The sequence below is a fragment of the Perca fluviatilis genome, chromosome 7 (assembly GCF_010015445.1).
Source record: "Perca fluviatilis chromosome 7, GENO_Pfluv_1.0, whole genome shotgun sequence".
Classification (NCBI taxonomy): domain Eukaryota; kingdom Metazoa; phylum Chordata; class Actinopteri; order Perciformes; family Percidae; genus Perca; species Perca fluviatilis.
In genome coordinates this window covers 17311914-17433797 of record NC_053118.1, presented here as the reverse complement: position 1 = coordinate 17433797, position 121884 = coordinate 17311914, and the positions used below count along the sequence as shown (strand labels likewise).

Sequence of the window (121884 nt, the reverse complement as noted above, 5' to 3'; positions counted from 1 at the left end):
TACCATGACAGGACTGTCCACAGTGTCAATTTTATTATTTTATTATCTTTAAAAACATACAGGTATGAATAATAATATATCTGTACAGTAAAGAGTGTGTGATGATCCACAGTGTCAGAGTTGTTTCACTTTTTACTGCCTTTTTCATGATAACCAATATTTGCAATTTTTGCACAAAATGTTCTCTTGACCTCACCTTGTGTGTTGCAGGATTAGGCATGCCATGGAACATAGTGCAATTCAATACAACAACAGCATTTTTTAAACAAGTCTGTTTTTATATTTTATAGGTGTTGCTCTCACCGTGTCCACCCACCTGAAAACACTATCCCCTCCTCTTATTAAAGATGTCAATCAATTCATTGTTTATGCATTGTGTTTCTGGTAACCACTTATTAAAGGTTGATATGACTTTCAATGAGGAAACAGTTCTGCCTTTAACCAGTATACTCTTCCTAACATTGTATACATAATGCATCAGGAAAGATAATAAGCTATTAACAGAATTAGGTCATTGACCAGAGGCGAAATCGGGATGAATTATTCTCTTTCATCTTTGCAGGCTAGGAAATATGAATGCCAGTTGTATAAATTGTTTTCTTCGGTGCTGTTTAAATACTGTGATTTGCTCCAGAAGCCTGCCTCCATGTATTTGATGTGAGGGCCAGCTGAAGCTTTGGTGTCAATTTGCTACCTTAAAGCCCTCGTCCCCTTGTCTCCGTTCTCTTTCTGCACACTCAGACATCCCTCTCACAAACACTCCCACTCGTTTTTGTTTTTTTAAATGCTGGTCTCCTCGCATCAGATATGCTCTAGTCTAGACAATGTACTGGTGAACAGAGCAAGGAAATGTAAATGACTTTCTTGTTCATTAATTATGCTATAAAAATGTAAATTGCTTTGGTGACAGAAATGCAAATGGGATTAAGATAAAAGTCTCTTGTGCCAAAGAAAAGAGAATGTATGAAAGATTCATTTTCTCAAAATATGGCTCTTTATTCAGGAAACCAAAAGGAAGACCTGTTAGTGGCTCCTGGCTGACTCTGTGCCGGATCAGACACCATTAGTCTGACCCACCGGCTCACACCGACAACTGACATAATTAGAGGTTGAGGATTCGGGTACACACACATCCTCAGAGACACAATGTTCAAGCTCCTCTTTTTACATCTGAACCTGGTGAATCCCCTGTCTGTCTCCATCCTGTCATATATCCAATCACTGACAGGACTCATTGCCACGGCAACATAACAGGTTGGTCTCTATAGAAAAGGAGGAGAAATGGGGTGTCGAGGAAGTATTATGTTTAGTTGATGAACAATAATACAACTAATAACAATGTCATTGTTGTTATTGTCATGTTTGGTGTCAGTGCCAAGAATATTGCAGGCCCAATGTAGTCATAACCATGTTGCTGAGTCAGAATATGACCCGCTCAGCTGGCAAAGAGTTGGAGACCAACAAGTCCGGGCAGCACTGTAGCACACAGTGATCATAAAATATAGAAGATGTTATAATAAATTCAGGCCTTAAAGCTAAGTGTACCAAACATTTTGAAAAGGGCCTCATCAACACCTGCAAATCAAATCATACCACTCACAAAAAGTGAGTATTCATCCTTTCTTTTACCTATTTTACACATTAGGTTTAGTTTACTCATCAGGAGGAGAAAGGAGGTTTAAGATAAGATAAAATAATCTTTTGTTGTCTCCTATAGGAAAAATTTGTCTTGGGCAGTTGAGAGGTTTCTAAAGTCTGATTATCTTGGATCAGGCTTGAGATTTGTGTTAGCTTGTTTCAGACTTGGCAGATGGAGTTCAAAATTGATGGGTTTACCAGCCATGGAGGGTCTAACGAAATATGCTACTGAGTTACTGTACATTATTTGTAGGATCCAGCATTTTTGGAGCTTGACACATACTGGGGGAAAAAATGTCAGGATTGGCCTCTGCTGCTCCGACGGCGATGTCTTTTTTTCTCTTTGTGAGTACCAGCTTTATGGAAGTGCAATGCTAAATCGCTGTGGAAAATTAGCAATCTTACAATGTAAAACCACTTAATTAAACTTCTGCAATAAAAATATACTTGAGTAAAAATACAGATGTTTTATTTTTCAAAAGTAGAAATCAGAAAAGTAGAATACTGTGTGGATTCTTTTTGTGAAATAAGGTAAATTGTATGAAATTGAACTAGATGTCAAATAAATGTACTGAATTAAAAAGTACAAATATAGTGGATTAGAAATATAAAATATAGCACAAACTGGAAACGTTTATAAGAGCCTCTATTGCAGCCGGGGTGAGTGCATCTAGGAGAGTGAAGAGGGATCTGAGGAGTTGTACACTAATTAGTTACATTAATTGCCAAGGAGCTGCTCTGACATCAGGCAAAGTGGATGGGGAGTCAGAGGGAAGACATAACAAATGTCTGTTGCAGAATCTGCATTTTTCATCTTCAGTGAGTGGAAGTTGTGCAGCAGTGCAAGAAAATGAGAACAGGAAAAATCAGGAGGGAGAGTGAGGCTGCCAGACACTTCTCAACAGATTATTTAAGATCTTGTTCCAGATCCAAACTTCCTCAGCCCTCGATGAGAACAGATATGTGAAGGACACTAGGGGCCATCATTGTGAAACCGGCCCTGAAAATAACATCACATACTTATCAGGCTCTCTGAACCACGGTCAGAGGCATGCAGAGACCCATCAGCCTGCTTCTTGCTGGTCTCGGGGAGCTGAGATGGTGTGAGATTGCTTCTCTCTTGCACCAACAGCCTACTTCTCATTGAAGTGGATGTGGATTGTGAATCACACACACACGTCCACGAAAGGTCATCTTGGACAGGTGAGTCAGCCCCCCTTTCCCCTCATCTGCTTTCTACCTAACGCATTCTGCTCTGTGTGGTCGTTTGTCATCTGGTTCTCTGCTGGTGAAATGCAATCGTCCTCCAAAATAGGCAGAGAGGGGGTGATTACCATGGGTTGTTTGTCATGGTGAGAACGGGGAGGCGGATGTGGGTGGAGAAGGAGGATGATTGGTTGCTTTCAAAAGTGATTTGTTTGAAAAACAACAGAGGCTGCTTGTACCTGAGACTCAAAGGCTATGTAGCAGTCCAAAAAATTCACAACTTTAATGCAACAAAAAAATAAATGATTAAAATACTTTGCCATTAAACTATAGACTTTGCCATGAGAAATGATGCCATATAGTTTTTTTTTCTACTGTTAATTACAACGAAATACAAAGAAGTGGAACACTGAGACAAAGCTGGCAGCTGGAAAGAGGATGAGACTTTCACAGAACTGCTTCCATGTTTTGTTTCAGTGTGTTCTTTCTCCACAGATTTCCAGCAATAAATGGGCTTTGCTCACTCAGACGCTCCCTGAGGACACTGTGCCTCCATCTGCTCCAGTTATATGATACCTATCATTTTTCCTTATATGTTGCGCTGTCAGAGGATCATTACTTTGAAAAGAATATTGACCTGGAGTACAGACCTCACAGCATCTGACGAGGAGATAACTTTTGTTCTTACTGTATGTTTATGTTGATTACCCTGAAAACATCTGTTTTTTCATTTATTTTTTACTATTCTTGAATGTTGAAAAATACCTTTTTTTACCCCAATCTTTAACTTTAGTTGCTAACTATGATGTCATAAATATGTCACCTTATTGAGAAAAACATTTGATTTAAAACCAAGTTTTTGAACTAGTTTTTACAATCTATGGGCTTGAATTACCAAGATGTGTGACCCAGTTAACTACTCTTTGTGTTTTTCGTGTATGTAGTCCTCATTCACAAAGAGACTGAATGTATTTTGTTCCTATTGGTCATCGGAATACTTGCAATAAATCACACAGTTTAAATCTGTAAGCTTTGAAATGTCACTGTGTTATCAAATGAGTAAAGGTAACATCCGTCTTATTCACGTCTTCCACTGCTTTAGATCTGGTCTAGTGTACAGAAAAGCTGACCTTCAAGGTAACCTTAGAACAACTTCTTCATCCATCATGTGGGCACAATGGATTTCCTTGCTTTGTGAAACAGAAAAAGTTATCAATACATTTTAGAATGGAGCATTAAAATGAAACGGAGCTGGAGGAGCACATTTGTCCAAAATTTCAGCAGGAATTTCAATTCTGAACAAATGATAAAAGACCATTCACCAGCATCTGCAGTCCTCATGTGAAATAGTGTAATGATGAGGAAGTGAATATTAGATTAATTCCTCCGGGAGCCACCCTCTGTATCTGCAGACAGATCTTTAGCTGTATGAGAGTTAGTGTCTCAACTGTGTCAAAAACCCATTTCCCTCCTTCATTCCTCCTCTTCAGCTACATCCTGTTGTGCCCGGAGCAGAGGCGCCCACTTAACTCTGACGTACGACGGCAGCAGGCCAGAGCAGAGCCCAAGGTTTAGCTCTCTGACGTCAGGTTGAGGAACTCGATTCTCCTGCTAATGATACCCCACCCTCCTCCTCTCTTCCCTCGCCGACTCTGGCTTCTTCCCTCCTTCACTGCTTCCCTCTGCACGTCAGATCAAAGGTGAGAGCCACGGGGAGCGCTCGTAGAACAGAGGCTCTGATAAGGCACTGCCTCCTCCTCATCTTCCTCTTCAGAACCCCTCTGCTATGTGATGAAGATGAGAGGGAGTGGTGGTGCTCTCTCAGTCAGCAATCACTTTATGCTGGAAGTTGGCATCAAAGAAATAGTGCTCCTCTCAAAAATCACGTATATTGAAAGCCTTTGTAGTGCTGCTGGCAGTAAATTTGTGTCATGGAATTATTTCAGTCATGTTCTCCTTACAGTGGGACTATGATTTGAATTGATTTACATTGGTTAATACAAAAATAAATGATGTACATTTGACCCCAAACGATAAAAGAAACTTTAAAACAACAAACCAGTGGTTAAACAAGAAAGTTGCACTTAAAAATAGTTTTAAATCTATTTCCACTGCCCTAGATGAAAGATAAAGTAAAGGTTTGATGTAAAACAGAAAATGTCATTGAAACTAGTGTGTATATAATACATCCATGGTGTGTACTTTGCATTTTAAATAATGCTTCTTATAAGGCACCCTTTATAAAGAGGTTAAGTGTAAACAAATTGCTTTATTAATGACTGATTTTTACTACTGCTTTAAAGTTCATCAATAAGAAAAAAAAACATGTAACTGCTGCAATGTTACCTAATAGGAAGGACACCATTGAGATTCTTCACAATCTGGCAACCCAAATGTAGTTCGTATTAATAACTGATCTGTAAATCATCAGTAAATAATCTATTTATCATTATAAAAGCCAATAGTTAAACCCATTAACCTTTTAATAAATGGTTCATTATAATGGCACCATTAAACAGAATAACAAATGAAAATGAGACTCTTGACAATAGATGTAATTTGTCCTGTCAAATTTGCATGTTCAAGTTATTTTAGCTGGAAAACAATTCTCTGTATCTGGGGGGCAGTAATTTTACTGGAATCAAAATTAGATTGGATTTTAATGAAAAATAATAGATAACAGGACGAGATTACAGGGTTGCTAAGGTATAAGGCTGAGCTACCACTCAGTGAAATCAATGATGACGCTCTGGCAATCAAACATTTATGCACGCACGCGCGCACGCACGCACACACACACACACACACACACACCAGGGTGACCAGACGTCCCGAAAAATTCGGGACAGTCCCGAAATCCAAGCAGTTGTCCCGAATCCCGAATCCTGCCCTAATTGTTCCGAAAATTAGAGCAAAGTCTCAAGAGCAGACTCTGGAGTAGTTCTAGTCTGATTGAACATTAAAAACTGTTCTTGGCGGTTTTTAATTGAGTCGTCCTGCAGCATGCAGCTCCCGTCATCACTTGAGTTCATCATTTTCATGATTTTTTATTTGCATTTTCGGGTTTACAAGGCAGACAGTTGAGTTTGTGAATACAAATAATTCATTGTTACACCCCCACCCCCCTCCAGTCTCGTCCCGAATTTGACCCATTCTCATCTGGTCACCCTAACACACACACACACACACACACACACACACACACACACACACACACACACACACACACACACACACACACACACACACACACACACACACACACACACAGTTTATGTATGCAAAATCAAGAAGTTGAAAATGTAGAGGTAAAGTAGACACAATAGTGTTACATAAGCAAGGTTTTCATAAAACGCATCTCATCTATATATATATTTTTTTAACGAAATGGGTTTTGTCGACGTACACCGTGTTGATAAAGTTGATTTGAATCCAAGATGGCGGCGCCTATGGCGAAGTCGTGATCCAGAGAAACAGGTCATTTATAGTATATCTAAAAGCTGGCTATGACATTCATGACATGGAATATTGGAATTATGTCATTACGACCATAACGCCGAAATAAAGGACCTGGAAATAAAACAGTAAGAACCTTTAAACTGATGTTTTTTCTAAAATGTAGCCTCCCTCTGTTTCATCTTCATGTGAGTGCAAGCAGCAGACAGACTGAGGGTTCACCAGGAAATATGACCTAACGTTACAACCTAACGTTACAACACGCAGAGAATTAAAGTCTTAAGACCTTTTATTTGCAGCTCACAGAGGACCGGCTGCTCTGCTGTGTGGAGAGACCTGCAGTATACATTTATAATTAAATCAATGTCATGCTAGCATAAAGGCTATTTAACCAAAGTGTTTCCCTGTAAATCAAAAGAGCGTGTTGAGGACCTAACGTTAAAATCAAGTGTTGAGAAGTTAAATCTACTTTGCATTTCATTGATGGTCACGTGGTAAGATGTGAAGAAGAAGTGAGTTGCCCTTAAATACTTTACACCTCATTTAAAATAAAACTGTTATCATGATAACAGGTCAGTTTTATTTAAAACTGCAGTTTTGGTCACAGCATTTACAGTATTATCATGAGTGAGAGTTACATTAATTAACAGTAAACAATTACATGAACTAGGTGTCCAGTCCTAACAGTGGGCTGTGGAAGAGGACTGGGCTATTTTGAGAAAACCAAATATACCAATATTTTGGACTAAATATGTCAACATTGATATTGCCGTGATGACCATTGGTGCCTTCAGGTGGTATTCATTAGGGCTGCAACTAACAATTATTTTCACTCTCTGTTGATTACTTTTCTTTATATGTTATATATGGTCTTTAAAATGTCAGAACATTGTAGAAAGTATAAATATATATGTAAACATATTTGTTCTTTAAAACAATTCATATTTGTAATTTGAGAAACTTGAGAAACTTGACCTTGAACTTATGTGCTATACAGGCATTCATGACTGATTTCACTTTCACTCAATTAGAACGGTCTAAAAAAGCAACATTTTAAGCTCTTTTACAAAATGACAATAACCAAAATCCCAGACAATAACATTAGTCACATATTAGGATATCACAGTAGGCCTACCTCATTATATTGCCCAGCTCGGCACAAATATCATTTGTCATCACCTTTTTTGTACTGATACCAAAACCATACTTGTGAAAATGTAGAGGAAAATACAAAGGTTTTTCTCCAAATCCCTCTTTCTATTTATCAAAATACAACTTGAATTAGTGTTTAATGTTGTCTTAATACAATGCAGCCATACAATATTTTTTGCCTGAATAGAATAGTCTAAAATGAGCAAAATTATATTATATAATATTAAAGTTAATTTAGCAACACCAAGAATTTGACTGAATATCAATTCCAACTGTCAGTACATGACAGTTTTTGACATATTTCAGTTGGTGACCAAAAAGTATTAAAGTACAATACCAGGCTTTAGACATGGCCGCTAATAATACAGAGGTTCAGCAGTGCCTTCATCTGCTGTAGTGAACCAGCTTGTTGTTTGCAGAAGTTTTCTTTATAGGAGACACCCGAATGGTTGAGCGTAGTCACCATAGAAACATTTTCTCAGTCTCTCGCCTCAGCCCACTCAATTGCACCTTCAGAGATGCACACAACCTTGAGTGCTCTGCTCTCCCAGCTCCAGCCTGAGGGAGAAGCGTTGGCTGCTGCGATGCTTAGGTTATACTCAAGAGAATTTAGTGAAAAAAACATATTACCACAGCAGGTGGGTGTCGGAGAGGAGAGGAGAGGAGAGGAGAGTTATTCCCAAAAGATTTGTCCAACCTGGACACTAAATTCTTCAGGCTGGTCAGATTCTTACTAAATGATGTGGAAGGTTTCATGAGTTTGAGTGACACTCCTTTCTTTCAAACTGTGTGCTGTTTCGTTGCTGGAATCCTCTTTGATGATGTGTCTTTTGATCTGCTCATGAAAATGATTTAATTTCAGCTTTTACTGATTTAACCACGCAGGCCACTCTCTTAATAATTAATTAAATTTACTTCCCAGCCTCTGCACTGAGCTAATTCTCTACAGCAATCTTGTATTTTCATAACATTATCACATAACCTTTTTGATGATGACTCTCCCACAGCTTTAGATAAACAGTCCAAATTTTTTATTTACCTCATTTCCATTTTTATCTCTGGTGTCAGGCGTTATCACTTCTTCCACTCAGCAGCTATAAAGGTCTCGCTGTCTGAGATCCAGATGCGTCATTGCTGTGAAAATATTCTCTTGACGGGTCAGGCTAGCAGCAGCTATCCTCTGCTGCCAAGGAGGCAGAGACTGTACTGATATCTTATAGGTTACCTTGGATACTGTGTGTGTGAGTGTGAGTGTGTGTGTGTGTGTGTTGCATAAAAGACAAATGTAGGTCAAATTGTTTTTTCTTACATACAGTTGACTGTCTGACCTACATCAAGCCATAGATCGGGAAGTCCAGCCACACTGCTGTGCTCATGCATAGAGAGTAAAACTACTTTTGAAGTAGCCCACAGTAAATTTTTTAGCTGTTAATTGTAGTACTAAAATGAGACATTTATTATCCAGAAATCTTCTGAATAATCCTGATTTTGCCATTCCTGTAATGCAGCATTTAATCCTTTCTACCTACAAGTAATTACAAACATGTTCTGGAAGCAGGAACGTCCATCCAGGTGATGTCCTAAGGCTGTTAGAGCAGTTAACATCCTGCAATGCAAAAAAAAAAGTGTATCAAACTGCAGGGCAGATAAAAAGCAAATACATCGGTGAATTATTGTAAATCAGTTGACTGAAAATGTAATTCTCACATCTGAGCAGGCAGGCGGAGAACGGCCATCCAGAGCAGAGCATAATAACATCACGCTGAATAAACCTCTTATTTCACAAAGTCAGACTGTTGTGTGAGTGACGCGGTGCTAAAAACACAGAATGTGAGAGAAAATCAGGCGGTGAGCTGCAGAGCTGTCAGTCGCTCTGTTCCCAACAAGTGGAATCACATGTTCTGTTCATTCCCATAGTCTAAACGTCTGAACCCATATTGTGCTGAATGTTAAAGTTAAAGGAGTGTCATCTTGTTTTCATTTAGCCTTTTTACCCTGTGTGTTGTTTTTCTTTGGGTGGAAACTCTTGTAAAAAGCATGAATGCAAAATCTATCTCTCAAGTTTAAAGATTCTGAATGGAAACTTGAAAGTGATAATGGTGAATCACAGTGGTCCTGATGTCTGATGAGACACCGCAAAACGAACTTGAAAATACAGTAACTTAGTGGTGGACGATGATTCCGTATTATTGTAATTCCATTTTTTTTTTTTATGCTTTCAGTGGAATTGTATCATGTCAATTTGACAATTCTGTTGATTCCCAGACAGTTTTAATCAAATCAAGTTTAGGTTTGTGTGTAATGTATGACAGTGGAGCACAGTTCGTAGCTTTGATAATTAATTTAGTGCTGAGACAGTCTGCTGAATACTTTTTACAATTTATCAATTGAAATTTTAATCCATAGGATGCCAGCAAATAATGTGCTACATTACTTGTTTATTTATTTTTTTGGGACTAACCGCCCCAAATCCCCAAATATTCAATTTACAGATAAATATATATAAATATAAAAAGGAGAAAAGCAGCAAATCCTCACATTTGAGAAGCTAAAATCAACTAATGTTTTGAAATGTTGCAACATAAACGATACATCAATTATCTAAATAGTTGGCCATTTATTTTATAATGATTGATTCATTTTGTCCAGGCATACAGTTACAAGTGACTCTGATGGTGTAGAGTAGATAACCCACCTCTAGATTATTATATTAACTTACCAACAGCACCACCACCCTGTCCATCTGCCTGCCAGTTTACTGTGTGTCCCTGTTTTAGGTGACAGAACCATGCAGGTGTCAGTGAGAAGGCTGGCTCTGTATCCACTGGGTGTTGCCCGCTCTGGCCAAATCAATGCTACTCTCCTGAACCCAAGAGCCCGCCTCCGGTCCCCCAGCACCCGCACCCTGTTCAGTGAGACGGGAGTATGGGAGAAGGATTATAAAACAGAGACCCGACGCAGAGTGGAAGAATGGTGGCACCCACGAATTATGGCACAGTGGCGGAAGGATGCACTGGAGGAGGTAAGGAGGCCTTTACTTTTTCTTACAGTGTTTAGCCTTGTGACATCATGATCATCCAAATAAATCATGATCTGAATTGTGTGTGTGTGTGTGTGTGTGTGTGTGTGTGTGTGTGTGTGTGTGTGTGTGTGTGTGTGTGTGTGTGTGTGTGTGTGTGTGTGTGTGTGTGTGTGTGTGTGTGTGTGTGTGTGTGTAAACATCATATACTGGTTTCAGAAACCTGGATAAGCCCTTATCCCAGTTTTGAGAAACTTGGATAGATACTCTGATAGAAACCTGACTACTGTTGCATGTGAGCACCTTATCCAGGTTCTTGATCATTGTCTGGCATGCAACAAAAAAAAGCAGCAAATCCTGATATTTGAACTGGAATCACCAAATGTTAAGCATTTCTGCCAAAAGGAATGACTTAAACGATTATGAGGTTTTCAAAATGGTTGTAGATTCATTTTTTTGTCGAGCTACATGCAGCAGAGGTCAGGCAGCCAGGAACCAAAACATGTCTTCAGTACAGAAAGGAGTGGCTGACACATGTTGAGGAATCAAGACACACCTGCACACAGACAATCAGAAACCTGGGGACTGTTATCATCGTGTGTACAGGGATATGAATAACCATTTTTTTTTCAATGTAAACATCATATCCCAAATGTGATTAGAACCAGGATCCTTATGTGCGTGTAGTAAGTTTTTTTTTGTGTGCTGGCCTTTTGATCTGCCCCCCTTTTCAACATCACACAGCTGTCAATACTGTTGAATGGGTGAAAATAAATATTGAAATTGAAAAATCTGTATATGTATACAGTGGAAACCCCTTTAGACTTTTCTTTAAGATTAATTGATTAATAGGTCATTAAGCATCCTTCCACATGATTCCCAGCTATTACTGGCCCTTGAGTCCCGGAGCGCCGGCTGATTATTACCCTAATGGTCCGACCGTGCAGCTGTCTGGGACAGGCTGACAGTGATCAAGTGCATTCATGACAGCCCTGGTCCCTAATTAATTTATTGCAAAATTCATGACTCAGGTTTCCTGTAATCATGTATAGCCGGGTGTAACCAGTACTTACTGTGTTGCCGTGGTAACCGTGTTGTGAGTGTAATCCATCCATAATCAACGCTGCCGCATTTCGTGTTCTGACACTGTAATCAGATGCTGTTAGAGCCTCATACCGAAGTCAGTCAGTGCTCGGGCTCTGTATGTGATGAGTTATTATTCCTGCCTTGACCTCGTCAGGTTAATGCAGCGTCTTTAATACAAGACTCACTCAAAAAGCCAGACTGATGATGGAGGAAAGAACCTGTGCACTGTTGTTATAGTCTCTCAGGATTAAAGTCAAGTTTTACGGTCTTTTCCACATCCCATAAGGTTTTCTTACAGCTCTGTACATTATGTTGACTGTTGTTTTCCCAGAGTTCCAACAGGAAGAAGTTTTATGTCCTCTCCATGTTTCCGTACCCCTCGGGGCGACTGCACATGGGCCACGTGCGAGTGTATACCATCAGTGACACCATCGGCCACTTCCAGAGAATGAGAGGCCATCAGGTATGTCTGTTTTTAGTAAATGGGTTTTTATCATTTCCTACTATCCTCCCTGCTACAAACAAGGTCAACACACTATGCACTGGCATTATATGTAAAATAAGTTGAGAACGTTTAATTATTTTGGCTTAAGTGCTTAGAACAGAAAGTACAAAAGGCCTTTTTGATGGAAGACATTTTGACATGTCACAGTAGGAAAAGCACAGGTGTAAATAAGAAAATGAATGATGGCTGAATTCCATTTAGCTGCTTCAGTTTCAGGGTCCTGGTATTGTGAATGCTGGCTCACTGAAACTGTCACAGCCTACTTCTACTGGGACAGTGGAATGCAACAGAGCCATCGTTAATGTCCAAATGTTACCAATAGCCTCCTCTCATTAGAAAAGAGATTAAATGTTAAAGGCATTTTAATAATTCACTTAGCAGTCAAAAATGTGGAATGTATGATAATACTGTAAAACCACATGAAAAACCAAGGGCTGGTTTAATGAATGGTGCATTCAGCTGCTAAGTGGAGGTCCTATTTGGATGTAAAAACTCACGGATATATTATGGATCAACAGATCTAATTTACCATTTATTGTCTATAGAGATTTCTAATCAGTGATATCACAAGTGTAAGAGTCATTTCCAGTTTCTAAATTAACCAAAGTACAGTACAGTCACAAATATTGACTCATCTGTTCTTGAACATGTATGTCTCACAATAGGTGGCTACTCTTTGAGATTTAGCCAATTATGACGCAAAGCTTTTAAATATTAAGGTATGCCTGGGTTTGCTCTATTGTTTGTTATCAGCCCCTCACCACAAGGCCTTTTCTGTGGCTTAACTGTCCCTGTTTTTGTTAAGACATACATTATACTCTACTGACTCTTCTACTCTTCTTCTAAAATCACAAAGAATGTCTCATCCTCAGAGGCACTTAAGGAGCATATTTTATTGTAGCAAACTGCCATAATTGTGAGAGATCTTCTTTCCTGTCTGGGTTAAATGGTTTTCTAATGATTAGATTGTGACTGTTTCCATGATATTACTGGCGAACTACCTTTCTGTACAGGAACAGGAGAGTGTTTCCTTTAGAGATAATGGAGATCTCCGTATTTGGTACATAACATTATACAGTAGTGATATCTGCTTTCACACACTTGCACTGTTACCCAAATCTCATCTGTTTATTCCTGCTCTACATCCCTCCGTGTATACAACAGTTTATGAAGAATATCATTAATATCAGCTCTGTTTACCCTGCTGAAGCCTCTGTTTGCACTGAACTGTGATGCTGCATATATCCTTACTCATATTAATGTTATAGATAGTACATTATATTATGTGCACTGTGCAAGCAGAACATAAGTACCATTAGTAGCATAATAATACCTCCTGGCACCACTATCTTTCAATTACACGACAAGGTTCACACTGTCCTGGGAGTACGTAATTAGATTTCTCTGTGCTCGTTGTACTTCTTCTGTGCTCTATTGATATCTGCCTATACAGTGCATATTTGCATGTTTCTTTAGTAGAAATGATTTGTGTAATTTGTACTTACGTTTTGGGTAATTTTTCATAAATGTTTTTATAAAGACACTCCATTTTTCCTCTTATGAACATGTTTTTCTGCTACAAAGAGATAATTATTAGATGTGTCATCCTTTTATGTTGCTGGGTAAAAACATTGAAACCACTGATTTTGGGTGTTTTTACTCAGATTGAATGATTCCATGATCCTCTGTGAGCTGAAAATATTCATGGCACTTGGACAATCTGTTTAGGTCTAGTAAACAGCTGCTGTTGAAGAAGCTGTGACCAGTTTCTGTCAGACTGCAGTTACACACACCTTCTGACATGACGGTGACAACCTATGTTCAGTTCTTTGGTTAGTCTTTGTCCCCACGTTATCCATCCCTGTCCTTAGCCTGACGAGAAGCTGGTGTATGACAAACCCCTCCTTTTGCTTTTCCTGCTGGATTTTCCTTTGTGCTTCTGTCTGGTCTCTCCCCGAAAAACTAGTTTCACATGACTGGAAACTCCTTCCTGCCCAGTAGTGTACTTTACCTCAGCATCTGTCAGAAAGCGAACCTTGTTCCGCTGTATGCACACATCTTCTCTATTCACTAGTTAATTAAGGAAGGTACATTGTGTCAATTGTCACACCCTAAAGCTATTTTCTGGCTTTTAATGGGTATTTCATGTGTGAAACTGCTTAAAAAAAAAAATCATATATAAGAATTTTGTATACCCAGACTCAGTGTTCGTGTTGTTCTACATCATGTAAATACTCATCAATGACTTAATGATAGCGTTTCTAATGAGTTCACTGGCAGAATGTGCATTCTGTAATTGAATCACTCTAAAATGAGAAGGGGACTACTTTCTACTGTATAAATAGTTCAAAAAAGTGTCCACGGCTCACAAAGGCTCTGCCAGGGGCTGGAAGAGCACAAAACTGTACAGAAGGTCCTCTTTTTTTTTTCTTTTTTTTTTTTGGAATACTGAAGTAGTACTTATGAAAGCCAATGACAGCGGGGTCTGTGGATAATCCAAAGTAATGGGTACTCTGATTCTAGAAAGACATTGCTGTTCCTATTTTTCAATGTTGTGAAAAGGACAAACTGAATCCCATTTACCTTCAATGTTTTGGTTTGGAGGCAGAAACCTCAGACATTTTTTTCAAAATTAAAGAAATTGTTCAACATGTTGGGAAATACGCTTATTCGCTTTCTTGCTGCGAGTTATATGAAGAGATTGTACTGTCACGTCTGTACGGTAAATATGAAGATGGAGCCAAGAGACGGTTAGCTTAGCCTATCATAAAGACTGGAAACGGGGGAAACAGCTAGCTTGACTTTTTCCAAAGATGACTAAATCCACTTACCAGCATCTCTAAAGCTCACCAATAACTGGTTTGTTTAATCGGTGCAAAAACCAAAGAGTACTGTGTATAAATAATCTGGCATAGTCAGGCTGTTTCCAGTCTTTATAGTAAGCTAACCACCTCCCAGCAATAGCTTATTATTTACTGTACAGACATGAGAGTGGTATCAATCTTCTCATAAAAGTGAATGTGCGTTTCCCAAAATGTCAAACTATTCCTCTAAACCACAGCTATTTGCATGGCTAGATACTACTAAAGCTACAGTAAATGAGAAAATCTCTCTTCATAATTTAGGTAAAAGAAACCTTTACAGTATATACACATAGATGTAAATAATATAATAACTATCTACTATGTCATGCTCTCTAACTTATTGTCCTTTGCTCTGTAGTTGCTTGTGCACATGGGCTCCTGTGTAAAATAACAATACATAAGAGTTGAATATTGAAGCAATTCCCAGAGTCTGGTTAGAATCGATAAGTGTGATGAGAAGACAAAGGCTGGAGTTGCATTTCAAAAGCTACCACAGATGCAGTAAAGCTTCTAGCTGGAACTGTGTGGGTGGACACTTGCACGTGCTGTTGCAGAGTGGCGTCTTATTTACAAAATCAGTCACCAAACACTCCCTGTTGTTGTCGGCGTGAGGGGCCTAGAGCTGCGGTGTATCTGTCTCAGCTCGGCACTGACTTGCTCCACATTACAGTGGACAGTCATAAAATGTGCCTACACTGACTCCCACATCTGTCTTTCACTGCCTCTTGTCACTCAAGCTCTGAAATGTACTGTGAGTCTCAATGATAACAAGTTGGTGAAGAGTTGGACTAGCATTCACACGCTTTGTGTGGACATAATGATAAGTGGAGCTGAAGCTATTAGCAGTGAAAAGATAATTTGCCGCCGTCTTTGAACTTTGAGGATTGAGCTCACTAACGCAGCCTGCCCATCACAGCCGGTCCCTGTAACATCCCCTCATGAATACTGTCTCACTATATATATATATATATATATATATATATATATATATATATATATATATATATATATATATATATATATACACACATACATACATACATACATACATACATACATACATACATACATACATACATGAGAGAGAGTAGACAACGAATACAACATAGTAGCGTATCCATCCTAATGAGGCGCATGTTTTTTTTCTGATTGGTTATCTTTGGCTTGTGCCTCACTCTCCTCCTGAGCAGTCTCAGTGGTCTGCTGTGCTGAGCGCTCTTAAAGCCTAATACCATCCAGCACTCGGCTTTACAAATGAGGCCCATGCAGTTACCAAGGATACCGATTTGTGTGAAACATCAGACCCGTTAGAGGCCGTGCGATGATCCTCTCCAGTCCTCGACTCCTTGTCACTCTGCTTCTCTTCTACTTTACTCACGCCTTCCACTCCTGTGCTTTCATGTCGTTTCTTTCCCAGTGAGCAGAAAATCACAGCCGAAGCACTAAAGGGAAAAAGAGATGAGTGAAAGAGACCTCGTCTTTAGTCGATAAGCATTTACATTAAGGAGGGCGTATGCTAGATGGCGATGTGGATACAAAGTACAAAAGGATAGAGGGAGAAAGCAGACAGAGTGGGCAGGTGACAGTAGATTGTGATGTTGTTTAGAAAGTTGTGTGTAAAACAGCTTACTAGGCATTATACTAGGTATTTGCGAGAATAAAGCTGTCACATCCTGATCTTCCATTCTAAGCCTAACCCTTGAAAATTGTGGTTAGTCTGTGGTTAGTATCGTGCATTAACCACGATATGTAATGGAGTCGAGGTCACAGCAGAGACATTACACATTAATATGTGTATGTAAGAGTCTGATTTAGTGACATCACAATAGTTTGGCAGCCAGTCATGGTCCAACATGCAACTTTAAGCCTCAAGTACATACATACACACTGAGAACAGACTTTTCAGTGAAGAAGGAGACATCTTGTGTCCAGCAGATAAACTTCTGAAAAGAAAAATATTTGCATATTCATAGATTCTGGACTTTTCAATGAGGGAGAAGGAGTAGATGTAATTTTAACAATATTTAGGTACTTTTTTCAATTATTTTTTAGTATTTTCATACAGTGTCTTGAAACGTGGAGCTGATATTTAAATTTAAGTAGACAGTGCTGTAAACACTGTTGTGAACTTAAAATGGACTTGAAACAGGGTTAATCTTTCAGTTATTTTTCCATTTGATCATTAGTCTATGAAATGTCGAAATAGCTTTTTTGCCAACATATTTAATTTGCAATGATAAGAAAAACAGGAAAGCAGGAAATCTTCACATTTAAGAAGCTGAAAACAGAGAATCTTTGGTATTTTTGCATGTTAAGTTACTTAAAATGAATCCATCGAAATCGCTGTTGAACACAAATGGTTTAACCACTAATACAGAGCTCCTAACTGCACCCACAGGTGTTGAATCCGATGGGTTGGGATGCTTTTGGACTTCCAGCCGAAAATGCAGCCATTGAGAGAGGTCTCGACCCAGAGGAGTGGACTAAAAGGTACCTGATATATCGCATCTGTTCATCTGAGCGTTCTTTGTTAATGCATACTGTACCTTAACGTTGCTGTTCTATGTCGTCTCCTCAGTAATATCCAGTCCATGCGGGAGCAGCTGGACAGCCTCGGCCTTTGCTTCAACTGGGACCGGGTGAGTCGTAACTGAAGAAGAACTGATCTTCAAACAGAGACTTTGGCAGGTTTTAGGTCTTGTTTGCCCTCTTGTGTGTGTGTGTGTGCGTCACACCACACACTGCTGACATTACTCTGGCTTTTTCCTGACAGGAAGTAACCACTTGCCTTCCAGACTACTACAGGTGGACGCAGTATCTCTTTATCAAGCTCTTTGAAGCAGGACTGGCATATCAGAAAGAGGTAGGAATGGCCTTTTCACTAAAGTGCTTATCCTGGTTTTCTTTTGAAAGAAATAATATGATTGGTTTAGGTTTGAGGTCGCTGGCGGTTGATTGAAGCAGCTCACCCATTACTCGGAGGAGAGCTTGGTAGAAGCCCTTTTATTATGTTTAATGAAATGGGACAACCTTGAAATAAGCCTTTGGTCTGTCTATTAAATCCATGCTACTTCCTAAGCTCTGCTCTTTCATTTTAACCATATGTGTGTGTGTGTGTGTGTTCTCCAGGCTGTGGTGAACTGGGACCCTGTTGATCAGACAGTGCTGGCTGATGAGCAGGTGGATGAAAATGGTCGCTCCTGGAGGTCTGGCGCCCTGGTGGAGCAGAAGCTGCTCACACAATGGTTCATCAAGACTACAAACTATGCTAAGGTACGGCTTTGGTGTGTGTGTGTACGTGACAAGTGGCGTCTGAATGGCTGGCCAGCAGCTTCATGCAAACCAAAATGAGCAGCGGACCCTCTGATAGCAATCATGGCTGACACTTCAGTAGCAGCAGCTGCAGCCCTGCCTTTCTCGTTGTGCAATCAGACCCCTGGACACCGTCATTTGTAGCCTGGCGTCTCCCGACCAAGTAGAGAGCGACCAGCCGAGTCCGAGTGATGCCCCCAGGCGGCCTGGCCGGCTGATGAGAAACCTCCACCTTTTCTGCACAGCACAGGCCTGCTGCAGGGCAAAATGACCCGCCGGGGACTTGTGATGTGAATTACCCACAGGAAAGACAGTCCGTGCATTGTGCGTGCAGAACACACATGTGCATCGTTAGACATTTAGGTGTGCGTGTGCTAACACACACACACTGCACAGAGTAGTCCTCGAGGAGAAAAGTGCTTTTGTTTTATGAGGATGTGGAAAGCATATCTTTGGCACATTTTCTCAGACCCTTGACTTGCAGACATGGATATTTAAAGGCAGAATGAGTAGGATTTGTCCTTTACAGCTTGTAAACACAACATTCCAAGTTGTTCCCCTCCTCTCTGGCTCAGCGATAATAGCCAGGCAGTTTAGCGATCTTCAGTCTAGCTAACTAATGGGCATAGTATTTGTGCCCAGACGAGACAGGACAGGAGAATTTAGCGGAGCTTCACTGGCTTCTGACTCAGACGACACTGATTACTGTGTCAGCCAGGGCATAGTCTCGCTTTGCCAAACCCTCCTCCAAAGCGCGCTGGAGGAGAGTCTGGCTACTCCACATTGCATTTGGGGATGGGAGGAAAACGTGCTCTGGTTTATTGGCATTTCTTTAAACCAATCACAATCGTCTTGGGCGGTGCTAAGCACCGGAGAAAAGCCACGGTGCCGCTGCAAAATAGGCTCGAAAGGTTCTTGTTTTGGTGGAACATGTGTACGTTTAAAAGTTGTTTTAGTCGTGCAACATAAAACTCAGATTGGACAGATGGATTTACCCTGCAGAGATCTGAGAAAAGGTTAACCATAGTCCTCATAAATTAACCGGAGTTTAAAATGCAAACACAAAGGAAGCCCAAGGCAACGGATATCCGGCCTAAATGAGTGAAATCCGGTGGATTTTCCGGTGGCAGCGGAGCAATCCCGGAAGTTGAATGTCAAGGATATAGACTAGCCAGGGCAGAACACAAAACAGTGAGTCAAACTGATGCCATGAGAAGGAAAGGAAGAGTAAGGTATAGCATTAGCAAGTTTGTGTGAGTGGATTTTCATACCGTACTGAAATATAATGGAAACCAAAGCCTGCCTGCGAGGTGTGAAATCAATGTGAAAAACGTCCTCTATGCTTTGGCAATAATGGAAATTACATATGATTTCTTATAAATGGGTTAAAACATGCAAACAGTAGTTTGTCCTTTGAGGGTTTGTTAATTCCTTTGCCAATTTTGTCATTTTGATTAAAACATCAATTTGTCCTCAGTCAGGCGTCGCCCAGTTTTAGCCGCAGCGCTGAAGTTGCCCATGCGTGTCCATGTCAGAGGTGTGAGAGGAGGTGGAAGCAGCCTACTGTGACAATGTGTTCCTGAATTTTCTCTGATGAATAAAGAAGTGGGAAGGAAGAAGGTGTTAAGGAACAGAAGTGAGAAAGACAGATGGAGCGAAAGAGAACCGTGTGATGCGGCAGCTTGCCAAATCCAAAGTGCTGTAATTGGACTGTGATTTCCCACTTGTGCGTTTCTCAGCACGCCTGTACACATGTTCGAGTCTGTTAGACAACATTAACTACAGACAATATTTATTCAGCAGTCATCAGTTTAGCTGTGAGCTTGTTCCACGTTGTACTGAAAGAGTTTCCTCATGAATCGTAACCATATTGTTTGTTCCAGGACACAGATCACTGCATATTATTACTAATTTTTCAGAAGTGGAGCATGCAGCATAGAAAAATGAGCACGTGGCTATAGCAGAGTTTTCAATTTCATGCATAATCACACTTGTTGCACTCAAGCACACATGCCGCCTGCCTATCGGACATGCACTGACATTTAGATAATTCACGACTTGAAGCTCAGTGTGTCGTTCAGCTATAATATTGCTCAAATATGACCATAGCTTCTAGAGGTGTTGTGTGTCAACAATTTGTGACTTGGAGGTTGCTGGTTCAAATCCCTGAACCATTTGTATTGCTGCTTTGCGTAATATTTTGCGTGTGTCGTATTCTTTTTCGGAGGGGCCATGCTGATCTTCTCTGTATTGATTCCAATTTTTCATGTGTGCTGCCTGAGCAAGCACGTTTCTTTTTTTTAATCAGAAGTGGACTTGATGCCTATTTCTCAGAGACACACACAGACACACTTACAATCTTTGGTTATTGCTATACCATTCTTTTTCTCTCAAGCTTTGCTTAGTTGCCATGGAGACTCCTGTCCTTGCTGTACATATTTCAGTTACTCCTGTTTCTGTGCCAAACCATATTAAAGGCTTTTACTGCCTCTCTCTTTAAAGCCATCATTAGTTGTCTCTCATCACTTTCCTGTTTTTTTTTCCATGTATGTTGCTGGTAACATCTCTGTTTGCTGCGTCTCCTCCAAGAGTCTTTCCGTCATGCTGATACGGATTTGCTGGATTAATGTCTCTTTTCTCCTTGTCCGCAGCAAATCCATAACTGACACACTCTGCAGCCATGCTGGTGATGACTATTACCAGTGTTTATGTTTGTATTGATTTCGCTGTGATGAGCTACTGCATGCTGAGCGGCACAGTGAGGAGGATTGTGGGTAATAGATTGTGACAGACTGAAAAGGAAATGGAGAGTTCGAACATCTCTGGCCTCAGCCCAGCTGTGGCTTTTTGGCCTGAGCCTCGTTGATATGCATAGCTTCCTCTAATAATGCAGAATAACGTGTGCATGCGTGTGTGTGTGTGTGTGTGTGTGTATGTGTGTGTGTGTTATAGGCGATTGCTTTGTGATATCAAAGAAAGTAGGGCGAGTGGAGGTCAGGATTTTCGAAAATCCCTCTTTGTCTGCATAATGTGACCTGGGCTGCTCTGCTGCTTTGTCAAAAATAAATTGGCTAGGCTTTGAAAGAACCCTCACTGAGTTGAAGTCAATTGCACTACCATAGACAGCCATACATTTATGAGGAACTGGTTGCCCCTCCTTTTAAAAGTTATCAATTTTTCACAGTGATGTGGAAAATAAGGTCCTTTTTTTAAACTTGTACAAAGTAGTAAACTTGTCTTTCTTTCTGTCTCCCTCCTCCAGCCTCTCCTTGACGCCCTGGAAGACCTTCCAGAGTGGTATGGTGTCAAAGCCATGCAGGGAAACTGGATTGGAGAGTGCACCGGCTGCTACTTCGATTTCAAACTCAAGGTGAATCTTAGCTCACTTTTTATTCATTCATCATTCTCACTTCCTTTCAATCTCTCTGCCTTTTTCCACCAAGTGTTTCCCTGTTGCTCCCCCTTTTCCAGCCTCGCTTTTTCATCTCTTTCTCCCCAAGCACTGATTGCTTGCTTTATTTTGGATTCCTCTTTTTATTTATATATTTCTATTAAAAACCATGTACCAAAACATTAAAATCTTCACTCTGTTGTTTGTGTTCAGCGGGTGCTTCCATCTGCAAGTGGCAATTTACCCAAACAGATGATTTCAAAGATTAGTTTCTATTGAGTTTTCAAAAACGCGTCTGTCGGTTCAAACTGAGAGGTGGCAAAAAGCCCACTGGGAGCCCCATGAGCACCCCTATTAAACCGCTCTCTTGAAAAAGAATCAGAAAAATGTTTACTCAAGTCAATCCCTTGATTTAAAAAGTCTTGATGTTTATAGAGGAAAGATGTTCGAGGATGTGAGAGTGTTTTTGTGTCTTTTTGTTTGCATATGGGAGGGGATTCTCTGGCAGAATGCATAATTAAAGTTAAAACCAGGGGCCGACAGTTAATTGAATGGCTTCTTGTCTTATATTTCATCATTATACATTGTCACAGGAACTCTTCACTGAATTATCTCCCCAGGGGGCTGAAGATATGTATTAGTATCTCTTCTACAACATGACATATATTAATTACCCCAGAACCCCCTAGAATGAGTGTGTCATCTATAAATAATTATGAGATTAAGGGACATTGTAGCCTCATTATGTATCAAAGAGCTATGGACAGAACATGTTGCATCTCACAGTCCCAAGACTCTAGGTATTAAATTGATGCTCCAACTGACACCATGTACCATGTTCAACATCTAAGTTTAGCATGTTAGCATTGTAACACCAAAATTCACTCAAAACGACACATGTGAACCTCATGGTGGCGCTAGAGGAAAACGGGCTCACAAAGGTATTAAGATTGGTGCTGATATTCTGTCCTTGAATTTATGATGGTATACCTGCATGGCAAATATATGACGTTTTTACTGATAAATACATCAAACTATTAATAAATTATTAAAAATGTTACTTTCTCTCCACTGACTAATTCATGATTGGAGTTTTTCAGCACTATAATGCATTAATCAATTACAAAACCAAGATGCTTCTGTGCATAAAAGTGTAGTACAATAGGTCTTACCCTGTAATGTGTTTGACCTACATGGTGGAAGAAGATGACATACTTTATGAATCCCTCTGGGGAAATTCCGTTTTTTCACTCCATGCATAAACATGCATTATTGTTGTGGAGAGTTGGCAGTTTGGGGCACCTCAGCAGTGCCCTGGAGGTGAACTGGCACCTCTCCAGCTAGCAGTCTACACACCATTCCTCGTCCGCGCTGGACTTACATGCACTGGACTTACATGCACTGGACTTAGACCTGTCACCAGGGACGATTCCAGGATTTCACATGCTCACATGCTTATGTCTTATCTCCCAGGTGGACGGGGAGGACACAGGGGAGACCCTGTCAGCCTACTGCTCCTCCCCAGAGGCGGTGTTCGGAGCGGCTTACCTGGCCATTCTGCCCTCCCACAGACTGCTGCATGGGAGCAGCTCAGTCCGCTCGGCCCTGGAGAAAGCCTTTCAGCCAGGCAGAGGTGAGCATCTCCGCACTGATCCCAGTCTGTGTTGGGTCTGTCAAGGTGCATGATTTTATTTTTACAGTAGGTGAGGGAAAGAAGCTTTTTTTTTAGGCATTTTAGGCCTTTATTTTCATAGGACAGATGAAGACATAAAAGGGTAGAGAGAGGGGGAATGACATGCAGCAAAGGGCCACAGGTCGGAGTAGAACCCACAGCCGCTGCGTCGAGGAGTAAACCTCTATATATGGGCGCCTGCTCTACCAGGTGAGCTACCCAGGCGCCCAGGAAAGACATATTTAAATGTTTCATCATTCATTACTTTTTCAATGGTAAGATAGATTACTCTACACCTGCATGCTGTCAGCGCTTGAAAAGGTTGTGATTCTTTGCATCTTATTTGTGTTCTTTATTGAGCAGTGCCCGATTAACAAAATGCCGTGCTAATAGTGAAAAAACAATCCTCATCCTCATATGACGAAGGAACTAAATTTCTTTTGGGCCTTTTCTTAAAGATTTGTACTGTATTTGTCTACATATATTTCATATCACCAGTATGGATGCATGTTTGGAACTTTACTAATGTTATTATGTTTATTTAATCCTGTCAAGTTAAGGATGTAGTCACCGCAGTGGACTGAGTATATGCTCTCTTGATTCCCTCTCTGTATCAGCGGTGAATGATTGTTGATTAACACCTCCTACCCTTTGCTCTCCAGACTCCCTTACAAAGGTCACCGCTTGCAACCTGTTCACCAGCCACGAGGTTCCCTTGGTCATCTCACAAAAGGAGGCGTTTGATGGCTATCTGGATACCGTGATCGGTGAGTTATTGGTGTGTTCATGTGTGGGTGGGTTTCACAATGTCCTAGAAATCGTAGCTGGTGAGTAAGAAGGTAATTTGTATTCATCTGTGAGCCGATATAATAGACAGAGAGGTTGAATCTATGAACAAACAGGAACACTTGTCCTCTACACGAGGCTAATTGATAAGGTGAATGATGTAATTAAAAAAGAGAAGTGGAAAAAGTATTCAACTTTAGTGGATTTGATTATGCAAAAAATGCTGCATTTTGAAAGTGACCCTTTTACTATATATGTCTTTGCCATGCCGTATTGTGGATGTCATAATGATGTAAAACCAGTGGGTGTTTGTCTCACAGTGTGTGGAGGTGGAACCCAAGGGATTGTTAACCATTAGTCACAACATGCTTAACATCACCTCAGGGAGGAGAGAGAGATCGGTTATGTGTGTGTCCATGTTTTTTTTATTCACTGTGTTACATGTTCATGCTCCACAGGTATCCCAGACTGTAGTGTGGAGGATTTGTCTGTAGCCAAAACTCTGAATCTGAGGTGGACCACAGTGCTTAAAAGTGCCGAAGACGGGACACAAACTCTGATCAACTCTGAGGAGGTTCGCACCGTTGACAATGGCGTTGATCAAATTCAATGACTGATGATTATTAAATTATAATAATTATTTTGCTGCATAAGTCAAGCACAACTCTCTTTTACATTCTATAGAAAATGAAAACACTTTTTATTTTTTTATCCTTTTCTCTCTGTAGTTCTCAGGCCTCACCAAAGAGCAGGCATTTGACTCCATTACCCAGAAGGCCAGAGAGCAGAAGATCGGTGGCCACATTACCAGCTCCAAGCTCAGGGACTGGTTGATATCAAGGCAGCGGTACTGGGGCACACCCATCCCTGTGGTGCATTGTGGGTCTTGTGGTCCAGTTGCTGTCCCTGAGGAGCAGCTGCCAGTTACATTACCAAAGCTGCCGTCTCTCAAAGGAAAGGGTGTGTCGCCACTGGAGGCTGCTCATGACTGGGTCAACTGCAAATGTCCCAGGTAAGAACACTAAGATGTTTTATTTTTATGTTTTATTGGAACATCACATGCAAACGCATTTATATGTCTCAACCATATCATCCTCTCTCATGTTATCTTTAACATATTTCATCCCAAGGAAAACCCTCAGTGTTAGTCCTTATGATTATCATATAAAAATGCCATATTTGATTTTTTACTTTTTTTTTCCATTAGCTCTTATGTCGTAGCTAATTGTGACTGTGAATTCTATCTCCCAAAGGACACACATCAAGCCCTCAGTGTCTCTCCTCCAGGGAAAGGGGTGAAACCTGTAGTAATTAATAGCCAATCAATGTATTTTTATTCTATTATCACAGCTTTATATGCTATTTTCTTGTAATGGTGGAGGGGTCTCACTCCTAATATTAAAATGCATGCAGAAATAATGCACATCAAATGACAAAAGACTCACAGCCAGAAGCTTGTGCGCTTGTGGAGTCCTTAGGACCCCATTTGCACAGTAAGCAAACCACCCTGCTGAAGTACCCTTGAGCAAGTCAGTGAGTCACTGACCAACCTATTGAGGTGTCTGATGTTGAAAAGGGTGGAGGATGTGTAATGTTTTTTTGACACAACATAAGATGTGGAAATCATCCTGTTCATTATGGTGTTTCTGGAGTGAGAATTGAATTATGTGTAAACCTTCACCAGTGAGACGCCTCTCCTCCGTACTTCCTGTATTTCCTCGGGAGACCGGCCCCGAACAAATGAGCCTGCGGTCGTCAGCGCAGCCTGAGAGGATTGACAGCTTTACAAGAACACAGAGCATTGAGAGCGAGCTTGTGAATTGTGTGATTAATACTTTTGCTCTGACTGGGTTATGTAATGAGTGGCATCTGTGACAGGAGCAGCATGAGATGATGATGGAGGTTGCATAAGCCAGCTGTGCCTCGAGAGACACACAAATACTGTACATGTATGCACACACATTAACCTTTTGTACACAGGTGTAATCACACACATACACACACACCACTCTCCAACAAGTCTTCTCAGTGAACAAGTTCACCATCACGTCACCATGTTGATTAAAACAATGGCTCACTCAGTCGCAGATGGCACAAGTCATCAGATTGTGTTCAGTCACTTCCAAAAAGCTACTATAATTCCTCCCATCAGCGGTGATTGATAGCTATAATCACCAAGACGCCGTTATCTCCTCTCTTCCCATCTCCCCTCCGTTGTTAAGTGTCTGTGGAAATTTGTTCTCTTCACTCGTCGACCATGTCCAATTAAAGTTTGAGTAGAACACAGTCAAGCAGCGTGATGAGAGATGGGCGGCAGAAATGGAGTTTTATTTGTCCTTGAGGAAGTAATTTCCTGTGTGCTCATCTCGTCTCCGACCCTCTGCGGCACTGTAAATTGGCCTGCCAACTGAACCCTTTCCTCGGCTTAGCCTGGCTAGGAAGGTGTGCGTGCAAGTGTGTGTTGTTCCATGAATTCACAGGTAAAGAGAGAGACCACCTAGTTAGCGCAGCACACGCACATTGGCAGACAGGCAGCAGATAGGGGGCTGTTTTCAATGGGAAGAGAGCCTTCATGGAGTGGGCAGCTGCCTCTCTTGCATCATCTGTTTGAGCGCCTTTTGGCTCTTTCTGGCTCATCCTGCAAACACACTTTAAACACTCATGCATACAGGTGGCTTCATATTTAGTTACCTACTGCTGTTGTTAGGCTCCTTTCATAGCTTAGAGAAGGGCCATCTCCAGAGACTACCTCTGTGGGCTGTCTAATCTGGTCTGACTGTAGCCGCTTTGAGCTGTCTGTAAAATGAACACAATTTGGCCTCTGATTGGCCAGTCTGGTGTGACAGAGGCGGTGGCAAATCTCACTTGCTTAAGCAAATGTTGTGTACAAATTTTCTCTATTTTGTGAAGTTTCTATTTGTGTATTCTTTTGTGATGATAGGTGCTTTGTTGTACTGCTGGGTTTTTATTATGTGAAATAACACCTGACTTCCAAATATTAACCTTGCTACACCTTATTATTGTTGCTAGGCAACCTTCAGCTCATCCATGGTAGGAGGTTGAGGGGTTTTGTTTCTCCATGTCTGTGTTAGTGAGTGTGATATTAAAAAAAAATTGACTGTGAGTTGAGTGTTTGTGTGAGTGAAAATGTTAGACAACAAAGAGACGGTTAGACTAAACAGAGACATCCCATAAGATCCAGGACACTATACCTGCTCTGTTGCACATAGTAAAGCTCAGAGCTTTGCTTCTGTTTAGCTTTCTGGCACACTGATTTTAACTCTATTGAGACTCATTATAAAGTAAAAGGCAGACGCTTTCACTGTTCCATTAAGTGCTTTAAATCAAAAAAGCTCTTTTTTCCTGTGTCTTTGCAAATGTCCTCTCATCACTGTAAAAGTGATGTTGGCAGATTCACATCACATACCCATGTGCTGTTTGGCTTGGATAGAAAGGGACACAAGGTGGCATTTCCAACACAAACACACAATCATGTGTTTGGCCTGCTAGTTGGCTTCCTATTAGCACAGCCTGTTAGTCAGGGCACAGAAACAGAGCGCTGGTGCCAGGCTGGCTTCAGCTGTGCTTCTCTACAGGGACATGACCCCCACAGCCAGATGGAGCTAGCCACACACACACACACACACACACACACACACACACACACACACACACACACACACACACACACACACACACACACACACACACACACACACACACACACACACACACACACACACACACACACACACACACACACACACTTTAACTAAGTATACAAACAGAGATCGTTCATCTGTTCGCGTTCTAATTTGTCAGCCTAATTTTGACTTTCTTTGTCTCTGTCTCCTCATTCAGATGTAAGGGCCCAGCGAGGAGGGAGACTGACACCATGGACACATTTGTGGACTCTGCCTGGTATTACTTCAGATACACAGACCCCCATAACCCAGACAGGTACAACCGCCTCCTCCTGAGATTACATTAGCTGTTTGTCCAACCATTTTTGACCATCAATCAAGGCACTGCAATGCAAGCTTTGTATTTGTTCCTCTTGCATCTATTTTCTCACGCTCTTATAGATTTTAGCACAAATTGTCCATGTCTTATTTATGCTCTCTTCTTACAAATGAAAAGAAGGGAAAGCTGTGTGGGTGGATAAGCATATCTGTCTGTTTTTAGATATTTAAAAAGCAAACTTTGTAATCTCTACTATGTCAGACAGAACTTGATTTTCTCTCTTGCCTCACACACACACACACACACACACACACACACACACACACACACACACACACACACACACACACACACACACACACACACACACACACACACACACACACACTTGACTAAAAGTTGTATTTCCTGCCGATAGAGATTATGGAGCTATTGCTGTCACCTGCTGGGATGGTGGCGATACCCTGAGCTCAACAAAAGAGATTAATTTCCCAGTGCCCTGACCTAGCTGTAAAGCTGCTTTAAAGGAAGGGGGCTGCTTTCCCCATCACTTTTCTTAGCAGGACAGATTATGGCACAACAGAAAAAGCAATTACACTATTTGTGCATTACAGTTAGCCTGCTGAGCCTTATGTGCACTAGGGGAAATGATGAAAATAGGAAGCAAGAGATGTTGAAAATAGCAAGTAAAAGATGGAGCAAATAGGAATGTGTATGTGTGGTTATGTATTAGAGTTCCCTGGACGGATGCCAACGAACTGGCTACATTATTTTCAGCCTTGTGAGTTCATAACTTTTTTCCCTGGTTCAATTATCCGGAGACACCATCAGCCAGAGAGTGAGGGTGAGAGAGAGGCAGAGAAGAGTCGAGGAGAGTAATGACTGGTGTGAAAGGTAACACAGAGATAGCAGTCTGCCCTAAAAACCATCATTAGGTGGAATCCCTGCCTCTGCTGACCATCATGCCAGTCAGGCTAACCACATGCAGCTCGAAATCTGAAAGGAACAGCCCCGTCTCAGTTCATCTCAGATAGATTTTTCTCCACAAATACCTGACTGTTAACATGAGAAGCTGAATTTAGAGGAAGTCGTCAGAGCCAAATTTGAAACACATGAAGCCAGTGCGATACAGTAGAGGAGGCTTCAGGAGGCTTCTGTTCGCTTCATCCCTGGATCCTTGTGTATCAGATTCAGCCTGCCCCCTGGAGGAAGTGTACATAACAACCAGTGCTATGTGACACGTTTTCTAAGAACATTTTATATAGGCAAAAGTGTGCTTTGCTACTGTACTGCTGATTCATCTAACAGTAAACTTTTATTTATACTGTACATCGCCTTTCAAAACAAAGTTACAAAGAGTTTACGCTGTAAAATCTATATTAAACATTTTAGCACCATAATCAGATAAGGTCGGGCAAATGAAATAAAAAAATGAAATCAAATGCACGACGATAGATAAAGATTAAAAGAGTGAAATGAACAAATAATACATAGTAGAACTGGAATAATAAAACTAAATTAGTGAAAGACTAATAATCTCACACCATATAGCGAGATTATATTTAGGTCACCAGTTCTTACATACGCTGCTCTAAACATGTCGTGTTGTGTGTCCTGGAAAGAAAAAGATTCTCAGTGGAACAAGAAATTGGATTAGTAAATTAGAAAAGAGAAAACCTCTACATAAACTTCATCAACAGAAAATATAAGTAAGAAAAACAATGTATTGGAGTGTAGTGCAAAAAAACAAGACTACAGAAATGGCAATTTAAACTAAGCATCTTAAAAATAACTTGTAGTCTTGCACATTTAGACTGGGTTTCTTTTTTCCCCATGTTTTTATTGTTAACCTATCTCTTAATACCATAAATTCAAAAACCGCTTCATAACACAGCTCCCCCAAATTTGCTCTTCCTCTCCAGGCCTTTTGAGCGCCGCCTAGCGGATCACTGGCTCCCTGTGGATGTGTACATCGGAGGGAAAGAGCACGCTGTCATGCACTTGTACTACGCTCGCTTCCTCTGTCACTTCTGCAAGGATCAAGGTCTTGTTGCTCACAGGTACAGTACACAGTGCTGCACATCTTCTTTTGCTGTGCATATACACGTGTGTATGTTAAGCCATCCTCTTTCTGTCTTTCAGGGAGCCTTTTTGGAAACTGCTGGTCCAGGGTCTGATCAAGGGCCAGACTTTCAAACAGGCAGACAGCGGCCAGTACCTAAAGAGAGAAGAAATAGACTTCTCAGGTACACACTACCTGAATTTGAAGGGTGTTTGTCAGTGTGACATATCTCTAACAGATGGAAGAGGAAAATAATTCTGCCAGAAAAAAAACAAAGAGTTTTACAATTTCGAAAAAAAGTCGAATCACAAGAAATCCTTTGAAGAGATGTAATAGGTCTCTTACAATTGGCTTCACGCCCAAGGATCTTCAGCCTCTCTCTATTGCTTGGTAACGGTATAAATAGAAGATCCTGTTGCTATATACTCAGATTAAGTAGGCCTTACATATTTTTCTTTCTTCTGTCTTTTACTACTTGTGATCGAGCAGGAGCCAGTAGGAAACAATAAAAGTAAAACAAAATAAAAACACACAGTGAGATAAAAATGTGGTTTGCAAGTTCTTAACGTAAAAGAAAAGGTTGGCAAGAGTATGTCACTTTGTCTAGCTATATCCTCTGTGACTCCTAAACTGCCTCTTCCAGAAAAGGAGCCGGTGGTGCGTGGCGGTGGTCGTATTGAGGTGACGTGGGAGAAGATGAGCAAGTCTAAACACAATGGTCTGGACCCCCAAGAGGTGGTGCAGCAATACGGCGTGGACACAGTTCGACTCTACATCCTTTATGCCGCACCACCTGAACAGGACATCCTCTGGAATGTCAAGAGTGAGCCGTGACGCCACTGCAAAATTACACTGAGACCTTAAAGTTATTATTTAGCATTATGAATTCAGAATGATGCCAGAGCATGTTAGTTTTATGAGATTTAGCTTTATCTATAGGCCATAAATTGTTGCCTCAAAGAAAACGGTATCAGTTGATTTCAAATGAAATACATTTTCCAAAGATGTTTCTCCCACAGCATGTCATATTGTAATATCCTTTTTTCTGTTTCTGTGTGTGTTCACCGTGTCAGCGGATGCCCTCCCTGGTGTTCTGCGATGGCAGTCTCGGCTCTGGCAGCTGGTGACCAAGCTGAGGGGGGCTCGGCAACTCGGAGACGTCCCCAGCCCCTCCCTGCTGAAAAAGAAAGAGCTGGCAGAGACCAAGAAGATCTGGGAGAACAAGAACTACGCTATTCAAGAGGTATAGCCTCAGACTGGCTATGGTTTTGAATAAATGGCTGAAAATGTCTCAGGGTGACATTATTTAACAATTAGATATTGCTACAGTCGTTACCAGTAGGGGTCAGTAATGGGCCCACATTTGAAATCACAACGTTCCTCCCAATCTTCCTTCAATAAGATAGGTGAAACACCCCATTGTTACATTGGTCTATTTTCAATTCATTTGTTTCTGTATATTATTTGTGGATTTTGTTTTTAATGTGCTGCATTAAATAAATCATTAATTTCATTAGCCTTTTTACACTGCAAAAGATTGTACTGTTGGAAGGCATGGTAAGCTGTCTTTTCTCAGTTACAAGGTACCGTATCATAGCATGGTCCAAGTTAATATGTCATGTCATTACACAGGCCAACAGTACATAGTCCTGAGTTCCAGTCTTTCCATCCAATGCTGAACATCCATCGCAACCTATAACTCCCAGAGTAAAGTGTAAAAGAAGAAGGGGATGGAAATTGATTTTAAATCCACTCTGTCTCCTTTCACACTTTATAAATAGCCTCCTTTGGCTGCCAGGTTTGATTCTCTCTTTCCACCCCTCAGGGCTGGTGCTTTTAAAGGACCTCAGGCTGTTTGCCATAAGCCCCCAAAGCCGAGGCTGTCCTTTGATCTGTCCCTCAGAAAAGCCTCGGTGATCGACCTCCTTCTCCCTGAGGCTTCTCCCAAATGGGTTCTTCTTCCCAGAAGGCTAAGCAGGGCAATGTTAACATGCGGTGTGCCTTTAGCCGGTTCACATGGTGATACCGGGAAGGAGGCTCCTCTTTTGGCCCCTTATCATTGTTTTCTCATAATTCTTTAAAGTCAAATTCAAAAAATATTCTAGGACACCAAAACAGAATGTAAAGCCTCAGACGTTATAGTTGTTACTAACTGACTGTGTCATGTGATGACCTATTTTTTTTTTTTTTTTGGTATTTTCAGGTGACATCTCACTTCACAGAGGACTTCCTCTTCAACGCAGCCATTTCTCGGCTGATGGGACTTACCAATACACTAAGTGTGAGTGTGCCCTCTGGCACCTTGAAGTAAAGGTGTCACATTTTATCATTTATAATGAAACACTTTGGAAATTACATTTTTACGACTGTGTGTGTGTGTGTGTGTGTGTTCAGAGTGCAACGGTCAGGGTGGTGCAGCACAGTGTGGAGTTTGAGGAAGCTCTGGCTGCGATGGTTATGATGACCGCACCCATGGCCCCTCACCTGGCTTCTGAACTTTGGGCAGGTTGGTGACATGCAAATTATTCACTAATTCTAATGTCTGTAAGAGGAAGTTGCCTCAGATAAACGTACTATTTATCTAATACCAGCACCCAGCAGTGATGTAATCAACAACTGTTAAGTCGGTGACACTACTGTTTTACATCCTAGACGAACCAAGCCATACAACACCTGCAATACTGTATACTCACTGTCCATCAAATGAAACTTTGCATCAGTGCTCTTGGCCAAGTGTAGAAACCAAACGATACAAGGGAAGGTCTAGTGCCACTTTTCATGCCTCATGTGAAAGCTTGCCCCCGCGCTGGCCTGGAGGACATCCCCTTATTGTCGATGACACACGTACACAAGCTCCCTGCACACAGCTGAGAGAAAAGAGGTTCCGGAAAAAACATATTGTCCAGCTGATAGCCGCGGTGAGGAAAACCTGACAGATGACCTCTGGGAGGAAGAGGCGTGTATGTTTTTAATGAGTGGCTGTGTGCATTTTGTTTGTGCTCACATATGTGGTTTTATAAACAGGACATGCAAGTGAGAAACCCCTGCTGCACTCAGTCACATTGTATTTTTCACTCTTGCTCGTAGTTTGTAAGTCTCACACACAGAGTTCAGGATGAGGAAAGTTCACATCCTTCCGTTGTGCCTCCAGGGAGGTGTACACTTGCTGGTTTAATTAAGAGTCAGGACAAGGGGTTGTGGGGTGTTGTTTGACCCCTCATCAAAATACTTTTTCTCCACATACCAGGAAAACAAATCTGGTAAAAAAGCAACATAAAAGTCACCCCCAGCAGTTTCTCTGGCTTGGTTCAAATGAAGATAACCCATTTACTTTGTTCTGGTCTATTTTCATTCAATGCTGTTCTCCTGTGTTTCCTCTCGGGCCTCTCCCAGGTCTTTGCCAGGTGAAAAACCCCCTCAGCCCCCTCCTCCAGCGGGGCGGAGACGTCCTGCAACAGTTCTGGCCGACTGTGGACCCTGAGTACCTGAAAGTCCCTGACTTAGTGGAGCTGTCTGTACTGGTAGGATCACGCACGCACGCACGCACACACACACACACACACACACACACACACACACACACACACACACACACACACACACACACACACACACACACACACACACACACACACACACGTTATATCTTTCAGAGTTGACATTTACGACCATAGACCTGTTTTATACAGTCTATGCCATAGACATAGAGTTTCCAACTGGGAACCCAGAAATTCCGACATTCCATGTCAAATTGAACACATCATAGTCCATGCCCCTCGCCTGGCATCATGGCGGTACCGAAAGTCGGAAGAAAGCGGCAGAGCCCTATTTGATTATGACTGAGTCAGATAAAAGCAAGTGCCTTGCAGTGGAAGGTGGTAAAATATGTGGACAATTTCTTAAAGGGAAAAATTTGCTCATTTATACATAACTTTATTAATCAGTATATATGCACCCATTTGCTCTTGTATCCACTACCATTTTCACTCACTCTCCACACTTAGATCTAAAGTTCCATGATTACATTCATAGTCCGTAATTTTCAAGAGAGCCTATGATTACTGTGTGTGTGTGTGTGTGTGTGTGTGTGTGTGTTGTGTGTGTGTGTGTGTGTGTGTGTGTGTGTGTGTGTGTGTGATAATTAAAAGCCAGCGAGAGAGCCACCTTTTTTTCTGACTCACTGCTACTCTCTCACTCTCATTTCTTGTGCCCTTTTTCTGCCCATGAGCTCAATCACGCAAATAGCGAAAGCCCTCGGTTTGGCAGCGCATGTCATCATTGGGAATGTGTGTGTTTTTGTGTGCACTTTTAAAGGCATAAAGACTATCAGAGAGAATATCCAGCTGTGATGGGAAGGTTCATCACAGCTAACACTGGCACATGAACGAATACACATGAACACACGTGTCTCCACAGTGTCCTGAATATCGACTCCGTTAATAGATCAACGCTGAAACTGCTTTAATCTGACTGTTTTCTCTCTAAAAGGGTAATCCTCTCATGCACACACACACATGCGCGCGCGCACACACACACACACACACGTGATATGTGATGATAGCACACAGTCAGCTGACTAACAGCACCTGTCTTTTACTGTTTGGATTCTCCCTCTGTACTCCGACAAATAGAGACAAGAAAGCACTAAATGAAAGAACCCTTGTGTGTGTGTGTGTGTGTGTGTTTCTATGTGTCTACAACTCTGTTCTCTCCATAATCATATTTGCTCTGTCTCAGAGTGAAAATAATGCTCTGTTACTAATCTTGTTCCCTTCCTGTTCATCTCTCATACACAAGTCATACATTCTATACACCCCATCTCCCCTTAAACACACACACAGTACATATAATTGAGCTCCCAGAGCTCGATGATGATGTTCTGTTGGTTTTACTTCAGACCTAGCTCTCTGTTGTGGGCTTCCTCAGCTCTGTGGAGGCAACCTCACTCTCTCTGTCCTCTAATCACGTACTTGGGTTTGTCCCAGAATGGAGGCCAAGGCTGAGTGGCCTCAGATACGTACACACACACACACACACACACACACACACACACACACAATTATTTTTTAACCACTTCCAGAGACATGATCACATTCACCGTGTGTACACATGCACTTGCTTCTAAACATTACAAGACTGAGTGCCCTTCCCTTACCTACCACTAAGTATGTGTTTTAAGGGTTCACCGTATATGTGGAGAGAGGTGGAGTCTGTTATTTTGGGCCTTTTATGCCAGGAAGGAAGAGTTTGGGTACAGTCTGCCAGGGCAGAACTGCTTTCAGATGGAGACTTGTTGAATGGACAACATTTCACAGAACAGTAACTTATCCCATCTATTTATTTCTTAATTCTTTTTACCATCAGATAAACAACAAGGCCTGTGGGACAGTGAATGTGCCACTGCAGGTGTCCAAAGATCCGGAGCAGGTGCAGCAGTTCATTGTGGAGAGCCCATTCGGACAGAAGCTTCTTGGCGAGCGCAGCATCAAGAGAGCCATCCTCTCCCCCAGGACCGCCCTCATCAACTTCCTTATTGATGAGTAATTGGGCATTCACTGCTACTTTCGTAACTGCTAGACAATGGTGAATGCCTGTCAATCAGTGACTCAACACGGAGAGAGAGACAAAAGAGGTGGACTTTTATATAAATTAAGAAAAAAGTGATAGGATAAAAGTATGTTTACTGTCAATGTAAATAGGTCTAAAGATATTTTTTTTATATCTTCCTGTTTTTTAATAAAAGATTCAAGAAGCATTTGGGTTTCTAGTCTCTTTAAAAAATTCCCAATGGAGATTTAGCACCTATTTCTGTCTGTTTCAGATCATCCTCCCGTTTAGTTAGAGCCTCTTGACAATCACACGAGCACAAACACCACTTCAGATTCCAGTCATCCTTCAGATTCCCCTTTTCTCCCGTATCAGTACTTTCAGCATCACACCCAGGACCACAACTGCACACGTCTCCGTCTGCCTGTCTGCTTGGCGTCTCGGCTGAACGCAGTCTAGATCTGCCTTATTGTATTGTATTTCTCTACCTCTGCTGCTGCTTTTAGCCGCAGATCTCTTCTGCACCATAAACGGATACACGTTTGACTTCTGGCCATGCCACTGTGCTCTGTGAACACTGTTGCCATCAAAAGGTTTATTGGAGGTCACTGAAGAGCCTGATGTGGTTGGGGATTTTTCAAATTACCACCATATCACGGTTGTCCATTGCTGCACTGTGCCTATTCATCAACTCGGTGTCTCTGTCTCAGCATTGGGCTAACATGACTCAGCCATCAGCGCTGTCTTGGCAGAGCAGCAGCAGCACTGAAATGTATCCATGTGTGTACACCCACTGGCCTTTCTTTAAAGGTTTGGTGAGTAAGCACTTATTTGATATGTACAAGCACTCGCATTGCCCACGTCACCTGTAAACCAAGATTTTCAGTAGCTGCTTAACAAAAGCCTCCGATTTTGTCTGGTATCAGTGTTTGAATGAACAAGAAGGAATGTGATCTCTTTGAAAAGTGAGATACATGTGTGGGTTTTGCAAGGTCAGCTTCCATTTGAGCAAGTGGTTTTATTTTTATAGAATCAGATGGTCAGCTTGTGACTGATAAAATCATTCTGTATCACGTTATGTAAGGTAATAGAGGGTTTGTTTTTCATTAAAACATGAATAAAAGGTGCAGACAGAGGGAAAAACAGCATTCCTCACTGATACCCGTAACCTTTTTTCCATTTTTCTATGCTCTATCTCTGACCATCAGGTGACAGGAAAAGGCTCACAGGAGAGACAGAATAACAGGAAGAGAAACCAGGAATAAGAGGAGGGGAGCAAAGCCAACACTGTGTGTAATTCTCTGTATTGTCTCAGATTCTGTGAATTTGATCTCAACCAGATTCTGCTATAGCAAAGAAACAAAGTGGTTGTGTGAGTACTAGACAAAGATAGTGGTGCATTTTGTCTTCTGTCAACTAATTTTTGTGTGCCATGTTATCTTTCACACTTTCAGACTGGCTGTATGAAATAGATTCATGGGAGGTAGTGTTTAACCCCTGATCTCTTCCTCTTTTTGTGTTATTGCTGCAGTATTTCACACCTTCCTGTCCACTCTACTTGCTAGTAACACCAGCTAATAAACGGGTCTGAACCTTATCTGGCCTGAACAATAAGCTGAAGTTGCAGAGTCTGAAAAGAGCAACATTGTAGTCATTTTAGGTGACTGTCAGAAATGCCAGGATACACCTCCCAGACTTAAGTTACCACACAATTGAATAAATAGATAAGTAGGATAATTCTGAACTGTGTTTTCAGCAAAATGAGGTCTGAGCTGAACTGATGCATTTCTTCTAATAATTAATGTTGTCACCAACAACCCCTGGAGTCATTTAACACTTTTCGTCAGCTCTGCAGTTTCCATGACGACTAGGATTATTGAATAGGCAACAGAATTCAACTATGACTCACTTTCTCTTCAGACTACAGTTGTCGTCCTTCTTACACATGAGATGTACAGCATGAATTGTCTTTGACAAGTTGAAGAAAATCACTTCCCTTTATCCTGAGAAACTCTTGGTAAAAAAAAAAAGAAGGGTGGAGTGCACAGCAGTCACAGTCACCCTCCATTGCACCAGTTGAGTCCCTGGACTGGGCTGTGTGTTCTCACAGGGGGATGCAGTAATGCCACAGCTCATTATCTTGAAGGCTGACCTCAAGGCTGGTAATTTGGTCATCCGTGGATTTTTTTCGTGTTTGAGCCCATTGTATAAGCAGGCTTTCACTAGTCCTTTTATTGTTTTGGGGATAAAGCTAAACTTTTGGCATGTATGTGAAGGCACCACACTTGCCAAAGGTATTCATTTATTTGTGTGTCCAATGCTGTTCACAAGAACACTCACATCTGTCTCAATGTATACATTTATGTTTGCATAAACTGTATGTAGTCATGACTGTAGATAAAGTTGTATAAAAGTAACATATAGGTGTGGGCAGTTATTTTCTCATGCACTCTTCTTATCTGCCAGAGCTGTTGAATCCATCCATTTCTATCCATCCAGAACATATGTTGGCAAGCCCTTAGCACACAGTACTGCAGCTGCTTCAAAGTAAAAGCCAACAGCTGCTGCCCTATTTGTATTTGACTCAATTTTGCAATTGCATATGCTTTTATGCAAATCTTCATTATAACAAACCAGCTCCAAATCAACAGTCTAAGGATAGAGGGTGTTGTTTGTTTTCCAGATTGTATAGCTCTCTGAGATAAATACAACTGACATGACTGAGCGTTTGAATACTGGAAAATAAATTTCTTCTCTGTATCATTCTAATTTGTTTGCCTTTAATGAGGTGCTAATGACACAAATGGTCCAATTGATGTAATTGGAGAAACCAAATGATCTCAAGTTTTCCAAATCTCCTGTTGTTACATGTTTGAATCAACCTTTAACTACTACCAGGAGATATTACAGGAAGTAATTGCATTCTATACAGTTTTAAGTTTGAAATCAGAAAGACAATCACTTATAGAGACTGCTTTATGTAACTTGCTCAAATGTATCTTGGGCCATGCACATTGTGGCATGCCTCCAGCTTTTTGTAAGAAGTGTGTTAGGAAATGCCAATATATCACAACTTTTTAGCTCCTGCTCCATTCATTCAAATACTGACTTACACCTTCTCTGTGAATAACACCAGTTTGCATCTAACTGGGGGTTTTACTACAACAACACCCTCAGCTGTTTTTAGTGAATATGTGTGAGAAAAAGTAAAGCAAGTTAAGCCTATTGCTTGAAGGGAATGCTGCATCATGGTAATTGTTTCCCAATCATACAGATGGCAAGCAAGCAGTGGTAGAAGCATCCAGATCATTTTACTTAAGTAGAAATGGCAATAACAATCCATTACATTTAAAAGTTCTGCATTAAAAGTGTTAAGTAAAAGTAGGCCTATGTAAATTGGCTTATTTAAAAAAAGTAGACCTATTTGGACAATGAAAAGTAAAAGTTCTTAATGTGAAAATGGCTAAATAGTAGGCTAAGTGTTATAGCCTACTATCATAATATTACTGGAATAAAAGTAATGATGCATACAAGTTGGTGGAGCCAACTTAAAGTATTGTATGTTGTTGGGACAGTTTCATATTTTAGTTTGTATGCTTTAATAAAAGTAGCTAAGTTAACTGTCAAATACGGTGAAGTCAAGTGGAGTAAAAAGTACAATATTTCCAAAGTAAAGGAGGCTACCTCAAATTTGTACTTGTGTTTAGTAGGATACTTACTCTAGCTAGTTAAACTTCTTATACTCCCAGCTCAGCCCTTTATTTTATGGAACAGAAGGAAAATGGTAAAGTGTCATGCTGACTCAAAGAGAAGCAACTGAGTCAACTAGCTAACGTTAGCTCCGGACTGGATATTTTTAACATAACAGGATGTAAGGGAGCGGATGAATATCTGCCCCCGGATTCTGCTATGATGAGACAATTTAGACACCGGTGGTTAAATGTAAGCTAACGTTACTGTATGACTGATGATACCGGCACTGATCTCCACTTTTGCTCGTGGCTCAATTTGAGCACTGCACCTTTAAAAACAAACTGTTCCCTGTTTTCAGTCCCAACTGTCGACCGGTGGCCACGTAACTGGTTCAACGGTTATCCCACGGTCTAGTCGTTAACGGTAGGCTACTTTTATCAGGTAACCGTATCGAATTTAACGACCTATTAGCTGTTTTAACAACTTTAAATAGCTAACTTTCTTCTTGACAGAGGTGCGGAGGATAAAGTTTTGAATGAAGGTTCCCCGCTGGGGCTGTAAGCAGGAGGTGGGGGCAGTTCGCGGGGTCGTCCAGGCTATCGGAGCTGTGATCTGCTCACATTTATAACCAGACAGACGGCGGCTTGTTCGGGGCAGAGCAGGGCTGAACAGACGGGCAGTTTCACCGAGGACGACGCGGAGTTTTTAACTTAAGTTCTTGACGCCGGACGATAAAAAAAGAACTGGAAAGTTTGAAATAAGAGAAAAGTTTCATCCTGGGTCTCTGGACCCTCGTCTCCTGTCAAGACTACGAGCGGCTGGACTGTAACGTTAAGCTAATTATTCACTCTGGAAATATCACTCTTTTACAGACTTGGGATTTAGCTAGTTAGGCTTCAGCCTTTAATTACAACTACGTGTTACTTTACTTAATTGAATCTGAGATACAACGTATCTTCATAATGGATAAATACGAAGATTTAGGACTCGAGGCGAGTAAGTTTATCGAGGACTTAAACATGTATGAAGCATCCAGAGATGGTTTATTTCGAACGAGGAGGGACGCAGGAAATAACCCCGACTTTGAAGAGACACGAAGAGTTTTTGCCTCTAAAATGACTAAAATACACATGCAGAAACAGCAAGAGGAGATTGCAAAAAACAACCAGGCCATGAAGATGAATGGTGGCCACAACAGCACATATTACACCAAAGACAGACCGCCCATCAATAGTTACAGGCAGCCGTGTGAAGCGGCAGCGAAGCCCCCGATACTCTCTGGCCCTGTGCCGGGCACCACGGCTGGGAATCAGTACGCACAGTTTGACGGCCAGAAACACCACACAGTTAATCAGTCTGAACTTCCAGTCGGCAGGGCATATGGCTACGGAAACAATTACGATAATAAGGAGCGCTCAGAGCCACATACTCCCCCCAACCCAGGAAACGCGTCTCATAGCGCGCCCACACATGCTCGTCACCCGGTGAGCCAGTCGGCTGCCTGGGCCCCATCCAGAGAGAGCCAGCTTTCCCCAGCTTTGTCTGGGCCTGGGGGCAACAGCACATCTCAGCAGCAGCCCCAGAGCCAGTCTGCACGTCCCACCGCCAACAGTCTTCCACCCCAGCAGAATCAGGCTGTCACCCCGTCTGTAAACCAGAGTCCACCCTCATCTGCTGGGCCAGCCAAGGCCTGGGCTGGAGAGCCCTCTGGCTCAGCCAAACCTGACCTCATCCATGCCCTGCCTCTGAGTGCCTTCACAGCAGGAGCTGAGTTCCACATGCAGCAGCCCTCCACACACTCTGCAACCCATTATGCACCATCTTCTCCTAATTCGAGACACTCTACCAGCCATAATGGTCCTGCGGCAGCGTCCTCGCTCCTACCTGCACCTTTTGAAACAACTCTACCCAAAGCCCAGGTGGCATCAGCTGCCTTGATCCCTGGCAATGTCTCGAGAAGCAGCAGCCAGGGTCAAGGTCAGAGCCAAATACCCATCTGTGGACATGCAGTCAGTGCTGAAGCTGATGTCCTGTGCTCTCCCAAGCCTGTCTATCTACCCTGCGAGTCTCTTCATTCGCAGCCCCCTGAACAGGGGCCTTCAGCAGCTGAAATAAAGTTAGAAGCCCTCACCAATCGGCTGGAAAGAGAGATGGATGCCCAACCAAAGGCTGATTACTTTGGTAAGACAGTTTTGACTATCTAGCATCAACAAGGGGCTTCTGTCAGTTAGGCCACTGCTGTAAAACCCATTGAACTAGAGAACCGTCCACCCACAGTTCAGAACATAAATCCACTTTCATTTCATCACAAATTGAAATTCATTACACATGCACACACTGTCACCTTTTGTTGTCCTTTTTCTATGTTTCCCTTGTGTGTTTGTGTGTTTCTGTAGCTTAATCAGGAGTGCAACCCAGTTGTCTTAAGTCTTTGTTTGGTGGCTTTCTTGATGGACTTTGCTGATAAAGTAGCTGAACTTACCAGGCAGATGCTGGCATCTCTCTTCTTTTCTTCTGTGGAATGCAGACATTATCATTTTATAATTTTTTCTTTTTTTAAATGATTTATTGTCATGCTCTCTTAGCAGCTGAAACAAACCCTTTAGCAGTAAAAGGTGGGGCCAAGTCCAGAAAGTAGTATGTTGACCTCTCATCCCCTCCCAGAGATTTAATGGATTAATATTGAGGCAACATTGATGACTAAATTCATTAGTTGGAGCTCGATCACTTCTGTCATCTCTGTGCTCCATTAACTCTGTGATGTGTTTTAATGTTCCTTCCCATGTTTGTTTGACTGGCATTTATGATGTCATTACTACAGACCTGTGCTTGCACATTTTTTCATGACTTTTTATGAGCATGCTATACATGCTTGTGCAAGTGATGAACACGTGTGCACAGGGACAATGATAATGAATAAGAACACCTTCATTAGGGGTTGCAGTAGGAACAAGAAACCATGGCTCTCTTAAAAAAAATCAAGACAACATATATTTATCTTGAAGATCATTTGTTGATTGTTGAGTTTTCCTAATCTATCTTTGCATTTTTTGAGTTATACATATTTTAAATGTAATATTACCAATACATAAAACAACAGGATCAAAGTAGTTTAAGATAACCATCAATACACAATGTCACTGGCTGAGAAACAGAGGTAGGAAGGGTTGTTGAAGAATGTCCATCATCAGCAGAATACTCTGGTTTCTATTCCTCGTACCACTGCCTGTAGCACTACAGCTGCTCTATCTGGACTGATATCAGGACATTAGTACAACATTTAAAAAACACATGCTTTGCTGTGAGGTCAGCTGACAGGCTGTTGTAGATACAGTGCGTTTGTTGCAGAGAAAGCTGGTGCTCACGTGTTGGCCAGGTGTTTGGAGCCAAGGCCATTCATTAGAAAGCGGGATGTCCCGCTCCGGGAAAGCCAGACAGTGAGAGAAGAAGAGCGTGAGATGGGTGATATCGTGTTCGAAGCCACAGAGTACCCCCTTTACACACACACACACACACACACACACACAGGAATTTCCTGCTGGAATTTGACGATTGTAATTCACAGCCTTCCTCAGCCCCCTGGTGTGCTTATATTGGTGTGTAAGGGAAGATGTTCTGGCATACGTCACTAACACGACAAGGCTTACAAATAGAACACCGACGTGAATATTACGGATGTGTGGGAGACAGGTGGGAGAGCACAGTGTGCTATCAGCAGAAGTGTAGGTTTTAAAGTAATACAGTATGCATTTTTTTTGCACACACATTCCAACTTAGCCCACACACTGTTCCTGTATGGAGTTTTCCACCAGACCATGGCTCATCCTCTGAGTCATGCTTTCATGTCAAAAAAAACTTGTGTAGGCTAGATTTCTTTGACAAAACTTAAGTTTCATCATAGAAGACCTCCATAGTTGTGAATAATATAAGTATATACAGACTTTTTAAGCACTTTTTTTTGTATATTGTCATATTTGTAGATTCCATTAGTGTTTGAAGATTAAAAGAAGGTTAAAACTATGGTTTCTTTGGGCCTGACAGGACTGAATATAATGTGCTTTTAAAAGTCTCTGCCAGTGCCATAGCGGTGTTTAACCAAATCTGTGAGCTGTGTCCATACACAGGGTTGGGATCCATCAGAGTCCCCCACTGTACACCAAGTGCTGATTGGCAAAAACTGCAGCCGGAGGTTCTGGGAAAATTAGTCCAGTGCCAAACGGCTGCACCAGGGGAACACTGAGGAATGTCGGAAGGAAGAGAGCAAGGAATTTTAGAAATGAGGTCTTAAGATGCAAAGGGGAGAGAAGTTTAGAGGTGCCTGCGGTGCAGTTGAATGGATGAGCAGACTAACGGAGAGATTTAGGGACAAGTTTGTGGATGCTTCTTTGTCCTTGGCCACAAGAGCCTGAGAGGATGTGAGATTTATAGACAAGTTTATCCAAGAGGGGGGAAGTGGTGGGGCATCCCAGTGTTCTGCCTCCCCTTTTCCTCTGACTTTCACACACTCAACCACACACGCACACACACATTCAGTTGAGCATTTAGTGTTGTGTTAAGATGGAGGATTAATTTATCCCATCTGGCTGTTGAGTGGAAAGCTTCGTCTTAACTCTTCCCAGGGATTCTTGGCTTGTGCTCTGGCAGGCTTTTGGAGGCTGACTTTTATGTGTGTTTGTGTGTGTGTGAGAATGTGAGGGGTTGATCCTCTAATGCACATCAATGTGTCTGTCTGTCCAGCGGTATCTGACTGAATTTAATATGCTATGGCATGGCTGGGTGTGGTGTCTGTGTGTGTGCGGTGGTAAAAGTTAGTAAAATAGTGCCATAGGTGACACAGCATTCAGCACATTTTAGTGAACGAAAGTGCGATGTACATACATTTGCTACTTTAAAAGTTGCATTTATATCATGTGGTGGATCTTTTATAGGTGGAATTCAGTCAGTCTTTTAGTAAGAAAGGTTATCTTTTATTGCTCAGTCCTGTCAAGTTTTACTTAATAATCGGATTACTTGGGATTATTGGAGAAGTGCTAATACTACTAGTACTGCTACTCTAAGCTACCAGCACAGTACACACCTTCCACCAAAATGAGTCAGTAGTAGTAGCAAGCAAGCAGACAAGTCTAAATAGTCAGCTGAAAGTAACAGATACACATTTTTAAAAACTAGAAGTAAGGGATAAACATTTGATCTTATCTAAAATGGGCGTTGGCGTACATCAAACAAAAAAGCGTGGGAACCACAGCTGTAGGAGACACAACTCCATATATAAAAAATGTTTTACTATATTTTCAGTGAATGAGATATGATGTACATACATTTTGTAAGCTACTTTTAATTTTTTCATGTTGTGGTGTCATAGATGAATCTGGAACCTTGGGGCTAGCTGTAGAAGTGATAATACTCAATAGCTGCTACAATGTGTAGCAAGGGACGCTTTTTCAGTTAGTGGAATATTGTCCAGCAAGCAGCCATCGACTGGGAGTTTTGACAACTGGGAAAGGTGAGGGGGACGAGGAGGGGTGAAGTTTTGGCTGCATGTTTTGCTTCCCCTTCCCCCACTTGAAGCAAGCAGTCAGTCTCTGAATAATCACACTGTTTTGGAATATGGGACTCTGGCCAAAAGCAGATTTGTAGTGACCCAACCGACTAGGAGGTTACTATGAAAACAAGGACTTTTTGGTCCCAAACAGGAAAAGAAAAAAATGAATGGACTTTTACTGCATTTGTGTTTACATGGAGCATACAAATCATACAAATCAGCTATTAAAAAACTAATGAAAAATGTACTTGGTCCAGTGTCCGATCTTGAAAAAAGTCCTGAAAAAGCACTGCATACTGTATTTGTATGTATTTGTACTGGTTTTTTTTTTCCTGAGAATCGTATTCCTCCTGTATTGTTTGTTCTCTGACTTGAATTGTTTGCAGTCAACATTTACAGCTAAAATAACCGAGAACATGAATAACCTTTACTCATTCATTTCAGTAGTTTGAGGGCATGACTACTTTATTGTGTTTTCATGTCAACAAAAAATGCTTACATAAGAGCAACATTCCTCTGCTTTCTAATAATATCCCCTCTATTATCTCTAAATCTTTTTTCCAGCCATTGGGGTCCCTGATGATGTGTCCTCTGTTGTGGCATTAGGAGAGGCTTTAGTTGAATTATATATAACTCCGTTGCACATTGCATTACTGAAAGTCTACGAAGAGAAACATTTGAAAGTTATTAAATGTTACAGTGTGTTTTTGGAAGACGCAGCCGCGTGATGTGTGTTGGATACAGTGAAAACAGAAGTTTCTTTGTCAGTGTTCGAGCTGGGCTCGGCTGGGCTGGGCTGGGCCGGGCCATGCTGTATTGCTGAGCTCTGTCTCCAGGGAGTTTTTCTATAAAAACACACACACAAATAGCCACATGCACACACACATCCCTCACACTAAAAGAGAAGCTCAAGGTCTTGCTTTCACCTACCATCAATGCCATCGCCCCTTCTGGTACTGGAAGGTCATATCATACTGTATCTGATTGATTTAGCAGCTAGCTGCCAACCCATATACTACCAGTAAGCAGTGATAGGGGTTGTCACTTGTCACATTCCATATGTCAGTTTGTCATGTCATGCTATGTCACAAGTGCACGCTCAGAGGGAGAGATAAAGATTGGCAGGGAAGTGGTGCGAAAAAGATAATACAGTTCTCAGGAAAGTAGTGTTGCTTCCTAAGCAGCTCCAGATAAAATATGTCGTAGATTGATCACATGTAAACCCTGCTGTGTTATTCATGAGCAGTCCAAAGTCAAAGCAGAGATTATGTAATACTGCCTGGCATGCTCTCATGTGATTTGCTTTTTTAAAGGCCAGAACTGGTATTCTTCACATAATGCACAGGGTTGTTTTTTTTTTAGGCTTTTATCTTTCTTTCTTTTACAATTTTCTCTGCACATACTTTCAGGGACGTCACTAGGACTGAAAGACATGGGGGGGCTTAGCCCCCAGGGTATTTGTAACTTGCGTTTGCAAAATCTTTGCACTCACATCTTTTGTTACTGTATTAGAGCTACACTTATGTCAAGAAACCAAGATGTTAACAAGTAAAAAGTGACAGACATATTCTTTTCTTCCATTTCTACTCTGTTCCTTCTGTCTTATCCTTTAAGATAAAAAAACAACAACCCTGATGCTAATTTCATGACTTCGAAATGCAAATTGGTCACATGAAACAACATCCAAAATGTCCAAAAACTGACAAACAGAGGCCAGACAGCTAATACGTTGGTAAGTTAAACAAATATGACAAATGGCAGTACAAGAAAAAGAAAGAAATAGGCATCACTGCATACTTTATCATGTAAGCTATTGATATGGATCCTATTTAAAGTGGCTACTGTCTAAATACAATAACCTGATAACCTGAAGGAATAAGAGATTTGGAGTAACGTTTACTGTATGTAGGATTGCTTTCATGATCTTTAGCCTAGCCTTAGGCAACATCTACATATGTATTTTATCACAGCCAATTAATGAAGAAAGTTAAATTGGTTAGAATATAGCTAGCATATATAATAAATATAATGAAATAATTTAGTTTAGGCTATGCATAGTGCCTAGGCCTGCCAACAAATGCTTATTGTTACAAAACAATCCTTAAACCGACCTCAATCACACCGGCTCCCTCAGAATTAACTGCTCTGCCCATCTCCTGCTTCTCTTTCTCTCTGCTGAAATATCTTCCAATATCCATCTCATCTGCTCAATGAATTGAAGGATACAACGGTACAATAGCATTAACAGGGACCTGATGACTTTAGTTTTCAGTGCCAACAACATTCTATGGGGATTGATATTGTTTTAGAATATGCCTACTATAGAGATAGGCTATATTATTGGCAATGGATAAAGAGTTGTGATTAGCTTGCTAAGTTAACCATTTCTTGTATTTCCCTCGTTTACTCTAGCTAGACTTTAGTTTTCCATAGCAAACCAAAATATCCCCTTCCCTTTACCTCAAGAAAACGTAGCTAAAGGTAAGCAGGTAATTAAAAACAACTTACAATTTCACTCTGTATCACACTAGGTGTAATCAATCTTCCTTTCACCCTTAGCGTGTGTGTTTGTGGGGGGAGGTTGCATAGCGAGTTCAGACCAAAGAGTAGCGACGAGACGAGATGAATCCCCCAGTTACTCTGAAATCTGCCAGTTCACACCAATGCAACGAGACGGTGCGGTGCATCTTAATAACACGACGACTCTTTGTACTTCTGTCTAACTTCAGACTTTTTGGCTATTTTTTTGTAGCTGGATATATATCATTTGTATGAATGAGGATAAATCGAATTGTTATTGTTCTTATCCCACGAATTATTATTATTGTTCTTATTATTATTTAGGGGGGGCTTAGGAACATTTTGGGGTAGCTTCAGCCCCCCTAAAATAGGCCTAACTACGTCCCTGCATGCTTTGTAAATCTAGTTGGCTTGGATGAGTGGATGGATTATTATTGAGTAGACTCCAGTGTCTTGATATCAAGCCCCCTTAACTGTGTGTTTAGTTAGGGTAGGAAGGAACATTTAGATTTTTATCAAAGTCTTTATTCTCAGTCTCTGAGCCAAGCCAAATAAGCAAAACGGGATATATTTCCCCTTTCAATGATACACCTAGCTTCTTGACTTTTGTGAAGTGATTTTTTTTTTTCTCTCTCTCTCCATTGTTTTTGTCTGGTTTAATTAAGATTATAGCCTCAACAAATCTTTACTCCCCTTTATCTTGATACAATAAACTAGAGTGTCTTAATTTATATCTCCAATTTAGTATTTCATTCGGTGTGGATTGATGTAGTGTGTCTAGATCCGTTTGTGTGTGTATTGATATTAGAGACAAATGTGTGTCTTCCTGTGACTTTTCTGACTTGGTCATATGCTGTGTTCCAGGAGTCTGTGTTAAGTGCAACAAGGCGGTGTATGGAGCCAGCAAGGCCTGCCAAGCTATGGGTAGCCTCTACCATGACAGCTGCTTCACCTGCAGCGCCTGCAGTAAGTACATACACCGCATACCGTCACTAAGTCTTATGTTCCCATTCAAACACTTTCACCTTCTCTCCTCGGCCGATTCACACGTAAAGCTCATGTCACCGCTCGAGTAATAGGCCCTTTTCTCTTTAATTAAAAGTGGTACCTTCTTCTTCAGTCATTCACTGCCCCGAGCAAAAAACACACAATTATTTAGGGATTACTGTCCTGTGCTGCCGGTGTTTGGTTTCTGGGTGTGCCAGTCACTCCTCCAGCCCACACAAAGTAAGACTTTTTGTCGACCTACAGTAGTTCATCTATCAGTCAATAAAATAACTTTTAGTGTAGTTTAATACTCCAAGCATCCAAGTCTTAAGTAGAGCTTGAAACTGAAATCGCTCACTAATAAAACCACAAATCACGTGTGAGAAAGGCAGGGATTATAAGCATCAGCATACTAGTACTTGCGGCACTTGTAATGAAGCAATAATGGCTTGCAGCACCTTGTACTGGTTAGCTACAGGGCTTATTTGTTTAGCAATACCTTGACAACAACAGACAGAACAATGTATCTGTGTTATGTTATGTTTTTTTTAAGATTATTTTTTGGGCATTTTTAGGCCTTTATTGACAGGACAGCTGAAGAACTGAAAAGGTGAGAGAGAGGGGGGAATGACATGCAGCAAAGGGCCGCAGGTCGGAGTCAAACCCGGGCCCACTGCGTCGAGGAGTAAACCTCTTATGGGCGCTTGCGCTACCAACTGAGCTATCCGGGTGAATAGCTGTTTTTTGGATTTTAGTTACGAGAGGTAGAGGCAGTTTGAACTTTTAAGACAGAATGAATTTAAACAAACATGCATGCGTTGGAACAACTAAACATTACATTATATAGGACAAGTTACAAAAAGGTTTTCCCTGCTTGAAAGTGGTCTGTTGTGTCTGGGTGACCTTGTGTGTCCGTGTAGCATGTTTCAGTGGACCACTCATTCAATGTTGCACTGGCCAGGTTTTTGGTTTTATTTTGTCAGTTAAGACCGTTTACCTGACCAATTAGGTACAGCCAGGTATCAGTCAATGTTCATCACCCTGGCTGCACTGTCTGATATACTGTGTGACCTGTAGCTTGCTGGCTAGACAGACGTGCACTTCCCCAGCTGAAGCATGACCTGGCTCTGTGCTCCAACCAATTAAAAAATCTCTGCTCCAATTATCAGATGGTGGGTATGTGGAGTATGTGCGGCACTGTGGTGACCTCTACTCAGGCCCATTATTCTGGAGCACCTTTGCCCTTGTTGGTTACACCCCCAAATGTATGATTAACATCACTCTGTTTTCTTTTACCCTCCGTCCTGTGTGTTTATACATGTGTGTGAGAGCAAAGAGGAGACAGATTGCTGCTTAGAGTGAAGCTGATGTCTAAAGTGGGGGAGAGAGGAATTTACACACCACATACCTCTCATAGTTTACTCCATGTGAGGGCGTAAGGGTTGTTCTCGCTGTGAGTGGCCCCAAGGAAAAGCATCGCAGCTGGGGAGGAATGCAGGCATAGGGGCCCCCTTAGTAGATCTGGCTCCAAGAGGACACTGATGGCTGTTATGTCAGCTGGGTGCACCAAGATGGGAATACAGTGCGGGACAGGGAGACCATTCAGTCGGAGCACACCACTCACCACATGAAGCCAGCACACAGGGGCACACTGATACATGCATATGTATTCATGCATATGCCCACACAGTAAACGGCATAATGCAGTCAAATATACAGTGCCTGTATATGAAGCCTCCCTTCTCATCTTCCTCCATAGTCGGTATGTCAAGACATCTGTCGTGCTTGTTTAGTTGCATGACAAGTCTTCATGACCGTGAACTCCCTCCCATGCCCTCACTCCACCAGTTCCCCCAAGGTGACTGAGAGGCAGATGAACGTTCCTGATGTCTAGGAGAACTCTGTCTAGGAGGCTGCGTGTCTGGGATTCAGTACTTCGCTGCGGGGGGGGGGGGAGGTGGGGGCTCCCCTCCAGGCTAATCATTGACTGTATACGAGAAGTTAATGCTACAACCCAATTCCAGTAGGAGATTAAGCTCAAATTTGTAATCAGGGGAACTGGTTTACACATTAGCCAACTCAAATAATCTGTGGAAATCAGAAAAGAGGGAAATAGAAGGAAAAAGGAAGCAATTGTCTCTCCTTATATGAGACTCGTAGATAGATTGTAATGGTAAAAAAAAATGGTAGAAATGACTTGACAACTATATGTGCCTTCCTGATGACCACATTAAGTGTCTTTTTTGGATAATTATGTAATACTGAAGTGGCAGCAGTGCAAGGTGTGACTTGAGTTTGTAAGGAACAGTGATACACAGACCCTCTCTCAGATTTGGCTTTCATAGTATCAGCCCCTTAGCCCAGCCAGTCGGCAGGCTTTGGAGAATACAAACAAGGATCTGATTGGTCCTGAAACCACTGGTATGTTAACATCTGGTGGTTAGATTTTCAGGACCTTGACCAAACGTCCCAGGTGCTGTTCACAGTCAGAGAAATGCATTCAGACTACTAAAAAGACTTCTTGTAAATTGTCATTTAAACATACTTAGATCTCTTTAGCAGGGCAGGTGGTGAGGCTGAATCTCAGAGTAAAGAGTCTCCAAATGTTAAATTGGTATAAAAGAGATGTGGCTTTTTTTGCTGAGATGTCTCACTTGAGTAATTTACTCATGGAAAGAATGGGGTTGAGGCCCGATTAGGAAGCCATGGTTAGGGTCATTGTTAATTTCTTATTTTCTGAATGGGATTACATAAGGGAATTCATAGAATGTTTTAATTAGAAAATGGCCTTGTGTTTTGTTCTGTCCCTTAGGTATTTAACATTTTTATGAAAGCGCAATAGTCACAGTTCTTTCTGGTGCTTTTCAAATAGTCAGCCCTGACTCCTGACTTTAATTAAGCTTTTATCTTTCCTTCCCTCTTTGACTCACTGGGAAAAAAGACTGGAATGTGAAGAGGAGGAATGGCCCATTATCTCACTTTCATTCCCTTCATCCTACCCTCCTTCCTTTAGGGACATAGTTCCAAGACTGTCTGTCTGTATTACCCAAGGCCAGCTCCACACCTTGGCCAGATCGAAATGACTCGTCTCTTCTTCCTAAGTTAGTTACTGAGTTAGCCTTGTCCAGAACTTGGTTGCGTAACCATTATTATTCTATTAAAGTAAGATCATGTAATTGTGAATAACATGTGCCATTGCTATAAAAAGATGAATCATGAGGTTTTAGGTGATTTCTTTTTATTTGTTCTTGCCTTTTACGTGTAATTCAGGCTTATTTCAATCTATTGTCTACTGATTTTAGTATAGGGGCATACGGTCTGGCTGAGCTCTTTTTCTCTACTACTAGACTAAGATAGTAATGCTCTTCACATTGTAGGATGATCTATTGGTAGGTTGCTCTTTGTCCTGGGGGTGAAATATTGGATTTTGATTTGATCTGAGATACTTCATTGATCCCCAGGGGGGAAAATACATATTACACACAGGCCCGAAGATCACACGCACAAATAGGACCTATACGTGCACTAATGGTGAGATGTCACCATGGCTGCCAATTAAAGGCACCCAAGCATATGGGGGTTCGTTGCCTTGCTCCAGGGCACCTCAGCAATGCGGGGACTTGAATCTGTGACCCTCTGGTTCCCAAGCCAAGTCCCTACAGACTGAGCTACTGCTGCCCGTCAAATATAATAATGACCTCATTGATAAACCATTTAGGGATAAAAAAGAAAAGAAAACTACAGACAGGTTTGGTTTGGTGGAGTAAATCAAAGTGCTTCTTCACGTGCATAGAAATATCATCATCAGTAATTTGCAACATTGCCCTTGATGGCATAATACTCCAAGCCTCGTGAGACCGTCCTGATCTCACGAGCTCCAGTTTTCCACTCGCAGATCAGTCTGGCATCTTGAGATAGAGAAAATTTGGAGCCGTTCGCCAAACGACCGACCAATCAGCGTTGGTTTTGAGGCGGGTTTAGGTGTTATGCAACGAGAAGCGACTGTTCAGTCTAAACAACATGGCAGCTTCTACGGATGAGATGAGCGTAGCTATCGCGCAAGTTTTATCCGAATTAGAAAGTATTCCTTCATTGAAAGAAGAGCAAAAAACGGCACTGGAGGCTTTTCTCGGAGGAAAAGATGTTTTTGCTCTTCTCCCGACGGGTTTCGGCAAGAGTTTGATCTGATTGGTTGATGTGGCCCGTCTATCACCAACATAGGTGGTGATAGACAGATGGTTTATCCAATCAGCTAACCAGTATTTTCACCCCTTCCCAAAAGTTCTCCAACGGAAAGTTCCCAGATGGATATGCCGAGCAAATGCGAAGCAATCCATCTGGCGGAGTCAGGTTATAATACTCCCACAATAGCTACCACGATATGAAGGTAGTTGGTATCTCCCAGTCCTGCTATCCTGCAATGAAGAGATGTAAAACGCTGTGAAAAGCTTTGGGCTGAAATGCATCCGTTTCCTTCTGCTGCTGTGCTTTTTGTCAGTGCTGACAACTTAATTTGCCAATTGTGGGATTTTCGGGTCGGCACCCATTATACTCTAAAGACATTTGAGTTGAGCCCACCAGTTCTTTTGTTTGAACATTGAAGGGATGTGCCAACATTTTTTTTTCTTAATGCTGACTACTTGTTGTCCATGTTCTCCAGAATTGAATCTAAAGAAATCCCTGTATTTAAAATGTCCTGTACCGGGGTTATGCCTATGACTGCATTTCTTCTCCGTCTTTAGAATAAAACTGTGAAATTCCTAGTGGCTAATTGACTGTGTGAGACTGTCTGGATACAAGCAATCAGATAAACAGAGCATGATATGGAGCATGGGTGATAAAGAAGGCTCCTGTTCACCAAGGTTAACCCCTGCTGTCCCCTCCTTCACCTCCCCACACAGAAAATGCCAGGAATGTTTTCTCTTCGTGTGTGTGTGTGTGTGTGTGTGTGTGTGTGTGTGTGTGTGTGTGTGTGTGTGTGTGTGTGTGTGTGTGTGTGTGTGTGTGTGTGTGTGTGTGTGTGTGTGTGTGTGTGTGTGTGTGTGTGTGTGTGTGTGTGTGTGTGTGTGTGTGTGTGTGGTTATTATAGTTTTGCATTTTTCATTAGTTTTTTATTTGTTTTCAAATTCAGTTTAGTTTTAATTAGTTTTTAAAGCGGGTTTGCTAGTTTAGTTTTTATTTTTTGAAAATGCTTAAGTTTAGTTTTTATTGGTGTTAGTGTTTAGTTTTAGTATTTTTTTGTAATATGGGTTATTTGTCAGGGGCAAGATTCAAAAAAGTATTGTGTAATAATAACTCAACAAAAACATCATACAATTTTAGAAATATGGATTCACAATGTACAGTATTTAACAATAACATTAGTAGGCCTACATAAAATGTACATATGATGAGCACAAATATGTAAACAGTCTACGCAAGACGCCGCAGTAAGTGGAAATGTGTAAGTGAGGGAAAAAACCTAAATAGCCAATGGACTAAAGAAGACATACATCAACAGGTGTTTTTAACTTTGGTTGAGTAAAGTGGCAAACTTTTTGAAGTCCTTCGACTCACACAGTTGTGTAGACATCCCAGTATCAATCCACATATTAACCCACGCTTACTGCCGCTTTTGGCTTTCCTGCATATTTACTAACCAGCAGCTATCGGGTTGCCGGTGAAAGCACTCCTGTAGTGTTCTCTGTCCTGCTGTTGTCTCCGTCATGCTGCCTGGCCCTTGCCCCATACATCCATGTCCTGTACCGGGGTTAGCTTCTGTTTCGGGGAAAGGGGGCTTTGCGTTCTCCTTTACCTTGTTAAGGTAAGCTAGGTTAGCCTCCTTGTGTGCGCTTCTCAAATGTACTTTCAAATTCGTGGGATTTTTGCCTTTTAATAAATCGTCCACATATTTTACCACCTTCCACTGCAAGGCACTTGCTTTTATCTGACGCAGTCATAATCAAATAGGGCTCTGCTGCTTTCTTCCAACTTTCGGTACCACCATGATGCCAGGCGAGGGGCATGGACTATGATGTGTTCAATTTGACATGGAATGTCGGAATTTCTGGGTTCCCGGTTGGAAACTCTATGTCTATGGCATAGACTGTATAAAACAGGTCTATGGTCGTAAATGTCAACTCTGAAAGATATAACGTTATATGCTCTATGAAAGACATTGACAAAGACGAAAACTAAGGACATTTACTCGATTATTTTATTTTAGTTAGTTTTGTAAACAGACATTACAGTTTTAGTTAGTTATCGTTTTTTTGTAATGCCTCGTTTCTTATTTATATTTCAGTTAATGACAATGTTTTTTCCCACCTAGTTTCCTATTTTTGTTAACGGTGGGTGTGTGTGGGTGTGTGTGTGTGTGTGTGTATGTATGTGTGTGTGGCTATAAGAAGCCAGCTCCAGACCATACAACTATTAAAGTACACAGACACCCAGCATGTGGAAAGACACCAGAAAGGAACAAAGAAGAAGAATAGCAGGTCGCTGTAGGTCTTGGCCTGTGGTTGCCATGAAATCCAATAGAGCAGTGTTTAATTTGTTTCACCTGTCTAGTAATTGAATTTAATCAGCATTTTCCCCCACATGTTTGATCCAGATGTGTTCCTTGTTCTAATGCAACCCGCTTTGTGTCCCAGCAATATTATATTAAGACACCAGCACACCAGAGATCCGTTTGTTTGATTTATCCGCCTGGGATTCAGCAGGATATAATGAATATTGCAAGAGGGTCCATTACCTTCGAATGAGTGTAATTAATCACCACGCTCTTTATGCATTAGGGCTGTAACTATTTTCTGAGACTGTTCTCATGGCTTTGCAAGATTTCCCAGAAAGAAATTTTAACATTATCATTGACTTACCTTTTCTCGTCTGCTTAAATCTACTTATTGTACTACAAATAAAATGTTATTTTTTTCCCAGGTGCACGTCCTGCTGTGTAATGCTCAAGTGAAATGATACAAATGTTTCTGTGTCTGTTTCTGCAGGTCGAAGGCTGAGAGGGAAGGCCTTCTACTATGTCGGAGGGAGGGTTTTCTGTGAAGAAGACTTTCTGGTGAGTGGTGAATACACAATCAATACTTAGTACACCTCAACTAAGGTATGTGGTCTTGTGACCTTTGTTGCATTAAGTTGACATAACACAGTACCCTTCTTATACTGAGCTGCATTCACTTTCACCCTGTCCACATATCTATTGTCTTAAGGTGTACACATCTCTACTTTACACACTTAAATGCAACCTATAATCAACCTGTCAGCCTTCAACTTAAATACAAAATATTGGTTCGAGACTTTGACCTTGTGGCCCAGTTTCTCACATCTAATGCAGCCGATTCATATCAGTTTCCTCCCTTGGGTGGGACTGGAAGGAGGTCAGTAACTGGAGAAGCTGCTTTGCTATGGTTTATTGGGTGGAGGGCAGTTGAGGCCATTCACACCAGTGCAGAAAGACTATATGCAAAAATGGAAAACGTTTAGTATGCACAATTTTAGGATGATCATTAAACACAGTTGACACCCTGTTTTTCTAGTCTGTGTGCATGTTGTGTTCTCATAGGAAATCCCAACTCATCCTTGTATTCACACTGTGAGTAGCTCTGTGTGTGTTTACCCCAGGAGTATAAAACCTCATATGATTGCCTTTCCACCAAAAGCTCTTTTAGTTGCTCAATTAAAATCAAAATGTACAGTATAGTGAATTAAATTTGCTCTGGCTCTTCTCCCTCTATGTGCTGTTAATTACGTCTGCTCCTCTGCCAGGCCTGTTAGTGTGGCCTCTCCTCACTGACACTGCTCATACATATTAACACATAATGAGCTGACTGATTCAAATACTGCATCACTTAAATGCCAATCTCAGGAGCCACACCATAATGACTTTTGTCCACTATTCCAGACTCCTAAAGTGCAAATTGTGCTGGCTGTTATGCTTTGAGGGAAAGGAGTGATTTTAAGCAGTTTTAGGGAGGGGTTTTAGGATTATGTCTAGGAGACAATGTGGAGCTGTTTAGTGCTCAGTCTAAAACCGAGAGTCAGAGATTTCAGTTATCCATTAAATCACCAAATTCCAATGACATCACTGTCGTCTTTTCTCTGCCTGTTGAAGTACTCTGGTTTCCAGCAGTCTGCAGACAAGTGCAACGCATGTGGACATCTGATCATGGACATGGTGAGTGTCTGTTACTTCTCTCCAGTCGTGTTGTGTGTTGTGTGTTGTGTGTGTGTGTGTGTGTGTGTGTGTGTGTCTGTGGTGATCTCAGCAATAACGTAAGAGTTACTTCATTTTAAATAAGCTTTCTGTGGGCACATCTGGATAAAGACTCAGGAAGCATTGACTCTGCATGTGCATCTCTCTTGCTCTCTCTCTCACACACACACACACACACACACACACACACACACACACACACACACACACACACACACACACACACACACACACACACACACACACACACACACACAGGCTCCTGGGTAAAATCAGAACAGACACACAACGTCTGTGATCCAGTCAGGAAGTGTTGCAGCATTTGAAAGAGTTTACACGTGTTTTCCATCCAGTAGACAGATGAAGGAGATGTCTTCGTTGTTTTGTGCTGCACATCTAACATGCTGTATATTTTATAGCAGAAATATGTTTGACTTGATCACTGGGACCTATTTTGCCTGTTGTGTATATTGTACACATATTTCTGCATGTAATAGAGATGGTCCGATACATTTTTTGCTTCCCGATACCGATTCCGATACCTGAACTTGCGTATCGGCCGATACAAAGTACCGATCCGATACCAGTGTGTCATATATTTTATTATGTTTTAACAACTGTATACCACTATCCCTGTATGGATGTGATATGATTTCTATCTTTGTTGTCGGTCTGGCTGAGGTTAAACTCTTTGTAAAACATGAACAAACACAGCCACAGAACTTTCTTTTATTATCCAGTTTGACAGTCCGTCATAACGGGAAAACAACATAAACTACTTTAACGTAGATTTTCTTTAGAGCTTTATTTTGTGGTATCGGATCGGTGCCAGTACTTCCTGATACCAATACCAGCGTTTTAGGCAGTATCGGAGCCGATACCGATACCGGACCATCTCTAGCATGTAACATACAACATATCATCTACCTTTGTCTTCAATTTGCCAGAGAAGATATAGTATGTTTATTTGTATATTTATTTAATTGTTAAATTTTTTGTTGTTGCTTTATTTGATAGTTGTGATTCCTTGTTATATATAATCCTGAGTACTCTGGGTGGGCTTATTCTTAGCTTTGTCCTATTCTCAGCTGCTGTTATGACCCAATATACCCACAGGGATCATTAAAAATTCATCTAATCTTAACGCAAGACTTTTTTAAGAACAATAACTATTTTAATATGATTGGATACAAATGAAATATGTAGTAGCAGTAGCAAACTGAATTAGAGTATTGATGTCCTGATATTCTTCACTCATTTCTCTCTTTATAGATCCTGCAGGCCCTCGGGAAGTCGTACCACCCCGGCTGTTTCCGCTGTGTCATCTGTAATGAGAGCCTTGACGGAGTGCCCTTCACTGTGGACACTGAAAATAAGATATACTGTCTTAAAGATTACCACAGGTGAGTGTCACTTGTTACACAGTATTTCAAAGGAAAACAAGCTTGTGAGCTGGATTTATCGGCGTTATATTAGCTTAGCGTGACACTGGAAAAAAATGGGTCGAGCTAAATGACAGCACAGCCCCTTAACATTCCCTCGCTACCGCAGGATAATAATCATACCTTTATTTAATATAGCAACTTTTAGCAAAATTGTTCAAAAAAAGTCCAAAAACAGTAAAAAGAACCAGCAGTAAAACAAACTAAATTACAAACAGACAAGGCCAATAGGATCTGACTGAGAAGGGTCGACTGTGCGTCTCTCTCTGCCACGTGTGGCAGACACATGAGAAGTGTATTCAGGGGTGGGGGTGGGAGGAGAAGAAGAGATCACTGTCCAGTTAGAGGTGTGAAGAGTGGCGTGCGGCCATGGCTCCTCTTGTCCAAACTCAACATGCTCTGTAAGGACAAAAACAGAGTTTATAATATCGGAGTGAAAAATCAAGGTTTTGTCCGTGAAAACATTTGATGTAGAAAGATTAGATTTGTAGAAACTGCAGTTAAAGTTATTAACTGTAGCGCCTGTCGGACTTCCACCTCAACAGCAGCTCTACAGTTGCAGCCTTTCTTCTCCTTGCTGGGAGAACATGTTCAGCACAGTCAGGCACATGGCCCATCACTGTCTGGGAGCTCCCACATGTTCTCTACGCTGATTAAATCAGACAAGCCTTATTGTGTATACAGTATGCGTTTGACTTTTAGCCACTGTCATGCCCATCCACACTGAGAGGCCCTTTGTTATTCCCACAGACATCCAAGTGCCAGCCATGTGTGTGGAAATAATAAATTCATTGGCCTTTTTGTTTTTCTACTCCTTTTTGGATTTTGGGAAATCACGTGTGTGAGGGAAAGCCAGCACATCTGCAAACCTGGCATCTCCTGAGTGGAATCGGGATCTTGAATGTAGTCAGAGCCAGGGCAGGGGAGAAAGAGAGGGAGGCATGACAGGTTTAAAAGGCTGAGAGATGTGGCTGGGTTGGCTTAGTGGGTAGAGCAGGCGCACATATGCTGAGAGGTTTATACCTCAACACAGAGGTCCAGGGTTCAAATCAGACCTGTGATGATTTCCTGCATGTTTCCCCCTTTCTCACCTAGCTGTCCTGTCAAATAAAGGCGGAAAAGCCCACAAAAATAATCTTAAAAAAAAGGTCTGGAGAGAGACATCAAATATGAACTGTAACCTTTATAGTTTTTGGATAGAGTGAATTTGAATTCAGGTAATTAATTAACTGAAGTCAGTTTACTTATGAAAACGTGTTTCTTTATGCTCTCCCAGGGTCCTGGCGCCTAAATGTGCAGCATGTAACCAGCCCATCCTGCCCTCAGAGGTAAGCTAACAGTCACCTTTATTTAGGACTGGGTCATGATTAAACATCATATAAAGTCTCTCTATATTATATTTTGACATAATTCTCATATTACTGTAAGGTTCACAACACATCTAAATCACGTCTAAATCAATAAATTAAACCTTTTCAAAATTTGTCACAGGTGGAGATCCTTTGTTTTGATTGTACAGGATTTTGGTTTCAAACCATTTCTTGAAATTCCCAGAAGGCATTGCTTCATTTTAACTTTTGCAAACAAATATTCAAATAAAAGAAATGCAGGTAGATTTGTTTTATTTCAAACCATGCACGTGTACGTTTTTGAACATCTGATCTGAATAAGTAATTTTGCTACAAAACAATACAGACTAATGTAAAAGTCTGTGACTGTAGAGGGTAACCATGACTGTGATATCGAGAGACTCATATGTGGTATAAATACTGATCAGATAAAGTTTTCATTAGGTGGGAAGGATTTGGACAAATTTGGCTTTCGTTTGGCAAAAGATCTTTATTATTGATGCTTGAAAGGGGGCTGAGAGAAATTACATGGGCCGCTGTTTACAATTAAGTGGCCGCATGGCTGTGACAATCATGCGGCTCTCTGATTGGCCAACCGTGAGGGCCCGCGGCCCCTCTGGCATCTGCCCAAATGCCAGATTACCAGTCCGTCACACTGCATACACATATGTATAATATGTTTTGTTTGATTATGCTCCTGGCAGTGCCGTAGTTTTAGGATGAAGTGCTGTCAAAGCCCCTGAGACAAGTTCCGATGCAGAGGGAGTGTAAAATGAATTTGAGCACGGGGTGGATGATCTGCTTTATACCTTTTTATTACATCTAGAAGTTGTTCACTTTTACTTGTGGACCTTCAACCACCAGGAGCTTCGCAGGTTATACGTAAATTCTTATCTGCTCATGTTTACTCAGTTATATGACCCAACCACAGAACGTAGCTGTGCGATTAGCAGCTAGTTCAATATAGCCATATTTCCCACCAGACTGCAGATCAAGACAATGTGAGGCCAAATATCTCTGGGCTCTGATTTGATGTGTGGTGTCAAGGGGGAGCGGATGGATAGCAGGGAGAAGTACGGTTCACACACAGCCAGGACATGCTGGCAAAAGCAAAGAAATGTCCAAAATTAGAGTTGACTTTGCTGGAATGTCCCCTACCCTCCCCTTTGAGTAAGCAGTGAAGCAGGTATTTAGAGGAGAGGTTGTGTGTGTGTGTGTGTGTGTGTGTGTGTGTGTGTGTGTGTGTGTGTGTGTGTGTGTGTGTGTGTGTGTGTGTGTGTGTGTGTGTGTGTGTGTGTGTGTGTGTGTGTGTGTGTGTGTGTGTGTGTGTGTGTGTGTGTGTGTGTGTGTGTGTGTGTGTGTGTGTGTGTGTGTGTGTGTGTGTGTGTGTGTGTGTGTGTTGTTACCGATGTTCAGGGCATTTCCCTCTCAGGCTGATATTGTAACCAGAGAAAGAAATGACTGAAAAAGAAACACCTCTGGTCTGGAGGACAAAGAGCGCGCACACGCATGCACGCGTATATGCTAGTATGATTCTATAAGTCTTATTTTGCCATTTCTTGTTTTTCAAAAGTATATTAGAATAAAATGCAGGCAGTTCAGCTCTTGGCTTACATCACTTTTTTTTTTTTATCAATCTTTTGAAGTTTTTGTCAGACTGCACAGAATAAGACAGTGGAGTGTCTTCTGGCGAGATTGGCTTCAGTTTTAATTTCTTTTCCAGGGGTCTGATGAAACCATTCGAGTTGTATCCATGGACAAAGACTACCATGTGGAATGCTACCACTGTGAGGTGGGTAAAACAGCAACATCACAATTCTCTGAAGCTTTGCATTGAAAAACCTGCACGTTTAGTGGCTCTGAGCCAGGGACCTGCTGAATGGCTCATTAAGAGAAATCACATGTTAATTACAAGCTTGGTGGTAATGACATACTGCTGAGGAGAGCAGGTATGCAACACCTCATCATCCCTATCTCATCATTTTACTCGAGGGCCTCTTCTTTTTTTTTGCCAAAGCAAAGGCTGATTGACTGCTGCCGTTCTTTCACTCCTTGAAAATCCAAATCAGTGGGCTGTGAGGAGCAGCTCCCTGTTTAAGTAGTTTAACTATTGAGTAGCCATCCTGGTAGTTTTGTTTTTGTTTATCTTTGAAGTTGGTCAGAGGAGCATCTTGACATTAGAATTTTGTCTCTGTAAACACTCCTTTCTTGAAACTGTAGCCCAAAAGGCAGATAAAGGAATCCTTTATTATTTTTTCAGTATGCACAGATTTGAGATTTGCTAAGGAGTTTAAATCTTTTGAAATGAAACCGTTCTAAATGCCGTCTTTGCACACTTCCGAGGTAAATTATTGCCGTCCAATATGTCAGTGCTTGGAAATGAGGTCAGAGCAAAAATCAGACCACTTATCCTCCGTTCTTCCATTTAAGATCACGTGATCTGTCAGTGGCTCACCCTTGTTCCCCCTTTGTGTCGTTCAGGACTGTAAGATGGAGCTGAACGACGAAGAAGGTCACCGCTGCTACCCTCTGAGCGGCCACCTTCTCTGCCACTCGTGCCACCTGAAGCACATGGAGCCTGGCCGCTCCTCTCCCATTGCTGCAGCTGCCTCCTACTAACGCTACAGTGGGTGGAGGGAGACACCTGGTGGATTTGTGGAGGAACTGCCAAAGCGTGCCTGACAGCAGGAGTGGATATGTGCAATTCTTGTTGTAGAGGATTGATTAATGCAATCAGGTCATACTATGGTTTGATGTGTATTTTTATAGGAATGTTAATGAAGTAACAATTATGCCTAAAGAGGTTTTCACCCAATAATAAAGTATTGTAATAAACCAAAGCCCTACTTTGAATACAGTGAAGCATTGCATTATACCCGCTGCATGTGGACATTGCAGAAGTGTTGCCATAGGATTTTTTAAAATGTAAATACCAGTTAAATTGACTTTCTAAACTTTCTCTTTAACTTCACATTCACACTTCAATCCATAAATGATCTATCTAATGGTTCTGCTAGTTCATTAGCTAAGCTTTTGGAAAATAATGGTTCAATCATAGGATACAGTTTCTGTAGTTGGTGTGTATTTACATATGAGAAATATAAAAAAAAAAAAAACATTGGCATTGAGCATTATTTAAGAAGTCATAACATAACAATCATTAGTGATGAGCTTGGACACAGCTCATCACTGATGATGTGACCAAGCCGCATCATCTTCAGACAGATGGTGTTTCTCCAAACTATTACTATTACTTCTTTTTTCAATTTTCACCCAGAGCTACAGAAAGTTTTCATTTTCTTCTCAAGGAGGTTTTTGTTGACCTGCACACAGAGCCATCAGTATGGCTTATTTTCCATATGCAAATTACTGTATGCATTAAATAAAAAAAATAAAAAACTTTTTAGCATGACCATTGCATAGAAAGGTTAAACAATGCCATTATCCCCCGGATTGCTATGCCTGTGTGTGCTTAGGGCCTACCTTTAATGATTTTTCTTGTTTTCTCAAGTGTGAGGAAGAACTCTTCAGACAGCCATTTTTTTTGTCAAACGCAGTCTGTTCTTAGCACTTACAAATAGATTTGTGAGTTTTCTATGCACCCATGAAGAGGTTGGTATTAGGCCTGTAGATGTATGTATTTTGTTATGTTTGCAAACATTGTATATTTAAAAAGGTCTATTATTGTATGTCTATATTCATTTACTTTTGTTTCATTTTGACTTTTGTGCGTAACCCCTTAAATATTAATTTGATTTGCAGTGGGAAGCACAGTTTTGATTGCCTACTTTTGCCATCTAAATGTTATTCATGTATTAAGTTTACTAACTTAATAATTGCTTGTCATTCGAGGGGCTTATTTCATCTGTAGATTAAGATGAAGAGCAAACAAATATGTGCTGTATGAGTGTTGTAAAAATATATATATTTAATAAATGCATTACAATAGGCTAAAGTTTCCATTTTAATTTGGTTCTTTACAGTAGTAGTAGTAGTACAATTTGCCTGATAGCAAACATATTTGCAACTTTCCAAGTACAGTATATGTGCCTCTGCCTCTGTTTCTAAATTGATTCGCTGCTTGGAGATTGAGCTCTGGGAAGGCAGCCAGCTACCACTTTTCGAGAAACACGAAAAGATTCGAGCTATAACCACAGGTTGAACCTAGACGTTTCTGATTCAACGTTTCTCTTAAATGTAACGTTACATCTCAAGACAAGAAACAATGTGTTATCGGCTCGTTCCGATCATCTTTATTAACCGTTTCAAAAAATGTTTTCTATCAATTTATTACTTTGATTTGTCACATGAAATCGTACGAGGTACATTTCCAGTAAAATGTTATCCCATCAGCTCCTTCAACTTGTGCATGATTCAAAGCAGAATATGGCCGTCAGATCGGCACACAGAAAAAAAAGTCACCCAGTTGAATGGCACCGGCAATAATATGTTACAGATAATATGTTAATAATATGATAATATGTTCTAACCAAGCCAGCCATGCTATAATATTCTGATCCGTAGTCAGACGCGTTATCTCTGTAAATGATGGACATGCCCATTATTACATAAACATACAGCGTCTGATATGATGATCCAACCGCGACCTCTGCTGTGTAATGAAGGCATTGCGGTCAATGGGGGTCAAATTTAGATTTACTTTTTTTGTTAGATCATAAGCTTTAAGAACGCCCCACAATATCCAACAGTCATCGTGTTCTGACATGAGACGCAGCCTTTAATATTTAGTTACTTTTAAGAAGAATACAGAAATATCTCACTCAACTCATCATAAAATCCGAACTGTTCCTTTAAGAAGGAAATATGACAATGTAGATTTCCACGCGGGCCAGTGGCGCAATGGATAACGCGTCTGACTACGGATCAGAAGATTCTAGGTTCGACTCCTGGCTGGCTCGTCTCTTTTCTCAATAAGAACTATGTTTCTAGGGCTGAGCCGAAGGAGCTCAATCCTTAGTACTGTTTCTTGTTGTCTTTTTTGCTATCACGTATTTTTCATATATTATGTACATTACATTTCTCCCTTTACATTAAACATTATTCCTTCTAAACAGGAAACTGACTGATTGTTAGAGTTTATAATACTAACATATTCGTCCACTTTCTCATCTTCATTTCTTACCAATCAAACCCAAAGCTCGCCGGCTGTGTGTCGAGCAACGGCCAGCGAATGACAGCTCGAATAACTCCCTAGAAATGGCCAATGAGGAGGCGCGTTTCCCCCCTAGTTTGTTCGTTTATTTTGTAAGTGTCATGTTAGCTCGGACACGGGTGACGCTCAACCTGTTGGTTAACGATAGCTAACGTTAGCGTTAATTGTTGACGTTTGTTTAAAAATTTGTTAGCTGGATTATGACCTTTTCATAGCCTGCTAGCATGAACTTGTATTATATTAAAATTTCGAGACAATAGAATGGCAATGGACTTATCAAAAATATAGCAAACGATGTCAGTCTCGTTAGTGAAGCGGCATCTGAATGGTCAGATCTTGGTATACTGTATGGTAATGATGGGCAACGCGTTTGGCTCTCACATAATAAAATTGCTCGCCCGACAAGTATTAACAACCATATCGGGATTCAAGGTTTAAATGAGAAAAGAGACGAGCCAGCCAGGAGTCGAACCTAGAATCTTCTGATCCGTAGTCAGACGCGTTATCCATTGCGCCACTGGCCCGCATATTAAATGAAAGATTCATATTTTCTAATTAAAGGTACAGTTCGGATTTCTAAATTGGGGTTTTATGAGATATCATAAATCAGGTAGGCCTAGTTATTCATAGTCAGCACGCCCCCAGTTTGATAAAGGAAGAGACCGAAGCACCGGCTCGGAAGCTTAGCAATGTACTCCTGTGGACTGGGCCACATAGCAAAACGTATTTTAAAAATAAACAAGTTTAAGTGTACGCTATATTTATAATATTTGCACCGCTTTATCTTGTATCGTAAGTGTATACGAGGAGCACTGAAGTGGTTATCTCTATTCAAAGCCACCATACTCCATTGACACCCTCGTTGCCCGCAATGCCCTCATTAGCCAGCAGATGTCGTGTTGGACCATAATATCCACTATAGGGCTAACCGACATTTACAGTCAACAAATACATCAGCTATTGTGTATCTATGTTTATGTAATGATGGGCATCAATGACCATCAGTTAAAGTGAGTATACTGCAGTGAAACATATAGGAGTGTCATTGGCAAAATATCATATAACTAATGATGAGACATGTGAAAAGATAGCCAGCATAAACTTCTCCTGTAGTTACAAAGGGATCATGGGACCATACTAATATGTTTGTCAAGAATTGTATACTCAGAGAGTTTGATTGAATCGATAAATAATAAGGACCTCAAAACTAGGCGATCAATATTGTAGAAAATAGGATGAAGTCTTTAGCAGAAGATTTAAATGGAACATAAGGGGCTGTGGCTCAGGAGGTAACCACAAGGTCAGAGGTTTGATCCCCAACTTCGCATGCTCCAAATGCTTAGGATGTAATGCAGGGGTCAAATTTGCCTATGTTGTACTGTGTACAATTGTATGTGACAGTTTTGAAAGAAGTGGATTAGAAAGTTTGTAAGTACACCAGTAGATTATTTAAATAACACTTGCCTGCTGGCTTCTGCTCTCTGGTGCAGTCTTGGAGGCAAGATGAGTGCTTATAGGGACTCTACAAATTACAACACCGAAAAGAGATACAACAAATATATTTATTAATTTAATGATTAAATAAGGTAGAGTCTCCAAACTTACCTCATTTGTAACTTATCTCCTGCTAGTTGTACTACAGCACTTTTTAAAAATGAGTTAAATTAATGAATATTTTTGTTGTATCTCTTTTCGGTGTTGTAATTTATAGATGTCCCTACACCCTAAAAAACGCTGGGTTATTTTAATAACCCAAATGCTGGGTTAAGGCTGTTGGGTTATAGGTTGGGTAGATTTGACCCAACTTTAGGTCAAAGATTGTGACCCAACGCAATGGGTTAAATGAAAGCGAGGCTCGTTCTTCCGCCATTTCTGGACAGAAGGCGCCAGGACGTCAACGACCATAGCTCCGGTAAGTGATCAGTTTCAGACGGTAAAACAATACAAATAGGTTATTATAGCCAGACAATTTTAATAATAGTGTGAACTGAAAGACATGTTAGCATTAACTTATAATGTCTGTAATGTCCAACTGTAATGTCTGTAATGTCCAACTGTAATGTCTGTAATGTCAAACTGTAATGTCCGCTGTAATGATGTGTGGTCTAGCTGTAATGTCCATATTGTATGTCTGTGTGATGTTGTGTAATTCTGTGTTATAATGATGTCTGTAATGTCTGTAATGTCTACTGTAATGTTCTGTAATGTCCAAATGTATTGTAATGTGTGTCTGTATTGATGTATTGTCAATAATGTATGTCTAACTTATGTCAATGTATGTATGTAATGTCTTGTAATGTTGATGTATTGATGTCCTCTGTTTGTATGTTGTAAATGATGTCTTACTGTATGTCTGTAATGTCAACTGATGTGTTATCAATGTATGTCTGTAATGTCATCTGTATTGTAAATGTAATGTTGTATGTCATGTGTATGTCTTATTCTATAATGTTTATAATGTCAGCTAATTATGTTGTCATGTATGTCTAATGATGTGTATGTTTGTAATGATGATGATGTGATGATGTATGTGATGTATGTATTCTATATATGTATAATGTATGTTATGTGATGTCATGTATGTTGGATGTCTATTGATGTTTAATGTTGTGTCTGATGTGTCTGTATGTTGATGATGTAATGATGTCTATATTTAATGTGATGTCTTTGTGATGTTAATGATGTGTAATGTGTTATTCATTTGTCTTATGATGTTGTATGATGTTATTGTTTTAATGATGTGCTGTGATGTTAAATGTAATGATGTTATATATTTATATGTTATATATAATTTATATTTTAATATGATTTATATGTCAATATATTGATGATGTATGATGTCAATGTATGTTTATGATATGTATTGTCTTATGATGTTAATGTGTTGTATATATGTATTTGTTATTTTTGTTTTATATATATGATGTCTAATGATTAATGATTTATTGTGTCAATGATGTGTATGATGATGATGTCTAATGATGATATGATGTTCTGTTGTTAATTGATATGATGATGATATGTGTATATATGTTTATATATTGTGTTGATATGATGATATGTGTCTAATGTGTATTATGATGTTGTATGTGTTAATTGATGTTTAATGATGATGATGATATGATGTTATATGATGTTTTATGATGTTGTGTGATGTATGTGATGTTGATGATTCATGATGTTGTATATTGTTAATTATTGATGTATGTATATATATATGTGTATGTGATTATGTATTGTGATGTGATATGATATTTATTGTATTAATGTGTATGATATGTTAATATGATGTCTATGTGTATATTGATGTTTGATGTAATATGATGATGTATGTGTATATATATTTTATTATATTAATATGTTATGTATATTTGTGATGTCAATGATGTTGTGATATATAATGTTTTATATTTATTTATGATTTATATTTTATGTGATGTATGATATATGTATATGTGTATATTTGATGTTTATGTTATTGTTATATTTGTGTTTGTAATATTTGTTAATATTAATGTGATATGTGTGATATGTGTTAATGTGTAATATGATGTTATGTGTTTTTTTAATTAATATGTGATGATGTTATTATTGATATTATTATAATGATGATTTTTTTATTGATATTGATGAGTAATTTTATATATGTATTGTTTATTTATGATGTTATTGTTGTGTTAATTGTATAGTGTGTGATGTAGTATGTAATGTTGATATATTATTTATGTATGTGTTTGTATTTATTGTATTTTTTTTTTTTTTTATTTTTTGTATTTTGTTTTTTTTTTGTTATTGTTGGTGGTGGTGGATATTGTGTTTAGTGGGTAGCTTGGTGAATTGTAACGAGGGTGTGTAGTTTTTCTGGGTGTGTTCCTTTCTTGTCTATTGTGTGCATTTCTTGTGTCTGTGTCCCTTCCTGTTCCTGTCGAGCTGTATTTCTGTGTCCAGCTCTGTGTCATTTCTTGTGTCTCCATCTCCTCCCAGCTGTGTGTCTAGCTCTGTCCCCCTTCCTTGTTCCTGTGTCCTGTGTCCCTTTATGTGTCTGGCGTGTCTGCGTGTGTCAATGTGTTGTCCAACTGCTGTGTCTGCTGTGTCCTGTGTGTCCATGCTGTGTCTATGTGTCCAACTTTCTTATTTCCATGTGTGTCTGTGTGTCCAGCTGTGTAATGTGTGCTTCTTGTGTCCATGTGTGTCTGTGTGTAAGTCACACTTGTGTGTCTATGTGTTCCACTGTGTTGTGTGTCAACTGTGTGTCTGTGTCTGTGTGTCTGTGTGTACGGTTGTGTCCAACTGTGTGTGTCTGTGTTCCATCTGTGTTGTCCTTTATGTGTCTGTGTGTCAGCTTGTTTCCAAATGTGTGTTGTGTCCTTGTGTTTCATTATTGTCTGTGTGTCATTTCTTGTGTCACTTCCTTGTGTCTGTGTCTTTGTGTGTTTTCTGTGTCCAGCTCTGTGTACTGTGCTCCTTTATGTGTACTGTGTCCATCAACTGTGTCTGTGTGTCATTGTGTCCATGCTGTGTGCATATTCCTTTGTGTGTCCCAGCTGTGTGTCTGTGAATGTCTATTTTTGTGTCTGTGTGTCTTGTGTGTCCAGCTGTGTTGCTTTGCCTTGTGTCTGTATTCCTAACTTGTGTCCAGCTGTGTGTCTGTGTGTCTCCTTTTCCACTGTATTTGTGTCTATTCTTGTGTCTGTGTGTCCAGCTGTATTGTCTTGTGTCCTTAGTGTGTGTCCAGCTTGTCGTCTGTGTGTCTATCTGTGTGTCTGTGTGTCCATGTTGTCGTGTGTGTGTCTGTGTGTCCAACTGTGTGTGTTCTGTGTGTCTCTGTGTGTCCATGTTCTGTGTGTCTGTGTGTGTCTCTGTATGTGTGTCCAAGCTTGTATGTCTGTGTGTAGTGTGTGTGTGTGTGTCTGGTGTGTCACTGTGTGTCTTGTCGTGTGTGTTGTGTGTCACTTGGTAGTGTGCGTGTGTCTGTCGTATGTATGTGTGTCTGTGGTCTGTGTGTGGTCTGTGTGTCCTTGCTGTGTCTGTGTTCCAGCTGTGTGTGTCTGTGTGTCTGTGTGTGTCTGTGTGGTCTGTGTGTGTGTGTGTCTGTAGAGTCACTGTATGTCCACGGTGTCTGTGTTCTTTGTGTATGTGTCTGTGTCCATTTTCCTTGTGTCTGTGTGTGTGTCTGTGTCCGGCTGTGGTCTGTGTGTCTGTGTGTGTCTGTGTCCGCTGTGTGTCCACTGTGTTTGTCTGTGTGGTGTGTGTGTCCTCGTGTGTTTGTGTACCAGTGTGTTTGTGTACTGTGTGTGTTGTGTGTGTGTGTCTGTGTGTTGTGTGTTGGCTTGTGTGTGTGTCCATGTCGTTGTTTTGTGTGGTGTGTAGGGTTGTGATGATCTGGGTGATGTTGTGATGTTGTGTGTTTGTGTATGTGATGTGTGATCTCTGTGATGATGATTCTGTGTCGGTGTGGTGTGTATTGTGATGTTGTGATGTCCAGATTGTATTGTATGTGATATTGTGTGATAATTATGATGTCCGATGTGTTGTTTGAGGCGGTCATGAATTGTGTGTTAACATATATTAAAATGTGTCAATTTGTATGTGTTATGTCCAAATTAGTATCTGTGTTGTGTATATGATGTTTATGTATTAGTGTGTGTGTTATTCGTGTGTGTTATGTGTTGTGATGTGTGTGTTTGTGTTAGGGGTGTGTGTGTTGTGTGTTGTGTGTGTGTTGTTAGGTGTGTTTATGGTTACTGTTGTCCGTAGTTTGTGTTAACTGTGTGTAGTGTGATTGATGTGATAGTGTGTGTTGTGTGTGTAGCTGTGTGTCTATGTGTCAGGTGTGTAGTAGCTTGTGTGTTAGCGTGTGTTGTGTGTTGTGTATGTCTGTGTGTCCAGCGTATGTCTGTGGTTCTTGTGTAGGTGTCTGTGTAGCTTGTGTCTTGTATTGTCCAGCTCTGTGTCAGCACTGTATGTCTGTGTGTACTGTGTCTGTGTGTCTAGCTTGTAGTATGTATGATATTCAGCTGTGGTCTTAGCTGTGTCCTGTATGTATGATAATCCCAGCTGTAGTATCTTGTGATAATGCAACATGATTTCCCCTGTATTGTGTCTTTCTTGTGTCTTGTGTGTCCATAGCAGTGTCTTAATGATGATGTATTGATGATCTGTAGTCTCTTATTGATGTCAGTGTGATGTCTTGTGATGTCTTGTGATGTCAATGATGTCTTGTCTGGCTGTGATGTCTTAATGATGTCTGTATGATGTCAGCTGTGATGTGATGTCCGATGTGATGTCAAGCTGTGATGTCTTATTGATGTCTAACTATTGATGTCTTGATGTCTGTGTGATGTCATGATGTCCGGTATGATGTCTGTGTCGATGTGATGTCTTAATGATGTCTTAATGATGTCGATATGTCTTGTGATGTCTAACAATGATGTCTTGATGTCTGTATTGATGTCGCTGTGATGATGTCACAATGATGTCCATTGATGTGTGATGGCTGTGGATGATATGTGATGTCTAGCTGTGATGTCTGTGATGTCTGACTTATCGATGTCGATGATGTCTTGCAGTGTCGATAGTGTCTTGTGATGTCATATGATGTCTGTGATGTCCATATGATGTCACTGTGATAATCCTGTGTGATGTCAATGATGTCTTGTGATGTCCAGTATGATGTCGATATGTGATGTCTGAGGTCTAACAATGATCGCTGTCTTAATGATGTCTGACTGTCGATGATCTTAATGATATCGGCTGTGTTGATGACTCTGTCAGTGTCTTGTGATAATCTGTGTCAATGATGTCTGTGATGTCAGATGTGATGTCTTAATGATGTCAACAATGATTGTCAGTGTGATAATCTGTATGATGTCATATGATGATGTCATAACGATGATCCTGTGATCACTGTGATCTTATTGATGTCGACTTAGTGATGTCAATGTGATGTCATGATGTCTAATGTGGTCTTATGATGTCAATGATGTCTTAATGATGATGTCTGACTCTGTGATGTCTTGTGATGTCAATGATGTCTGATTATTGTCGACTTAATGATGTCATATGATGATCAAGCTGTGATGTCATGTGATGTCAATATTCGATGATGTCTAACTTGTGATCATATGATCTTATTGATGATCATATGATCAATCACTCTGTGATGTCATATGATGTCAATGATGATGTGATGTGATAATCATATGATAATCTGGTATGATGATCTTATGATGTCTATGATGTCATGATGATCATGTGTGATGTCATGTCAATATATGATGATCATATGATGTCTAACATGTGTCTGTGATGTCCATGTGTCTATGATAATCTAACTGTGATGTCATATGATGTCAATGATGTCATGTCCCTGTGATGATGATGTATGATAATCTATTAATATCACAATGTGATTTGTGATGTAAAACGATGTCTTGTGATGTCTATTTAATGATGTCGATATGATGATATGATGTCCAATGATGTCATATGATAATCATGTCAACAATGATGTCTTATGATGTCTAATATGATAATCGGCTGTGATAATCTTATGATGATCGCTGTGATGATATGATGTCTAATGTGATGTCAATGATGATCTTATGATGATAAATATGATAATCAATGATGATCTTAATGATGTCGACTAAGTAATCTTAATCCGATATGATGTCATGTCAACATGTCGCTATGATGTCATGTCGCTGTGATGTCATATGTCATATTGCTGTCTGTGATGTCAATATGATGTCCAATGATGTCTGTGATGTCACTGTAATCATGATAATCGGCTGTGATGATCATGATATCCAACAGTGATGTCAATGATGTCAATATGTGATGATGTAATGATGTCTAATATGATGATGTCTGTGATGTCAGTTGTTGTCCAATGTTATCATGATGTCTGGCTATGATGATAATCATAATGATGTCTGTGATGTCAGCTTATGATGTCTGTCGATGTCAAGTGTGATGTCTGACTCATGATAATCTGACTGTAAATGTCTTATGACTGTGTTGTCCAGATGTGATGTCTGTGATGTCAATATGATCAGATGTGATGTCTAATATGATGTCAAATATGATGTCTTGATAAGTGATCATATATGATGATCTTAATCATATGATAATCGGCTGTGATGTCTCATCGATGTCTGTGTGATAATAGGAGCTGTGATGTCAAACGAAAGTGTCATAATGATGTCCAAGATAATGATGTCTGTGATATCGGCTGTGATGTCTGTGATATCTAGCTGTGATGTCAATGTGATGTCTTATGATGTCAATATGATCAATATGGATGTCTAACAATGTCATATGGTATCTATGATGTCCGCTGTCGCTGTGATCTTGATGTCTATGATGTCGAAGCTGTGATGTCTGTGATGTCCAATGTGATATCTGTGATGTCTGACTTGTGATGTCTTGATGATCGCTCATGATGTGATAATCGGCTATGATGTGTCAGCTGTAGCGTCTGTGATAATCTGCTTAATGATGATGTCTCGATATGATGTCTTATTGATGATATTATCTTATGATAATCTGTGATGTCCCTGTGATGTCATGATGTCGCTTTAATCAATGTAATGATGTCTCATCTTATTGATCGCTGTAATCTCCTGTGATAATCCGATATATGATATATGATAATCTAACATGATGTCTTGTGATGTCTGGCTGTGATGTCAGCTGTGATGTCTGTGATGTCCAGGCTATGATGTCTGTGATGTTAATCTTATTTCCATCATTTATGATGAGTGTTGTTTTGTTGTGTGTGTATATGTGATGGGGTATGTTGTGTTATTGGGTGGGTTATGGTTGTCGTATTGTTGTATGTTGTATGTGTTGAGGTAGGGTTGTGGTTATTAGGTTGTATGTTATGGTTGGGTGGTAGTGGTTTTGTCGTGGTTAATGTCTTGTTTGTGATAATATTTGTTTGTGGTTTTCTGTGATATGATGTGTAGTCATGTGTTTGTGTTATCTTATATGGGGTGGGTTTTGTTGTCAAGCTGTGGTTGTGGAGTATGTGTTTGTGTTGTATAGTGAGCTGTGTGTCAGTGTTGTGTAATGTGAGGTGGCGTTGTATGTGTGATCTGTGTTGTGTGTCGTATTTGTGATATTATGTAGTGTTTGTGATTGTGCTGTGTGTCAGTGTGTTGTGTGATCGCAGATGTGTTATGTGAGTTGTGTGTGTTGATTTGATGTAATGGTTATATGGTTGTGTAATCATATGTCCAATGGTCCGTGATGTCAGTGTATACCATGTGATAATTGTGATAATCGTATGTGTGTCTGTGATGTCTAGGCTGTGATGTCTTATGTGTCAGTGTGTGTCTGTGATGTAGCGTTTGATGTCTAGAATATGATGTTAGCTATGATGTCTATGTGTTTATGATGTCTAACTTGATGTCTAGGATGTTCTCTGTGATAATCTAATGATAATGTATGATGTCAGCTGTGTTGTCAGCTCATGATGTCTTGTGATGTCTAGCTGTGTGTTGTAGTGTCTGTGATAATCAGCTGTGATGTCAGCTGTAACTCTGTGATGTCTAACTCATGATAATGCATGATGTCTGGCTGTGATGTCTGTGATGTCGGCTGTGATGTCTGTGATGTCTAGCTGTGATGTCAAGCTGTAGTGTCTTATGATGTCAGCACTGATGTCTTGTGATAATCCCGGCTGTGATAATCAGCTGTATGATGTCTGTATCAGCCTGTGTCTTGTGATGTCTGTCTGTGTCCATCGGCTGTGTGTCTTGTGTCTGTCTGTAAATGTCTGTGATGTCTGGCTGTGATGTCAGAGTGATGTCTGTGTGTCCAGCTGTGATGTCATGATGTCATGATGTCGGCTGTATGGTAATGTCAGCTCTTGATAATCTGTGATGTCTGACTGTGATGTCTGTGATGTCTGACTCATGATGTCCAGCTCTGTGATGTCTGTGATGTCAGCTGTGATGTCAGCTGTGTCTGTGATGTCTAGCTGTGATGTCTGTATTCGGCTGTGATGTCAGCTGTAATGTCTGTATTATCAGCTGTGATGTCATGTGATGTCTGTCTGTGATGATCAGCTGTGATGTCTTGTGATGTCTAGCTGTGATGTCCAACAGTGATGTGTCTGTGATGTCAACTGTGTGTCTGTGTCCAGCTCTTATGTGTCTGTCGATGTCTGGCTCTTGATTTCCAGCTGTGATGTCTGTGTGTCCGATGTAGTGTCTTGTGATATCTGGCTGTAATGTCTGTGATGTCTGTGATAATCCGGCTGTAGTGTCTTGTGATGTCCACATGATGTCTGTGATATCTAGCTGTAATCTTATGTCTAGCTGTATTATCCAGCTGTAGTGTCTGTGTGTCAGCTGTGTGTCAGCTGTATTAATCTGTGATAATCTGTATGTGTCTGTGTGTCTAGCTGTGTGTCCGGCTGTAGTAATCTTGTGTCCAGCTGTAGTGTCTGTGTGTCCATGTGTGTCCGGCTGTGTGTCTAGCTGTAATGTCAGCTGTGATATCTGTGATGTCAGCTGTGTGTCCCGGCTGTGTGTCTGTGTGTCCAGCTGTGTGTCTGTATCCAGCTGTAGTATCTGTGTGCATGGCCACCTCTGTTCACCGTAATACAGCGCTACCTAAAGCGTGGTTGAAATTGATGTTGTAAACCCTTGCTAGCTAAATCTACAAAGCGTTTAGTAATTGCCGTCAGCCACTTGTCGATATTGGAACTTTCAAAATAGCCAATAAGGTATCTATGGGGAAATACCGTAGATAAAAAGGGATGTAGACCGCTAAAGTCAGATGCTGGCGTACGTATTACTGCCATAAGTATTTTTTTCTGTGATTAAAATGATTTTATACTAATTCTGAACGTATCATCTTGGTGCCAGGTTCAAGGACGGGCTTAGAATCCGAGGGTAGGGTTATATGGACGCCACCATCGAAGCTACCAGCAAACGTGGCTGGTCTGAAAATAAAATAAACAGGATTTCTCCTTGGCCTGAGCATTGTGAAGATTGATAGTGTAAGAAACACAAACCTATACAAATATATAAATATAGGTGTTACTATTTTACATTTCTGAAAGGAGAAACCGTTGTCTTTAAAGAGATGTACAAAGCTTCGCTTTAAGATTTATTCTGCTGTTTTTGTGTTGATTTGTAGTCTTAAAAGTGACAAATCATTTCAGGGATGCTACAGTCTGTACTGCCTATACTCCACTATGCTGGGCTGCTAAGGGTGTGCATTAGTTCTGTTATAGATTACAGTGTTTCCTTTAGGATTTTTTTTAGCAGTGGAGGCAGGTCATGACATATGCTACTTTATTTATTGCAACTCATCTTAGTAATATGATCTATAATCAGACTTGATATTGCTGTGGAAAAGTTATATCAACTAGTATGTATACTAAGCAATACAAAATATTGATTTTGTGTAATGGAACCTGGTAATGAAGCTGTTATTTCTTTGATATACTTTTAAGGATTCAAGTCCCAGCCCCGAACCAGCTGCCTGCACACCAGCCCCAGAATTGCCTTCAGAGCAACACAGAGTTTCTTTGGAACAAGGAGCAACATTTGTAAGTTCATGGTAATTTATCTTGAATAACTTATTTTTTAATTGAGTGAGAAGCTTTTTTAAAAGCTTCACTTTGATTGGACAATTTTGATGTAAGTCAGAGGCATAGTCATGATATTCATATATATGTGTATACTTTCTTTCTCTGTTCATTAATCATTTTTATAGAATATCCGTGAGATCCTTAAGACAGCTGATGGAAAATGCATGGTTAGCAGTCTTGAGGAACAGAATCACATAAATAATGAAAGACGTGCCATGGTCCGGATACTTGTGTCCCACATAATTAAGCGCTTTGGAGAGAAGTAAGTATTTTTCACACACAGATTATTATTTTATTATTTTTAAGTTGTGGGCTAGTTCTTCACTAATGTGAACTGCATCTAAACTACTTATCTCATGCCTTTGATCTGGGATCAGTTAGTGCAATCTTGATTTATTTTTTTATTTTATATAATGTTTTTGATAATTACTGTAAAAAAAACTGTCAATATATTGTGTTATGTGGTAGTGTTAAATGCTAATAAAATGCATATTGTTGTCAAGTCCATCTTCAGGTGCAAAGGCTATGCTGGCATCATCAATTGTGGATCAGTTTCCATGCCTGAGGGACTGTCAAGGCACAGGCTAAGTAAGTTTTTAACCACACAATAATGAACTGACCTAAAGCAAATGTGACAATCCCTGCTAGGGCTGTGACGGTTGGTGAAAAAGCAGTGTATCACGTAATATGGGGGTTAATCGCAACCCCCTCCTGTTATGAGAGTGGCAGGTGCCTTAAATTAGGGACAGTGTGCCGGGAAGACAGTGTGAGCAAAAACGAAAGTGAGAGTAGCATTTATGAGTGCAAGAGGAAAAAGAGATAGCAAAGATAATGCAAAGTGAGTTAAAAGTGAACCACAAAACAACAAGCTTCACAAGACAAGGTGGCTTCATGTGTTGATACTGCCGGTAAAGTGAAGGGAGTTACCCTAAAAAACATGGGCTTAAACCTTACAACATAAGTTGCAACACAATACGATCATCTTTAGAAAGACAACATCACCCAAGTTTGAGCTTTTTGTGCAGAATCAGGCAGGACATGTAAGGCAAGAGCTATTCTATTATTGGCTCAGTTTTATCCTAATGTTAACTTCAGCTCTTAATTTCAGAGTTGCTTCTGGCTTAGTTATTACCTAATGTGTTTGAATTCTTTTTTTTTTTTTTTATCATTTTTGTTTACTTCTAAACTTTAAGACGCATGGTTCACCCCAGATAGAGGGCGTAAACCTGCAACAGGCTTTCTGGAAGAGCGTCTCCGCAATGTCTGAAAAAGACTCCACTCTGGCAGACGAGTAAATTTAACATCACAAGTGCCACAAGACACCCGAGTCATTTTGCCAGGTACAGCAAGATGTCTTGCTCCTCCATTTCAATCCAATTCATGTTGATGCATTTAGAAGTGGATTTGACTTATCCTTTCTCCTGTTTGCAACATACCAAGTACTTCTTACTTGAACGCTATGGGCCAGTTTCATATACAGAGATTAAACTTTTGACATAACTGTTCATTTAATTTTTCTTGTAGTCTAGGGCTAGGCTTGATTCTTGTATGGGAAACCGGCCCACTCTATTAAAACATTAGATGTCTTAATATGTCACAGCTTGGTAGAACTTATTCATTTCTCTGCCAACTAGAACTCCAGAGCGGGCCATCCAATTGACGGAGTGACTGAAGAATAACATCTGGCCACAGTCCCAGGTTGGCCAACACATGTTGGAGACTGCCATCCATAGGGCACAGTGGATCTGAGCAAATGGGACTACATAAATGCTAGACATTATCACAGAGTTCCCATGCTTAGTGGACACTCCAGGCATGGTGAGCTAGAATCTTACAAAATAAAATGTTGTGTTGTGGTGCTGGGATTGTTGTTCGATGTCAACTTTGTGCTAAATTTTGGGAGTTCATCTAGACTACCGTCTTTCAGATACCGGGACATGAATCAAACACTGTCAAATTAATGAGAGCTCAGATTGCTAGTTGATAGTTCAATGCATGAAGTTTGAGAAATTGTGACTATTTTGTCCGTTTAATGATGTAATAAGTAGAGATGCACCGATTTCAACTTTCTAGGCTGATTCAAATTTCCAATTTTTCATTGAGTTTGATCTGCCGATATTGATTTTAGCCGATTCCAATTTCATATTTTCTAACCACTTTCCAGCATACACAAATATTTATTTTCTATCTTTTTTTTTTAATAGAACATTTTTTGAACAGATAATGGATCACTACAAAATAGAACTATACAAATGACTCCTGGTGACATTCACACACATCTAAAGAGCAACGTTAGAACCATTTCCTCCCTCTCACAACGGGAGTTAAAGCGAACCACTCAGGATTTTGCCTCCTGGGAAATCGAATCTATTCCATATTTTGGTAGCAGTAACGAGCTATCCACAGCTTGCTAATACAAGCAGGAGCACCTGCATTGTATTTCGACTTGTGAAGGTTTTTAGGTTTTAGGAGAAGGCCTCCATCAACGTTGCTACTAGCTAAACTAGCAAGCTACACGATGCCCCCCCTCAGCTGTTCACCTGGCTGTGACTCGTGCCTCCTGTTCAGCCAGAAGATAGTGGAACTTGAAGCCAGAATATCGACTCTCCACCAGATCAAGGCAAGTGAAGAGTTCCTCGACTCCATTATCATTGGAAGTTCCCCCCACACACACACTGACGGATGTTTTGATTCCACTGTGCCCTGCAATACTCTCACCCCACCACGCACTAATACAACCTCTGTCCCTGTTGTCTCTCCTCGGCTTCTGCCGAGGACCCAGCCAGCTCTGCCGACCAGCTCCACTCCACACCAACCTGAGCCATGGCGTGTAAGCAAGCACCAGAGCAGGCGGTCAGGACAACGCTCAGCCCCAGCCCAACAACTACAACTAGAAAACCGCTACAGCATACGGCCGACGACGAGGAGTTCCCTTCTCTGCGCGTCCCCCACGCAGCTCATCCTGGTCCAGCCACACAGTCGACGCGCCCATTGAGGGCGACTCTCCCCCTCGGACTCATCAACCTCCACGCTGGTCATCGGAAGCTCCATGGTAAGGGACCTCCATATTCCCCCTTTACCTAGCGGTCCCTCTAAGGTCTACTGCTTCCCGGTGCCAAGGTCCGTGACATCCAGCACAAACTTCCCGGCATCCTCGCCCGCCACGCCAAGGTCGACAACATCATGTGCATGTGGGCACAAACGACATCAGAGAGAGAACGGTCGATAGCACTCCAGGAAGACTTCACCACTCTCCTCTCCACCCTGATGGGCACAGGAAAACGGATTGTCATCTCTGGGCCTCTACCCACCTACAGGAAGGGTGCGGAGAGATGGTCCAGACTGTTCTGGCTCCACACCTGGCTGGAACCACTCTGCACTTCCCTGAGCATTCCCTTGTACGACAACTTCAACTTGTTCTGGGAGATGCCCAACCTGCTGAAGCGTGATGGTCTCCACCACACAAACCCACGAACCCAGGATGCTATCTGACAACATATACGACCACACTGAGAAGGCAAGTATTGACATTATGTTGAAAATATCACAGATTCATGTCCCCCAGGCATTGATCCTGATAGCACTATACCAGTGGATGAATCTGAAAATGTTTTCTGCAGGATAACATGTAGTACTAGTGTTATTCCAGTAACGCGTGTTACTAGTACTATTCCAGTAACATGTAGTACTGGTACTATTCCAATTATAATCAACAACAGACCACACAAAGTGGTGAATAGAGGGGCAATACTTAACAACCTTATTGGAATTAAAACTACCACTGCAATGATAGAAAAGGATAGGAAAATTAGTTGTGGTTTTTAAAAAATAAAATTTTTTTTTTTTAAAGCAGCACTAGTAAATGAATTGATATCTGATAATCAAATTGATCTATTCTGTCTTACTGAAACATGGCTGGGCCATGAAGAATATGTTAGTCTAAATGAAGCGACTCCTCCCAGTCATATTAATACTCAAATTCCTAGAGGCTCGAGCGAGGAGGGGGAGTTGCAGCCATATTTGATTCAATCCTGTTAATTAATCCTAAACCCAAACTGAATTATAACTCTTTTGAAAGCCTTGTTCTTAATCTCGAACATCCAACATGGAAATCAGAACAGCCAATTATATTTGTTGTTGTCTACCGGAGCTCCAGGTCCGATTCTGAATTTTTATCTGAATTCTCAGAGTTTTTATCAAGTGTAGTCCTTAAATCAGACAAAGTACTTATTGTAGGTGATTTTAATATCCATGTGGACGTTGACAGCAATAGCCTTACTACTGCTTTCAACACATTACTGGATTCAATCGGTTTCAGTCAGACTGTGCACAAGCGACGCGACTGTTTTAACCACCCCCCTAACCCTGGTGCTGGCATATGGTATTGAGATTGAGGATTTAATAATATTTCCGCGAGAATTTGGTATTATCAGATCATTTTTTAATTACTTTTGAATTCTTGCTACCTGACCATACTAAACTAGATAAAGGCTTTTACACTAGATGCCTATCTGACAGTGCTATAGCTAAATTTAAGGAAGATATTACAACAGCATTTGACTCTATGTCGTGCCTTAGAATAACAGAGGACCTCTATGTTAACCTCAGTCCCTCTCGGGTTGATGCATTTGTGGACGGTGCTGCGACTTGCCTACGCACGACCTTGGACTCTGTCGCTCCTCTCAAAAAGAAGACGATGAAGCGAAGGAAAACAGCTCCTTGGTATAACGAACAAACTCGCGCAGATTGAAACAAGTCTCGACAACCTCGAGGGTAAGTGCGCTCCACCAAAGTGGAAGAATCCCGTCTGGATTGGCAAGAAAGTCTCAAAACCTATAGGAAGGCCTTAAGAAAAGCCAGATCAGACTATTACTCTTCACTAATAGAAGAAAATAAGAACAACCCAAGGTTTCTTTTCAGCACTGTAGCCAGGCTGACAGACAGTCATAGCTCTACTGAGCCATCTATTCCTCTAGCTCTGAGTAGTGATGACTTCATGAGCTTCTTCAATGATAAAATTATAACAATTAGAGATAAAATTAATCACCTTTTGCCCTCAACTTCTAACAGTTCATCTTTAAATACAGGACCACTAGAACGAACGACTAGTCCGGACATATACTTAGACTGCTTTTATCCTATAGACCTTCAACAATTAATGTTAAAGATATCCTCAGCTAAGCCATCTACCTGTCTCTTGGACCCCATCCCAACGAGGCTACTCAAAGAAGCGTTACCCGTGGTAAACACTTCACTACTAGATATGATCAATATGTCTCTATTAACAGGCTATGTACCGCAGTCATTTAAAATAGCTGTGATAAAACCTCTTCTGAAAAAACCGACCCTGGATCCTGAGGTCTTAGCAAACTATAGACCTATATCTAACCTTCCCTTTCTATCCAAGATCCTTGAGAAGGTGGTTGCTAATCAGTTATGTGATTTTCTACATAGCAACAGTTTATTTGATGACTTTCAATCAGGATTTAGAAAGAATCATAGCACAGAGACGGCACTGGTGAAAATTACTAACGACCTTCTAACAGCTGCAGACAAAGGACTTGTCTCCATTCTTGTTTTACTAGATCTTAGTGCTGCATTTGACACTATTGATCATACAATCCTGTTACAGAGATTAGAACACTTAGTCGGAATTAAAGGAACTGCACTAAGATGGTTTAAGTCTTATTTCTCTGAGCGATCCCAATTTGTTAACATTAACGATAAACCCTCCAAGCACGCCAAAGTTAGCCATGGCGTTCCTCAAGGCTCAGTGCTTGGACCAATTCTATTTTCCTTATATATGCTTCCTCTAGGCCATATTATTAGGAAACACTCAATTAATTATCACTGCTACGCAGACGATACCCAATTATATCTGTCAATTAAGCCAGATGAAAGTGGTCAGTTAGCAAGACTACAAACGTGTGTTGAGGATATAAAATCCTGGATGACCCACAACTTCCTGATGTTAAACTCAGACAAAACGGAAGTTATTGTGATAGGACCAACGCACTGCCGAACTTCGTTTTCGAAAGATATAGCTACTCTGGATGGTATTGCCCTGGCCTCCAGCACTGCTGTCAGAAATTTGGGAGTTATTCTTGATCAGGATATATCCTTCAACGCCCATTTAAAACAAACCTCAAGAATAGCCTTTTTCCATCTTCGTAACATTGCCAAAATTAGGAATATCCTGTCTCAGAATGATGCTGAAAAACTAGTCCATGCATTCGTTACTTCTAGATTAGATTACTGCAATTCCTTATTATCAGGTTGCCCAAATAAGTCCCTTAAGGCTCTCCAGCTGATCCAGAATGCTGCAGCACGTGTTCTGACGAGAACTAAGAGAAGAGATCATATTTCTCCTGTATTAGCTTCTCTGCATTGGCTTCCTGTGAAATCTAGGATCGAATTTAAAATCCTCCTCCTGACTTACAAAGCTCTAAATGGTCAAGCACCATCATACCTAGAAGAGCTCTTAGTACCTTATTGTCCCACTAGGGCACTGCGCTCCCGGAATGCGGGGCTACTCGTGGTTCCTAGAGTCTCTGGAAGTAGACTGGGGGCCAGGGCCTTCAGCTATCAGGCTCCGCTTCTGTGGAACCAGCTTCCAGTCTGGGTTCGAGGGGCAGACACCGTCGCAACATTCAAGAGTAAACTGAAAACCTTCCTCTTTGACAAAGCTTATAGTTAGGGAGTGAGGAGTTGCAGCGTCCACCGAACCCGGCCCACCTGCTTCTCCTCGTAGTTAGTTATGCTATTACAATTCTAGACTGCAGGGGAGGCTGTTTCCTTCCTATGACACACTGAGCTGCTCTCTCTTCTCTACTTGTTACTTCTGTATGCATCCTGTCCCAGAATTGCTTGTTACTAATCTAGCTCTGGGGAGTTTACTCCCCGGAGTCCTTATGTTTCTTCTTCGCAGAGCTATGCTCTGTGATTCTCTGCAAATCCCGGCCGCATCCTGCTGCATCCTGCTGCATCCTGCTGCATCCACCCATGCTCTGCAGCCACGCCGCTACATCCCGCAACGCCCGCTGTGATGTTCCTATGCACAGAGTAGTCTGGAAGCGGTATAGGGGACAGCACTACTCAGTATGACACGATGTGCCCTGCTATGACATGAACTTCTACCGATAACCTTCGACATCACTGTGACCTTTAATGTGACTATTATCGCCACTGTTCATCACACCCCCTAACCGGCCCGTCAGACACCGCCTACCAAGAGTGGCGGGGTTTGCCGATTGTTTCTTCCTAAAAGGGAGTTTTTCCTTGCCACTGTCGCGATAGCCACTGCTAATGCTTGCTCTTGATGGAATTACTGTAATTGTTGGGGTTTTGGAAATTACAGAGTGTGGTCTAGACCTACTCTATCTGTAAAGTGTCTCGAGATAACTTTTGTTATGATTTGATACTATAAATAAAATTGAATTGAATTGAATTGAATTGAATTGAAATTGAAACAGTAACGTTACCTGAAAACATAAACGTCACACAGATGATTTAACGTCACCGCTCATTTTACACATAGTTTAGAAACAAAACTAAACTCTGAGGGAAGATTACTACATTTTTAATGTTGGTTTGGAGCGGTATGCATCCCCACTAACTTGGAAAGTGTTTTAAACAGTTGATTTAAAAGTTGATACAGCGTGTCGGAGAAATACAGGTTCTCTCTTTTTTTTCTTTGTTTTTTTGTTGCAGCGGGGGCGGCAGAGGGACCGCAGCGTTCGCTAATGTTAGCTTCTTGTCTCATCTGGGTTCTGATAAACAGTAAATTCATCAAAGTCAGTGTGCCCAACACTATTTTCCAATAAACTGTAGCTGTCATATTTCACGGAACCCACGTGAGTGCGGTTTTCATGTTCCAGTTGTTCAGCCTCAGAGGGGGGAGAGAGAGAGAGCGGCTGAGATCAGTAGAGCAGACTACTCTGCAGAGCTGTGTATAATTACGACATTATGACATTTCATAAACAGCTGATTGAGCGGCGGTGCGCTCATGTTGCTTGATGTTAATCATGCGGCGCCCGCGTGCATTTGACCGGCATAAAATCGGCATATGTCATGGCCGGTCACGTGAAAATCGGCCAATTCCGGTCACCGGCCGGTCAATCGGTGCATCTCTAATTGTGTGAAAGTTTACTCTTTATTCCATCTGCTAGCAAAAAACAAACATTTTTAAAAGATGCTGTGTGATGATATTCACTACCAACAATGTGAAGAAGTTTTAACAAGCTGCCAAACCGAAAAACTTCAGCAGAGAGAATGGAAAGACTGGAATCCTGACACTAAATTAAAGTTATGTCCAACGTTAGCTTACCTTACAGACTGTAGTTAGTCTAAAACTGACATCTGGATATTTGACTTAATTAAATGCTTGCTGCAAACGTAACGTTCTCTCTGCTGATTGCTCACGTCTATATCCAGTTTTGTGTTCCTAACAGCTCAGTTTTTCGGTTCCACAGCTTATAAAATCTTGTATTCTTTTATACAACTTGTAATGTTAACTGAAATGTATTGAACTGTTTAATTTTGTCTTAAGTGATATATTTGGCTTGTAGCAATAAAAACAAAATGCTGGGATGTTATGTGCTTGATTATTTCATAATTAGGGCCCGAGCGCCGACAGCGGCGAAGGCCCTATTGAAACTGAAGGAATTGTTAGGGCCCGAGCGCCGACAGCGGCGAAGGCCCTATTGAAACTGAAGGAATTATTCTTTCTTTCTTCTATTATTTTCCCGTCAAATAAATTGGCTTTTTGAGGGGCTTAATATATTCAAAAACTCACCAAATTTGGCGGTCGCATCAAGTCTGGTGAAAATTTACGTATTTTAAGGGTTTTGGGAATAGGCGCACAAAAATGGCTCGCTAGCGCCCCCTAGAAAGTTAAGAAAATTGAGCCCCTGCAGTGTGTTTAACGTAGACTCACGAAACTTGGTACACATATGTACCATGTCAAGATGTACAAAAAACGTCATTACAGCCATACCCTAAACCCAACAGGAAGTCCGCCATTTTGATCTCAAAGTTCGAAATTAGTGCGATTTTGGCCATTTCCACGTCGTACTTTAACGAACTCCTCCTAGAGATTTCATCCGATCAACTTCAAACTCGGTCTGTGCCCATCTTAAGATGTTAAAGATGAAAAGTTGTTAAAAGAAAAACTTTTCGTCATAGGGCGTGGCCGTGGCGGGACGGCCATTTTGTGCGTTTCGCCGCCGAAACAGGAAGTGGGTGTAACTCGAGTGTACGTTGTCCGATTACCTCGAAACTTTTCAGGATTCATAAGAGTCCAACCCTGAGGACAAATAAAGGCCGATATTTACTTAAAGTCATAGCGCCTTCTAGTGGCAACAGGAAGTAGGCCTAAAAGTCAAGGTGCTATACTTTAACGAACTCCTCCTAGAGATTTCATCCGATGGACTTCAAACTTGGTCTGTACCATCCCAACACCTTAACGATGAAAAGTTATTAAAAGAAAAACTTTCGCCCAGACGGTGTGGGCGTGGCGTGGCGGCCATTTTGAGTGTTTAGCGATGAACAAAGAAGTTGTTGTAACTTGAGTGTACGTTGTCATATCTGCCCGAAATTTCTCACGATTGACAAGGATCCAGGCCTGAGGACACCTACAGGCCAAAATTGACTTTTGGTCATAGCGCCCCCTGCTGGCAACATGAAATGTGCCTTATATGACAAATATCATCCGATTTGCATGAAACTCAGAATGTGTGGTCTACGTGTGATACTGAGCCGGCCCCTATAATATGACCACGCCCACTTACTCAGGCCACGCCCCCTTTCATAACATTTGAACCGTTTAAGGTAGAGTCTTCTGTGAGGTGTCATTGAACTCAGCAGAGAGTTCCTTCTTTATTGGTGATGGTTTGGCCCGCCCCCTATGCATAAGCCACGCCCCCTTTCATAACATTTGAACCGTTTAAGGTATACCCTTGTGTGAGGTATCATTGAACTCAGCAGAGACTTCCTTCTTCATTGGTGATGGTTTGGCCCGCCCCCTATGTTTAAGCCACGCCCCCTTTCATACATGCTGACCCATTTAAGGTAGAGTCTTGTGTGAGGTATCATTCATCTCAGCAGAGGCTTCATTTTTGATATGTGATGGTTGGACCCGCCCCCTATGCTTTAGCCACGCCCCCTTTCACAGCTAATGAACCTTATGACGTACAGTCTTGTGTGAGGTATCGTTGAACTCGGCGGGGAGTTCCCTTTTCATTGGTGATGGTTTGCGGCGTCTGAGTGCCGCGCAAATGCACGGTCGCAAGGAGCGGCGTCCGTCGGTAACCCCGACGCGCGCAGAGGCGCGAGGGCCCGTCCATCGCTGCTCGCAGCTTTAATTTCATCAATACATTTCATAATGCAAAACATCTAGTGAAAAAAAAAATACAGATAACCCAGAATATGGGTTGTATTTTTCCAACCCATTTTAGGTAGTATTAACCCAACAACATGGTCATTTTAACCCATTTTGGGGTAGAAAATATAACCCAACATGCTGGGTCAAAGCCATAACCCAAGCCAGCGTTGGATCGGTCCATATTAGACCCAGCGCTGGGTTACCAAAATAACCCAAGTTGGGTTATTTTTAACCCAGCAGTTTTAAGAGTGTAAGCACTTGTTTTACTGCTGGTAGCAGCAGAGAGCAGAAGCCAGCAGGCAAGTTTTATTTAAATAAACTCATGGTGTACTTCAAACTTTCCAATCCATCGTTTTATGAGTACATAACCTATTTGTACTAGTGTAGAAGTTTGGTATCATTTCGGGCATTATTAGTGGAGTAATATATAAGATACACTCTTGGATCCATTAGCGCCTGCACTAAGCTATTTAGCTGATAACGCTAACTCGCCCAATGTTCGACCCAGGTGCAAAAAGCTTCTGGGGGTTGTTTGGCTCGAGGTCATTGTGCAAAGGACCCTAGGGTGAAATTACTCCCAACCATCACTTTAAATGTTCAGAATTCAGATTTCTGATGCACCTGTTGTAAATGTAAAGCTGGCCAGAACAGAACGATCCTGTTCATATTTTCAGCAGTTTTGCAAAAATGAATCAGACCTAGCCACCAAGTGGAGTGCTTTCATATTGAGCAAAATTGATGAAAAAGGTCAGTGGGAAAGATAAAAGCTGTTTGTATGTGTGGGTTTTTGCTGTTACATTGGCTACATATTACATTGTGTTTTACAAAATAAAAACTCACGTAAAGTAGAAAGGTGTAGGCCTACAAACTAATATTAAATCCAATGTCCCACCTATCCTACCCCTATTTTTCCCAGGACCAAGCGGTGTCTGAATCGAGCGCACTCACATGCCTCTGTAACCCCGCCCCTTCGGTCAACTCCCCCAGTGACGACAGCAGAGTCCTCCCAATGCGGGGGCTTTGTGGATGGGCACTGGCTGCACCGTGGAGAAAAACGTGCATGCTGTATGCATCCCGTGTGGTGTGTCAGTGACAAACAACCCGACCCGACGCTCAGAGGAACACTCGGCTGTTTTAAATCTCTATCTCAGGATTCACAAAGGGGACGCGGCATGCACGCATGCAGATGTGTGTATGTGTATGTGCAGATATTTGGAGGTGTCGAGGTTTTCGAGGAATTTAATATTGGACTGATGGAGCTGCTGGCAAACTGAGGGCTGGGCTGTGACTTCCTGCGTTGTTGCATGTTTCCTGGAATGGAATAATTTTTCTCTTCATTCATCAAAGAAAAAAAATTGATAATTATTTTTACTCAATGGTGCTTGAAGGGTAAGCAAAAAACCCAGGTGTCAGTGCAACTGTTTTATTCTTTGAAATCATCACCGCGTGGATGCTTGCATGCCTTTTGTTTTTCAATCCATTCGTTCCCCTTTTCTGTATGTTTGTCAGCACAGAATCTTTTACTCATTTACAAAAAACGCAGTGGTGCATTTTCCAAGAATGATGTCTCGGTGTGTGTGGCTGTTTGGCAACATAAACACCCCGGGTATGTGCCTGTTGTTTTTAGCAGAGAGATGGACGGCATCGGGAACACCATGCAGAAGAAGGCTGCAGAGCTGGAGCGGCTGGCCGAGGTGCTCGTCACCGGAGAACAGCTGAGGTAGGTCGGTCGGTCTCAGTCAGGAATCCCGCTGACAGAGTGTGCTATAGGTCACACATTAAAGGAAGGTGTGGCATTTCTGTCAGTAATCTGCAAACAGACCACCAAATTTGCTGTCATTACAGAATAGCTACCTAATAATTAGTAAACAATGATTGTTTAGTTAGTTTTCATGCTCAATCTTCATGTTTTGTGGCCCGGATTAGGATTCACAAGTACATGATAGGACATGATACACTAACTGATAAAAAAGTGGGTGTTGTAAGCCTGGTTTAAAACACCCACTTTTATTATGCCTTTGACAGCAGGTTAATGATGATGCATGTAGCTCTCCCTCATTGCAAACTGGCACTACAGACAGTTTCAGCTCCACTGCAGCATGCAGAGCCAAACAAAGGCATCCACACGTGCATACCCTCCCCATGCACACTGCTGCCCCTCACCTATATACCATGCAGGCTACATTTCATCCTGAGGCATTGTCTAAATACTGCAGGATGTTGTTTTGTTTTTAAGGACTGAACACATGAGTCATTTTTGTAATACAGTGCCCTTTGAGCTGCACAGGGAATGATCAACCTACTAATCATTGTCATGCACTGCCCATTCATCCTATGAGGGAATTGTACTGCTAACCCTGGCCGTGTTGTTGACCTGCTGCACTCTTTGACCCACCGTACATAAAGAATGGCCCCAAAACCCTGGTGGCGTTCGCTGGCTCACGCTTCCAGCAATGAATAGAGGCTCAGTAGGTAAAGCATGGAACCAATGCCAGGAATTTCAGCCCTTCACTGAACTATGAGGAAAATATGCCGCTGAACTGTGCTTTCCTGCTGGGTGGGATAAACTGAGTTAGAGCTTTTGCTGTTACTGAAGAAGTACATGCTGTGCATTGCTCTGTTCTGAAGAACAATAAAACTAGTCGTCCCCTCAACAGATTAGATTAATAGTTTGTGTCTGGACATACTCTTCGGTGTACTCTTGCTTAGCACCAGTGTGCGCTTTTTCTGTTTGTATGCTGTGTGTGTGTGTCAATGTCCCTGGCACAGCTGTATACTGAGGCTGCCAGCTGGCAGTGTGGCTGGTGTCAGTGAACGATGGGTTGGTTGGGGGAGCTGTCCCAGAGTCCTCTGCCTCTGAGACGTTGCTGTTGTGGGGTAAAGGGCTCGCAGTTGTGACATTCAAGACTTGCTCTCTATCTCTAAATCTCTTTCTCTCTGTATTTTGTACAGACAAAGAGAGCTGAGAGCTTTTTTATCCATGCTAGTAGCGTGGGCTCGAGGGATGGCAATGTCAGCCGGCCCTCCACTTTGGTCCAGACTGATATATCTCAACAACTGTTGGATGGATTACCCTGACATTTGGTACAGCCATTTATGGTCCCTAGAGGATGAATGCTATTGACTTTGGTGATCCCCTGATGTTTCCTGTAGCGACAACATGAGGTTGACATTTTTGGTTTTCGACTGAAATATACCAATAACTATTGGATGAATTGCCATTCAAGTTTGTACAAAAACTCTTTTCCCCCTCAGGATGAATTTTAATAACTTCGGTGATCCTTCAATGTTTTTAGCACCATCATCAGGTAATTTTTTTCCCCAATGCTTTGGTTGATGACAAAATACCTGCAAAACAATGCTATTGCCATCAGCCTCAGCTGTACTCAGTGTTTATTGCTAATTAGTCTTGAATTACCAGACCTATCGCCACAGTGTGAGCGATGGAGTGTGGTCTGGCTACACCGCTTATCTAACCTGGGATAGTGAAAAAAACGCTCTGGCTTGTTTGTATTTCTACGCCCCGGATGCAGCAACAGTGCCCTTACCAAAATAGATAGCGGAGATAGCGGAAAAGAAGGTACGCTTCGGATGACAGGCTTTATCCCAGCAATGTACAGCTGTTGAGCCAGACCAGACAAATTGCTAATTTGAAAGGTTATTAATGTTGTTAATGATAACACGCTTAACTAAGCTGAAACCAAATGAACATGGTATACATACCCGCTTAGCATCAGTATGTTGCATTTTTATTGAGAGCATGTTAGCATTTAGCTGCGCCCAAGTACAGTCTCACATAGACTCTGGCTGTAGACTCTTACACTGTGCAGTACGAACACTCACTGGACTGTTTAATGATTGATGTCCCTCAGTGTTTTACCTTGACTCCCTGCGTTAGCTTTTATTATTTAGTCTGAATTGATATTTCAGACCAAATGATGACACGAGGGAGTTAGAAAGTTTTTTTTTCAATAACATTTTTTATTTTGTGAGTAGTAGATTTTATGAAAATAAAATAAGACCCGATATGAAACCCTGCTGGTATAAAAGCAAGGCGTGTACCTAATTCACACCTTTTGTTAGATCATTTTTTCACAACCTCATGGAACACAAGTGACATAGATCCTGGTACTAATAATAGGACACTGGCTGTTTTGGAATATTCTTATCACACATTTGTGTACCATCATGTTGACTGCTTGTATCTTGGAGCAAATCTGTTTCAGGCCCAGGGCTGAAAAGCAGAAAGATACCATGACACACAGACACATGCAGCCGCTGTAGTAAAGCTTGTGACCAGTTCATAGTTGTGAATAGGCCGTTTGTTGCACCGTGGCAGACTGTGCTAGAGAGGAAGGCTTTGTGAATGTTTGCAGCCTGGGACTTAACATCATTATGGTCATACTGGGAGCCAGAGACTCATTCAGAAATGCTCTGGCTTTTCATTGTTTTTAGGAAATGCTTTTACAGAGCAAGAACACCTACCACAACATGTAGTCTGGCACCTGAGCCTTCTTGCAACATTTGAGATGATTTATGTGTAGATTAGACTGAAACCTTCTGAAGCTGAACAGAGGAGGAGGAGAGGAGGATGCTAGAACTGGTTGCTAAGGAAAATCTAAAAACTTGATCAGCTGTGGTTGTTTGCCCAGAACAGTGTGTGGGTCTGACTGGGCAGGCTTGGACCAGGGCTGTCACTGCTAATCTGGAGTGATGCTAGCCAGCTGCACACAGACTCAGCATGGAGTGGAACTAGATAGCTGCAGGAAGAACTCTGGTTGGCTGTTTCACAAAAATCAGGGTGAGGAAAAGGTTACGCTGATGATGTGAAACCGCAATCTAGGCCATCTATAGAAGCATTAGAAGGTTGCCATGTCATTGTGCAATATAGTCACATTATAAATCCCTGCAGACAGTGTTTGAATGCCATGCATTCACCTCGTACCCAGAGGACAGATTTGCTCTGTTTGCACTGGTTCTGCTGTCTAATTTTATAAATATAGATTTGACCTTGTATGAATGTTCAGTTTGTTCTTCAGGTAAATCATGTTTTCTTCTACTAGAAGATAATTTATCTTATAGACTCATTTATGACATGCAGCTCCCATAGATAACCAAAACAGGGACTGCCACCTTTTTAGACGCTAAAACATTTGTCATTACTCTCATTCTTAATACTTTCAGGAGGAATTGTTGTTGTTGTTGTTGTTATTATTATTGACATTACAAATGGGCAAAGGGTTTTGCTGATGAACCAAGAGTTTAACCTTGTGTCGAAGAATTGTCAATACATTTTATTTCTCCTCTGCGGCTTGTTTTCTGCCCTTCAGGCTGCGGCTCCACGAGGCAAAGGTGATCAAGGATCGGCGGCACCACCTGCGGACTTACCCAAACTGCTTTGTGGCCAAGGAGCTCATTGATTGGCTGATCGAACACAAGGAGGCCTCAGACCGAGACACCGCCATCAAGATCATGCAGAAACTTTTAGACCAGAGCATCATTCACCATGGTAAGGCTAAGCTGTGTGCGTTTGTGTATGTGTGCACATAGTGTGTGGGGGTTAGTCTTGTACAGTATGTCCTTTTTGTTGTGGTTTCCATTTTCTATAATAGCAAGGATCTTTCTCTCTTTCTTTCATCTGTGCCTCTTAATAGATGATTCTTTGTGTCTCCCAGTCAATTTGGCTGCAATGTAGCGGCTCACTACCTGTTCAACATTTGACCAGACACTGAAAACAGAGACACAAAGAGTGGGCTGCCTCCTTGTGTTTAGTTGGAGTTTAACAAAGCCAATTCAATATTAACTCATCCTAGCTATAGATGAATGATTTCATGATGTTTAGATTTTACTGACTGCTTTATACAAACATAAACAACATTCCCATGATGCCACTTTTGTTTGTTCTGTTTTCTACAATTATTAATTACACCCACACTAACTGGTTGTAACCTTAAAACTAAACCCTCTATGCATGTGTGTGTGTTTTCAGTGTGTGACGAGCACCGGGAGTTCAAAGACCTGAAGCTGTTCTACCGCTTCCGGAAAGACGACGGCACGTTCCCATTGGACAGTGAAGCCAAAGTCTTCATGAGGGGGCAGAGGATCTATGAGAAGTATGAACACACATAAACACAACCACTCAGTCGTGTTCTTTGTAGTGGAGCTATGAGAGAGATGGAGGAAAATGGCTGTTCATACATTTGTTTAATGGAAACAGAAATTCCCCAGGCATCTCTTAGCACTTTTGATAGATGTTCTCTTCACCATTTTAGCATGGAGCTTTAAATTATTGTTTCATTGTCATTTTCTTGCCATGGGTTAGAAGAGAAGATCAACACCACTATTACATCTCTATGATAAATATGAAGTCAGCAGCTGGTCAACTTAGCTGAGCATAAAGACTGGAAATGAGGGGGAGTTATTTGCTGGACTTTTTCTTGGCTGGGACCATTTGACAGATTTTGTTACATTTGGGCAGAGCTTATTTCACTGTGACGCACTGATACAAATACTGATCTTTTTAAAGATATATGGCTTACCTCCTCAAAGATGATACTGGTGAAGCTTGTTGATAACCACTACCCTGAACTATCATTTCACAATCTGATGCTTTTCAAACTTCATGGTGGCCACCCGGCAAGCGATAGCACATGCCATGCATTTATTTCCCGCCTTCCTCTTTGTTTCTCTTTGTGAGAGTAACTGGCATTCTCCACGGCATGCTGATTGAGTGTGTCAGAAATGCTACTACCATTATTGTTTAGAAAATTTGTTCTGCGAGTAAATTTGATTCCATTAGGTATATTAGAGGGCATAGTATTGAACGTTACTGGTTTTTAACTATGATAAAAGCCTGCTGGGATCAGGAAATTAGAAGCTATTGGAAGCATCTTGACAAGAGATGACTCAAAGCATTGGTTGAGAGACGGGCTGGATTTAGAGGAGGGCAGAGGACACCACTAATGGGACTGTTTGTTTGTCATCAGCTTTGTACTTATGGTGTTCCAATAGTGATAGGACTAATTGTTTCTATAGTGACCCCAAAGTCTTCCTCTGTGTGTCTCCACTTCTCTCAGTGGCACCTCTACAGTTTTGGATTCACGCAAACACTGCGTTTACAAACAAATAAGTACACACACACACACACACACACACACACACACACACACACACACACACACACACACACACACACACACACACACACACACACACACACACACACACACACACACACACACAGAGGAGTTGCATAACAGGAAGAAATAGTCCATGGGTAGACATCTGTCGTCTCAGCTCTCAAAGCTATGTGTTTATGTAATCACCATGGCGCACACACACACACACACACACACACCCCCACACCCCTCAAGCTTGCTCTGGTGGTTGGTTGCTTGTGTACTAGAATTGCCTCATAAATACTCTTATGGCACAGTAAGTAACAGTAGTGCAACATAAAATAAACCAATCATGTCCCAGTTTCTTGAGCATGAGTGCAAGTATATGCTTTGGTTCTTTGCCAAGAAGTTAGCATAGATTCAAATAAATGTCAGTACTTCTAAAAACATGAAGTTACTCGTCATGTTAGATTGTTAGTCTCGGCTTTATAAAACGTCTGCCACAGCATACTCATACAGCAGATCATAACATACACTACTTTGCTCTTCTAGTTTTTGTACATTCCAAAATTAAGTTTTGTTTATTTATTTATAACATAAATAAAGTTTTTCTTGACTTTCACTAAAGGTTAACTTTTAAGCCTGAATGTATGTTGGTGCAAACCTCAAAGCTCTTGTTAGCCATGCTAGCAGAGTGGCTCGACTCAAGGGATGACAATGTAGGTCCTCCACTATCTCAACACTTCAGGATGAATTTTAATAACATTGGTGATCCACTGACTTTTTCTCCATCAGGCCAATTTTTTTTATTTGGTTTCTTTTGTTTGTGACTGTTAACTACCTACAAAACTAATGACATTCCCTTATTATCTTTAGCTGTACTTTGTGTTTAGTGCTAATTAGCAAATGTTAGCATACTAAAACACTAAACTAAGATGTTGAACATGGTACAAGTCATATCAAATCTAGTTTTTCCATTGGAAAAATAAACAGCCCTCTCCCACACATTGATCTCTGTTGCTGTCAAATCAGCAAACACAAACTCCAATAAACAAACTGTAGGAAGACATTTCAAACAGTTGTTTTGACAGCATTTCCTAGGCGACAAGGTTAGTAAGAGAGGACAATGATTTACAGACCTTTTAAAGCATTGTTCAACTTTTGGACTGTTTACATGTGTATGTGTACAGTAGATTGTGGTTGAATGGCATCATTATTTATGATTTAATCAAGCTGAAATTGAACTATCAAATGAAAAAAATACCTTTTGAATAGATTAATCAAAACACTTGAATCTAACCTTTTTTTTTAATCTGGGGTAGATTCACTGAGCGTGAATGGCCTGCTCCGTGCTCGCACACATTCACACCTGCAGTAGATGGTCTGGAGTGTCTTTCTGTTAGCCTCACTGGGGCAGCTGTGGGTTATGTGCCTTTCCGAAGGGCACTTCAGTTGTAGCATTTAGCAAGGTTAAAGCTTTGCTCTTTTCACTTCTACACCCAGATTTATCCTGTCAGTGTTCAAGGTTAGATAACACCTCAGTTTAGACTCTGTCTCTCATTGCCCAGGCATCACAGTCCTTATAGGACCGTTTTGCATTTTTTAGCCCATTAACTGCAAATTACATACACTTTCCATAATTGGTGAACATTTTCTCTATTCCAGACATCAATCGCATGCTTTTATTCTATTGGATACATGCTGCTAAATCAAGAGAGAGCAACACAACATTTCATTTTTAAACATACCGCTGGTTTATCCTGTGTTCCACAGATATAAAGTAAAAATATGTTGGTGTCATTGCACGTCTAGGCTAAAGGCCGTTTTATGCTTCTGCGTACCCCTGCAGACCCCTCTGCGTCTACGCCGGACCCTACACCGTAGCCTGACGTGCACCTCTCGAAAAATGTAACTACATGTCGCAAGTATAAACATCAGGCCACTTACGTAGGCTCCGGCGAAAGCTCTGCGTGGAGCCTCCACAGAAGCATAAAATGGCCTCAAGTTACAAATATTAATGGCTGGCTAATTACATCAGTTGCTTTCTCTGCTTGAGAGTAGATCCTAACATTATACACGTGGCTTACTGATGACTGATGGAATGTCTTTGGTTATTACAGTAAATCGAGTCCAACATAAGGGTTATCAACACAGGAAGTTTGACCATAAACAGTAATGCTAATCTGTAAGGAAAGTCCTGATAAGTACAGGATGTAACATTATCCTTTTATTTGTTGTTCCATAAGGTTGCTAGAGCCTTCAGAGATTATAACTGAAGTTAAAAGCTGTACAAATAAAACAGCTTTTACATTAGCAAAGTTATATCATTATTGTCATCATTACATTAAATGTTTAGAACAGGTTGTGCTCATCAACGCAACCTGTGTGGACTGTTTGTAAGAGTCATTTAGCTGTCAATGTAGCTGAAATGGGGTCATGAAGTAGGAAATGTTTGCATATATAAACATTGTAAGATGTTGGTAATGTACGAAAAAGCAACAAATTCTGTCCATATTTTCAAAATATGTGTTCTGAATGAGATATAGTATTGTTTGTTTATAGTGTTGTTTGTTGTATTTTTAACATTTTCCATAGATACTCCACCTCAATAACTACTGAGACCAAACCCACAAGCAAATTAACCTAAACAAGGAAAAAAATCACTCTATAATGATGTAGACTAGTAGCGTCTCCTCTTTTATTTAGAAAAATCTCACTTGCTTATGGAAAATGACAATATAAGCACAAACATTGCTTTATAAAGTAATAATGCTCAATAATAGTGAGCTGTGGGCCTCTCTTTTGCAAATGCAACAAATTAGAAATAAATTAGTAGGCCATTACAACTTTATTTCCTCCACTTCGGCTCTAATTTAGAAATACGCTATATTTAGAAATAGGTTCAGTGTTGTATAATTAAAGCTAAGACCCAAGGAAAAAGAACAGACTCAGCTTGCTCCATATTAACCTCCGGGTCAGATGATTTTTAGGTCTGATGTTTTCATAATCCATTTTATTAGGTTTATCGTTTAGTTTGGAGCTTCTTTTCACAAAATGTTTGCGTGCCTGTGACAGTAGGACTTGCTAAGTACTCTCACATGTCCCTCAAATGGCCCTTAAAGTCGTATTTTTTATTTTAAAAGTTGCATGGCGCCAGAGAGAGTAATCAGTGCAGGTAAAAGCCTGGTGGTCCTACAACCATGTCTCAGTAGGAACCACTTCAGCTGAGTTAGGTATGCTGACTGAACAACAGCTACTCTGAGTGCATATCCAGGTCATGGCAGCTTGCTCGCCTTGTCCCACTCTAAGTTATCGTGGTCTATTTACATACTGCAAATGCAGTCTCACATCTTGCATAATATACTGTATTGTTCATATAATGATCAAGATGTTCAAATCATTGTGCTTTACTTTGAGTACAGTGGTCTACTTTGAGTCAATCCCTTTAAGATAACATTACCTAATCTGTTGATTTAACATGTTTAAATGGATTAAATAGCATTGTGTACACAGTCACGTCTCATAGAACATTATGTCCAGCTCTTTCAACAGTATTATGATGTTGGCTGCTAATTTGGGTCATATTTGACTGCTGATGTGAGTCGTTGATCCACGAAAGCTCATAATTTATCAAAATTTGACATCTAAACCAAGTTATGTGTTGTACTGTAGTGGGTTGTCTTTACATGAGTGCACCTCACACACCATTTTCTTAAATGCATTTAAACTTCAGTTCTATCCTTGAACTTTGAGGAATACTGTTTCACCCTGAGACCAAGTTTAATGACAATGTAATTCTTCTCATGAAATGTGGGCCTGCAGCTCTGGATCATCAGTCATAGTTAAATGAACCACACTGAGGATGGTACTGCTAGAAAGAACAGAGAAGAGGCTTTTTACAAGCTGTACCTGATTTAGGTTTCATTTAGTTTATTTCACATATTAGGATCCTCATTTAGCTTTATTAAAGTGGAAGCTGTTTTTCCTGGGCTCTGGAGGTTTTGCAACTATCCACAATATGTTGTCTCACATGAAATGTGTAAGCAATAGACATGCTGATGGCTTGTCCATGCCAGACAAAAAATACACTTGTTTGCTTTCTTGCCGAAATGTAGACAAGAAAACGTCTGTAAGGTAAAAATGTAGCTAGAGCCAGCAGATGATTGGCTTAGCTTAGCATAAATACCGGAAATGGGGGGGGGACAGCTAGCTTGGCTCTGTCCAAAGGTAACAGAATCTGCATTCATATTTAATCTCTTGACTGACTGACTAATCTGGTATGAACTAGTGAAAAAAGTCACATCCACGGTTAAGATTATCACAGCTTTAAAGATTATCTGTTCACTGACAGGCAGGCAGGCAGGCAGGCAGAACTCATTCTTCTATCCAGTTTGGACCATCCAACTAAGGTCGGAAGTTGTGAAAGGTTTCCAAGCCTGGAGCCTAAATCTTTTGGATATAGGATGTTTCTTTATCTGATAACTGTTAGTTTTCCTTTTCAGTTCATTAAATGTTCCGAGCATTCCTACAGATCTCCCATTAATGATATCTGCCAGTCTGTATTGAACTGTTTGGTGTGTAGAGTTGACCGTTTAGTGAATGATTTATGGCCAATTAAACTGTGACTGTAATTTTTGCCAGTAAAACACAGCCAACAATGATGTGGAAAGTTTAGTATCTCTTTCAGGGTATAACTCATTGCTAGCACATGTTTTGACGTGTACAGGTGTGTCACAGAAAGCCTATTGTTTCTTATAACCACTGCCTGGCTGATTTCTATTGTGTGAATGTTCAGGTGACAGTGTTTGGGTTTAAATGTGTGTTTATAGGAAGAGAGTCAGCAGTTCTGTTCTGTGCATGTGTCTACTTGTCTGCTTTTGTTTGTTTGAGTGTGTATGTGTCTTCTGGTGTCATACAGAAGAGCTAACCCCACCCGCTTCATGTAATCCTCTGATAAAGACTATTCAGAATTACACACATCGATAAACAAAACCATAAAACACTAGCAGTGAAATGCAGCCTCACTTTTGATATTTTGTGTTGTTTATTAGAAGAAACATTTATGAAATCAAATTTTCATCTAATTCATATACAAACCTTAATTGATTGTTCATGAAGAAGAACTCAAAGGTTTTTCTTGAGGTCATTACCTTGTCATCGTGCTAATCGGAGGCTCTAGGAATAACATGAATTTAGTTTTATAACCTGTTATCTGACCGAAGTGCTAATCCGGAGACTGTGACTTTTGACTGTGCAGATTACAGAGTGGAGAAAAGGGCAGAGCTGCTGGTTTGGAGGGTTTTCCCTGCTGGAAATTCCCACTTAAGAAACCATACTTTTCCCTATAACCCCAGTTTACAGAGCACTGAACGCATCTCATGGATAATTAAACAGTACTGTAGGGTCATGGTTATGAATGTTGCTTCATTTTTGAGAACTCACATTTTATTTTCCATTAGTTGGGTATGTACTGTATATGTATGTAACACTACTAAAGTACATGAGCCCTGCTAGCTGTTGCTATGGAGACATCAGCCAAAGCTGCAAAAAATAGCATTCTAGCAAATTCACATTGCTTTCCCTGATACAGTCAGGAGTACTGCACTGTAGATGTTAAATTGATTGAAAATCCCAAACCAAATTGATTCCAATTGCTGAATTTATTCACCGTTCACATAAAGCTAAACTTCTGACTTCAAACTGCCATTAGTGGAGTGGGCCGCCTAAATTTAAGCTTAGTGTATGGATTGGATTGCCTTTTGAATGCAACGCCGTACTCTATCCCACTCCTAATCAATTAAAGTAACACAGGTTTGCTCTCTTCTCTCCACAGGTTGATGAACACAGAAAACAGCCTATTACAAACCAGGGAGGAGGAGGGCGGGACATTTGAGCGGGCGCTTCTGGCCTCTGAGTTCATCGACTGGCTGCTACAGGAGGGGGAGATGGCAACCAGGGAGGAGGCAGAGAGGCTGGGACGGAGGCTTCTTGAACATGGCATCATCCAGCACGGTGAGGAAGAATTAATCTTAAATATTTCAACATTTTATTAATTTCTGCCGCTGCTTAAACCCTCTTCAACTGAGCGACACACAGTCTGACTGGAGGTCACGCTATTGACAGATTGATGGTCTGTGAATGACACTTGGTGACAGTAAAGCCAGTAACCCCTGCAAGTAGCCACGATTGATTCTGCTGTCCTGGCTCCTTTCTCTTTTGGGTCATACAATCTGATAACTGTTGTAAACTTATAGTTTGACTACAGCCCTATCTGCACACATAAACACACCATTTTTTTTTTTTTTTTTTTTAAGTCAATGTCAAGTGTTCAATTTGAGCTTGCAGCAGTTTTCAACACAGAGACTCAGCTGGCCACTTTAGCATCATAGATATGTCTTGATAGATCTAACCTGGATTACAGTTACGCCTTTCTGTTTAAAAGATCTTATGAAAATACTTCTAGCCCTCGCACCTAAAACTCAAAAGGGAAATTGGAAACTTTTCCCTATTTCTCCTATGCCTGACCTAACCTGGCTGAGGTCAACGTTCAAGAGTTACTGAATGTTACTGAGTAATAAACATAAGGAAAAATGTGAACTGAATGTCACGGGTATCAGGTGAACAAGCTCTACTGGCTGTAGAGTCCGGGACCAGGGCTGTCATGTTATATATATATATATATATATATATATATATATATATATATATATATATATATATATATATATATATATATATATATATATATATATATATATATATATATGCACACGCACACACACACACACACAGTGGGTACGGAAAGTATTCAGACCCCTTTACATTTTTCACTCTTTGTTTCATTTCAGCCATTTGCTAATATCAAAAAAGTTCATTTTATTTCTCATTAATGTACACTCAGCACCCCATCTTGACAGAAAGAAACAGAAATGTAGAAATCTTTGCAAATTTATTAAAAAAGAAAAACATCACATGGTCATAAGTATTCAGACCCTTTGCTGTGACACTCATATTTAACTCACATGCTGTCCATTTCTTCTGATCCTTCTTGAGATGGTTCTACTCCTTCATTGGAGTCCTGCTGTGTTAAATTAAACTGATTGGACTTGATTAGGAAAGGCACACACCTGTCTATATAAGACCTTACAGCTCACAGTGCATGTCAGAGCAAATGAGAATGATGAGGTCAAAGGAACTGCCCATGGAGCTCAGAGACAGAATTGTGGCAAGGCACAGATCTGGCCAAGGTTACAAAAGAATTTCTGCAGCACTCAAGGTTCCTAAGAGCACAGTGGCCTCCATAATCCTTAAATGGAAGAAGTTTGGGACGACCAGAACTCTTCCTAGACCTGGCCGTCCAGCCAAACTGAGCAATCGTGGGAGAAGAGCCTTGGTGAGAGAGGTAAAGAAGATCCCAAATATCACTGTGGCTGCTGGAAGAAAACCTCATCCAGAGTGCTCAGGACCTCAGACTGGGCCGAAGGTTCACCTTCCAACAAGACAATGATCCTAAGCACACAGTTAAAATAACAAAGGAGTGGCTTCGGAGCAACTCTGTGACCATTCTTGACTGGCCCAGCCAGAGCCCTGACCTAAACTCAATTGAGCATCTCTGGAGAGACCTAAAAATGTTCGTCCACCAACGTTCACCATCCAACCTGATGGAACTGGAGAGGATATGCAAGGAAGAATTTCAGAGGATCCCCAAATCCAGGTGTGAAAAACTTGTTTCATCATTCCCAAGAAGACTCATGGCTGTACTAGCTCAAAAGGGTGCTTCTACTCAATACTGAGTAAAGGGTCTGAATACTTATGACCATGTGATATTTCAGTTTTTCTTTTTTAATAAATTTGCAACAATTTCTACATTTGTTTTTTTTCTGTCAAGATGGGGTGCTGAGTGTACATTAATGAGAAATAAAATGAACTTTTTTGATTTTAGCAAATGGCTGCAATGAAACAGAGTGAAAAATGATGAAAGATGAATCCTTTGTGTGTGTGTGTGTGTGTGTGTGTGTGTGTGTGTGTGTGTGTGTGTGTGTGTGTGTGTGTGTGTGTGTGTGTGTGTGTGTGTGTGTGTGTGTGTGTGTGTGTGGGTGTGTGTGTGTGTGTGTGTGTGTGTGTGTGTGTGTGTGTGTGTGTGTGTGTGTGTGTGTGCGTGTGCGTGTGCACACACTGCTTTATGTGATTGGTTCAGCTTATAGTCGTAGCAGTTGTAAAAGAGGTACTTCTTACTAAAAGTAAAAGTACTAATACCACTTTATGATAATACTCCTGCATTTAAAAAGGCTACTATAGCTGGTTGAGTTGGAGCTAATTTTACCAAATACTGTACAGTCTCTAAATCTGTTAGATCATATTTAATCATATTATATTATGCTGATCATATGTTTTGGATATAACATTGCATTCAAGTTTGAGAGAAACTGAAAACCAAGGTGTTTTTCTTAGTTAATTTAGAAGAGCATTAATGCTTCCACTTTGTACCCAGTGTAATCAATCATGTAACTGTGTGTGTGGTTGCAGCCATTCAAAGCCAATTAAAGGCATAATCAGAACCAGATGTAGTAGTACAGTACAGGCCATACAATTGTTGATGTCTTTCTTGCTGAGAAGGTATTTAGTGAAGATGTTAGAACATTGAGTGAATGAGGTAATAGTTTGTGTGCTGTACATTGAGTCGTTTGAGATTTTCTTTAACAATGGATGTAGATCCTGAATGAGCTTCTGTCCGGTCACCAAATGACTTGAAATTTGATTAGACGCTGATGTCTGTGGTTTACACCCGTGTCTGATTTAAATTAGGATGACTAGTACTGCAGAGAAATGGCATGGCCTCAAGTGCTTTAGTATTTTTTTTCATTTAGACATTTGTTTTCTCCATTCTTTTTACTGTATCTAAAATATACATATCACTTGGCTGCATTTTAAAAATAATACACAGTTGTATAAATCAAATTAAATTAAGGCATTGAACATATACAATAATAGCCTTCACCACAGCTGGTGGTTGGCATGTGAAACTACTTTGGTGTGGATTACAGACTGTATATTTCCATAAGGAACAATACATCATAAAAATACAGCGCCTGATTTGCTTCCTACTGGCCTCATAGTGTCATCCTCCCTGTGGAAATAACTGCTCCACTAGTGGATGATATGTGGACTTTGCACTGTTCATATCGTCATATGCTCTTTTGTTACAGTAGGGAGAGTTATTAAAACTAATTTAGTTTTATTGATAATGTGTTTACAGGCTTTCAGTTCCAATTATTAACACATTATAAACATGTTAGAGAAGAAGAGATACCCATCTAATCGGCTGTGTTGAGCAAAGGTCACGCTCACACATTTATACATATAATGTATAGAAGGCAAGTCTGGGTGGATCCACATTGTGTTTAGTTGTCATTGTTTGTGGGACAATATGGCAGCCGTTTTTCCACACTATACATCTGACCAGTTGGTAGGGAGAGGCGGCTTTAAAACAGACTTAAAAGAAAAAGTTGCAGATGTACATACTGTAAATGGTAAATTAAGATTATAAAAGACATAAAGGGTCAGAGGAGAGTTGCTGTATTGCTGTGCCAAAGACAGTGGGCCCAAAGCAGGCTGCAATCATACTGGGCAAGGCTTTATACAGTAAATCTTTAACTGACACAAGATCTTCCTAAAGTTTTAAACCAGCATTAAAAGAGTTAGAAAACTAGCAAGAGAAACTAGCATTTCTAGCATTTTACAATAGTTCAGTCCGGAGTAAAGCCATCCTCTAAAGTCTGTTCCATAGTGTGTGTTTTTGCTTTGTCACATAGAATAAAAGGATTTTGTTAGGGTGACAAATAGCTCTCCCCCCACAAAAGGACATGTGAACTAACCACAGGCCCAATCGGTTTCTTATTGTACTGAAGGCTGATAAATTAAATGATAACTAAATGACCACACGGTAGAAATAAACTAGATTAGCATCTGGCTTTACATATCGATCAAAGATGTCATACATACAATAACTATTTAACAGTAACTGATGGTTTGTTGGAGGGATGGGTGAAGGCTATGAAATTATAAAAAAGTTAAAATGTGTACCTTTTTTATTTGTACATATATTCCATTTCGAATTTGTCCTCAATAAAAACATCTGAATCATGGGAAGTAGAAAAGGGGCAAATGCCGATCAATGAGCACTACATGAAATGGGAAGTGTTGATTAAAATGTGGTTACTTATTCTAAATGAATAGGCTTGATGACTCATCTAAAACTGACGTTACAGCACAGCCTCTGATGAAAATAAACCAGCTTGAATACAGTTTAAGGGGAACGCAGCCTTAGTTATTGAACACTGGCTGTTGGGCTTCAGTTTCTAAGCAGGTTTCTGATGTATGTACAGTAGCTGAATGGTTGATGGGCCTGCTTGTGCCTCTACTTTAAAAAAAAAAAAATAATTAAATCTGTTTTTTATTTATTTATAATGTAGCCTATTATTTTGAACTTCTTTCCAGAGACATGAACAAACAAAGGCATACATCAATATCAAATGAGAGAAACTAAAGGGCAGCTTTACAACAACCAATACAGGGGCCACTAATAGATTTTCTTTATGTTCAATACATGACAGATTTAGCTACTCTACATTGAGGACTGTTAACTGTGTGTGTCATCCTGAATTCAAAACTACCACTAAAATAAAAGCAGTGCTTGATCATTGACAGTTACGAGTGATTTTGTCACAAGCGTATTGATTTAAATAAAATTCTACCCTGGTATCTCCTCGGTCCATCTGGTCTTATCGGCTCAGCTGAGGTCGATGCTCTCTGGGGTCACTTATGTTTGTTCAGCACAGGTGATCTCAGCTCAGTGGACAGTTTGTTTAGTGCTGCTTAGCTGAGTTCAGAGTTTCAGGCTCAGCTGATCTCAGTTCAGGTGAGAAACATTAATTCATGAGTTTTTTATTTTTTTTTAGCTAGGCTGACCGGTGGAAAAAATGATTCCATATTCCTGTAGTTGTCAAAATATTTTGACTGGGGTGTGAGGCATTAGTCTGACTCACAACCAGTATATAAGTTTAACAGAGACAGATTGTTCCTTCTCCACGTTTTAGTAGTCTATATCCAAGACATTCCACTTCCAGGATTGTGCCGTTGCCGCCGAAAATTCTGCTGGATGTCACCCATTTCAGCCGGATGTCAGTCACCTTCTGCTTTCTTTGTCTTATAATTTAAATAAATAAACTCCGGTCGATTTATGAGGACTATGGTTAACTGATCCTCAGATCTCTGCAGGGTAAATCCAGGGTAAAACCTGCCATTTGTATCTGCCATGTTTTGGGTCTGTACTTTCTGCGAAGCTTGCCTTATATGTGTATTTCTCCCTCTCTCTTTATTTATTTAATTATTTTCTCCATGTCGGTTTTCTTTGTCACCAGTCACCAACAAGCATCACTTTGCCGATGGGCCCCTCCTCTACCAGTTCAGGATGAATTTCCGGCGACGGCGGCGGTTGATCGAACTTCTTCACGAGCGCAGCCGCTGTATCCCCGAGAGTCACGACAGCCCCTTCTGTCTCCGCAAACAGAACTCAGATGGAGGCAACACCAGCTTCCTCTCAGGTACAAACTGTACCATGTACATGTCTAATTTTATATAATATAGTTTGCCACCTATTCGTAGTGGTCAGTGTGTGGTTGACAGAGAAGCTGAAATTACCTGTCCGACAGAAAACTTTTAATGTGTTCATAACAGTTTTTTATTCTCACTATAAAATTAAAATATTTCCTTTGGTTATTGGATTCTGTCTTCTAGTAGAAAAACACAGTGACATTTTAACCCCTCTAGCGTTATCTTCTGTTGACACACATACCCACCCACACACATACGATGACTGGTTTCCTTGGTGGTATTTGCCATATGAAGATAATGGAGTAGAACAGTTTGTGTTGCTAGGCAGAAGACCATAGTTAAAAAGTGCTCCTGTTCTTCGATCACACTGTCTATGTGACTTGGCTTCTAAAAAAAAAGTAGTTAAGCTGTGGGCATTTGCAACTTCAGCTCAGCTTTTAGATTAGATGTGGTTTGTTCAGCTTATATCCTACTCATTAAATGGTGCCACTAGAAAAATGTCAAACATCTGCACTCTGTGCCAGTGGATATTTATATTTTTTCCGCTCTTAATGTGAAAAATAGCACATTCCACAAAAATATTTCTGTGAACATAAAATAAATGGACACAAAGTCTAGTTCTTTACTGTTGGCAAACTTTATCTTAATATACTACTACTGAAGTCATTGATTTTCTTTTAAAAACCTGTAATATCACTTTTTCAAAGAAGGTTCCTCTGGGAAACATGGTGCCCTTTTCACAAAGAAGTAGCATAAAGTACTTGTAATTAGCAAACAATGGTAGCTAGAGAGAAAGAGGGAGAGAAGGGGGTCCCAGGGGAACAACTTTGACTTAACTGAAGTGGGCAAACGTATCAGGAAAACAGGAAGTCATGGAAAAAAGAGTTTACATAACTAATATTAATATTTCTTTGGACAATTAAATAAGGTTTAACCCTCTCTTTTTAAACATATGTGCTATGTCAAATTCCAGCCTGTATTCGGCTTCATTGCATTCTCCTGTCGGTCATTGGTCTAACATCTCTCTTTGTCTCTCTCTGTCTCAGTGAGTCCCACTAAAGAGATTAAAGTGGCGGTCGGAGTCCGGCGGAGCAGCTTGAGCAGCAGCTGTGGCAGCAGCGGTTATTACAGCAGCAGTCCAACGCTCAGCAGCAGTCCACCTGTCCTTTGCAACCCCAAGTCTGGTGAGATGACAGAGACACACAAATACATAGAGTCTAATTTGTGAAGGGCCTTACTGTGCAGTTTCATTCTGTTTTAGTTTATGGGTCAGCGTTTATAAAACTGTTTTTCTATTAGTTCTTTATTATTCATGATGTATGAAATCTGCGATAGACAATGGCAACCTGAACCTGAAGTTGTGTTCCTGGTTCTCACCCAACGTATGCAGAACGGCTGTATCCATCTCCTAATGAGTATAGATACATTTCTATAGAAGTGGAAGTGATGTGGTAGATGTTTTATGTTTACACCAACACATTAATGCCTCCTGATCAAAGCCTAGTGATGTTAACATATTTATTATACCTTAAATGTGTTCTTTTGACTTTGTATTACACATTTTAAAACCTTACAGTTGCCTTTTATAAAAAAATGTCCTACTCAACACACTAGTTTCTTGTAAGTATGGAAGTACAACAACTCAAAACAGAGTATACCAAAAATGACTTAACCTACCTCCTGCCATTCATCATTCATGGCTTCATTTCATTTTAGTGGACTTCAGTGCAAGTGATGATCATTTAGTAGAGATTTGAATCAAGAAGTAATGCCTTTGAGGTGTGTGTGTGTGTGTGTGTGTGTGTGTGTGTGTGTGTGTGTGTGTGTGTGTGTGTGTGTGTGTGTGTGTGTGTGTGTGTGTGTGTGTGTGTGTGTGTCTGTGTGTCTGTTTGTGTCTGTTTGTGTCTGTGTGTCTGTCTGGTTTCCTTTCATGTGTATAATCCAAGCAGTCCTTGACAGAGTCTCTTTGTAGCACCAGAGCCCCCTCGACATGAGCACTCACACATAAGATACACAAGGAACAGAAAAAGGAAAACACACACACACACACACACACACACACACACACACACACACCAAATTCCCCTCTATCTCACATTGACCTTAGTAATTGTGCGTATCACATGATTTGAAGATAAGGAGTCCAAAGATATAACATTCACAGTAGACGGTATAAAAGTTATGGTATGCATTAATGAAGACAGACAGATTAAAAAACGATTTGGGCCTCTAATGTGAAGTAAAAATGACAGACGATGAGGTATTAAAGAGAAGTTGTCCTGTAGATCTGATCAGATCAGGATTTCCACAGAAAGATTATGGAAATGTCCAGATCAAGAGGATAAAAAGGTCATTCTCACTTCATTTCCTGCCTTATCAGATTAGAATGAAGTACCACACAGAGTGATTTGTCAAGAACACACATACTTAACAGTACTCCACGTCACAGATGTACTTTCAAGTTTGTGCGGAAGAAGTAAATGCAATTCAAGTCATTTTAGCACTTTATTCAACATACTTTTGCCCACATTTTCTTAATTTATAGGCGTTATTTTCTGTCTGTGTGAAATAATAAAAAGAGATACAAAGAAAACACGGAAACAGCTGCTGAAATGAATGGATTCTATACACATCTGGCTCCTGGTCTAGGCTACATCTTCCCAGCTTCTCAAAATGTTCATCATTTGTACTTATAGAGTGAATTTAAAAAATTTATAATAAAATATTTTTTGAGACACAAATGTCCAGTTAAAGCCGGTGTAAAGTCATGTTGAAGTGTGTAATGGTGAGGGGAAGTTGGAGGAGGGGAAGGAGAGCTATACTGTTACAGGAAGTGGCAAGCCTCCAGGCCCTGTTGACATGTGACTGACATCAGCTCTTTCTACGCATGTAAAAACTAACAGATTGTGTGTGTGGTCATGTATGTGGTCATGTATGTGGTCATGTCTGATTATCACGGTAGCAACAAGTAACATTTTGTGTGTGTGTCTCAACAGTTCTGAAAAGACAAGTGAGTCCAGAGGAGCTGCAGACACCAGGAGGACCTTTTATAAAGAAGACATTCACTGTAGGACACACACACACAAAACCAAGCTCTAACAAGGACAACCAAGCTCTAACAAGGACTACTTCAGCGTGATGTTGTCACGCATACTCACAGTCACACATTATAGGATACATGAAGCAGAGTACTCAAGTCATGTGCATATGCAAGAAACTCCAGCACGTACACACATAACTCACACACACTCACCAATTTGCTGCACTTAGTCTCAGATGAATGTGATCGCCACAGGATGCCAAATGAGTATCGCACTTGAAGAATACAAACATTTGAATAAGACAAGGGACATAAATATCATATGTATAGAGAAAATAGGTTAAAAACTGTGTGCATTTAACAACATTCCATGTCTTCTCCTTGTTCCTCAGATTGTAGGTGATGCTGTGGGCTGGGGCTTTGTGGTGCGAGGCAGCAAACCCTGTCACATCCAGGCCGTGGACCCTGGTGGACCTGCTGCCGCTGCTGGCATGAAGGTAAAGACACGAGACTGTTTGTCAATGTCTGTAGCATTCTTTTTACATGTGTGAGGAGTTACTGTATGTAATATGTTGAGGCTACAGTGCTCTTGGAAAAACGTGTATTGTTTGCCTTTTGCCTTTGTTGTTGTAGTTTTCAATACTGAAATCAAAACTTTATCTTTGCCTTTTGATATTTGAGATAGCATCTTCTTTGCTTGGTCGCTAAGTTGTTTGCAGAAATGCAAAGTGCTTTGACAGTGCACGTTTGAACAGTTTTTTATTATTTAGAGTAGTTTGTTAAGTCTGCACCTAAATATACCCGGTTATATTTAAGTGCAGACTGTGAGAGAAGTGTTAAAATGAAGAATGACGGGAAGGAATAGAAAGAAGGGTACAGGGACGCATCCTGTAATGAGGAGGAGGGCAGGGACCGAAGCTGTAAAAGCAGGAAAAGTGTTGAGGGCGGAAAAAAGTAATGAAGAGAGAAAACAGGGTAATTGTGGCTCTGCTGCCACAGCTGAAGGTATGTAAGCAGAATGGCACCAAGGAATCCTGGGAATGTATAGCATGGCGACTTAAACCTCAACGTGGTGAGAGGAGGAGATAGCAAGGACTCAATAAAAAAAGCAGCAGGAGCCAGAAATAGGAGCAGAGAAAGGGGAGAAACATACGGTTATTAAGATTACATAATAAAGTATTGGTTGTGTTTTAAAAAATCAGCATTTGGATAATTAATAAACCATTGCTAATGTCCAGTGGACACTTGAAATAATGAAGTGAACATAAAAATGTTTCCTCAGGCTTTGAGCATCATCTGTTCAGTGTCAGTTTTTTTTTACGGAAACCCAAAGGGGACAACCCTTTAAAAGAAACCTGAAAATCTGGAGCTACAGGGTTTTTACATATGCAGTCAAAGTAAATTTTACTTTGCCACACTGAATAAAGGAAAGGATTTTAACTCAGAGTGACATCAGTGCAAAGAGCCGAAGAGTGTGGAGGGTGAGGAAGGAAGCAGAGGATCTTAAGTATTAGCACCGAATGAGGAAACAGTCAGTGGAAATAATATCAGTTCTGCTTTTGTTGCTGTTAACGGTCATATTTTATGACCATGAAAACACGTGTCATGGTTCACGGTCGTGTGTGTGTGTCTGTGTCTGTGTCTGTGTGTGTGTGTGTGTGTGTGTGTGTGTGTGTGTGTGTGTGTGTGTGTGTGTGTGTGATAAGCTCTGTTGACGTGAGTGTGGACTGATTGTGGGACCTACCATGAGGTCACTCGAATCAAACTTCAAATCTTGTAATATCAACTTTTGTGTGTTTTTGTTTTTTATTTAGTCTAAATGGACTATCTTTTATGTGCTGAGGACAAAAACCCCAAACAAAACCAGAGTATTGGGTCTGAAATTTGAGATTTTCACTCACTATCATTGTAGATAACATTCTACAGTGTGTGTGCTACAGCGTCACTAGGTTATTATAAGGAGTTCATTGCACTCCCTGCAGTTCCTAGAAGGTTAGTCCTGTTCAATTTCACCTGAGTAGTTTTTATTGATGTGTAATTAAGCAGTAACACAATTCAGCAAAGGGAATGGCGTGCTGTGAGGTGTTGGCACCGCGTTCCAGGCAAAAGGCCAAAGGAGAAACCTACACCCACTGACCTCAGTGGGGAGGTAGTAAAAATCCTCATGAAGCTCTTCTTTTTTTCAAACACACACACTTTTAAACACTGGTTCTCTGTATCTTTTTCCACCTCACACAGACACACACATCAGCATCGCCCTGACCATAATGGATCCCAGTACTTATGTAACTGTCCAATACATCAGCGTTAGAGCATCTTCTAATGCACTTCTATAAGGCAGCAGGTAGAGCAGGGTCTGTGTGTGCTTGTCTCACTTTGTGTCCATTTGTACATCCTGTACTGTACTGCATGTTTGCACACCATTACGCGTGTGTACTGAACAGTATGTTCTTTTACATTATTTTTACCACGTGGATATAATCACCAGAGTTTCTCCATTTGAAAGATTCTGAACCCTAAACATTGCATTTGAAGATTAGATGATTATGGTTAGATGGATTAGGATGTAGCAGGTTGTAATATCCAAATACTCTATATACTATGTGTAAGATTATTTATATGCTTAACATTTATTCCCATTTTTGATTATATTGATTGTGCTGAAGACACACAATTACGACCAGTTGAGACATGCATGAAAGGTCTAATAGTCTGACTCTCTCTTAAAGAAAAAATTCGACATTTTTGGGAAATACACTTATTCCTGCCAAACCCTGGAGTCTTGTCGTCAACGCGAGGTTGCCAGGCAACCAGAAGACTCCAGGAAGTTGCTGCTCTAGCTCTAGGCCAAGAAATAGTCTGGCACGTAACTCTCCATAAAACCACCAACTTGCCCTTTTATACTTATTTTAATTTTAATAAAATAAATAATGTGTTAATTAGTGATCTTAAAAACAGGATGTGTGGATTAAGTCTAATTGTAACCAACAACAAATTTTCGTTTCAGGCTAAATTTCTGTCTTTCGTTTAGCATTCAGTTTGAGGGGGGGGCATGATGCCTGATTAAATGCTCACATTATCGATCTGGCTCTCGGATGATTAGTTGGATTTCGGCCATTCATCAGCAAGAAAGCGAATAAGCGTATTTTCATAAATAAATTTAAAAAAAACAACAACCAGGGAACCTTGTTTGGTTTCAGTCCAGTCAGTTATTGTTTCTCTGGCTTTCTAATTCCTCAAGGGACATGCATGCAAATATGGCCTCAGGTCATCCATCCCCTGAGTATTTTTGTAAAGAACAAATATCCTCTACTTTTGCATACAGCGGTTATTGCTGCAGGAATATCTCAGCGTGGCCTCTTAACATGTGTTGTTTATTCTCTCTCTACGTCTTCTCTTTATGCCTGTTTCTATCTCTTTCCTTTTTTCTATTTAAAAATAATTTTAACCCTCTGAGTGCAAGGAGCCATTAAGTCCAGCTGGGCCCCAGCCAAGACTAACAACCCCACAGCCTGAAAGGAGAGAAGCATCAGTGGGAGAGAAAGAGGGGGAGGTTTTGAAGTTGGAGAGAGAAAAGGTGGAACAGAGAGAGGAATGAATAAAGTCCAGAGTACTTTGACTTTGCAAGTAGTGGGATATAGGCTGCAGAGGTTTAAATGTGATTATAGTAAGAGTCTAAAATTCCTCTGCAGCACAGGATTTTTCTTTTCTCTATCACTCTTAATCTCTCTTCCCCACTTATGTCCTCTGTCTATTCTAATCTCTCCTTTCCTGAAACACTTATCAATGCCGGAAAAAACATCTAGTAGCAATTGCTGTGTAAATAACCCAAAATAGTATTGTTTGTGAAGTAAATAGTAAAGTTTGTGTAAGGAACAGTCAGGGTTTAAATGGCTGCTCCCTGTAAAATGTTCCCTGAGTCTGCGGCTTATTAAACACATCTGTAAAAGTTTTTCTTCCATCGTCACTCAGTAGTCAACGTCTGCGCTTTGTTGATTTATAGGCAGTACAAATATCAGAGTGATTATGTTCTTTTGTTCTCTACGACATGCCTCAAACCTGTTTTTTGCATCGTGCAGAGCTTTTGGAAAACTTTTGGAAGCCAGTGAGTTGGGAGTGTGCTTGCGTGTGTGAGTGCTTGCAAAAAGCCAAACCACAGCAGCAGATGAAAAAGCAGCATCATGTTGCAATAGCAGCAGCTAGAAAGCAGCTCAGACAACTAGTCTTATTTTTATCAAAGCTGTTGAGTTTGAGCGGTGATCTAATAACGATGAGGGAAGAGGGTGCAGGTTTGACACAGGAGTGATTTGAGCGTGGCTGTTGTACCTGGTGTAATTTATGTCAGGCAACACTATCAGGGTTTACTTGTTTCTCTTTGAGCTTTGAATTTGTTGTCATTTCTGTGTTGTCCTACTGAAACATTGTCTGCTTGATTGGTTAAATAGTCTTGGCTTTGGTTGCTGGATTTTTGTAAGCAAAAAACTGAAATAATAAAGTTGCTCTATATTTGTGAAATATGTGACCCCCAAGTGAAGGAGTTCAAGTACCTTGGGGTTTTGTTCGCGAGTGAGGGGACAATGGAGCGGGAGATTGGTCGGAGAATCGGCGCAGCGGGTGCGGTATTACATTCCATCTATCGCACCGTTGTGACGAAAAGAGAGCTGAGCCAGAAGGCAAAGCTCTCGATCTACCGGTCAGTTTTCGTTCCTACCCTCACCTATGGTCATGAAGGCTGGGTCATGACCGAAAGAACGAGATCCAGGGTGCAAGTGGCCGAAATGGGTTTCCTCAGGAGGGTGGCTGGCGTCTCCCTTAGAGATAGGGTGAGAAGCTCAGTCATCCGTGAGGAGCTCGGAGTAGAGCCACTGCTCCTTTGCGTCGAAAGGAGCCAGTTGAGGTGGTTCGGGCATCTGGTGAGGATGCCCCCTGTGCGCCTCCCTAGGGAGGTGTTCCAGGCACGTCCAGCTGGGAGGAGGCCTCGGGGAAGACCCAGGACTAGGTGGAGGGATTATATCTCCAACCTGGCCTGGGAACGCCTCGGGATCCCCCAGTCGGAGCTGGTTAATGTTGCTCGGGAAAGGGAAGTTTGGGGTCCCCTGCTGGAGCTGCTCCCCCCGCGACCCGACACCGGATAAGCGGACGAAGATGGATGGATGGATGGATGGATGGTGACCTATGACAAGTCTTCACTTGTCTCCACTACCTCTGCTGTAAAATGGCAAACACTAAGTACTTTTTTACGCTTAGTCCAGGTTAAACAAACAAGACGTAACATGTACATTTCTCAGCTTTAGAGGTGCTGGTAGGTGGATTTTGTTTCCATTGGACAGAACCAAACTAGCGGTTTCCCACTGTTTCCAGTCTTTCTGCTAAGCTAAGCTAACCATCTGCTGGGTCCAGCTACATATTTACTAGTGATGCACCAAAATGAAAATTCTTGGCCGAAACCGAAAACCGAAAAAAGAGGAAACCAAGACCGAAAACCGAAACCGAAACACCGAAAGAAATTAAGCCAATTATTAGTACCATTGCATTTATGGCTATGACTGTGTACTAACTTTACTAAAATCAAGGCATTGCAATTGTATAAATTAATATTAAAGTTTAATTAAAAAAATATCTAGCAGAAATATGGCTACAATCTGATAGTCACATACAGTATACAGTAGCCTAAGAACAGAATAGCTTACCTAATGTTATTATTATTATTATTATTATTATTATTATTATTATTATTATTATTATTAATTGAGGCACTTTCTTGCAGGATTTCACTGAACATATCAGACAACGAGGGTGCATGCCCCTCATCTGGTGCAGCGAGACAAGTCTTTTTCTGCGCTCTGATCTCCTGCGCTGGGCACTGCTCCGTCTCCGTCTCCACGCGGGTTCTCCGCATCCATCGCGGCCTGGATCATTTCTCGTGCGCCCTGCTTTATTTCCGCATCCAAGTAATGGTCTTTATAACGCGGATCAAGTACAGTCGCGATGAAGTGCAGAGGATCCGAACAGATCTCACTGAAGCGTGTGCTGACAGACTCTAAGAGCGTACTTTACATTGTTTTCACTCCGTGGTCCGTCTCAACCTCTTTGCTTAGGAGACGCTTTGCAGGTGGAACGGATCGGGTACTGACACACGTGCAGGTCGCGTTTTCTGTTTGCGTCATCACAACATTTTCGGCCGTATTGTTTCGGTGATAAAGGTATTTCGGCCGAAAACCGAAAATACCCTTTTGGGCCATTTTCGGCCGAAAATTTTCGGTGGCCGAATATTCGGTGCATCCCTAATATTTACTGTACAGACACGAGAGTGGTATTAATCTTCTTATTGAGGTCTCAGCAACATAGCCAATTACAGCTCATTACAGGCCCTCATTATGTCAGTTGATATGTACTTAGTTAAGCAGATTTCCAAACAGATTTCCAACTACATTAACAAAAATCAGTTGACTCACAGTAAACCTGGAGCTTTTGAGCCCCTTGAAGCTTGGAGCCCGGGAGGTAATTAAGCCTCGACGACAGCTATAGGCAGTTTAGATTCACACCCGTTTTGACTGGATTCCAATGCGGACCCAGAATCGCAGTTAAAAACAAGCACTACAATGTTCATAGAAACTTCTCAAACCACTCCTGCAACATAATTCAATTCAATTAAATTGTATTTATAGTATCAAATCATAACAAGAGTTATCTCGAGACACTTTACAGATAGAGTAGGTCTAGACCACACTCTATAAATTCCAAAACCCCAACAATTACAGTAATTCCCTCAAGAGCAAGCATTAGCAGTGGCTATTGCGACAGTGGCGAGGAAAAACTCCCTTTTAGGAAGAAACCTCGGCAGACCCAGACTCTTGGTAGGCGGTGTCTGACGGGGCCGGTTGGGGGTGTGATGAACAGTGGCAAATAATAGTCACATTAAAGATAATGGAACAGTGACTTCGAAGGTCATCGTGGAAGTTCATGTCATAGCAGGGCACATTGTGTCATACTGAGTAGTGCAGTCTCCTATACCGGATCCTGACTACTCTGTGCGTATGAACATCACAGCAGGGCGTTGCAGGATGTAACGTGGCGTGCAGAGCATGGGTGGATGGTGCGGACCGGCAGGACGGCGAGGTAGCAGAGAATCGCAGAGCAAAGCTCTGCGGAGAAGAAACATAAGGACTCGGGGAGTAAACTCCCCAGAGCTAGGTTAGTAACAAGCATTTCTGGGACAGGATGCATACAAAAGGAAACAAGTGAAAACAGAGATGAGAGAGCAGCTCAGTGTGTCGTAGGAAGGAAGGAACTTCCCCGGTAGTCTAGAATTATAATAGCATAACTAAGAGAGGCAGGTTAGCTTAGAGAGAGGTGCCGGATCGGGCTTGAACTCTCCCCTGCCGGATCGGGCTGTACTGGCCCGCCTCCCTCTACTCTCGCTATATTATTGATTATATGATACATAGAACTGATGACTACGAAGAGAAGCAGATGGGCCGGTTAGGCGGATGCTGCAACTCCTCACTCCTTAACTATAAGCTTTATCAAAAAGGAGCGTTTTCAGTTTACTCTTAAATGTGGTGACGGTGTCTGCCCCTCGAACCCAAATTGGGAGCTGGTTCCACAGGAGCGGAGCCTGATAGCTGAAGACTGTGGCCCCCAGTCTACTTTTAGAGACTCTAGGAACCACAAGTAGCTCTGCATTCTGGGAGCGTAGTGCTCTACTAGTACAATAAGGTACTAGGAGAACACTACACGTCAGAACACTGGCTGCAGCATTCTGGATCAGCTGGAGAGTCTTAAGGGACTTATTTGAGCAACCTGATAGTAAGGAATTGCAGTAGTCTAGCCTAGAAGTAACGAATGCATGGACTAGTTTTTCAGCCTCGTTTTGAGACAGGATATTCCTAATTTTGGCAATGTTACGAAGATGGAAAAAGGCTGTTCTTGAGGTTTGTTTTAAGTGGGCATTGAAGGATATATCCTGATCAAAAATAACTCCTAAATTTCTGACAGTAGTGCTGGAGGCCAGGGCAATACCATCCAGAGTAGCTATATCTTTAGATATTGAAGTTCGGAGGTGCTTTGGTCCCATCACAATAACTTCAGTTTTGTTTGAGTTTAACATTAGGAAATTGTGGGTCATCCAGGATTTTATATCTTTAATACACGCTTGAAGTTTAGCTAACTGACCACTTTCGTCTAGCTTAATTGACAGATATAATTGGGTGTTGTCTGCGTAACAGTGAAAGTTAATTGAGTGTTTCCTAATAATATTACCTAGAGGAAGCATATATAAGGAAAATAGAATTGGTCCAAGCACTGAGCCTTGAGGAACGCCATGGCTAACTTTAGCGTACTTGGAGGGTTTATCGTTAATGTTAACAAGTTGGGATCGCTCAGAGAAATAGGACTTAAACCAGCTTAGTGCGATTCCTTTAATGCCAACTAAGTGTTCCAGTCTCTGTAACAGGATGGTATGGTTAATAGTGTCGAATGCAGCACTAAGATCTAATAAAACAACTATGGAGACAAGTCCTTTGTCAGCAGCAGTTAGAAGGTCATTAGTAATTTTCACCAGTGCCGTCTCTGTGCTATGATGCATTCTAAATCCTGACTGGAAGTCTTCAAATAGATTATTCCTATGTAGAAAGTCACATAGTTGGTTAGCGACTACCATCTCAAGGATTTTGGAGAGAAAGGGAAGGTTAGATATAGGTCTATAGTTGGCTAAGACTTCAGGATCGAGGGTAGGTTTTTTCAGAATAGGTTTTATCACAGCTTTTTTAAATGACTGCGGTACATGACCTGTTAATAAAGACAAATTGATCGTGTTTAGTATTTTGGTGTTGACCACAGGTAGTGCTTCTTTAAGTAGCCTCGTTGGAATAGGGTCTAATCCACTTCTCCATCACAGATGTTGATCACATTCTAAACACTGCTGAATACACTATTTCCACATCACGCTATCATCCTCCCACAGCTCCAAAGTGAAGCAATGATAAGTATTTTATTCCCCAAAGACAGATTCCCGGTGGAGTAGTACTTGTAAGTCCTTCATTTCTCTCTGCACTCCCTCCATCACTTTCACTTTCACCCGTTTTAATCCATTTTTGTTTGATTGGTGTGAAAGTTGAGAGCATTATAAGCATCAATCATCTCTCCTCTCTCTGTCCGTCTTTTCTCTAGGTGTGTCACTTTGTGGTGTCGGTGAACGGACTGAACGTGCTCTCTCACGACTACCGGACCGTCAGCAACCTGATCCTAACCGGACCCAGGACAATCGTCATGGAGGTGATGGAGGAGGCATAAGTTGGAGGAGAGCTGCGACAGAATTCCTCATAGCTGAGTAGTGCAGTAATAACATGGGGACTAGAAGGTTTAGTACTTGACCTCAAAACCACAGCGACAGAGCAACATGGACGTGTTTAAATGAAACTCACACTCTCTGTTCCAACATTGTTTGAACAAGGTGGACGACAGTGGAGACGCAGTGTGTTTAAGAATGTGTGTATTCAAGTCAAGATAATGATTCAACCTGTAGACAAAACACGCACGTTGTACTTGAATTTTTATTTTTTATTTAGAACAGCACACATAAAAGAGTGAAAGTTCCAAGAGCCACCACTTCAACAGACAGTGATTCAACTTCTTCAACCTTCCCAAAAAGACTCTCAGTCTTAATGAAGAGGCCCCAGACTTTATGTGTAGAACAGGAAGAGCTATGTTCCCTGTTTTTATTTGAGTTCCGAACCAGAACCGTTTCATGAATCAGTCGCTGAACACAACAAGTGTTTTAAGGACGAGAGATGGAGTTTGTCATTAGAAGCAAAAATTGAACCAGTACAAGCTGGGACTGAAACATTAAGGAATAATATTTCATGCTGACACATTCAGTGACCTCTCCCCCAGTTAGTTTCCAACCATGGACTGAAGCTACTGATGGCTCAACACTGCCCTCTGCTGAGGAAGACAGGAAGACACACACAGAGAGGGAGCATTTATACAACAACCATGTCAATCCCAAGTTTTGTTTAGTTGGTTTTTTTTCCCCCTTGCTTGTGGAACCAGTGAGTAAAATAGAAAAAAGACAGATTTGTGGGGCTGAGTCCTTGGCAGCGGCCGTGGGTTCGAATATGACCAGCGGCCCTTTGCTGCATGTCCCCACCCCCCCTCCTCTCTCTCTCATTTCCTGTCTTCAAGCTATACTGTCAATAAAAGGCCATAAAAGCCTTTAAAAAAAAAAAGACAAATTTCTACCCTTGTTGTGTGAAAGAAATTAACAAAGTAATTGATGCCCAGATAGATTTATATGTAGCTGCTAGGAATTCGTTAGTTAACATAATACAAATGCAGTGATAAACTGTATGTGACATTAACAGGCACAATGTACAGTATATACTATAGTATAGAAAAATGACAAAAGACTTAACGCACAAACAAACGGAAGAAGTCCTTCTTTAGGATGAAGCCTCAAATATTGTGCAAACTAAAACAACATCTTGGAGACTTTAAGATGACACATGATATGCAAACCAGAAAGTTCAACATGTCACAAAATATGTCATTATTTGTAACAGTTAAAAAATAAGAGTTCAGACAGCAAATATTCTCTCTTATATGTATTGTACTGTTGAGATGTTCTTATCTCTAGGAAAGATGAAATATTTCTAAGACTTGTTGCATTCATTTCCTACAAAAAGAAGAATAAAAAAAGAAGTATGTACCAGTGGCAATGCCAAATAAATCCTAAACTATCTTCTTAAAGTGAACAGTTGATTCAGTTGACCTTAAATATAGAAATTGTATCTACATATTTGATGTTTGAAGGATCAAAGGGTAAAATTACTATTTGAGCACTTAAACTATTAAACATTTGTTTTAAGCACTTAGTTGAAAGCTTAAAAGCTTTCCTTTTTTAAAAAGGAATTTGAATATGTATATGCATATATACATGCATTTTTTTAATGCAATTGTTTTAATGCTGTAAAACAAAATGGAATTAACTTCCAATGTACTGGCACTGTACTGTAATGTAGTGGCAGCAGAAAACCTGCCGCCAAATATTTCTTTTTCATTATTTGGTTGAAACGACCCTTAAAGCAACCCCCCTAGGCTTGATGTTTAGATAAATAGATTCTTACATTAGCCTCCAAAATGATATCATCAGAATCAACTGTATGTTTATTGACTGTGCCACTATGTGCCACTTAGACATACTAGCATGAGAAGATCATATTTAAAACTATATGATGATAAAAAAGAGAGCATGGATAAGTGATTCTCACGTTGTTCATACAGTATGTGTCTGTAATCCATGACACCTGAGTAAACACTTGTTTTTCTTTAGACAAAACAACACTGCCTGGTTCACTGAATATGTACTTACTGTAGTTTAGTCCTGATGTAAAATTATTACTAAACACAAATGCAGTAAACTTTTTCATTCAACATGAACGTAATATATTCAGGAAATCTTTATTGCCAAAATGTAGAATTAACATACACTGTATGTCACAGTAAACTGCCTCTTAGGTCTCTGAAGTGAGTTATTCAGTGGACATCTTTTTGTTTTTTCTCAATGTGCTTCGGTGTTGCACGCAGTGAAATGCATGACTCCTGTAAATCTGTGCTTATGTAGCATTAGCTTCTAATCCAAAGCGATTCTTCAGTTTATTGACTAGTAGGACTGAGTTAGCTTACAAATCATTTAAAAAATAAAGTAGATTTGGGTCTTCAAAACTTACCATAACGGAACAAAACTTCCTCAACTGTATAAATAAGAAGTTATATAAATTGTTATAGAATATTTTACAGACACTGGTGATGTTCTCTGGTTGACTTTGTTAAACAGTTGTGACATTTTGTCTTAGTTGCTGATCTTAAAACTGTCCACTCTTACTATTTTAACATTGTTCATGCACAGCTCATGGATAGTTTTGTTGTGGGTTTGCTGTGTTTGGAGAAGCTATAATAGGGACGCTGGACACAGATTTTAATATTCTTTGATACTTTTTTTAGTTGGATTTTTTCCACACAGCCATTCAACAGGTAGCGTGACAAAAATCACATCTTATGCAGACATTAGAGATTCTTCAATCAAGGGTTTTCATTAGTCTACTCTAGAGATGTCATTGGTCTTTAAAAGCTGATATCTACACTCAGCATGGGTTCACTTTTTTTTTTTTCTTTCTTTAAAAACTCACCTACCTGCAGCTTTCAACCCAGTATTTGTTCTTTTAACTGGAAGTGATCTGGCTGAAGGGTTGGGATTCTGATAAAGGAGATGGAAAATGTAGCCTGTTTTTCTGAAGGCAGGTTGATTACAGTCACAGTTGAGTTTTGGCAAATGGAAATATGCAGAAGTGAGGCACAAGTGTCAAATGTTCCCTTCACATGTACAGTATTAAAAGGTCTTGGAAGGAGTTCTTTGTGGTCATAGCTGGCTGAAACAGGTTCACTGACTCTTCAAGTCTGAAAGCATTTGCCTTAAAACCTCATTTTTTGCTGCTAATCCCAGTTGGTGGTCAGCTAATCTATTGCTCTGTTCATCTCTGACTTTTTGTATTAAAAGTGCTCGTTGTACTGGGCCATCATGCATCAGTTCAGTTGACAATCAGTGTTTTATGGACACCACTTTCAAATAGCGGTTTTAAATGCGATGGTCTGACAGAATGTATTTCACCGCCATCTTCTACATTGTGCTGTTGATATTGTCCGCTTTATACAATTGGTTAACTTGTTTAATTAAAGGGATAATTTTGCTTTATGTTCACCTCATGAGGCCGGAGTGAGGGCCCAAATATTTTCAGTGTGTTTCTTTTCTCTGCTATCAGAGATTGAATGTTGGGTTTGATGTCAATATAAGCTCACAGTACCACAGTCTGTTTTTGACAAAGCAGCTAGAACTCATTCTGATGTTCTGATGTATTAAACAGTTGATTAAGTGTTTAATAAACAAACTGATTCTACTCTGTGCTTATGGTTTCATGTCCAGGACGGTTGGAAGTCCTTGTACTTAATAACTGACAAGATTTAGGTTCATATTTTGGCTTTTGGGATCTGATTTAGTTTAGTTCCATGAGTGTGTTGCTTTTGCATGTCACGAAAGTAGGTATTTTTTTTACAAGATGATGATGATAATAATAGAAAAAATATTAATGTAAATATAACTGCAGGCTTGAAAATGGTCGTCTTTCTTAAGTCTATTAAGTTGCTATTTGCAATTGCATTACTGTAATTTTTATTGTGTGTAATAGAAAAAAGCAAGTGGTAAAGGCAGTGGTTCCCCAATCTGCGACTTACCAGATTAAAGACATAAAAAGGGAAAAATAGATTTTATTTATTAATGAATATTTTTCTTCTAATGAAATATGCTTTTACCTCTTCAGGCCTATAAAAAATCCTTTAAAACAAATCTGAAAAAGGAAAACCGTTACCATAACCTGTGATGATTGCTCACAAGTAGTCATTTTAAGAGACCCCAAGCCAAAAAGGTCAGGTGCCACTGTCTCGAGGCACTATTATGAAAAATCTGAGATGAGAGAAAATGTCGGAAATATCAAATT

At 40.7% G+C, this 121884-nt stretch overlaps 3 protein-coding genes, 1 long non-coding RNA gene, 2 other non-coding genes and 1 pseudogene across 10 annotated transcripts; 5 read left to right on the top strand and 2 right to left on the bottom strand.

Moving 5' to 3' along the window:
* Nucleotides 1-6275: 6275 nt before the first annotated feature.
* Nucleotides 6276-38076, top strand: lars2 (leucyl-tRNA synthetase 2, mitochondrial). Of its 2 annotated transcripts, XR_005639872.1 has the most exons (22): nt 6276-6428; nt 10230-10474; nt 11889-12020; nt 17325-17416; nt 17505-17565; nt 17700-17789; nt 18056-18199; nt 21501-21608; nt 23103-23262; nt 23964-24068; nt 24546-24661; nt 24816-25099; nt 27949-28047; nt 29973-30110; nt 30193-30296; nt 30756-30935; nt 31186-31355; nt 32316-32393; nt 32507-32618; nt 33506-33633; nt 35477-36474; nt 36868-38076. XR_005639872.1 is itself a non-coding variant. In XM_039806866.1 (21 exons), the coding sequence occupies exons 2-21, from the start codon at nt 10241-10243 to the stop codon at nt 35654-35656; spliced, it is 2715 nt and encodes a 904-aa protein (XP_039662800.1). In that variant the 5' UTR covers nt 6276-6428; nt 10230-10240; the 3' UTR covers nt 35657-38076. The 2 variants fall into 2 exon arrangements, 1 of the variants encoding a protein (XP_039662800.1); XM_039806866.1 differs by having other exon boundaries at nt 35477-38076.
* LOC120563207 lies at nt 20432-20527 on the bottom strand (annotated as a pseudogene).
* Nucleotides 38077-39675: 1599 nt separating the features above from the next.
* Nucleotides 39676-63349, top strand: LOC120562615 (Wilms tumor protein 1-interacting protein). The gene is made up of 9 exons (XM_039806418.1): nt 39676-39775; nt 39865-41533; nt 48279-48380; nt 55385-55452; nt 56506-56568; nt 57880-58010; nt 59326-59377; nt 61122-61190; nt 61880-63349. Exons 2-9 carry the CDS (start codon nt 40315-40317, stop codon nt 62015-62017), a joined length of 1842 nt encoding a protein of 613 aa, XP_039662352.1. The 5' UTR covers nt 39676-39775; nt 39865-40314; the 3' UTR covers nt 62018-63349.
* Nucleotides 63350-64244: 895 nt separating this feature from the next.
* Nucleotides 64245-64317, top strand: trnar-acg. Its single transcript has one exon. It is a non-coding gene; the product is annotated as a tRNA-Arg (tRNA).
* A 705-nt stretch (nt 64318-65022) lies between these two features.
* Nucleotides 65023-65095, bottom strand: trnar-acg. The gene has a single exon. It is a non-coding gene; the product is annotated as a tRNA-Arg (tRNA).
* Nucleotides 65096-76044: 10949 nt separating this feature from the next.
* On the top strand, nt 76045-78138 carry LOC120562686. Its single transcript, XR_005639808.1, has 5 exons — nt 76045-76140; nt 76308-76444; nt 76686-76770; nt 77376-77522; nt 77817-78138. It is a non-coding gene; the product is annotated as an uncharacterized LOC120562686 (long non-coding RNA).
* Nucleotides 78139-87581: 9443 nt separating this feature from the next.
* deptor (DEP domain containing MTOR-interacting protein) lies at nt 87582-121287 on the top strand. 4 transcript variants are annotated; one of them, XM_039805583.1, is made up of 10 exons: nt 87582-87952; nt 88194-88283; nt 91894-92072; nt 92553-92676; nt 99515-99693; nt 105102-105284; nt 106341-106478; nt 108291-108361; nt 108727-108831; nt 117506-121287. In XM_039805583.1, exons 1-10 carry the CDS (start codon nt 87939-87941, stop codon nt 117626-117628), a joined length of 1206 nt encoding a protein of 401 aa, XP_039661517.1. In that variant the 5' UTR covers nt 87582-87938; the 3' UTR covers nt 117629-121287. The 4 variants fall into 4 exon arrangements, with proteins under 4 accessions (XP_039661517.1, XP_039661519.1, XP_039661516.1 ...); XM_039805585.1 differs by having other exon boundaries at nt 88191-88283; nt 108291-108304; XM_039805582.1 differs by having other exon boundaries at nt 88191-88283.
* The last annotated feature ends 597 nt before the right edge of the window (nt 121288-121884 follow it).

Bases quoted from the DNA above. Each gene is read 5' to 3' on its own strand.
- lars2 (XM_039806866.1), top strand. From the start codon at position 10,241: ATGCAGGTGTCAGTGAGAAGGCTGGCTCTGTATCCACTGGGTGTTGCC. The intron at 25,100-27,948 runs GTAAGAACACTA...CTCCTCATTCAG, and splicing joins GTCAACTGCAAATGTCCCAG to ATGTAAGGGCCCAGCGAGGA. The intron at 31,356-32,315 runs GTATAGCCTCAG...TGGTATTTTCAG, and splicing joins AGAACTACGCTATTCAAGAG to GTGACATCTCACTTCACAGA.
- deptor (XM_039805582.1), top strand. The intron at 92,677-99,514 runs GTATGAACACAC...TTCTCTCCACAG, and splicing joins GGGCAGAGGATCTATGAGAA to GTTGATGAACACAGAAAACA. The intron at 108,362-108,726 runs GTAGGACACACA...CTTGTTCCTCAG, and splicing joins TTATAAAGAAGACATTCACT to ATTGTAGGTGATGCTGTGGG.
- LOC120562615 (XM_039806418.1), top strand. From the start codon at position 40,315: ATGGATAAATACGAAGATTTAGGACTCGAGGCGAGTAAGTTTATCGAG. The intron at 41,534-48,278 runs GTAAGACAGTTT...GCTGTGTTCCAG, and splicing joins ACCAAAGGCTGATTACTTTG to GAGTCTGTGTTAAGTGCAAC. The intron at 59,378-61,121 runs GTAAGCTAACAG...TTTCTTTTCCAG, and splicing joins AGCCCATCCTGCCCTCAGAG to GGGTCTGATGAAACCATTCG.